This window comes from Sphaeramia orbicularis, chromosome 6 (assembly GCF_902148855.1).
Source record: "Sphaeramia orbicularis chromosome 6, fSphaOr1.1, whole genome shotgun sequence".
In the NCBI taxonomy this organism is placed as follows: domain Eukaryota; kingdom Metazoa; phylum Chordata; class Actinopteri; order Kurtiformes; family Apogonidae; genus Sphaeramia; species Sphaeramia orbicularis.
This window is the reverse complement of record NC_043962.1, coordinates 12,315,983-12,421,005: the sequence shown is the minus strand read 5'-3', so window position 1 is coordinate 12,421,005 and position 105,023 is coordinate 12,315,983. Positions and strand designations below refer to the sequence as shown.

General features: G+C 36.2%; 3 protein-coding genes across 3 annotated transcripts; all 3 read right to left on the bottom strand.

The window, feature by feature from the left end:
- Window positions 1-1,891: 1,891 nt before the first annotated feature.
- Window positions 1,892-18,917, bottom strand: cetp (cholesteryl ester transfer protein, plasma). Its single transcript, XM_030136657.1, has 17 exons — window positions 18,776-18,917; window positions 16,357-16,471; window positions 16,149-16,280; window positions 15,958-16,028; window positions 14,867-14,954; window positions 14,681-14,750; window positions 12,656-12,716; window positions 11,385-11,476; window positions 11,175-11,274; window positions 9,167-9,246; window positions 9,034-9,084; window positions 8,739-8,891; window positions 8,045-8,112; window positions 7,400-7,448; window positions 6,114-6,192; window positions 2,256-2,341; window positions 1,892-2,127 (listed from the first exon to the last, which is right to left on the bottom strand). The coding sequence occupies exons 1-17, from the start codon at window positions 18,915-18,917 to the stop codon at window positions 2,050-2,052; spliced, it is 1,515 nt and encodes a 504-aa protein (XP_029992517.1). The 3' UTR covers window positions 1,892-2,049.
- A 5,476-nt stretch (window positions 18,918-24,393) lies between these two features.
- Window positions 24,394-37,957, bottom strand: herpud1 (homocysteine-inducible, endoplasmic reticulum stress-inducible, ubiquitin-like domain member 1). The gene is made up of 8 exons (XM_030137276.1): window positions 37,565-37,957; window positions 34,926-35,003; window positions 34,314-34,391; window positions 32,567-32,742; window positions 31,916-32,026; window positions 31,436-31,807; window positions 26,561-26,657; window positions 24,394-26,072 (listed from the first exon to the last, which is right to left on the bottom strand). The coding sequence occupies exons 1-8, from the start codon at window positions 37,715-37,717 to the stop codon at window positions 25,908-25,910; spliced, it is 1,230 nt and encodes a 409-aa protein (XP_029993136.1). The 5' UTR covers window positions 37,718-37,957; the 3' UTR covers window positions 24,394-25,907.
- A 1,716-nt stretch (window positions 37,958-39,673) lies between these two features.
- slc12a3 (solute carrier family 12 member 3) lies at window positions 39,674-71,866 on the bottom strand. Its single transcript, XM_030137262.1, has 26 exons — window positions 71,594-71,866; window positions 70,249-70,392; window positions 68,404-68,479; window positions 67,984-68,079; window positions 65,994-66,133; window positions 65,804-65,914; window positions 64,402-64,513; window positions 63,656-63,786; window positions 63,387-63,471; window positions 62,192-62,352; window positions 58,346-58,453; window positions 57,234-57,357; window positions 55,781-55,882; window positions 53,984-54,139; window positions 53,796-53,895; window positions 52,502-52,613; window positions 52,253-52,390; window positions 50,685-50,791; window positions 50,526-50,608; window positions 49,327-49,407; window positions 42,624-42,722; window positions 42,418-42,529; window positions 41,336-41,422; window positions 40,190-40,328; window positions 40,009-40,076; window positions 39,674-39,909 (listed from the first exon to the last, which is right to left on the bottom strand). The coding sequence occupies exons 1-26, from the start codon at window positions 71,864-71,866 to the stop codon at window positions 39,768-39,770; spliced, it is 3,087 nt and encodes a 1,028-aa protein (XP_029993122.1). The 3' UTR covers window positions 39,674-39,767.
- Window positions 71,867-105,023: the final 33,157 nt, after the last annotated feature.

Sequence of the window (105,023 nt, the reverse complement as noted above, 5' to 3'; positions counted from 1 at the left end):
TTCAAAAATGGAGATAACCAGTAAAATTTATAAGGAAAAAAATAGAACAGCTTGATTTCACTCTAATACTTACAATCATTAGACCACCCTTGTTTTCTTCAATTTCTTGTTCATTTTAATGCCTGGTGCAACTAGATCCAGTGGAGGTAGTGGGGGACAGAAGAATGACAACAAAGCTGTCATCAATCAGGAACAATGTCTCCCACCCCCTACATGAGACTGTAAGAGCCCTGGAAAGCTCCATCAGTGACCGGCTTCTTCACCCACGCTGTACGAAGGAGAGATACCGCAGGTCCTTCCTTCCCTCTGCTGTCAGACTGCACAACCAGTCCTGCTCCCAGTAGAGTAGATCACCACATATGTCATGTAGTAACAACCCTCCCTCCATTCCATATAATGTTGTGTGTGTATGTATGTATGTATGTATATATATATATATATATATATATATATATATATATATATATTCAGATCCATATTTATATATATATTTTTTCTATATGTATAACCATTGCACTACATACCAAAGCATATTTGCACTCTCTTTTTTAAACACTTTTTTCTTTTAGTCAAAGTTATATGACTGTTTTACGTGAATGTGTATGTTTCTATGCTGCTGTTAACACTGTGAATTTCCCCATTGTGGGATCAATAAAGGAATATCTTATCTTATCTTATCTTATCTTATCTTATCTTATCTTATCTTATCTTATCTTATCTTATCTTATCTTATCTTATCTTAACTAAAGGTACATTTGTTTGGACAAATATAATGATAACAACAAAAATAGCTCATCAGAGTTTAATTTCAGAGCTGATATCTATCCATTTTCCATGTTTTCTTGATAATAATCAAAATCACTTCAGTTCTTACATCAATATCTATGGCATTGTACTGACAAAAACAGTGCTTTTAGGCATTCCATGTTTTCTTTTCTGTCTGTTTTAGTCACATGATACACACAGGAGTTAGTACTTGATTGCATAACCACTGTTTTTGATGACTTTTGATGGTCTAATAATTTTTTTCTGCAATTGTATATATTGTCGCAGCCTCATCCAAAAACATCACTATCATAGTCACTGTGTCTGCCTCTTTTTCTCACCCTCATGTGTCCATCACTCCTGAACAGGGTCAACAAATGAGAAGCTACTCAGCAAAAAAAAGCATTGTATTGGTTGCACGTTTCATAATATATATGTTTATTCATATGTGACATCATGTATTCAACAGTTATCTTCAGATTTGTGTTTCATCTTATAAAACAGCCACTGAACAAACAGCATCAAAACAAAAACATCAGCACTGTCAAAATCAAATTACAATCCTACAATGTATACTCCAGTGTTTTTCAACCTTGGGCTCGGGACCCCACGTGGGGTTGCCTGGAATTCAAATGGGGTCGCCTGCAATTTCTAGTCGTTGATTAGAAAAAAAAAAAAAAAAAATTATACATAAAAAATATATGGTGAGTTGAGAGAGACAATCCCAATCTATAAAAGACATGACAAACTGTGAAGCTGAAACTGAAGCACTGTGGTTCTGTTTATCTGTCAAATGTTCATTGTGGTCAGTTTCAGATGCTGCAGCTCTTTCATAATTCATAGTTTGAGTTCTTGTTTGTTCAGTATTAATTGTCAGCCTTGTAAATCCAAGCTGGACTGACTGTACATATTCTGACCAAGGAAAATAAAATGCTCACTTTGTGCAGTAATCTACACCTGGCTTTTCTGCCTCCATCCATAATAATATACATTATATAGACTAAATGTCATCTAAAATAATTTTTTATTAGCAGCATAGTATAGCAAACTATTAAATGATCAAAAACAAAAATAATTTTAGCAAAAAAATGTCTCTGTTTTAAATGTCTGGGGTCGCCAAAAATTTTTGATGTTAAAATGGGGTCACGAGCCAAAAAAGGTTGGAAACCACTGGTATACTCTATTTATGATAACACTCACTGTGGAGTTTTCTATAAAAGTAATGCATGAAATCAGACAAGTCACAACAATAATTCAGTCCCAAGATACTCCAGTGTTTCTCAGCTACTGCAGAGTCCTCTGGAGGAACTCAACCAGGAGATGATGTGGAAAACCAAAGTCCATCTGAATCACCACATAACCCTGCAGCATGGAGTGAGGGAATCAGACAACACACACAAAATACACATGAGGAACACAAACAGTGAAAAAAAACCCCAATACAAATAGGGTCATGTGAAAAAAAAGACAAGGATTAATGGGAAACTCACATCTTGAGGAAGCACCTCTGGGTTGTAGATGTCAAACAGGTATGTTCCCTGGTTGTCCAACAACCTGGTTACTTCATTCGCAAGAACTGGATCAAAACCACAGCATTATTTCAGAATTAACATATGAAGTACTCAAAGTCAGTGCCAGTAAATCAGATGTTATCAGAATAATCTCCCCCCACTCGTCACAATGTGTAAACCCACAGTGACTTCCAGTTCATGGGTCGATACAGTAGATGGCAGCAGTGCATTTCACTCTGGAGGATTCAGACGCTTTAATTTTCGCTTCAGTGGTGCTTTAAAAAAAAATCATATCCTGTTGGAATCTCATGGGAAAAACAACAGCAATACCAAATAGATTTACTAGATTTTCATTTCTAAATATTGCACCATGGTAGCTGGGTTAGAATGCAACAACCCCAGTTCCAGGAAAGTTGAGACGATGTGTAAAATGTAAAAAAAAACAAAACAAAAACACAATGCAATGATTTGTAAATTTAGCAAATTTTATGATATTTTAGTGACATCTTTAATCCAGAGAGACTTTGCCTTTCTACGAAGCTGTTTTTACATAAAATCAGTTGCTAATTCACTTCATTAGTTACAAAATGTTCCTCTAGCTCTTTATATTTAGCACCACTTATTCTTTTTCAGCCTTTTTGTTATGTGCATGGATTTTTTTTAAATACTTTTTTTTTTTTTTTTTATCAAAGGTTTAATATCTATAATTTGCTTGTGTACCGGTGCTTATATGAGGTTTGTGTTTAAGTCTTTTTTTTGTGGTTTCCTACATTCATGGGAACAGTCTATAAACTAATTCTGGTAGTTTAGTTGCTCTGAGGCCTTTACTACGGTGGCCCAGAGGTGCAACAGGCCAAAAAATTATCCACTAGACGAAAAAAATTATCTACTACAAGAAAAACAAAAAGAGAACAGCCTAAAAAAATTATCCACTAGATGAAAAAAATTATCTACTACAAAAAAAAAAGAGAACAGCCCAAAAAAATTATCCAGTATAAGAAAAAAAAGAGAACAGCCTAAAAAAATTATCCACTAGATGAAAAAAATTATCTACTACAAGAAAAAAAAGAGAACAGCCCAAAAAAATTATCCACTATAAGAAAAAAAAGAGAACAGCCTAAAAAAATTATCCACTAGATGAAAAAAATTATCTACTTCAAGAAAAAAAAGAGAACAGCCTAAAAAAATTATCTACTATAAGAAAAAAAAGAGAACAGCCTAAAAAAAAACTATCCACTAGATGAAAAAAATTATCTACTACAAGAAAAAAAAAGAGAACAGCCTAAAAAAATTATCCACTAGATGAAAAAAATTATCTACTACAAGAAAAAAAAGAGAACAGCCCAAAAAACATTATCCACTGTAAGAAAAAAAAGAGAACAGCCTAAAATAAATTATCCACTAGATGAAAAAAAAAATCCCCTATAAGAAAAAAAAGAGACCAGCAAAAAAAATTATCCGCTAAAAGAAAAAAAAAGAGAACAGGCAAAAAAAATTATCTACTAGCCCAAAAAATTATTCACTATAAGAAAAAAAAAGAACAGGTGAAAAAATTTATCTACTATGAGAAAAAAAAGAGAGCAGCCCAAAAAAATATCCACTATAAGAAAAAAAAAAAACATCATCCACCTTTTCAATTACGGGGGCGCTGTTTACCCGAAAGGTGCCTTGCTTTAAAATTAAGACCACCACAAAAAATAAAAGGATAGGCTGAAAAATTTTAAGGCTTTCGGCTAATGTGGCTAATGCTAAGGAAGTACCCCACCGGAAGTGGAGGTCGTGCGCTAAAAAATAAAGTTATTTTAAAATATAGATATTTCCATTAATATAGTTTGCAAAGCAGTTAAATGATTAAATACGGTTCCAGTGTCTGCTCAAGGTTAGGCATGGGCGTTAAATGGTTAAGGTTAGGGTTAGGGTATGGTTGGGGTTAGTTTTCAGTGGTAAATGGCCCTTGTGTGCACTGTGTGAAGGTTCGTTGCTAAGCTAATGCTAACGCGAAAAGTTGACGGCAACTTTGTGTTATTTTATTTTGAGAGGAGAAGAGGAGCTTCCTGTGGAGCTCCACTATCATGGCATTGCCCATTTGTTTGCAGGTAGACCTCTCCTCCTCAACTCAAACGGAGTGTCTTCACTAACACTAGATCAAGAAGGACATTTTGTGGAGATAAAGATGTGTGCCGTGGTACCGCAGTGCCTCGGCACCTGGCAACGAGCTGAGCTGTGGTACCGAGCCATGGTACGCGGTGCCGTGCTGGGGTACCTGGCACCGAGCCGTGGTACTGCGGTACGTCACGGCACCAGCCGAGGTGCCACGGCACCTTGCGGCATCAACCGTGGTGCCGCACCAGCCGAGGTGCCACGGTACCTCGCGGCACCAGCCGAGGTGCCACGGCACCAGGTGTCGGTGCCGCAATATGCACTTGCTGTCTCTCAACAAAATGGCGATGCCATGATAGTGGAGCTCCACAGGAAGCTCCTCTTCTCCTCCTCTCAAAATAAAATTATTTTAGAACTTCTTGTAGCGAATATTCATCAAAAATGATATTGAATGTCAGGCAGTTGAACAATTCAACACCGTAATCACACAATTGTTTACTCGCACTGGTAGTTCACAAAGTTGCCGTCAACTTTTCGCGTTAGCATTAGCTTAGCAACGAACCTTCACACAGTGCACACAAGGGCCATTTACCACTGAAAACTAACCCCAACCATACCCTAACCCTAACCTTAACCATTTAACGCCCATGCCTAACCTTGAGCAGACACTGGAACCGTATTTAATCATTTAACTGCTTTGCAAACTATATTAATGGAAATATCTATATTTTAAAATAACTTTATTTTTTAGCGCACGACCTCCACTTCCGGTGGGGTACTTCCTTAGCATTAGCCACATTAGCCAAAAGCCTTAAAATTTTTCAGCCTATCCTTTTATTTTTTGTGGTGGCCTTAATTTTAAAGCAAGGCACCTTTCGGGTAAACAGCGCCCCCGTAATTGAAAAGGTGGATGATGTTTTTTTTTTCTTATAGTGGATATTTTTTTGGGCTGCTCTCTTTTTTTTCTCATAGTAGATAATTTTTTTCACCTGTTCTTTTTTTTTTTCTTATAGTGAATAATTTTTTTGGCTAGTAGATAATTTTTTTTTTGCCTGTTCTCTTTTTTTTTTCTTTTAGTGGATAATTTTTTTTGGCTGGTCTCTTTTCTTTCTTATAGGGGATTTTTTTTTTCATCTAGTGGATAATTTTTTTTGGGCTGTTCTCTTTTTTTTTCTTATAGTGGATAATTTTTTTAGGCTGTTCTCTTTTTTTCTTGCAGTAGATAATTTTTTTGTCTAGTGGATAATTTTTTTAGGCTGTTCTCTCTTTTTTTTCTTCCTTATAGTGGATAATTTTTTTGGGCTGTTTTTCTCTTTTTTTTTTTCTTGTAGTAGATAATTTTTTTCATCTCGTGGATAATTTTTTTAGGCTGTTCTCTTTTTTTTTCTTGTAGTAGATAATTTTTTTCATCTAGTGGATAATTTTTTTAGGCTGTTCTCTTTTTTTTCTTGTAGTAGATAATTTTTTTCATCTAGTGGATAATTTTTTGGCCTGTTGCACCTCTGGGCCACCGTACTTTACTGCTTCTCTTCTGCTTCTCTTTTTTGTTAGCTTTAAAATGCAGTCAGATAATGTCAACAAACGACTGACTCACAACTCAGCTGTACACTTATAACTAGAAGGAGCAAGAGACTTTAGCTCAACTTCACTTTTAACATTAGTTTTGCACTGTTTGTTACCTTGTTAAGTACTGTTATGCTTTATTTTCCATGTATTGATTGTTTTTTTTTTTTTTACCTGATAGGACCTTGGGAATGCCTATCCTCTCCACAGCTTCTGTAATAAACGCCACTACTGCACCATGTTCTGGGGAAAGCTGCAAACAGATACATTTACATCAATGTTGGCACAATGCAATATTAGACTAATCTCAGTAACAATGTTGTATATTCGAGGCCTGGGTCATGGATGGGTCATGGTGATATCTCCTGGAAGATTAACACAGAGCATCTCTCCCTCTCTGGTTTATTGGCAACTTTCCTCATCTGAGACACCAACACTGCAAAAATCTAAATCTTATCAAGTGTATTTTTCTAATTTCTAGTCAAAATATCTCATCACTCTTAAAATAAGACCTAATCACCTAAAGAGTAAGTTGTAAGTGAGATATAAGAGCTTATTTTTAGACAATAGATCTTGAAAATCTTATTTCAAGAAATCTTACCAAGATAATTTTCACTTGATCCGTTGGGAGATTTTTTTGCTCAACTCAAGATTTTTATGCTTAATTCAAGCAAAAAAAAAAAAAAAAAAAAAAAAATCTGCCAATGGAACAGGTGAAAATTATCTTAGTAAGATTTCTTGAAATAAGATTTTCAAGATTTATTGTCTAAAAATAAGTTCTTATATCTCACTTACAAGTAACTCTTTGGGTGACTATGTCTTATTTTAAGTGTGATGAGATATTTTGACTAGAAAAGAGAAAAATACACTTGGTCAGATTTAGATTTTTGCAGTGAATGCTGCCTGATTGTCCTTCAGGATATCAATGGTGTTCTTCATCATTTTTCACACATACATGTGTAAAATATTTTCCTTAGTCCTTAGTCATGTTGTACCTGAACTCAAACTACATTTAAACCTTACATTTGGTCTGGTTAATTTGTTTGAAAACTTATAATAGAGGAGTTCTGTAACTGGAAAGACAAATTCTGTGACTGATCTTTTATCAATATGCACATTTATGTACACAAACTGACAAAACCACTTCATTTCAATAATAACCAGTGTCCTACATTACATATGCAGTTTGAAAGGGAAACTCCAACAAATATAAATGGAAAAAGGTTTGGAATGATGTATTAGTAAATGTAGTCCATACTGTAATGTGAAATGCTACAGGAGTGTCACATTTATGACTGCAAAATGCAAGATGAACCACTATAATAATAATAATAATAATAATAATAATAATAATAATAATAATAATAATAATAATAATAATAATAATAATGGATTGGATTTATATAGCGCTTTTCTAGACACCCAAAGCGCACAGCGGTTTATAATTAATAATATCTTACCGGTTCATATTGTTGTAGTGCTTCACCTCCTGTAATAACTGCAAATATCCTAGAGAACAACAACACCAATCACAGACCAAGTACAGGATATAGATAACAGACTGAATAAGAATAATGATATGAAAGAATGGAAGAGAACATGTAAAATGTACTGTGGATTGAACTGTAGATATCAATTATCATTGGTGTATTAGTTCCCAAATTGGTAGTGAGTGCATAATTGTGTCAAAAAACACAAAATGTAAATGTATGACGAATAAAAGAATCAGGCGCTCATCAAGAACAAGGGTTGAATGTATGAAAAACCAAAAGGCAAAAAGGGCCAGTTGCAAAAAAAAAAAAAAAAAAAAAAAAATCAGCAATCAATGAAGAAAAAAGGAAGTACTGAAAAAACAGCATGAAGCACTATCTCATGTCCTGATGATGACTGTGTAGTTACAATACATTGGAGATGGTATCAAGGGTTTTATTTTGAACAATAATAATAACGAAATTTTATAGTAAATTTATTTATGTGGCACTTTCCATCAAATAGACCTTCGGTTTTTCAATACCATATTCATTTTGTAAACCACTGCACATTAGGAAATGGTAAAACACATAGGAGTTTGTACTCGAATACATTGAACCTCACCCTCTACTTACTCTGTTGCTTTACTGTGCAGCATGACTTTCTTATGTGCATAGGAGGCTGTAACTGCTGTGGCGATGTCCTATAGATGCATAACAAAGAAACATGTCAGAGTTAGGGTTAGGGCTAACCCTAACCAACAACATCTGATCATATACTTGCTGTTAAATTGCTTTTTTCCTCTATTAGATTTAAATACATAACATAACATAAAATACAATAACATAGCATAGCATAGCATAACATAACATCACATAGCGTAACATCACATAACATAGCATAGCATAATAGCATAGTATGGCATAGTATCACATAGCATAACATCACATAGCATAACATAGCATAGCATAGCATATTATAGTATGGCATAACATAGCATAGCATAGCATAGCATGACATAACATCACATAGCATAGCATAAGATAACATAACATCCCATAACATAGCATAGCATAGCATAGCATGGTATAACATAACATAACATAACATAACATAACACAGCATAGCATTGCATAGCATAGCATAGCATAACATAACATAGCATAGCATAGCATAGCATAGCATAGCATGGCATAACATCACATAGCATAGCATAACATAGCATAGCATAGCATAGCATAGCATAGCATAGCATGGTATAACATAACATAACATAACATAACATAACATAACATAACATAACATAACATAACATAACTACTGTCTGACCATTTGGAAGTAGAGTGTTGGTGTTTGCGAACTCCCACAGTGGAGATGCCCAGAGGCCTGTGCCCGTACAGTCGTACCCAGGCTGGAGGTGTTCAGGGAGGGGGTAGATGAACTCCACACTCTCAGCTCTGTAGAACCTGAATCCAACAGACACTGGACACAAATATGAAATTAAGGGGTCTGGTGGAATTTAAAACAGCACAAATATTATACCAAACAATAAATAAATGACATCCAAGTAATTGTTTAACCAAGTCTACTCTGTGTGTGTGAATGAGGAGGTCTGTGCTGTTACCTTTTGAAAAAACTCAGGGATGGTATTGGAGAAATTTGTCTTGAAGAGTTCCTGAAATCACATTAATAGTTTATTTCATGTTTCCTGTTGCTTTGCACAAAGTGAAGTCTCCAGTTAGTGGTGATGGTCTTACAGTGAGCTCTGTCCCAGAGATGTTGAGTTTGAAACGTCCATCTTGGTGGGCAGCGGTAACTATCGGATTAAACATCTCATCTGGGATTAAAAACAAACACAGGCTTTAGCTCTACTGAGGGTGATACAGCTTTAAAATGACAGAGAGAGAACAGTATAATGTGGATAAGTGGACAAGTCTGAGCCACTGCAGGAGTGTGAACTAAGTTAGTTTTTCTTATTAACCCATAAAGACCCAGTGTTACTTTTGTGGCAGTTCCCAAATGATTTTTTCCTCTATATTTAACATTTAATGGGTGATTTGTCCCCATTTATGATCAAATATTCCTCTGTATTTTGCATTTTTTCAGTGAAAATCAGGTATTTTCCAGTATTTAATGTACTGATCATATAGATGTTTATAAAAGCTCAGATTAAAGTTGAGGGCTATTATATCAAAAACAGAGAAAACTGAAGAAAACATGACTGTTTCAGTAAAATCTATCATTAATGGAACATAAACCAAGTGTCTCCATCCACTGTCATTGATCCAACTCCATGGGTTTTACTGGTGAATCAATGTTGTGGAAGATGACAGTGTTTCCATGGTAACTACAGAGCCTCTGAATGTCCAAATGGGTCATATCTGATGACCATGAAAAGATGACAAACTGCATTTTACAAAAATTATTTACATGCATTGATTGGATTAGTGGTTCAATATTTATCACACATTTTAGATCAGTAGATGGCTTTGGTTGCTAATGGATGTTTGGCTCTTTATGGGTTAAATCTACATATATTTTACATGTAAATCTGGACACAGTAGTTGAAATCACTGTTATTACCATATGATTAATCAAATCATCTTTACAAATCATAAATGTAAGGTACTGCATACTGAATTCTCTTGGTTATGAATCACATATAATAATTTTCCTCAAAATAGCCCACTTTAAGTCACTGTAGTAATACTTTCATATTTCCCACATTACACTGGATATGTCTTTTAATGCAGGGGTGTCAAACTCATTTTAGTTCAAGGGCCACGATCATCCCAATTTGATCTCAAGTGGCCCAGACCAGGAAAATGATAACATAATAACCTATAAATAATGACAGCTCCAACTTTTCTCTTGGGTTTAGGGCAAAAAAAGAAAATTACATTGTGAAAATCTGATTATGAAAACATAAATTACCTGCACAACCATTAACCCTTTCATACATAGTGGTCACTACAGTGGACAGTTATTCTACAGCTGTTCTTTTGTATGTTCATGGGTTTAGTTGTTTTAGTTCCATATCAACCAACACAGTGGACACTTATGCATCATCTCATAAACTGCAATTCATACCATTACTGTGACTTTGCTGTTCTTAATTGGTTCTTGAGTGGAAATCAATTGTTAATTGTTATTTTTTGCATATTATCTCCATGAAGTGAGTAATAACTAGTATTAGAATATGTTAAAATGTGAGAAAACATCAGATTAGCTGCATTAAACATGGTTTCATTTCACTGTTTTCATATCACTTTATGATATTTGCTTTTAAATTTATGTTTCTTTGTTTCAAGAACAAAATTCATGGTGTAGCTGAGGGGACATTTTTGTAAATCTATGAAAAAAACCTCAATCTCATTGTTTTTTTCATGCCTAAGGAGGAATAAAAACACTCCCAAAAAAAAAAACTCAACTAAGGTTCTCATAATTCATGCATGAAAGGGTTAACAAGGATAAGTGAAATTTGGCAGTGGAGCTACAAAGACACAAAACATTTAATAACAGGCATCTGGAAATTAAATATATATTACTTAACTATGTGGTCAGAACAATTTGTTAAGACTCAGTGACACCCTGGACTGTTAATGTCTTCTGTGTAATTTTTACACTTCATAAATTTTATGCTTCGTAAATTCATTCCATAGACCGGATTGGAACCATTTGTGCGCCATTTTTGGCCATATGTTTGACCCCCCTCCCCAACCTATTTTACTGGATGTTTTCATAAAGTCTATTTCCGAGGTTTACCTGATACCCAAAAGTAAAGCATTTTGTGTTCAGTCAACTGCTGAGGCTGGAAAACAGACTCAGTAATCACAGCAGTGGTGTTCTTGTAGTTGGTCAACCCCTGGAAGAAATATTTGTTGAAAAAAAAAAATCATTACATTTATCTCTATTTCTCAAGGTAAAAGAATCAGAAAACTTGCACTCATCATTTGTGGAAGATGTGTCATGTACCTTGTGATATGACTCGATGTAGTTGGCGGTGATGACAGGAGGAGCAGTTATACCGATATCCACACTGATGTCTCCATCAGCAAGGAAATGCTCTGGAAACACAGAGATATAGATTCATGAGACACAGTTATGCATTTTTATAACAACAAATTAGGCAGCATCTAAATAGTAACCTTCAAGGGAAGTTTGGAAACAATGTGACTTGAATAAGCTGAGAAAAAAATTTAGATGTGAGGATGCAACTAAAAAAAGAAGCTAGGACATTTCTAACCCTAACCCTAACCCTAACCCCTAACCCCTAACCCTAAACCCTAACCCTAACCCTAACCCTAACCCTAACCCTAACCCTAACCCTAAACCCTAACCCTAACCCTAACCCTAAACCCTGACCCTAACCCTAACCCTAAACCCTGACCCTAACCCCTAACCCTAACCCTAACCCTAACCCTAACCCTAACCCTAAACCCTAACCCTAACCCTAAACCCTGACCCTAACCCTAACCCTAAACCCTGACCCTAACCCTAAACCCTAACCCTAACCCTAACCCCTAACCCTAACCCTAACCCTAACCCTAACCCTAACCCTAACCCTAAACCCTAACCCTAACCCTAAACCCTGACCCTAACCCTAACCCTAAACCCTGACCCTAACCCTAAACCCTGACCCTAACCCTAATCCTAAACCCTGACCCTAACCCTAAACCTAAACCCTGACCCTAACCCTAAACCCTGACCCTAACCCTAATCCTAAACCCTGACCCTAAACCCTGACCCTAACCCTAAACCTTAACCCTAAACATAACCCTGACTGTAACCCTAAACTCTAAAGCCTAAACCCTAACCCACAACATAACCCTAAACCCTAACCCTAAACTCTAACCCAAACCTAACTCTAAAATATACAAAGATGTCTTTGACAATTGAATACATTTCTTGTGCATATATGTACTTTTTTTTCAGTTTGTTTACAGTGTAACTGAGACTAAGTATGTGGTCATTACACCTGGTCAAAGGTGATTACTAATGTGTATAAACAGGAATAAAAAGAGGAATGTGTCTGAAAATAAAATTATTCCAACATTATGGGTAACAGTGTATTAAAAATCAATCCCCTGACACCAAAGTCTTCCATGTTTTTCTTTCTTGAACACAATGGAATATCACACATATGTTAGTGAAGAGATAAACCAGTATGGATTAAACACATTGTACACATTTAGGTCTCAGGTCTAAACTCGTCCTTTTTTTTTCTCTTCTGCACTTCTACGTACCTGCTCTTTCTTGGATGAAGTCAGCCAGGATGTTTGCCACCTTGTTGATCTCCTTACAAATCTGCATTTGAGAACAGACTCATTGAGGAGGAGGGAAATGTGCACACTTTAACTCAAGTAGAAGTATAGAAATGTAAAAGAGTAGAAGTTTCAGGTTATTCATCTTCTTTACTGCACAAGTGAAAAAAATACAGACTCTGAGTAAAAGTTGGCCTTTCCAGTTTCTATATAATATATACAGTATAATGTGAAAACTACTGAATAATTTCTTACCTCACCTAAAATGAAAACAATGTACTTGAAATTATGTGACATTAACTTTTCTCCAATTTGCACATTACTTTTCTCTGAGTTCCATCTCTGTCATAAGTTCAAACCTCCATACCATTTTTGCCTTGTTGAATAAGAACTCAGATTTTATGCATTTTATCAGAATCCGAATCAGTTTATTTGCCATTTGCAGAAAAACTGCACTGGAAAATGAGTAGTAAGAGCTCAGCATAAAAACACATAAAAGATAGTACAATGTAAAACACAATGAAAAATTACACAAATAAGAGTAAGAAAAAGACAGGTGCCCCCGTAGATCAACCAACACTCACTTGGACTTGATGTATTTTGATTTAATGCTGCAAAAGCCAGCCAAAATGAACAAAATAAGCAGTAATAGTATTAACAAGAAAAGCACTCGGAGAGCGCAGACCTCTGCCAAGACAGATCTGCCCACCCCCCCAATCACCACCAAAATTTAATAATTTGTTCCTTGTGCCATTATCAACATTTCCTGAAAATTTCATGAAAATCCATCCATAACTTTTTGAGTTATCTTGCAAACAAACAAACAAACAAACAAACAAACATGCAAACACGCAAATGTGCAAACACACAAAGCAAAGGGATCACAATACCTCCTGCCAGAGGTGATTACAGGGTTCCCACGGGGTCTTAGAAAGTCATAAAAGTCTTGAATTTACAAATATGGAAACCCTGACCATATTTTAAGGGAAAATACACCTAAAAAGACATACCCAAAGTAAATGAAGAATTACTTCACAATAATAAGGTTCATATGGATGTTCTTGGTGTCTATGGACACTTAGAGACCTCACAGAATCTATTCCCATTGTCTAAAATATTGTATCTATTACTATGCCTGAGTAAACTGTAACAAACTAAAAGAGAAATTAGAATTTTTTATCCTCGCCTGTTTTTTTTCAGCTGGATTGACGATGATATGCATAAATTAATTGTTCGTGTCGGAGATTTTTAATAGCGTATATTTCACCCCTCAAAGATTAAAAATCATGTTTGAACATTAAAGTTTGCACTAAAATACACTTTTGATGTACTTTTATTAACATTAGGGTCTAAACTTTGAGCAAAAGTTGAAAAAAAAACATTCATTGTCCTGATTTATTATATTTTTTATAGTAGATGAATATTAATATAATTTTTTCGGCCCGTGGGCTGATAGGGCTAAAGGGGTTAAAAAAGTCTTTAAAAGGTATTAAATTTGATATGGTGGGTCTTATATTATGTTGTCATAAACTATAAACTATAAACAGTATGTACTGCCACAATCAAGTAGTTTTAATCAGCACATCTGTGTTTTCATTTTTTGATCTTACTTGATGTCATTTTCATTTTATTATAACTTTTACATCAGTTTTGTAATGTGTATATTTGTTACATGTGTCATACACCGACAGAGGCACCGGTGTAGTTTCACTTTGTTACCACCTCAGTCTGAACTCTATTAACTGCTGCAACGTGTTAATGGGCTCTATACACATCCCTTCAAGTGGCTCCTTTATTTCCTGTCTTTCATTACTGGACATACTGATTAATCCAGGTGTGCCTAATTAATGAGCAGCTGCAACAAGAAGTAGCAGACACACCTGGATTAATCAGTGTGTCCAATAATGAAAGACAAGAAATGAGAGCCACCTGAAGTTCAGGAAGTAGAGGAGCTGTGCGTAGAGCCCATTCTAAAAACCAGACCCTCTCAGAATGTGCAGACCTCACCTGTCCCTTTATGGCCAGTTTGACGGTGAAGGTGATGAAGTTAGTGAAGAGTTTCTTGAGCCAGTTTGGTCTAAAGAACAACACAAAAGTCAGTCACAGTCATAAAAGCTTCTTCTGTTTTTCACTTAATGGACAATTGAGACTCAGACATTGGGGGGGGGGGGGGGGGGGGGGGTTGTAACTTACTCTCTGTCTCCCTGCAGGAGTAGATGCAGTTTGTGGAAGTTCAGATAACAGTCTGATGTGTCTGCGGCCACTTTCCCACCACCACAGTCTAACAGAGGCACAGATAATGGGAACAGACAGCATGCAGAGTCAGATCAAACTATCCCTGATGATGTTATTAAGTGGTTAACCCTTTCATGCATGAATTATGAGAAGCTTAATTAAGATTTTTTTTCCTGAGTGTTTTTATTCCTCTTCAGGCATGAAAAAAAACAGTGCGATTGAATTTTTTTATGAATCTATTTTTCATGGAGTTACAAAAATGTCCACTTAGCTGGACGGCATGTGTTAAATTTTTGAAGCAAAGACACATATATTTAAAACCCATCATCATAAAGTGATATACTGTGTGAAAACTATGAAATAAAAACATTTTTAATGCAGCTAATCTGATGTTTTCTCACTTTTTGTCATATTCTAATACTAATTATGGAGATAATACGCAAAAAAAAAAAAAAACTTTTTGTTTGAGAAAATTAGCAGTTGATTTACATTAAAAAATGTTAGCGCATATCAGGTTTATCAAGAACAGCAAAGTTACATTAATGGTCTGACTGTCAGTGTAGATGATGCAAGAGCGTCCACTGTGTTGGTTGATATCCTCTTGAGATCCAGTAAAGTGAAAATCTTTAGCTTTTTTTTACATTAAACAGTCATCTTAATTGGAAACTGCATAATGCAACAGTTTTTTCAGATACATTTTAAAAAATATATTCATTTATTTTTTAATGGAATGTCCTTTGCAATGAGCATCATTTTTTAAAAATTATTATTAAAACTGTCAAACTTTAGTCCCCTACAGGGGACAAAAATGCATTGCTGGGTCTCAGGAGGACATGGAATTAAAACAACTAAACCCATGAATGTACAAGAGAACAGCTGGAGAATATCTGTCCACTATAGTGACCACTATGCATGAAAGGGTTAAAGTGAAGCACCTACATGACATATAATTCTTTTCTGACGTGTTGGTGATAGATCAAGGATGTCAAACTCATTTTAGATCAGGGGACAAAAAAAAAAAAAAACTGTAATGAAAATAAAATACTTACAAAGTTTTGGGTTGATTCCTAGATCAATCTGAGACTCGATTTCAAAGTCAATTGAGTGTCCAAAGTTGACACTACAGTAAACAGAAAAAACATACAAATCAATTCTGCATCAAAAGTGTTTTCCATCACAGGTACAACACAAACCCCTTCTATGTCCGTGAACATCCAGAGCACACTGTGTTCAGACTCACAGCCAGCTGCCGTATCCATACTGGATAGTCCCTCTGAACACCGCAGACACGTTGCTGATCTCCATGGCGATGCCTTCACTTGGGAGCAGCTCGAAAGCGCTTCGACCAATGGACAGGTTGTAGATTTCCAAACTGAGCGAGGAAACACAGGAGCATTATGCAATTTGATGACACTTTGTACATACGTGCTGTGTGTACGTTTACTCACTTGTCCAGTCCATATATGAGTTTGCTTCCAAAGCCCAGAGACTTCTCTCCCTTCAGACTTGGGTATCTGGCGTGTTGGAACGCTGCTTCAATCACTTTAGTGGTTTTTTCATTCACTGACAACAACACACACAACTTTAAGTTAATGTTAAATGACTTTTCATTTTGTGCCACTCGACAACACTTATGAAGTTAACCCTTTATCGGGCAAGTAACTATTTTTGGTAATTTCCACAAACATTAAATATGGGTCCTATCCTGTGCCCAAGTTAACCCTGTAAAGCCTGAACCATTAAATCACTGGCAGAAAATTCCACTTCTTTGAAACTGGAGCCTTTATTGGTCCTTCTGAACAACCCAAACAATTTTTTTTGGTTGCAAATATCAAGTTCCATGTATGAGTTTCAATTTTGTATCAAATTTGATACATCAGGTCTCAATGTTCAAATATTATTATGTTTGAACAAAGAAAAACATAATATAACACAAACATATCTAACAAATTGGTAATTATTTTTAAAATTGACAAAGTTCTTCCTCCTTCCTCATTATTTTAATCTTGTAGTGTCACTGGAAAGGCCTCTGGTGAATGAATTCCTCCCCTGGTGGATTATCTGTGTATTGCGTGTATCTAATTGTATACATCAGGTTTTTCAAGAAAAAAAATCACACTGATCATGTAGAGGGCTTCAAAACTCATGTATCAAATATGATAGCTTGGCGTTATAGGGTTAAAAAACTCCAATGAGCAATGCAGCACTGACTAAAATGCAGTAGAATTACAAGTAAAATCAATTTTATGTTTATGGTTCAAATGGAGCAAATTTAAAATGGCTTTGGATAATATGCAATTTTTGATAAAGAATGATTTTGTAAATCATAGTTTAGGTCATGTATTTATTCTATTAATTTCAGCTACTTATATACTCCTAAAACTAACAAATTCTAACCCATAAAGACCCACATGTCCACAGTGGACCAAGAGTATCTGCTGATCTAAACTGTTGATCCACTAATCCTATCAATACATGTAAATAATTGGTGTAAAATACAGTTTGTCATCTTTTCATGGTCATCAGATATGACCCATTTGGACGTTCAGAGGCTCCGTAGTGAATGTGGAAACACCGTCATCTTCTACAACACTGATTCACCAGTAAAACCCATGGAGTTGGATCAATGACTGTGGATGGACACATTTGGTTTATGTTCAGTTAATGATATATTTAACTGAAAAAGTCATGTTTTCTTCAGTTTTCTCTGTTTTTGATGTAATAACCCTCAACTTTATTCTGAGCTTGTATGAACATCTATATAATCAGTACATTATTTGATCGTAAATGGTGATAAATCACTTATTTAATGTTAAATATACCCATGGACTTTGATCAAAGACTGTGAATGGACACACTGGGTTTATGTTCAGTTAATGATACGATTTACTGAAAAAGCCATCTTTTCAACATTTTATTCTGTTTCGATACAATAACCTTTGAATTTACTCTGAGCTTTTATGAACATCTACATCAGGGGTGTCAAACTCATTTCAGTTCAGGGGCCACATTCAGCCCAATATGATATAAAGTGGGCTGGGCCAGTAAAATAATATAAATAATAGGATAAGAACTTTTAAGTGTAAAAAGTAAATTCTGTAATGAAAATGTTTACATCCACAAATTGTACTTGAACATAACATGAACAAATATGAACAAGCTGAAAATTCATTAGTAAAATAAGTACAATGTTAAGAATATTACACCTTAGTTTATCATTTATACATGTGAATCACAACTTAGAGATCACAGTGGATTGACAAACACACTAAACATTAAATAACAGGGAGAATATTATTAAAATTCCACATACTTCTCTTAAGACATTTCAGATATTTAGATTTTTTGTAAAAGACTAGTCTGTAAACATAAACATTTTTGTGTATATGAACTTTTTTTACACTACAACAGAGAGAAAAATTTGTAGTTTTCATTATTTATAGGTTATTATGGTAGTATTTTACTGGTCTGATCCACTTCAGACTGAAATGACCTAAAATGATTTTAACATCCTTCATTATTAATATCTTCAGTAATTTTTGCATTTCACAAATTCATCCCATGGGCCGGACTGTACCCTATGGCGGGCCGGATTTGGCCCCCGGGCCGCATGTTTGACACCTGCAATCAACATTATCAGTGAATTAAAAATAGGAAAATAGATGATTTTTACTGAAAAAGATACTAAATTCAGAGGATAACACTATTATAAATGGTGATAAATCCCTTAGGAAAGTTTAAATAGAGAGAAAAAGTCATTTAGGAACTGCCACAAGGTCACATCGGGTCTTTATGGGTTAAAGAAAAACAAAAATCAACGACTAAAAATTACAAACAAATGAAAAAGTCAAAGCTGTAAGGACTCACACACGACTGCAGCAGGATAGGTGAGGCGGCACACGGCCCCGCTGAACCTGTAGGCTGAGGCCGGGTCCTGCAGGCAGCCGTGGGACCACCCCAACACCGGCAGGAGCAGAAGCAGCAGCCGAGGGAAAACACCCCCACACATGGTGTCCCTCTCTGGGTGGTGACTGGGGTCGGTAAACCTGCAGCTGTGGTGGTTCACTGTTCGGTTTCTACACAGTTCTGCTCTCACACATACATACGACCATCAGTTTCCAAATATCAGCCGGGCTTTTCACAGTCTTCCTTGGATGTAACTTTTCCGTTTACACTGAGAACACCAACACTTTGCCTTTTAGCCAATCAGTGACAGACACTTGATGAAAGGGCAAACACTGACTCAGATTTGTGTTCCACAGTGGGTGCTCTTATTGTAAACTGGACAAAGTACAGGGTCTGCTCATGCCAATAAAAACCCCCACCAGAATCACAGCCTGCACAGTGTTTACTACTCTTTACTATGTTTAAATAAAGGAAATGCAAACTAAGAGAAACCAGATATGATCACCAAAGAGATCCTGAGCATAGAAAATGTAGATCTACAGACTGTAAACGCAGCTGGATTTACTACGATTCTTCTCTAACTCTATCCAGCTTCTGTGCTACAAACAGGTACAGCTCCACCTGTCTCTGAACAAAGACCGTCTTTAATTTACTGACAGGGAAACAGGATCCAAGAGACGATTACAACCTGGACAGTCCACTCCACTGGGCCTCTGTCAGTCCACTGAATGTATCTGTTCTTCTTGGTCTGAATTTAAAGCAGTGGGGGGAGGAAAGACAAGAGTTAGGGACGAAGAGAGACTGAAAGAGGTTACTGACGGACACTAACAGGAGGTGGTCTTTGTGTACATACGTATGTGGGCACCCTGTAGTTGAAGGACTGGTGGAGGTAGGACCCTGTTTACAGTGTTATTAGAGGACATATAGGAGAACAGCGCTGACCCATGACTTCTACACATATACCATAAGTTCAAAAACAGTTCACTGTAGTTCATGGACACACAAACACAACGTCAGGCAGCCTGTGTAAAACACTACACCAAAATCTGTGTCAGTAACAAAACCAAACTGATCACAGGCTGCAGCATAGGCAGTCTCTTTTTTTTTTTAAATTATTATTTTATTATTATTATTTTTTAAATTATTTATTTATTTGCACATACAGTATAAAATAAGACAAATACATGTACATTTCTCTCTTGATAGAGGGTGAGGTCGGAAACCCTAAAGGCTTATAGAATGACCTCACTTTGACTTAGTTGTATTTTAAACAAAATAAAAGAATATAATTTGCATACCTTCCACGAAGTAGAGCGATAACTAAAAATGACATAAAAGTAAAAGAAATGATGGTTATATATTTATGTCTTTCAATAGGCAAGGCAAGGCAAGGCAGGTTTATTTATATAGCACATTTCATGTACATGACAATTCAAAGTGCTTTACATAAAATATTAAAAACATTACAGCAGAAGCAATAAAAAGTATAGGCATGAGAAAAACAAACAAACAAAAAACAAACAAACAAAAACAATAATCAGATAAATAGATAAAACAGACAAGCAGATAAAACAGATAAAAACTTTTATCTTAAAAGGAACAGTGCAGATCTGAACTGATGAATACAAACTATTCAAATGCAGCTGAGAACAGGTGGGTCTTTAACCTGGATTTAAATAAACTGAGGGTTTCAGCTGATCTGAGGTTTTCTGAAAGTTTGTTCCAGACATGTGGAGCATAGAAGCTGAACGCAGCTTCTCCGTGTCTGGTTCTGACTCTGGGAACTGACAAAAGACCGGATCCAGATGACCTGAGAGGTCTGGTGGGTTCATAGTGGGTCAGGAAGTCACTGATGTATTTTGGTCCTAAACCATTCAGAGCTTTATAGACCAGCAACAGAACTTTAAAGTCTATCCTCTGATGGACAGGCAGCCGGTGGAAGGACCTCAGAGTTGGACTAATGTGGTCCACTTTTCTGGTCTTAGTGAGGACTCTAGCAGCAGAGTTCTGAATGAGCTGCAGTTGTCTAATAGATTTTTTAGGTCGACCTGTAAAGACACTTACAATAATCAAGCCGACTGAAGATGAATGCATGGACTAGTTTTTCCAATAGCATAAACAGTGAAAAGAAATGAAAAATAATGATAAAGAAATGAATAATAATGGTGTCAGTCATACACTATCATACAAATCATACAAATGAGCAACAATAAACATTTATTTCATTTTTATTTCAGTTAACCTGCAGTCAAGACCACCTAAACAAAGACCATTATTTTGAATCATCTGTGTTTCAGTTAAATATTTGGAACTTGTTCCTACTGCCTCTGTCTCTACTGTTTGTCTCAGTCTATGAGCTGGCCTGTGACAATTGGGGGCTCGTCCGGGATTTAAAAAAAAGAAAAAAAAAAAACTTGAGTACCCTCTACACCCCAAGAACAAATAGCAATCTACACCGGAAACCATGCTCAACGTGTAAAACTTCCTGAGGGTTTTTTGATTGACTGATTGACTGATTAATTGATGTAATTATTTTGAATATGAATGTCAAAGCTGAAGAAAATAAATAAACCCGTCTGTGCCTTCATAAATTGCTATGACTATTCACCACAGTGTGTGTTTATTGTGTTTAGTAGATCACAGAATATGCACCACTGGTATTTAATATTATAATTGTTATTATCAGGTGTCTTTACAGGTAAATTTGACAATTCAGAAGATAACATGTCAGCTAGGATGTCCTGTACATACCATACAGTCACATGTTTAGCGTGTACAGTGAAATGTTTGTTTTTGCAGTGGGCCAGTGTACTCAAGGTCATAGTATCTATATTATAAAAGCCAAGTGGCCTCTGTGTGTGTGTGCATGTGTGTATGTGTGTCTGGGGATTCATGAAAAATCCAGAGAGAGCCTACTGCGGCTGTTTGTCACACTTAAGTGTTTTTGGTCAAGCAACAGACTAGCAAACATGAGCAAGTTGATAGGACCAGTATTTTGGGAGATATTATTAATTTTGGAATAGCCTTACAATTATGTTGCTATGGCCAGAACACTTTGGCGGTGACTGCTGGACAGCAGCATACACAAATACACAACAGCATAAAAACTACTTCTAGAACACGCTAGTTTTTCATAAAGTGAAGCTAATACGGAGCTGTTTTATAGTTGTAATACCACTCGTGGCCTCTAGGTGCTGCCTCCAAAAAGGTGGGCTCCCATAGACTGACAGTGGGTGAATTCTTTCTCAATATACCAAGTATATGACACACACACATACAGAGTGGGGAAGCAAAATTTACAATATTTTGAGGCAGGGATTGAAAGACAGTGTATGACCAATTAGTTTATTGAAAGTCATGAGAATTTATTTGCCACAAGAAAATGTACATAATAGAAAATGTTTTTTACCTCCGCCAAGGAGGTTATGTTTTTGCCAGGGTTTGTTTGTCTGTCTGTCTGTCTGTTTGTCTGTCTGTTAGTGTGCAACATAACTCAAAAAGTTATGGACAGATTTGGATGAAATTTTCAGGGTTTGTTGGAAATGGGATAAGGAAGAAATGATTAAATTTTGGTGGTGATCGGGGGTGGGGGGGCCCACGGGGGGGGCGCAGACCAGAAAATTTCATCAAAATCTGTCCATAACTTTTTGAGTTATGTTGCATACTAACGGACAGACAAACAGACAGACAGACAGACAAACAAACAAACAAACAAACCCTGGCAAAAACATAACCTCCTTGGCGTGGGGGGGGGGCATGGGGGGGGGCCACTGATCAGCCTTGGCGGAGGTCTGCGCTCTCCGAGTGCTTCTAGTATTCTATGTGTCCTCCTTCTTTCTCAATAACTGCCTTCACACACTTTCTGAAACTTGCGCAAGTGTTCCTCAAATATTCGGGTGACAACTTCTCCCATTCTTCTTTAATAGTATCTTCCAGACTTTCTCGTAACAGTTTTGCTCATAGTCATTCTCTGCTTTCCATTATAAACAGTCTTTATGGACACTCCAACTATTTTTGAAATCTCCTTTGGTGTGACGAGTGCATTCAGCAAATCACACACTCTTTGACGTTTGCTTTCCTGATTACTCATATGGGCAAAAGTTTCTGAAAAGGTATGGATAATAGTGTTAGGTATGATTATGACATCAGTATATGTTTGGTTTCAAAACAATTGACGTAGGACCTGCTGAGAAAAAACAACTAAATATTCATTGTAAATTTTGCTTCCCCACCCTGTATATTTATTTATTTATTTGGCCTAAGACTTATTTTGGTCTCATTTGCTCTATTTAGACAACAGGTGTCAAACATGCGGTCTGGGGGCCAAATCTGGCCCGCCAAAGGGTCCAATCTGGCCCACGGGATGAATTTGTGAAATGCAAAAATTACACTGAAGAAATTAACAATTAATGGTGTCAAAATCATTTTAATTCAGGTTCCATATACAGACCCATACAGACCAATTAGATTTCAAGTGGGTCAGACCAGTAAAATATTATCATAATAACCTATAAATTATGACAACCCCAAATTTTCTCAGTTTTCTTTTTTGGTGTAAAAAAGTACAATTACATGAAAATGTTTACATTACCAAACTATACTATTACAAAAAATGTGAATAACCTGAACAAATATGAACAAACGAGGCAGAATATTGTTAAAATTGCACTTGTTTTTCTTAAAACAATTCAAGTTGTTCATGTTATTCAGATTTTTAAGGAAACTTTGTTGATGTAGACCTGATTATAATAGAATTTTACTTCTTTCACTGGTATTATTTTACTGGTCCAGCCCCCTGGAGATCAAATTGGGCTGAATGTGGAACTGAACTAAAATGAGTTTGACACCCCTGATTTAGACCATTTAATAATTTCCTGAGTATCTGTTTTTTTGAGTAGAAGACATTTCCTCCTGACAGATAATGTGACTTAGTTGTGATTAATAGTTAATTCCAAAACTTTTTCAGCTCAAAACCCAAAAGATGAATGTTTATGATAAATGTGTCTCCTCTGGACTCAAATCTACAGAATTACAGATTTTAGATTTCTTTCTTTTATGCCTTTTTTTTTTGTCTTTTACACCATTTAGTGTTATGTTATTATTAAATGATTTTTCTCATTATGTGTCAGTTCTTCTATCTACATTTCACATGGCTTAGCTGAAAACATTTGCAAACTCTTCTACTCTATTAGGAAAATGCATTCACACATCATATCATTCTTATGTATTTTAATCTGCTCTTTATTTAAGAGCTCTGTGACTTAGTACTATCAAATTACTTCATTACTCAAATGTCTGAGTACATTTACCTTATCTGTAAGCTAGCACTTAGCTTTAGCTTTCCCATCAGTCTTTGTGCTCTACAGCTGTGCCTGTCCAAATATGATCATCTGTTTCAAAGAGCCAAAATGGTGATAGATGGAACATAAATTTCTTATTCAAATGAGGTCAAAATCCAGTGGGAGACATCATAGTGGATAAAGTCACTTCTTACAGTGTAATAGTCATTGGTTGTAACAATGTGTGATTATTCATTTCAACATGTATGAACACAATGAAAAAACTTGAAGAATATTATCAGATTAGAATATTTATTGCATCATTTATTGCAAGTTTCACTCAACAGACGCTTCATTCTACAGCAGCCATGAAAGAGCGACTCCAACAAAAAACAAACATAAATATTTTAACATTAAAACGCTGAATTATACAAAGTGACCGAGGTCATAAACTACCGTCTTTCCACACGGGAATCGAGAGTGCTAACTTTACAGCTGGGGTAATGCAGCCAGAAAATGACTATTCGCCTGTTTGTTTTACACTGTAACAAACACTTTATTCACTATTGAAGATAAATGAGGTGAGAAGCAACTGCATTTAAAATGTAATCGTCTTCTCTCATTAGATGCAGATGAGCCATTTTCCATCAACATGTCGTAAAACATCTCCAATGTTGGGTGGAAACTTGTATTATTTCTATGGATATTCTGAACTGTGACGGTATGTTTTTAGTACTCAAGCATGAACGGCGCCATAGTTGTCGAGCAAACCTGGCACCAATAAAAGATTTATATTAAACCAACCCCCTGTTAAAAGACAAAAAAAAAAATTAAAAATTAAAACGCCACTTGTATGTAAAGAAGCTTGCATAAGATACATATTGTAAAGTGCTTTGTGTACATACAATATATTTACAAAGTTATTTTACTATTTCAGCATCTCTATTTTACAGAAAATATAAGTACATATTTGGCAGAAAAACAGAATAATCTGTATTTGGTCACAAACACCACAATATTAAAATCTGTTGTTTTTTTTTTTGTTTTTTTTTTGACACCATGCATTGTGTCACCCACCTCAACTGCAATGTGATTTTTGACTGAAACTTTTAGAACTAAACAGTGAATTAGAATTTGGGGATTTTCCCTGAATCCCTGAACTTCAACTTTAGAATATCCTTAAAAACATAAAATCAAAAATAACTAAAGGTAATTTCATTATTGCGGATTGGTGCCAAAGTCAACCCATTTGGGCCTTTCTTTGCTTAAATGATGAAGAAAAACAAAAAAAAACAGAATCATATTGAGATTAGAAATGCAGTGTAGAGATAGTTTCTCTCTTTCACTGAAAACAACTTAAAAAAATTCCTAAATATGAAGCTATTCTTCATTTTGTTTAGTCCCAAGAAATCTAAAGGTTCAAGCGCGTCTTTACTGGAACAATTATTTCACAGCAACAGTCCAGTTTTAGTCTGTGTATATGTCTGTGGATTTTTTTTACCCTGTGCTGCCACCTACTGTTGAGTTGATGCCAGTTCATGTTTTGGCAAATCATCTGTCTGGCAGCTGTTTTATTTTGCTGGTGTTTGAACTGTTTTGTTTCTTTCTTACAGAAAAAGGAATAATAACAATGTCCAAAATGTGAAACAGTGCAACTGTGTTTTGCTACTGATATAAATAAAAGATCCTTGTTTTTATTTAAGAATCTGTCTTGAGGAAGTCTTTGTTTTCTTCTCCCCATGTTCTTGCACGTCTCCGTAGCTTATTGTTCCCACTGGATTAAAAGCAAAATGTCCCTATGATGTTGTACACGGTCAGTTGGCCATTCCCTGAGGAACTTCAGGTATGAGGGAGGAGAAGAACGTTTTGAAGAAAACCCAGGCTGTCCACATGACTGACACTCTGTGAGGAGGTACTAACACTGCCGCCATCGGTCCTGGTTGGTCAGATTCCTCCGGTGCAGCAGCAGGTCCATCAGCCTGAAGAGAAGACGCAAAGTTTCATCAGTACAAATATTTTAGTTAGTTACTGTAGTTTTATTTCAAGCACATAGACTCATCAGATAACAAAGAACCATACAACATGGTCAAACAAAATTTTTCAGCACTCGAAAAGAAGTGGGAAGAAGTATAATTTATAGACTCCCACCCCCTTTTTACAAACTAATCAAATAATAATATAACAAAAATAAATAAATTCCGCTTCCTTTGCTTTGTTTACACACTTTTTTTTTCCTATATATTTTTACAATAACACAAAACATCCATACAAACCATTGACATACATTTTTTAGTCACCTCACATACAATCAGATTTGCATAATCAACCGATTTTAATATAAACTATAATATTTATATGCACTTCAAATATTTACTACAAATACAATGAGTAATAAATCATTAGTGTTTTTACTTTGGCACTTAGGACTGTGGAAAAGGTTTGTGAAAAGGTGTGGTGGTTTTCTTACTGGATTTGGGTTTGGGTTCCTGTTCTCAGCCTCGGGGGGAGGGTTTGGTGGTTGGACCTGAACTCGCCTTCTGAAGGGAAACCAGCCAACGGTGTGTCTGTTGACGAGCAAAGGTGAAGATAAGATGTTACGCATGCAGAAACGTCTTCAAACCATGCATGCAACAAGAAGAAAACTCAGGAAATAGTATGTTTAGATGTGCAATAATATTCCACATTACAATGAATATTTTATTTATATTATATTATTGTTTATGTGGCAGGGACAGTACACCATACATATACTGTATGGGTGGGCGATACGGAATAAATATATCATGACTTTTAAAAATAAAATTACGTTCTCAATTTTATCACGATTCTTTACATTGATATTTGAGACTAATTTGCAACTTTCTAAACAGTGCAACCAACCAATTTCCTTATGTAAAACATAGCCCTAAAAGAAAAAAATAAAATGGACAATTTATCCCAAAGAACCTTGTGGAACATTTTCAATTTAAATAGTTTGTGCAATTTTGCCAACATGTGCCAAGAACATAAACATACAAAGAACATGTACATCCTGCCCCCTCAAATTAAAGTTTCCAAAGGTAGGGAAAAGGAAAGAGCTGCACAACAGAAGGAGACTTATGTTTTAAGTTTCACTTTCGCTTTCTACAGTCGTATTGTGTGCGCATATTCTTTGTGGGATACGTACGGCAGAGAACCCCCCCCCCCCCCCCCCCCCCCCCCCCCCCCCCCCCAATTCCACGATCTGTCTGCTTTGTCGGATCGTCGATACATTCTAATCCTTCATGATCTAATATCATCATATCGCACACTCATACATATACTATACCAAAAATAATCAAGAGCTAATATTCATCTGTGGTCCTAACAGGTGACGGGTGTCATGGAAACAGCACATTCCATTTGGATATTCTGAAGGAGTTAATCAAAGACATACAGGATATGCTGATATTAGTCCGGTTTTATGAGGATTCGTTGGACATGTTTACAGTGTGTTCAGAATATGTGTCTTGTTTGCAGGTCAGCTGGAGCCAAAGACAAACATCCTCTCTACTACAGATGCACGCTCCAAAGAAACGTCAACATTTCTGGGTAGAGGGAGAAAAACTACCTTTACTTCATATTATGAAAATGGATGTCAGCAGGTTTTTGGATATGAGCAAATATCCATAAGCAGAGGGAGGTTGAGTCCATGGGGGAAAACTTTTCAGGACATGTACAGCACGATGTCAACACAATATTAATGATTAAATTTCATTAACTTTCCTATGAGTTTTGTCTTTTCATAACAAGGGAAAAAAATAAAATACACGCAGTTGCTGGCAAAAGAGCACAGTGACATTAACTAACAGTATGGGTCGACCAATTCTATACCGGTTGAACCCTACGGTGATTACTGTGGTATTTTTGTGCTTCTGACAGAGGAACAAATGAAGTAGAAAAGACAGAGATAATTATGGAAAAGAGTAGCACAATTATACAGTCAAAGAGACAAGAGTCCAGTGTACTCTACCTCTAATGACTCTAAACATTAACCTTTAAACACATCTGGTGTGTAATCATCAGTCAAATGAACAGGAGCAGCCTGGACATAAACACACACTGTTAAAACTTGTGTATACTTCATAGGGCAGAATGGAATGTGTATGTCAGGAGTGTATGTTGGTGTGTGGGAGTGGGGGTGGGGGTAGGGATAGAGGGTTATATAACAGGAGAGTGTGAGACCAGAACATATGCAGAAAAGAACAACATGGTCTCAGCTGATGATAAGAGGAGTTTCAGACACAAAGTAGGACACAGTGATACTGATAGTGACTCCTAAACCACTTTTAATACCAGTTTTACTTCCTGTTTAAAGCCAAACTGATGGAGGATTTTCCAAATATACGCTCGAAAGTTATGTGGAATTAGATGAAACAGGTGTCTGCAGAGGAACACCCATGCATCAAAGTCCACCACATACTTAGGGAAAACGTACCCACTTTTTCATAAAAAAAAAAAAAAAAAAAAATACTGAATTACACATTACAGTATCTTTCTTTTTATTTTCTATCGTAACACACTGACGCTACATTTGGCCTGACTGTTTAGGTGGGCACTTGAAAATCCACTTCACGGCTGTAAATCCTCTACGGTTCAAACGCATGGTAGATTCTTTTGACAAGCGTCAACAGGCAGAGTGACTCAGACTGTTTGGATAAAAATGCTTCAGTTTAAGGCAGTAGTGGGAGTTTAAACAAGTTGTTGTAGTTCTACTTTAAAAACATTTTTCAGCTCAGAAGGTCTTCCGTTTGTGAGTTCAGTGAACACTTGTAAAATCCAAAGTTACTCCCCAGCGTCTCCTTAAAATTTATCGAGTTCTTGTCAGCTTCCTATAAAATACAACACAGCCACGTATAAAAACTCCCAGTGGGATATAATCCAGGATGTGTGGCAGTGACAAGCCTTGTAGTATTTTCTGTTTTGTGTGGGTGTGTTACATTAGCAGCTGTCACTCAGGACTGATTAAATAAAACTATCAGTATAAGCATTTCTGCCCTCACCGGTGGTTTGCTGATGGGTCTCATAAAAGATAGCTTGTTTTCTGCTTTTTTGCATTCTGAATATTTCCCTGGGTTCTTTATCAGTCGATTTCAATGAGATGTTTTTGAGGAAGCGGTAACCACATCCGGGTTCAGATGACAGATGGTTGACTCATGACGTAAATTCCAAACTGAAACTATGAAATTGCTTTGCATTTTTCTCTCCACGCACTAAAAAAATTGATCTTTATTTCACTAAATGATTTACTTAAGTTTTTCAGGTGTAATTAACTATTTCCTGTCATTTTTAGTTAAATTCTCAAAGATTCAAAGCTGTTTACACATAAGACTGATATAAAAAAAGGATCATTTATGTTTTTCATGCGACAATATTTTATTTGAGGAAATACTTTTACTTCTAACATCAGTGTCAGGAACTCTGTTCTTTACCCAGAAATACTTATGTTTTGGGTGTGTCTCTTATGTACCTTGTAACAAACCTAACTACAGTCTCTTGGAAGGTCAGGATGGTTAACTGCAGTCAAATAACACTAATCTCCCTTTGACTACATGCCTGTAAACACTCAGTTGGTGTGAGTACGTTGTGCACATTCAGAACTAATACTACAAGTCAAATAACTTTCAGTTCAGAAGGAATGAGATTTGCAGTGTGAAGTTCTTCCTTTAACTCTTTGGCAACATTTTTGAGAACAAATACTACTTTTCTCTGGCTGGCTGCAGAGTCTTGTATGGAACTATCGGAGCAGCATTTATGCCAATTTACAATTCTAATGAATATCTTCTAATCTTGTAACCCACGTCATTCACACAGTTGTCTGAAGTTAGGAGTGTTAACTGATTCTTACGTGGCAAAAAAAAAAAAAAGAACATGATAAGATAAGAATATGAATATATTTTTGAATGAGGCCCAGTGTGTCCGCTTTTTCCATCGAAATCAAACATCAAACCCTACCTGTCAGCTCTTAGTTGTTTGCTGTAATAAAAACCTCTGGTAAAACAGGTTTTAGAAAAAATATCCTGAAGGCTGGGCAGTACTTCAACACATCCACTTCTACACTGTTTATAAAAAGACTACAGTATGTACTCTACTGTGGGAACCTGTTTTTTTTAAATTGCTATTATGTCCCACAGTGACAAGCCTTTGTGCAAAAACAATGTGAACTTTCAGCAGCTTGAGACTTTTGGAATGATAAACACATTGCTTTACATTTGTGTTGGAGAGCTTCTGGACACCGACTCAAGCAGCTGATCTGACAAAGAAAGGGCTGAGAGCTCTACAGTGAAGTGCTCTTCATCACTCAACCACAACAGTGAAGTGAAACTGTGCAGTTCTCACCACCACATGGAGAAGCCGGTTTTCATCAGCTTACAGAGACTTTACAAGAAGTAACAGCTGACTACAAACTTTTCATTGGCCAGTAATCTGTTACTTACTACTAAATTGATTAGTTAGTTAATCAATAGCCACTTTTACACAGAGATCTCGGTAAAAAAGTGAGATGGTGATCCCACCTTTTTTCCACCATTCACTGATTTCCACAGCCAAGCCAAAGGAGTAACAGAGGTGAGACAGGCTGGACTTTACACAGCGGACCTGCGTTCCGGAATTAAATGGGCGGTGACGCAGTGCAGCGCATAGTGTGATGTATAACTTTGGTGTTGGAAATCCCCTGAGCATAGTGGTGTTGCTAACCTCTCCAGAGTCTTTCACCGTTCCACAGATGTTAGCATGGATAGAGTCCGGCACCCGAAGTGACAACAGCTTGTGGATCTCGGTGTCTCCCCAATTCAACATCTTTGTGGTCGTGTTGATATGTTTGCTTACTCTACAAGGCCTGCGCTCATTTTTAAATCCCCCCAGCGTGGGGGTCGCACCTGCAATATGTCATCAAAACGTCACACCTTAGTTGCGGAGCGAGAGGTGTTCCTCTTACATAGTGTTCCGGAATCCTGATTCAACCTTTATCAGGGCTCTGTTACTACCTCCAGAGGTGTTACAGAGCCATGACAGAGGTGGGACCAAATTATTCCACCATTTTGTTTACACAGACGTCGTTCTGGAATAAAGGCAAAATATTCCCGTAACAGAAGTGCTGTGTAAAAGGGACTTATAAATGTCAGAGAAGGGTGAAAAACATCTATCAGTGCTTCCCAAAGGCCAAGAGGACGTTCTCAAATGTCTTGTTTGTTCCACAACCCAAAGATATTCAGCTTACTGCCACAGAGGAGCAACAAGGTAAAAGTAGATAAAGTCAGAGAGTGAAAGTATTGTTTAGAAGCAGTTATCAGTGCTAATGTCAGTGGTGTTGGAGTGAACTTACAGATACATGAGGAGCAGGGCACTCATCACCAGCAGAAAGCGACTCAGGTTGGAGTTGAAATACACGATCATGAGCAGAACGCCGAATCGTGCGGCAGAGTAAAACCAGTCCAGCCAATCCCGCTCCATATCCTCCTCGTCTTCCATCACAGGCCCGCCCTGAGCATTCATTCGCATGTTCTGGTTGGCATCGCCGGCGTTAATGAAAGCGCCATCCTGCGCCGGGTTCTGGTTTGCTGGCAAGTTGTCGATGGGGTTCTGATTGGCCAACGGGGCTGGAACAGGTACTTGGTGGGCAGGAACTGGGGGGTACTGGCCGACGGTTGCAGTTGGTGCTGAGGGGACTGTGCCTGCTGCTGCTAAAGCTGCTTGGCTGTTTGTGGAAAAAGAGACAGGAAATATTAGAGACTGCGTGGCAAGGAGATGGATCACAGGAGGCACAGGAGGTGACAAAACAATTCATATATGGATGAATACTCACTATTGCATGTAATACTGTCGTGCATAGACGTGCTGCAGCCACAGTAGCTGCTGAGGACTGTACAGCGAGTAGGTAGGAAAGGCAGGCTGGGGCATCGGTTGAGCTCCGGGTCTGCACACGAACATGACAGAGAGAAAGGTTAGCATCTGTTCAACCAGTTTCCAGTAAAATCTAAAACTCAGCTGTTATCCTTGGCCCTGCACACTCACACATGAACCTCCAAATAAATACTGCATTTAGGAAATCTTGGTTTACAGCCACACTGACTGGTGCAGAACCAAGCTGATGACTGCTTTAGGATGCAAACAACTTAACTACAGTTTAATACATCTGACGGCTTGAGTTGATTGAAGAAAAGAAACCATCAATTATTTCTGTAGTCTTTAGGGAACCTGGGCTCATGGATATTCATACTGTTTTCAAAGCCTCATGGCCACAAACACTCAATGAAAAAAAAAAAAAAAAAAAACTAAAGCAGCACATACTCAACATAAGACTACTTTGACATTTACACAATAGCTTGGTAAATGGTTGCTGATCTGTCATAAACATCCTTAACCTTGAGTGACAGATGTAATATTTGCTTGTCCTCATAGCCCTGCTGACAAAACAGAGGTGGTCTGTGCAGCTTTGGATGCACATTTAGCTTACATTTCTGCAGCAGGCCATGCAGGAGTTCCAGGTGGAGGTACTGGGTTTTGTGTGTGACCTGTAGCAGAAGCCGGTCTTCTCTGCCTCAGCTCTGGTGTGATGGTGGAGGTGGTGGGTGAAACAGAGGCTGGCACCGGCCTGGAGGGTGAAGAATGTGTTTTTTGTTCCTCTTTTGTCTGAAAAAATAAAATAAAATAAATAAACACAATAACAGGGAAATATCTGTAATGATTTGGAAAAATGACACTATGACAGGCAGGCAAAGTGGGATACTTGGTTGAGTTTTTAAAGTGAAGTGAGCCAAGTGTAAGCATTTTTGATCTGTTCAATCTGTTGCTGAGTTGTGAAAGATGACAGCTGAGGTGAAACAGCTCCAGTCCACGGTTGGACGATAATGAGGGAGGATGTGAAGAAGTGCACCTGTCAGTCTGCAGCCCAAACTAACTGCTACAGGGCTCAACAAATCAGAGAGCTTCTGCAGAGCTCGTGTTTAAAAACTAAGCTTTTTCTTTCTTCTACTTGTTTCTTAAAAGGTTTCAGTGTGTGAGATACATGTGAGGTGTGTGCTTACATAGAGTTTGTACTGGAGTCAGTTTTGTGCCTAGAGCTGGTTATTTGTTGACGTCAGTTATCTTCATTTCAAAGCTCACAGGTTGTACATTAACATTTACATTTCTGACTATTTTAATTGATCAACCTGTTATTTCAGTTCTAAAATGTCAGACAATAGAGAAAAAATAATTAGTATCTGAGTAAAGAAACCCAAAATTATTAAAATTCAGGAGACTGGAATCTACTCAAATAAATTATACACTTATTTATTTGAATTATGTTTTTTTGGTGTATAAATAAACTTCATACTAAGACACTGGAGAGATGGACTTTTCTGTATATCTAGTATTTCAAAAAAACTGAGACATGAACTGAAACCTGCTGCTGCTTTGCTTATGTTATTTGCAATTTCAAAAATAAAACCAGCCAGAGTTTCACTGATGGCTCTGGTTTCACTTCTACAACTGAACCACTGTCACTTAAATATGATTCAAATTGTAATATGGCCAAATGAAATACCCAAATTGTAGGAGTTGGAATTTTTGGATGCAGGTAAAATGTGTCAAAACATCCTACTATAAATGAAGTGGTGGTGTGCAGAGAAAATAACTCTTATCGAAAGGCTGTTTCTTTTTTTGCCCCATAACTTCTAATGAGGACTATAAGAGGAAAGGTCAAATCTGTTCACTGAATTTATGGGGAAACATTAAAAGAAGAACTGTCCAGTTTCTACAGGGAAGTTGAATCTGATGATGTTTAAAAATCTGGGTTTACCATAGGTTTCTGTGCGGCTTAGTGCTGTGTTAATAACCCCCCCCCCAAAAAAACCCAAAACAAAACACATTTTTAGATGACTTCAAACATTAAAAAAAAAATTTAAATCATTATAATATATAATATCTTTATTTTTAATTTTGAAAAAGTCCCCGCTGATTAGAGGTGAAAACTATAATGAATAATAATATGAATAGATGGAAATATGGTTTCTAGAGTTTTAATGGTAAAGTTTACAACAGCAAATCACTGAATAATATCTATCTAGAAACAAATCTAAAAAAATATTCCTATTGTGACTACGACTGACAGAAAATTGTGATAAAAAAAAACCCTAAAAACTCTCAGTACAGCTCTCTCAGATTCATGTTCAGTTAAGGTGCTGCACATAAGTCATATAATTATCAGTTAAATTTCTCACCTTGGGTCGAGCCCCCATTGTTTCATGCAGTGGATTCCTCCCAGCCAACACCAGGTGCAGTGTGGGTATGGAATCTGTCTGCAAAAGCACAGATAAGAAATGTCAGATTAGAAAATGACAAAGTTAAACACACACTCATTTCAGACTAAGCAGTACAGATCAAACCTAAATAAATGAAATAAATCTAACAGTTTCTTTCTACTGAACCTGAACTTTAATAAACTGTTTCTCTTCTGAATAGACAACATGGAGTTAGACAGATCTCTTTCAAGTCTCTAAATGGATGATTTTCAGTGTTGGAGTTGTGTTACACCTTATTCTATTTCATCTCTAGCAATATGAGACTCAGTGGGGATTAACACACAAAAACCATGAACAAATACATGAAATAACACACTGTACTCGTTTTTATACAGGAAAGGAACACTTGGGCTGTCATGGAAAGCCTTTTGTCAGGCAAATGTTAGTGACAGATAAATTGGCCGCATCCAAACTTTTCTAGTCAGACTGACGCCGGTTTAATGGCGGCTACAAGAAGAAATCTATGTGTATAAATATGATGATCATACCATGATACTCTTTGAAGGCACAAACTGACAAATATATATTTACCTGTCTGAAGATATCTCTAATATGCAGATGGTCAGGGAGCAATTTACCACCATAGATCAGTCTCTGGTCAGTCACAGCCTGAGAGAAAAAAACAAAAGAAACAAACTGGTTTAATTAAAGAAAACATACAATTTAATAAAACTTTTTCACAATAAACTAAATATTGGCGCAGCTGTTTGGTAGTAAAGAGGTACATTTATTATCAGAAGCTGTACAGTGACAGTGTCAAATAGTTTTTTTTAAATATAAGAATTAATGGATATTGTCAATTGTGCTGCAATTTAAATCCTTTTTTAATCATTTGAAATAGTATGGCTGTTTTTTTTTAATCATTGTTATTAAATTGTCAATGCCTTACTCTGTATAGCCCCATGTGATGTCCTGTTTTTCAGAGTGGCATCTCTGGATGGGAGGCAATGTTTGTATTTCTTCTTTGGACTAAAAACTTGTCCATTCTTCAATTACAGAACATTGGTTTTCAAGTACTATGAAGAAAGCCTTAATTTAGTTGAAAACTGTCATTTTTATTTTCATTTTAAATATTCTTTAGCATATTAAATATTCTTTAGCCTTTTTTTTTTTTGCCTTAATAGACTCATAGCATGAACCTGTCACAACAACACAGTGTTCTGTAAGTATGGTCATGATCGGCAGCTGTGTATCATGTCTGTTTTTAATTACACAACTTTGACTTCGTTGGATCACATTTATTATTTTATGTTTAAATTACATGCAATGCTGTAATTTCCGTACAAGTGTCGACTCAGGTTTGTTTCAGCAAAAAGCACATGGTGACAAAGCACATGAATCATTAACTTTACTCAGAAGCCTGCATGTTACAGCTCGTCTACCGTCCTGCTCCACCTACACCTTCATGTGCATCCCTCTCATTACACCTCTCTCATCTGTCCTCTGTGATCTGCGCTGTAGTCTGGATGGATGCTTTGCCCTTCAAGGATGCAGTCTTTCAAAGAGGAGAGAATCTTGGCAGCTGTGTACATTTAAGGCTAGTCTATACGTGCTTGGCAGACTCTCTTGATTGAATGACTGCAGCTCACGATAAGGTTAGATCATAATCAACTGGATGCTGCATGTTTTCATGGGATTTCATCTTCTTCATGGATTGTTTTAAGTATATTTTACAATAAATCAGGGAGAATGTTTCCAAACCAGTGTCAGTTACGGTGACAAGATCCCAACCATCAAAGCCTGAGGAAAAAATTAGAATAATGGAAAAAGTGTCTACTTGACACTAGCACTACCACTGGCATTTTCTCCTCTTACTGCTGAAAATTAAGTAATAAAGTAATTAACTCAGATAAGAACTCAAATTGCACTCATTTTCTTAATTTTAACTTAATATTAGACCAAAATAAGCACTAGAGAAAATGAGCTAAAATGAGCAAAATAAACTAAATAAAATAACTAAGTACATTCCCCCCCGAGTAAATTTAGTTCATCTGTATCTATATAGATATTACATCAACAATAGTTTTTAGAGGTAGCTGATATATCTGGCCAATATATTGATTTTTATCAATATCAGCCTTAATTTTTTTTGAAAGCCAACACTTGATCAGTAGTAAAAATGTTATAAGATATTTGATCAGGTACCTGTGTGGGCAGCACTTGAAGTTCAATAAATGATATAAAAGTGCTCTGTGGACGTGTATTTCATTTGTATTGCTGCATAAAAATCTTAATTGTCTGAGTGTGTCAATTGCATTTCATGGTCAATGTGCTTTAAAAAAAAATAAATAAAAATTGGCCTTCAATATTGTCCTAAAAAATCGGCTGTACATATCGGTTGACCTCTGATAGTTTCCTTCCAAAAACAGAAAAGGCTGTTAAAATTACTGTCAGCTTTGGTTTAAATTAATGGTTTTATGACTTTTCAATTTTTCTGCAAAATTTAAAACATTTGCTGAAAGAGTAATAAAAAAATTAGTGTAATGAAGTAATTAGAATACTTATTTTAACTATTACTTTTAAATTTAGGTTTTTAGGAGAATAACTACTAGTCTGTAACCTGTTACATGTTAAAAAGGTAACCTCCACAACACTGTTAATATACAGGTACAGATTAAATTAAATTTCCCCAGGGGGAAATTCACTATTTTAATCAGCTTGATAAGAATAAAAAGAAAATAACTAACTATTAGACTGACGTGTTAAATATGGTAATGGATTTCTCAAGTAAATTTTCTGAAAAAATTAGCCACAATTCTTGATAAATTTGGGAAGAAACCTGACTATAATCTGCTGAAACTTGTGGGTAACCTTCTAAATCTCAACGTAGGAAACTGTCTTCATTATGGATTAAAAAAAAAAAAAAAAAATACAGGGCATCATAAAGCAGTACCTGGTCATATAACTGTCATCCTGTGTGATAAATTGAAAGGGCTTGTTCAGTGATTTCTTATCGGACACGGATGTATGCATTCAATAAGGACGTGTTGCTAGAGGACTAATTACTTAACTGTTAGTAGATTTTGTTTCATTTCACACAAGCGACACAATAACCAGGAAATGGTTGACAGCTGGCTCTTGTCGGGACATTCCTCAGCAAAACCCCTAGCTGTCTGTTACGGTAGCTACCGAAGCTAACCTTAGCCAACTTTTTCCGTCTCATAACTCACCGGTTTGGTGGGGTAGACTGTCGACAGGTGTGTTTTTAGATCCTTCACGGTCCAGGTCACATAGATGCCATCGACGGTTTGGTCCTCTTGGGCTTGGTTTGGCGTTTTGACGAGGATACTAATCACCTTTTGTTGAGAATCTCCCACATCCATTTTCTCTACTGTGTGTTGTACCCGTTTTAGCCTCGCGCTTCGTTTGACCCTACCTCCAACGCGACACAATAATGAAAACAGTTCGACAAAACAAAGAGACAGTTCAGAATACCTAAAATTGGTCCGATATGAGAGAAACTTTAGCGACTTTTGCGTTGGTTTCGCAGATCCTCCTCTGTCTCAGGGACTTAAGCGAAGGAGGAATGTTGTTTCCAAACACTGTGGCCGCTCCTGATTGGCCACCGGTGGCTCGTGCCTCGACGTGGAGCCTCTCGGAATCTTTGTTATCTGAGCATGCGCCAAGACTGGTTACACTACGAAGATCGTCTATTGAAAAGACGCGATACACATATTTGTGGTATTTACCATCCTTTCCCTTTCACAACCTCCACCAAACAAAGACAGAGTGAGACCTCATCTTTTAGTTACTTTCCCGTAAACTTTGCTTATGCTTTGGAGTTGCATCAGTCACGTTGCATAAGTTATAGAACATGAGAAGTGTTTACAAAGGGCATTGTACCCACAGTAATATGATTGCAGGCACATTTTTAGATTAGAAAGAAAAAGGAAAATTGTTTATTAAAACCAGTTGTAGGAAGGGAAAGGCATAAGCATTAGCCTCAACAGACAGTAATAATAACCATTTCTTTCATATTCAATAAGAAATAATTGAATATTTAACTAATAAATTAATAAATACAATAAATACAATAATGGACTCTATACAAAATTAAAATATATTATGGTAAGGCAAATTAGATGATGTAGGCTTCAGTATATCAATAAAGTATCTATCTATCTATCTATCTATCTATCTATCTGTCTGTCTGTCTGTCTGTCTGTCTGTCTGTCTGTCTGTCTGTCTATCTATCTATCTATCTATCTATCTCATGAGATGATTTCAAGTGCAAAAAATAAAAAACTCTGAACTTCTTTACTGTGGCAAAAGGAAAAAAGTATAGGCTCTAAAATCTACATTAAATCGGTAAAAATGTATCCTTTAAAAGTACTAAGATAACTGAACCACATGTAATGTTAATATGATAACAACAAGAATTTATGATAAATGTTAGATTGTGGACATTGTTTTTGTCTTATGTAATTTTCATCCTCTTGCATATTTTTTGTTTTGTGGGCCCTATTGTGTGACATCTTTTCCCTCTTTACATCTTGTTACAACTTTTAAATAATTTTCATCTTAATGTTGTTTTCATCTTATGTACATTATGCCTGTTTCACCTTGTAGTATTTTTTTTTTACTTTGTTTTCATCTTGTTACATTTGTCATGTGTGATATACACTGTTGTACTCAGTGAGATATTATCTTCTCTATGTTTTAGTGTGTCATCTATTTAGGTTAAAATTGGTTTTGACATTGAGTATGCGCAATGATGAAAAATTTAAATAGTAAATCTCTCAAATGTATTAAAACTAAGCCAATGAGCCTGTTTTGTTGAATGTTTGGATGCTATTTCAGTTCGGTAACAAAGCATTTGTACCGTTTTTCTTCCACCTTCTGTTAAAATGAGTGGAAGTTTTCCTTGCAGAGATGTCAAAGGTCAAGGAAAACACCTGTGCTGCAGATAAGATGTCCCAGAGATGTAATGCACCCAAAGACATGGAAAAAACACAGAGGAAACAGAATTACCTGTACATTTATTTTTGATTTCTTTTAAAACATATATTCTCTCTCCTAATTTTAATATATAAAAAGAGTTTACAAACTGACAGTGTTAACTATGAAGCACAGGTCAGAATCAGCACAAAGATTAATAATTATTATTACAGGTAAAGCTGAGATGTGAAGATGGAAAAATGAGCATCTAAAATCAATGAAATAAATTCAAGTCTGAATCCTAATTATTATTCACATGTGCTTCCATCATATGGAAATCATGTACATGTATAAGAAAGAACACATAAGATTTGTGTGTAAATTAAAATAATCTTTCATTAGTTACAGGATCAGATCATAATAAGTCACAAATATATATATTCTAATTATAGTGGGGTACATTTGCTGTAGCTACTATAAGGTCAAGGTGATATTTCATTGGCAGTAGAAAGTGAGGACATTTTCCTGATTTCCTCTGACCAATAAGACGGGAGGTCTCAGGTCACGTGACAGAAAGTCCAACCAGGCCAGGTAGAGAGTACTGGGGCACACTCCCCTCCTTCCCACGGGCATGGTGCTACAACAAGATATACCACATGAGATTTGATAAGGTGACTGATTTGTTCTCAGCCATGCACAAGTATTTCCACAGTGTTTCATAAAGTACTTTTCTCACATAAGAATGAGTGCAGCCTCTCTGGAATGGTCCTGCAGAACCTCATTGATGCGGATCTGACGAAGAGACTGAATCACACAGAGGATGAAAAGCCAGTTTAGGTACATTTGAGGATAGCAAAAAAATAAAAAATAAAAGAACTGTGAATTGGCTATGATTCATGTGTGTTTGTTTGTATAACCTTGGCTCTGTTCCTCTCTAAATCCTGGTCCGTGATCACCCAAGGCCCCTCCTGTACTCGCATCGGACCAGAATCTGATTCCTGCTTGGGGTTCATGTCCAGTCTGTAGCGAGCCACCACATTCTCAAACTGATGAACACTGCAGCACACGGAGTCACACAGAGATAATTACATTTTCATCAGGGTTTGTCTGTTTGTTTGTCTGTCCGTTAGAAAGATAACTCAAAAATTTATGGATGGATTCAGATGAAATGTGCAGGAAATGTTGATACTGGCACAAGGAACAAATAACATTTGGTGGTGATGGGGGGAGGGGGGGGCTGATCTGCCTTGATCTGCGCAGTCTGAGTGCTTTTCTAGTTTGTTTGTCTGTTTGTCTGTTAGCAAGATAACTCAAAAAGTTATGGATGGATTTTGATGAAATTTTTAGGAAATGTTGATACTGGCACAAGAAACAAATGACTGAAGTTTGGTGGTGATTGGGGAGAAGGGGGGGGGCTGCGGGGGAGTGCTTTTCTAATTATTATTATCATCATCATCATCATCATTGTTATTATTATTATTATTATTATTATTATTATTATTAGACCACAATATTATATAAAATTGAACTGATTTGCTGTTTTCATACAATACCAGTTGTTCTTCTAGTTTTGTCAGTCAAAAATTATTATTACCATAGACTTCTATTGTTCACCTCATGGCCACTGATAAAGCTGATGACTTGAAAAGTTATATTTTGCTCTTATACCAGGTACTACACAGCGCTGACATTGCATTTTTTTCTGAACCCTAAATGCAGCAATGATTATAGAAGGCCTGTCTTTGAAACTTTGAACATTTGTAACCAATACATTTACTAAGTAACCCTGAATACACACTTTCTACTTTTCTGTACGTTCAGAAACACTGTAGTAATATAATTGATCTTTCCTTTGATGTTATGATCTTTCCTTGAGTGGTTCCAAAGTAAGCCAATCACCATCTTTGCTCACATTAAAATTGTTCAAATTATAGAAATAACCAGTAATGTGACACATTGCAGACGCAGACAGGGCTAATTTGACAGAACACTACACAGGTCATTTTGTTTGCTGTCAGTCTGCACTTTGCCTTGTTTCCCTGCACAGATATTGGCTGCATTACTTCACAGATTGGGGATTCTGGTAGATGTCGGGGAGCACTTCCACATCCTGGAAACCCAGACGAAACTTCTTGATCAGTGCCAATACCCTGAAAAAAAGAGGAAGAGAGCTCATAAAATTCAGATGTTTGCGTACTCACACAAGAACACCCACCTCCAAACTAAAACAAGGTTATTCTAGTTTTTTTTAAGAATTGTATTAGTTTTTTTGAAGAATTAATTAAATTCATAAAATTTGTAGTGCTAGTTTGAGATTTTTGATGTATTATAAGGAATGTCTTGATTTATAGATGTTGAAAAATAACTGCATGACATCAAAAATGATTGATGAATGGCCCGGATGCATGCAGCCAGTCAAAAAAAAACCTTAGTATGTGGGAAGCTGTTTATATTATGGTTGAAGAATGAGTGTAACATAATTGTCTATGACTATCCTGATCACCTATCTGTTTATATCTGTAAATTCTATTCTCTTTCATCTATATACATGCATTTTTTTATATTAGTGGTTTTCGTATTTTGAGATCCAGGTTGGGTTGGTATGGGGGTCGCCATTGGTTTGGAGGGGGGGGGTGTTTATACTTTGTGTGTCGCAAAATCTTATATCATAAAATGTGAATTTCTTTCTTTTTTTTGTATTATACTTTTGGAGATGCACAATGAAAACAAATAAAAAATTGATAAAAAAAAATTATTGATGAATGACTAAACTTTTTTATTCTTATATACTTTTATTCTTTAATTCATCCTATCTTTAACAGTATTTGGCCTCTTTCTCCTCAAGGTTTCTCTTTCCCCACTGGGTTTTTGGAGTTTTTCCTTACTGAGAAGGAGGGTCTAAGGATGGGGGGATGCCCAGGACATTAATCCATTCCCTTCTTCTACTGTTTTTGTAGCTGTTGCTTGTTTTCATACCCAACTATAAATTTTTATTATAATTATTTTTTTGTTATGTTTTTATGTTATATACCTATAGTGAAGCACATTGAGTCTGCCTTGTGCATGAAATGTGCTCTATAAATAAAGTTGAATTGAAAAATCGAACTGAATTAATCTGAGCAGCAGGTGAGTGATGGATTCTTACTCCTCCCTCTGCTCCTCCTTCTTGTTTGTTTCTCCACCCACGAACACTCGGACCTTACAGCTGCTCCAGCGCTTCCTGCGGGTCAACAGGTAGGCCAGCAGCAGGATCAGACCTGGTGGAAGCAAACACACAAACACAATGAGGAGTAAAAACCTGGGGTCTTATTCTTCTGAGACAAAAAAAGAGAAGCTGAAAGATTACCCAACCTCCATCATCAGAGAGCCAGTACACGTCCATAGTCTTCTTTCCTTGTTTTTTCTGGAACACTGTGGTGTGCTGAGGGTCTGCTGCAGGTGGGACAGCAGCTAAAAATAAAAGTATTTTTCCCCTTAGTTCCAATTTGTAACTTATATCAGAGAACTAACCCATAAAGACCCAGTGCTACCTTTGTGTCAGTTCCCAAATAAAATTTTCTTTATATCTAACCTTTCTTAAGTGATTTATCACCATTTATTGTAATATTATCCTCTATTTTTTGCATTTTATCAATATAAATCTGATATTTTCCTATATTTAGTTTACTGATCATGAAGATGTTCATAAAAACTCACAGTAAATTCAGAGATTATTATATCAAAACAGAGAAAACTGAAGAAAAAGTGACTTTTCGGAAAAATATATCAATAACTGAACATAAACCAAGTGTGTCCATCCACTGTCATTGATCCAACTTCATGGATTTTACTGGTGAATCAATGTTGTTGAAAATGTTTCCATGGTAACGACGGAGCCTCTGAACGTCCAAATGGGTCATATCTGATGACCATGAAAAGATGACAAACTATACAGGGTGGGGAAGCAAAATTTACAGTGAACATTTAGTTGTTTTTTCTCAGCAGGCACTACGTCAATTGTTTTGAACCCAAACATTTATTGATGTCATAATCATACCTAACACTATTATCCATACCTTTTCAGAAACTTTTGCCCATATGAGTAATCAGGAAAGCAAATGTCAAAGAGTGTGTGATTTGCTGAATGCACTCGTCACACCAAAGGAGATTTCAAAAATAGTTGGAGTGTCCATAAAGACTGTTTATAATGGAAAGAAGAGAATGACTATGAGCAAAACTATTACCAGAAAGTCTGGAAGATACTATTAAAGAAGAATGGGAGAAGTTGTCACCCGAATATTTGAGGAACACTTGCGCAAGTTTCAGGAAGCGTGTGAAGGCAGTTATTGAGAAAGAAGGAGGACACATAGAATAAAACATTTTCTATTATGTCAGTTTTCTTGTGGCAAATAAATTCTCATGACTTTCAATAAACTAATTGGTCATACACTGTCTTTCAATCCCTGCCTCAAAATATTGTAAATTTTGCTTCCCCACCCTGTATATCAGAGAGTTAACCCATAAAGACCCAGTCCTGCCAGTATCCCTTACATAAGTCCAAGGTGCTGATGAAACTTGCACTGCCGAGTCTTTCCACCAGGTCATCCACTCTGGGCATGGGATACAAGTCGAACCTGCTCACCCCGTTGACCTTCCTAAAGTCCAGACAGAACCTCAGCGTACCATCCTTTTTGGGGACGAGGATGATTGGACTGCTCCACTCACTGGCGGAGGGCTCGATGACACCCATTTCTCTCATCATGTCCAACTCTTTCTTTAGTACTGGAAGCAGACGTTCAGGGACCCTGTAAACAGGCTGTCGCAGTGGGGTGGGATCCTTTAAAGAGATGTGATGATGTACCACATCTGTCCTTCCCGGCGTCTGCAGAAAGAGATCAAGGGGCAAAATCTGCAGAAGCTCCCTCCTCCTTTCATCCTCCAGGTGAGTTAAATCCAGTTGAGGTCCCTCCCCTTCCACAGGAAGAAACTGTTCCACTGCCTCCTCCTCTTCTTTTACTGCACGAACAAAGAGGGAATGATGCGCTGGCAATTCTGGAACTGAACGGGGGTGCCATTTCTTTAACATATTGATGTGGAAGGTCTGGAGTGGTTGTTTACGCTCTGGCATGAGAATCTCATAAGTCACCTCCCCCACCTTCCTCTTCACCAGGTATGGTCCCTGCCACTTTGCCAACAGTTTGTTTTCAGCTGTCGGCAGCAGTAACAGGACTTGTTCACCAGGCTCCAAGCTTCGCTTTCTAGCTGAACGATCATACCAGTCTTTTTGCTTGGCCTGGGACTTCAGGAGGTTGTCACGGGCCATGGCTGTGGTCTTCATCAGCTGATCTCGCATCTTCATCACAAACGAGATGATGTTCATATTTTGAGGTGAGTCAGCCTCCTCCCACATCTCCCGCAGCACATCCAGAGGGCCTCTGACTTGATGACCATACATCAGCTCAAATGGTGAAAACCCTGTAGAGCTCTGGGGAACCTCCCGGTAGGCGAAGAGCAGGAACGGCAGCCACTTGTCCCAGTCTTTTCCTGTTTCTGAAACAAATTTCTTCAACATGTGGATCAGGGTTTTGTTGAAACGCTCTACCAAGCCGTCAGTCTGAGGGTGGTAAGGGGTGGTTCTTACTCTCTTAATTCCTAAGAGTTGGTAGACTTGTGTGAGTGTACGGCTCATAAAGTTGGGTCCCTGATCAGTTAACACCTCTTTAGGAATACCCACCTGACTGAAAAACTTAAGCATTGCTGTAGCTATTTGTTTAGAAGTGACCTCTCTCAAGGGGTAGGCCTCTGGATACCTTGTTGCATAATCACAAATCACTAAAATGAACCTATTACCTGAACAACTTCTCTCAAGTGGACCAACTATGTCAACACCAATACGCTCAAATGGAGCAGAAATCACAGGGAGTGGAACAAGAGGAACAGGTGCTATATGCTTACCTGCAGTAAGCTGGCACTCAGAACAACTTTTACAGTAATCTTTGACTTGTGTGTACATTCCTGGCCAATAAAACCTCTTGCTTATTCTTAGAAAGGTCTTCATGAATGCTAAGTGACCTGCCCAAGGTATGGTATGCCCAACCTTCATCACCTCGGCCCTTGACTCTTTAGGGAGAACCAACTGTTTTCCCTCCTCTGACTGTCTGTATAAGAGACCATTTTCCAACACAAAATGCTCAGAGAGTAAGCCAGAATTAGCCCCTACTTTCCTGAAACATTCAGCTAGAGTAGGATCATTTTTCTGCTGGAGTGACAAGTTACAAGAAAAAGAAAATTCTTTATCAGACAGCTCTAGAGCCTCAACTTCCTCCACTGACTGCTCTGGTGACTGAAGTAGCAACTCCCCAACCTGACTTCTGCGCTTTTCTAATCTTTCCTCCGTGTCCATCCCTGACACATTATCTACCTTCTCATTGCAGAATGGCATCAACTGTAGTGTGTCATTGGTGTTAGCATCCGGAACACTGGATTCTATTATCACCTGAGCTGGCAATGCAGGATCAGCAACAGCAGACTGTGAAACTACAGGATCTGATGACCTAAACTGTAGCCCTTTGCCTCCTATCGGTGCCACAGACTGCCTCGCTCTAGCTCTGGTGACGACCCCACAGAACTTACTTTTGCTCTCAAAGATCAGATCTAACAAGACAGGAAAATCTGTCCCCAATAACACAGGAAAAGGTAACTCAGGAGCTACACCTACTTTCATGAGATATGACTGGTTATTCACCTCTATGTAGACCTCAGCAGTTGGTACCTCAGAGCCATGCCCATGTACACACACCACTGGTACTGTGTTTTCTAAATCCCACAACTCCCTTGAAATGTATTTAGCCTGTACCAGAGACTGGGTGCAACCTGTATCTAGTAACGTAGAGAGCGATGTGCCATTTATCAGTACATTAGTTACCAGTGACAAAGATGAAGCATCTTCAGACAGACTCAGTTCAGGTCTCGGAACATAACACAAATTGGTACTTCTAGGTTTTTTAACGGGGCATAAAGGACGAGTATGGCCTGTCTCCCCACAGGTATAACACACAACATCACCTTTATTGCCAGATTGAGGTTTACGGTTGGGTGAGTCTAACACTAAGGCTTTCCTGAAACTAGCCTGACCTAAGGGATAATTTGCTGAACCACCACCTTTCCCAATCCCCTCAGACTTACCCCCCAGAGGTCTGAGCTGGCCAGCGTAGCGGTAGCCTCCTGATCCCTTATGAGCAGTCACATAGGCATCAACCAGGTCAGCAGCCTCCCCCGCCGTCTCTGGATTATGTTCTTTGACCCAGGCCTTCACGTCTGGGAACAACAACTTCAGGTATTGTTCGAGGACCATCTTCTCCATCATCTCCTCCTTGGTACATGTGTCATACTGAACCCATTTGTAAAATAAGTCTTTAAGGCGTGTATATAGTTCTTTAGGGGATTCATCAGCAGGTGTGTCATAGGAGCGAAACCTCTGGCGGTAAGTGTCTCTGTTAATCTCATACTTCTTCAGCACAGCAGTCTTTAACAAGTCATAGTTTTTTGTATCTGCAGGGTTCATTGCTACAAAAGCACCTCTGGCCTTCCCAGTCAAAAGAGGAATCAGTCGAATAGCCCACTGTTGTCGTGACCAGCCATAAACTTCTGCCAGTCTTTCAAAGGTGGTGAGATAGTGTTCAATATCATCAGAATCTTCCAACCTTTGTAACTTGGGTTCTGCCGCAGGTACTCCCCGAGACTGTGCCAACAGCTCACCTGCTCTGGTGGCTTCCAGGTCCGACTGGAGTTTTGTGATCTGGTGAGACAGGGCGCTGAACTTCTGCTCCTGCACTGCAGCCTCCTTCTCCTGCCTTCTGTCTCTTTCCATCTGAACTTGCATGAAGCCCTCAAACATTTTAGCCAGTGTGATAAAACTTGATTCAGCCGATGTAGAAGAGCTGACTCCTGGTGGGGGGTCACCCTCAGCAGCATCTCCAGTGGCAACTTCCTCCACAGAGTCCTCTCTCTGTTGCTGCTGCTTCCTGGGAGGCATCCTTGGCTTTACTTCTGACACCACGTGTGATGGTTGACCATGTGGAGGAGGAAACACACCAGGAGGCTGGAATAATCTTCACCGCAGTATGATTTATTTACAGTGTTTGCCCAGGTGACATCGCCGATTGAGCTATGTTAGTGAAAAAAAAACAAAAAAAAACTAAAAACAGAAAAAAACTCAACTAATTGATGAAAAACAGCGTAACAAAACATAAGGAAAATCAGTCTTAAACCACAGAAAATAAAGCTCAGCCCATGGCTAAGGGCAGCCAGCTTCCGTGACCTGCTTCACTCAAGCAGAGTCACACTTCTCCTCGAGGAGCTTCTACTCCAGGCTTTTTATACCCGTTGCCCCTCCCACATGAACAAACCAATCCCCAATGTTCAGTTTACCTTTCAATTAACATTTACCAGAATATTACTGATATCTTGACCTATACCTCATTTCACTACTTATATTTAATACTTCCCCAAAAAGTCTCTAACAGTTTAAACCTGGTTTAGAGCATTTTTAAGCTTAACTACTGGCCAACTCACAAAACTCCCCTCTGATGGCTGCCACCCTTGGTAAGTTCCTGATGCCCTCTACTATAAAAGGTTTGGGAACCTCCCTCTTCCTGTTTGTCTGTCAGGCCTGGGATCTGGTGATGGGATGGAGAGAGCATGGAGTGAGCATCAAACAGTTAGGTAACAAAAGGAACAAAAGAACCAGACTTAAGCTATGCAAAATGTGTTTTGATCTGTGGGCCCATTATGTAGCTATTTCTAAGGATGCAAAAATAATAAATATGAAATGAAAATATGATTAATAGAAACAAACAAAACTAGACCAGCTAAGCTAGCAGGCCCAAACCCATGCTCCCCCTGTCACTCCAACCCAGAACCAGGCCCAGAGCCTGAGAACAAAGGACACAGGTTCAACCCACTCACAGGGCATGGGCTGCCACCATGACAGCTACCTTTGTGTCAGTTCCTAAATGAAATTTTTTCTATATCTAACCTTTCTTAAGTAATTTATCACCATTTATTGTATTTGTATTTTATATTGTATATATGTATATTGTATATGTATTATCCTGTTTTTTTGCTTTTTATCAATATAAATCAGGTATTTTCCTATATTTGATGTACTAATTGTGAAAATGTTCATAAAAACTCAGATTAAAGTTGAGGGTTATTGTGTCAAAAACAGAGAAAACTAAAAGTATAACAAGATAAATTTATGGAAACGTGGTTAAAATAGACAGTATATTTCAAGCCATTAAAGGAAGATTTAACTTAACTGGAAAGGACAAGTTATAATTGACCTGGCTGACTGTACTTGAGCTGAAACTTGTGTGGATTTTAGAATAAGAACAGTGAAAATAAGGGGAAAATGTGACATCTTTTTGTTCTAAAGTATGTTTAACAAAATTTGACAAAAAAAGGGAAGACTTACTTTAAGAACAGTCATCTTTGATTTTTTTTTTTTTTTCTAAACAGAGAACTTGTATGGAATGTGTGTATGTTAAATTTCATGCTTTACCATTGTTGATTTTTCAGACATGGTACACAAATGTGCTTAGTTGTCTGTTGTAAAGTATCTTTCCAAATGAAAAAAATAAATTATAAAAAAAACCAAACAAAAACAAACAGAGAAAACTGAAGAAAAAGTGACTTTTTCAAGTAAATATATAATTAATTGAACATAAACCAAGAATTTCCATCCACTGTCATTGATCCAACTTCATGGGTTTTATTTGTGAATGAATGTTGTAGAACATGATGGTGTTTCCATGTTTACTATGGAGCCTCTGAATGTCCAAATGGGTCATATCTGATGACTATGAAAAGATGACAAATTACATTTTACACCAATTATTTACATGTATTGATAGAATTAGTGGATCAATGGGTATTAAACAGTTTAGATCAGTAGATGGTTTTGGTTCAGTGATGGATGTTTGGGTCTTTATGGGTTAAAGAGAAGTTCATGTAAAGTATTCTTAAGTAGCTGATTCAAATAAGTGAAGTCTCATGTGACGGTGCATTTACACACATGTAGTGATGGTTTGAAGACGGGTGGGAGCAGAATTGTTCCTTTCTGTACTTTCTGGTCCTCCGTCAAATCCATGATTGACTAAAAAACAAAACAGGGAATGTGCTTTATGTATATATATGTATACAGTACTATGCAAAAGCACCAGGCCAACATTAGGCTTGTTGGTTATAAGTTACAATGACCACACATATGTATTTTTCAGTCTCTGTATTAAAATCTGATCTGATATATGTGAAGGATGTACAGCAGTATGAACTGAAGTTTCAGGGAAAGAAAAGCTTCTATAAACCAAAATGGTCGTATTTAGTGTGACCTCCCTTTGCACTTAACATGTTTTTACCCCTTTTGTTCAGACAAAATGAGATTTATGGCATTCATTTTCCCATTTCTTTCAACACGTTAGATGTTTTTAATTGTGCTGCTTCTTGTAATGGGGTCAGGGGTCTCACTTAATAGTGACTTTAACCTTTACAACACATTTACTTCAATTTTTTGTGCATGTTTTGAGGGTGCACAGATTTTTCCTGTCATTTCTTGTATCTGGAACAGTGTATTGGGCTACAGTAGGCTAAAAATCTAAATAGTGGGGCATAAATGAGAAAAAATGGGTGTACTATATGGGATTAAATGAGAAATGTGAGAAAAATTACATAATTTTCTTGATTTTATTGCTTAGTTTTTTTATGCTATAATCTCCATGTTTTGAGAAAACTTGAAATGCTTTTTTTTTTTTTTTTAAATAAATGTTAATTTTTGACTTTGCAGTAGAAATCTTCTTTTTCTATAATAGTCTTTCTATTGTTCAGCGAAAATGGCACTATCATACAGATGTATATTTGCTCATATTCAATACAAATGGAAAATGAAAATTAAGTAAGAATAACTTAAATACATAATAATAAGTAAAATATGTCTATTTAAAAGCATGTTTTATATTTAAATTTAACCTTTTCCATTGAAATTTAGTATTTTTTTTTAATCTATAGTAAATTTTGTATATACAGTGTCCATTCTATTCTATTCTATTCTATTCTATTCTATTCTATTCTATTCTATTCTATTCTACTGTTAGAATGAGTCCAAACAACTTAATTTTATCACATCAATAAACTGTGCATCATGCTCTAACTCCAGGCATCATGGGAAATGTAGTCCACATTCATTCTTCATCATCATCATCATCATCATCATCTCACCATGCGATTGAGACACATGAGAGACGTCCAGTCCCTCCTTCATTCTCAGCACACACACACCGTACTGCAGGTCAAATGCATCCCTGAAACACACACACACACATATGCGTCAATACAGAGAAACGTACACACATGTACATTAGCTCCCGTTATACTCACTGCAGTATTCCTATGTAATTGTGTGCAGACTGAGGTGAGTCACTGCGCCAGTCCTTCTTGAAACCCATCAACAGGACGTTAGGCCTGATCCGACCCAAACCTGCCCCCTGGTGGGAGAAGCATGGACAGTTCGGATAGACTTCAGCTGACAGAGGCAGCCAAGCGTTCAGCAGTGAAATGTGATTCAAGTTGTCATTTGTTATATATATCATTTGGTGCAAGTCTACATGGTGTGAATGGGTGTTGGTGTTGTTTTGATTCATGTTCTTTATGTATCTTATTATTTACTTTGTTTACCTTTCACTTTAAAACTTAATACCAATAAAAATATTGTGGAAAAAAAAGTTGTCACTTGTACTTTACTTGATTATGCCCATTTTATTCAGCATCACATGTCTAGTCTACTATATCTCAGAAACAAATATTACACTACACTTGACAGCTTTAGTTATTTTTCAGATTACAGTTTTTCTCTGCTTCTTGCCCATTGTCTAGTCTATTTCACCCATAAAATAAAAGAAGGAAACAATAAAGAAAATATGCTTTTACATGTCAGCAAAAATGTCCACATTATGAATGAAAAGAAGCAGAAAAAGAACAACTGAGCCACTGAAAACATGTTGCTGTTATTCTCCTTTTTAAAACTCCAACAATAGCGGCAAAATGTATCATACACATTACTAGAGCAGTACATATGAAACTAAAAACATCATATGTATGAAATAAGACACTGCCTGGGACCATTTTACAGCACAATGACCACTTGAACTTTTGAAATTTTGAGTACATTTAGCTGATAATAATTAATATGGAACAATATTAATATGGTTCATTTGATTTTTACCTTTGGCAGCACATATCACAGCGATAAAACTTGATGATATACTACTTTAATTGTCATGAATACATTTGAACACATAGCTAATTAATGAAAAACCATTAAATACTTAGTAAGGTTTAAAATGTAGAACGTGTAGTGTATTTTTAACCCCTTTAGCCCTATCAGCCTGCCCACGGGCCGAAAAAATTATAGTAATATTCATCTACTATAAAAATATAATAAATCAGGACAATGAATGTTTTTTTCAACTTTTGCTCAAAGTTTAGACCCTAATGTTAATAAAAGTACATCAAAAGTGTATTTTAGTGCAAACTTTAATGTGCAAACATGATTTTTAATCTTTGTGGGGTGAAATATACGCTATTAAAAATCTCCGACTCGAACAATTAATTTATGCATATCATCGTCAATCCAGCTGAAAAAAAACAGGCGAGGATAAAAAATTCCAATTTCTCTTTTAGTTTGTTACAGTTTACTAAGGCATAGTAATAGATACAATATTTTAGAGAATGGGAATAGATTCTGTGAGGTCTCTAAATGTCCATAGACAAGAACATCCATATGAACCTTATTATTGTGAAGTAATCCTTCATTTACTTTGGGTATGTCTTTATAGGCGTTTTTCCCCTGAAAATATGGTCAGGGTTTAACAGGTTAATGTGTAGTGTCAGCATTTTTACTTGAGTAAAAGATCTGAATACTTCTCCGTCCTCTGTGTAAATCTGACCTGCAGCATCATGTTAACCCCTGATCTCAGATCCGATGCCACCACAGCTCTGTAGAACGACTTCACCTTTCTTCGGTTTAACCATTTCACATGACTGTCGCTGCTCGCCTTCTCCATTACTGACGGAGAGGGTCCAGCCTGAAACAAAAAGGTGCAAAAGGTAAATGATTTCAGGCCCAGAAGCTGAATATTCACCTGAAAGTACAGTATTGTGTCATGTTTGGTGTGTACATGCTGAGTTGTACTCACAGTGATGACATTGCCACACATCATGAGGCTGAGACTCTTTGTGAAACAGCCGACCAGATCCACCAGAGCTGGACGGCTGCTGGGAGGACCTGTTAGTACCAAACACTGAGGTCTGGAAGGACAGAAAGGACACATACACTGATACTTAAAGGGTTCATCAAGAGCTCCTGCTCCTTTTGGGAGAGACTCTTAAAGTCTGCACATACTAATGCTTCAATGGATTTTATCTGTTGTGAGAGAAATCAGACCATAGAGAACAGATACCACATTTACAGGCTTAATCAAGGATGTAATTACCTTAATTCAGCATAAAGACCAGGGGAAAATAGTTATCTCTGATCAGTACACAAAGCAAAAGGTTATGACCTGTGTTAAAACCCATATTGTAGTCTATTCTTATCAATGAGGACATGCATATTGTAATTATTATTATTTTTATTTTTTAATATACTTAGTTTAGTTATGAAATATATACATAATCGTTTATATAATACTGGGACAGATCACACCTATAGCTTGTCCAATTTCTCATTCCTAATGATTTAAAGTATTTTAATGATTAAAATGTGCCTGCCTATTGTCATCGGTTATTACTGAGATATACATCGAATCAGTATTTGTTTTTAGTTTAAAGGCTGATCTCTCTTTCAGAATGTGAACTAAAAAAAACAACCACATGCTTACTTATTTAAAATATGTCATAAATCTATCAGGACAATATTTAATATGATAAATGATCAAAAACCTCAAAACTAAAACGAAAAAAGGTAAAATAAAGTAAAAACAAACTCTAAAACTCTGCAGAAACATGTAGAAAAAAAAAAAGTAAAAGATCATTAGCAAAGTCTGCAAAGAAAAAAATTATGTCATTTTCAAAACTTTAGGCCACAACTGTGTATTTACATAGTTTATGTACTGATATTGTGTGACATAATACGTGTTTAGTTAATTTTCATCAATCATCAATCAATGATAAAATCCTTGAATCCTTCAATTAATACTGAACAAATAACTCCAACTATGAATTAGGAAAGAGCAGCAGCATCTGAAACCGACCACAATGAACATTTGAAAGATAAACAGAACCACAGTGCTTCAGTTTCAGCTTCACAATTTGTCATGTCTTTTATGTTTTGGGATTGTCCCTCTCAACTCACCTTCTATTTTTTTTATTAGTGAGTTTTGTATTTATTTATTTTTTTAATCAATTACTAGAAATTTCAGGCGACCCCATTTGAATTCAGGGGGCCCCATGTGGGGTCCCGACCCCAAGGTTGAAAAACATTGCACTAACCTGTAGTTTTTGATGTGGTCCTCCACATGGTTGAGGCTCACACACTGGTTCAGAGCGATGTTGTAAGAACTGGCCTGTACTGAAGAGCCCCAGTTCACCTCTAACCACACAGGAAAACAGGACAGGTTTGGAGAGGGTCCATGAACAGCAGACCCCACTTCAGACCGTTTGTATGTGTGACACTTTACCAGGTTTCTTGTAAAGTGTGTATCCCAGAAGAAAGATGACAACTCCAAAGGCAATAAGAGCCGCCCACCATGTCAGCAGGAACATGATAACCACACAGCACACAGCTCCGAGCAGCGACAGCCATTTATTGTAGAACCTGAAGGATGGACGCCAACCTAGAGACACACACTTTATTCTTCTGGTCATGTTAACATTTGTGTCCATTCATTAACCCATCAAGACCCAGTATACTTTTATGGCAGTTCCCAAATGAATTTTTTTTCTCTATTTAACACTTCTTAAGTCATATATCACCAATATTATTATACTATCCTCTGTATTTTGCATGTTTCACTGTAAATCATGTATTTTCCTATATTTAATTTCCTATATTTAACCCATAAAAACCCACAGCGACTTTTCTTGCAGTTCCCAAATGATTTTTTCTCTATATTTAACCTTTGTTAAATGATTTATCACCATTTATTATAATATCATCCTCTATATTTTGCATTTTTTCAGTGCAAATCAGGTAATTTCCTACATTTAATTTACTGATCATGTAGATGTTCATAAAAGCTCAGATTAAAGTTAAGGGTTGTTATGTCAAAAATAGAGAAAACTGAAGAAAGTGACTTTTTCAGCAAAATCTCTTATTAACTGAACATAAACCCAGTGTCTCCATCCACTCTTATTGATCCAACTCCATGGGTTTTACTGGTGAATCAGTGTTGTAGAAGATGTGTTTCCACAGTAACTACGGAGCCTCTGAACATCCAAATGGGTCCTATCTGATGACCAGGAAAGATGCCAAACTGTATTTTTTTGTTCACCAGCGGATATTTGGGTCTTTATGGGTTAAACAAATGATTAGAAGCACTCATACATTTTAAAGCATGGGTGTCAAACTCATTTTCAGACTCATATTCAACCAAATTTGGCCTCAAATGGGCTGGACCAGTAAAATAATAGCATAATAGCCAATGAATAATGACAAGTCCAAATTGTTTTATTGCAAAAAATAACATTAAATTATGAAAATGTACTATCCAAACAAAAAGATGTGAATAACCTGAAATACCTGAAATTTGTTAAGAAAAATAAGAAAAATAATTAAGAAAAATAATATTTTCTCAATGTTATGCCTCGACAGGTAGAATATTGTCAAAATTGCACTTAATTTTCTTTTCGATATTTCAGGTTGTTCATATTTGTTCAGGTTATTGATCTTTTAGTCTTTAAAGATAGTTTGTTAATGTAAATATTGTCACAATTGAATGTTTTTGCTTTAAATCAAAGAGAAAATTTAGATGTTATTTTTTACTGGCATAATGTCATATTATTTTTTCACATTAAATCAAGCTGAAAAATTGGAGTCATTATTTATAGGTTATTATGCTATTATTTATGAGTTTGATGCCCTTTCCTGTTAACGTCTTCAGTGTAATTTTTGCACGGATTGGGCCGGATTGGAACTTTTGATGCGCTGGTTTTCGCCCTCGGGCAGCATGTTTGGCACCTGTGCTTTAAAAGTTTAAACTAATTTAATGTTTGTGTCATAAAAATAAATATATAGGACACAGTTAGCTTTGCATAAAGTCTGGCTCTTTCCATTCTCCCTGCAACACCTCAATGAAACACATCATGGCTCATTTTTATAGGAATGAAAAACCTGAAACTATTCACTCTTTTAGGGAAGTTGTGAACCAGACTACAGAATGTCTTCTTTGAGGTGCCCCTACATAAAATTAAGCTACAAGTTGTATTTAACAGATATTTGCTAGAGTGGTCTTGTTTTTTTTCGTCTAATGTTTTACCTGGTGAGTTGGTGATTGAGGCGTGGAAGCAGCTGAAGTTGATGAGCGCGTACGAACACAGGAAGAAATTGGAGATGATTGGAGCGATAGTGTTCAACTCAGCTGTGACAAAGAAGAAAGCCAAAATGTATTTACAATTGTATATAAAAAAAATCATTTATTTGTGCTGTTGCTGTCAAGTAGATGGTAAATTAAGCAGAGGTTATTAATTTTAATATAACACATAGAATGGCTATGATGCAAATTAGTGACATTAGGCATAAGTGGCATAATAGTAGTTACATCTTAAAAGGCTCAGGTGTGTAGATTATTTATTGATGCTGCTATTGATCACTTATTCCAATCAAAAATCCAAATGAAACAAATATTATCCAAAAATCCGTAGAATGTCATGAAATGGACAAAACTGTAACTGAACCAGAGTGTTAAAATTGATCCATGAACATCAGTAATCTTAGATAACAAGGCAACATATGTATATCAGAGATTGTGTTGAGTAGTACCTCATTGCAAAAACCTTACAAAAGCAACAAGAGTCTACAAGAGGTACATGGTGTCATGTGATCTTTTATTAGTGCAGTATTTCTCAATGGGGGTGAAAGCTGACAGGGGGGCAGTGAGGCACAAATGGGGGGTGAGTCAGTGTAATGCCTCACAATGCCAAGGCAAGGCAGGTTTATTTACATAGTACATTTCATATACAACACAATTCAAAGTCTCTCCAGGTGTTTTACTGATACTTAAAGGTTAACTGTGTATACTGTGTATGTGAACTAATGCTGTGTGATGTGTGGGTGGAGCTGTAATTTTTAAAATGCTTCTAACTTGATGAATGCTGGTATTTTACATCTTACCCAGGGACAAGAGCTGAAAAATGGCTTTTTTGCCAATACTGGCACATTTACAGAAATGTTCATTAATGTGTACTGTCCCTGCTAAATAAATGAACAAATAAATAAATAAAGTGCTGTACATAAAACATTAAAAGCATGACAGCAGGGAAGCAATAAAAAGTATAGGCATGAAAAAAAACAACAAAAAAAAAACAACAGATAAATAAATAAAACAGATAAAACAGAAAAAAACTTCAAGCTTAAAAGAAGATGCCACTTTTCTACAACCAGTATGATATCCCAGTTGTGAATGTACACCTCCTGCACCCCCACCCCGGTCCTCCGCATTGAGGTCTGTAGTGTTATTTACTGCACTGAACCCCCCCCCCCCACACACACACACACACAAAATTATTTCAGTATTATCATTGTATTAGTGGATTAGTTCATTTCTACAAATGTCCACTTAAGAAGGGCTTTTTGTTGCTCAGTGTTTCCAACAGTTTGTGCCCACTATGTTAAAAGGCATATATCTGTTTTGTATTGTCTCAACTCAACATATTACAGTTACTACAGATCATAGACAGTAGGCAGCAGTAGTAAAGGGCAAAGGTTCTCACCAATGAGGATGAAACAGACAGCGATGATATATGCCAACAGGTAACCTCTGAGCGGTTCATCATTGTTGCCGTATCCTTTACCAAAAATGCCAATGAAAGGGTAGAGTTTGTCCTTACATAGACACTAGCAGAAGAAGAAGAAACAGAAAAAGAGTAGTCTAAATATACAGTCACAGTGAAATCTGAAAAGACAATGTACAGGATGTTCAAAATATGTCCTGAACTTTTGTAACAGTAGAATGTCCCGTAGACTGTGTACAGTAGACACACTGCCTGGCCCCAAAAATGTTGCACATGCAATGTGTGACTGCACCACCTTTGGTTTGGATTACAGAAGACATTCACTGTGACATCTTTTTTTTTGCCACATAATGCTTCTATAGTGTCACAATAAGGTTTATGATATTTTTTCCATCCATAGTTGCATTCATTTTTTATTATTGATGGTGGAGAATGGGACCAATGCATCGTCTTCATCACATGTGGTGAATAAGGAGCTGAGCCGAAAGGCGAAGCTATTGATTTACTGGTCAATCTATGTTCCTACTCTCACCTATGGTCATGAGCTTTGGGCCATGACCGAAAGGACAAGATCTTGGATACGAGTGGTCAAAATGAGTTTCCTCTGTTGGGTGACTGGGCACACCCTTAGAGACAGGGTGAGGAGCTCAGTCACCAGGGAGGAGCTTGGAATAAAACCGCTGCTCCTCCACATCCAGAGGGGCCAGTTGAAGTGGCTTGGGTATCTGTTTCGGATGCCTCCTGGACGCCTCCCTGGAAAGGTGTTCCAGGCATGTTCCGCCGGGAGGAGACCTCGGGGAAGACTTAGGACATGCTGGAGAGACTATGTCTCTTGGCTGGCCTGGGAATGCCTCGGGGTCCCCCCAGAAGAGCTAGAGGAGGTGTCTGGGGAGAGGGGAGTCTGGGTATCCCTGCCTAGACTGTTGCCTCCATGACCCAGCCCCAAATAAGTGGTAGAAAATGGATGGATGGCTGTATGGATGGTGGTACAGTGAAATATCACTTCTATTACTACTATTTCTTTGGCCAAGCAGTGTATATTTGTGTGTGTGTGTGTGTGTGTGTGTAGGTGTGTGTGTGTGTGTGTTTACCTGGAAGACTTTAGGGGCTGACACGAGGCAGGCCAAAGCAGAGGACAGGGTTGCTCCAAAGATACCAGCAGTGATGAGGGGGGCAAAGGCTGACACCATGCTCATTGACTGGAGACACATACAGGCAACGAAAAGACTCAGTATGAGAACGACTGTGCATGTTTATTTCCATCAGTCAACTCCACTCCAAGTCTGAGCTAACGACTGCCTCATGAACAGTTAATACACCAATTTCTACATAAGGTGAGATGGTGATCCCAACTTTTTGCCACCATTTGCCGTTTTCCAATGCCAAGCCAAGGGAGTAACAGAGGTGAGACAGGCTGGACTTATACACAGCGGACCTGCATTCCAGAATCAAAGGGGCAGTGACACAGCGTAGCCTATTGTGTGACGTATAACTTGCACATCAGAAATACCCCAAGCATAGCGGTGTTGGCTCTCGAAACAACAATGGATGAACAGAGCGCAGTGATGTTTATTTTAGTGACAACAGCTTGTGGATCTCGATGTCTCCCCACTTCGACATCTCTCTGGTTGCATTGATAAGTTTGTTTACTGTACACGGCCCACTCTCACTGTTCAATCCCCCAGGGTGGGGGTCGCACATGCAACATGTCATCTAAACATCACACCTTGGTTGCGGAACGAGAGGTGTTCCTTTTACATAGTGTTCTGGAATCATGATTCCACATTTATCAGGGCTCTGTTACAACCTCCAGAGGCTTTACTACAGTAGCCGACAAGGGCCAAACATATTGCAATGGCCCAAAATGTCAAACTCAAACACAAGCCTAAATGAGGTACAAAAAGAGGAACGTGGTGCAAATGAAAAAATGCGCTGCAAGAAACAAAAACAAATGCATAATCATTAAATGCTCTGCAAATAAAGAAACAATGCAAACCAAGGAAACATCCGCAAATGAAAAATGCTGCAAAATCAGTCATTAAAATGGAAGTGCTCCAAACCTGTAGGGGGCAGCATTTATAGACAACAGACTAGTGTCAAATAGACTCAAATAAAAGTCACATTACCATGCTACGCTGTAACTTCCATTTGTTCCACTGTAGTTTGAAACACTGTCAGTCAGCTGTTCTCCGTCTCTCTCTCCATCCTGTATGTCTCTGCATTGAGATGTTTTACTGACAGCGCCCCCTACAGGTTTGGAGCACTTCTGTTGTAGTGACTGGTCAGCCAGCGTTTTTCGTTGGCAGATGTTTTCTTGCTTTGAATCGTTTTGTGCTTTGCATTGTTTCTTTATTTGCGGAGCATTTAATGATTATGCATGTGTTTTTGTGTCTTGCAGTGCATTTTTTCATTTGCACCACGTTCCTCTTTTTGTACCTCATGTAGACGTGATGGAGTTTGTGAATTTGCATTGTTTCTGTACTTGCAGTTGTTTTCTCTAATTGAGACACATTGGGCCGTTGCAATATGTTTGGCCCTTGTATGTTACAGAGCCGTGACAGAAGTGGGTCCAAATGATCCCACCATTTCATTTACACAGACGTCGTTCCGGAATAATGGTGAAATATTCCCATGACAGAAGTGCCTTGTAAAAGGGGCTATAGTGAGCTTGGATGACGTTTCTACAAAAACTCTCACACTCATTCCCAAGTTCACCAGGTTCTTCCATCAAAGTTCTACTTATTTTGAAGCAAACTTTTGACTTTGAAAAATCAAAAAAGGAAATGCAAACTATGTGTGCTTCCACAAATGAGTTTTTGGTCAAGTAAACTAGCATACCCCTCTGCATAAGAATAATGCAATAAGCAGAGTATTAGAAGTAGAGCATTCTGTTTTATGTCTTAAATAACTCATATTTTTTTCACAGATGAGACAGAAATAGTTTGGTTTTCTAATCAATCCACTGCCTGTTGATAGTGCTAGCCGTGTTTTTACATTTTAATGGAATATGTGACAAGACACTAGGAATTTGTCATCAGTCAAATTAATTTATGGAAATGCCAGTGCAGTGTCTCATCTGCTCCAGTGTAATGGTAGTGAGCACCACTTTGTAAGATTAGCTTTGAAACAGAAGTCAACAAAACAACAAAGACTCCAGCACAATCTGCATATGAGTTCATGGGCTCTGTAAACTAATCCCATATTCAATATTAAACAAATCAATGCAAATGAAAAGAATGAATTTGTTATTTGCAATTAACATTCTGGACTCGGGTTCACTTCCGTCACTACATTCTGGCTTATTTGGAGTTTTGGATGCAGTGACACACAGCCTCTCTCATGTGTTGTAGATTTTACCATGCTTGGGCACGGTTGGTGTTCATACCAGATGTGTACCATGTCCAAGTCCAGCTGAACCGGGCCTGAGCCAACTCCTTCAAGTGAGCCAGAGCTAACACATCTGAAGTTTTCTCATTCTGAGTCATGCTTTTCAGCACATTTTGGTTGTTCGGGCCATTTGTGCTTATCCACACGGAACTGTGAAGACTGTTTCTTAATGGATCTGGCCATGATGAATCAGGACAATAATTAGACACATCTACTTTGTGCTTGTAGAGTATCCTGAACAAATAAAGACCCAATGCTACTTTTGTGGCAGCTCCCAAATAATGTATATACATGAAACAAAATGAGTACTTTTTCTTTTTTTTCCTTCTGGTGCCATCACGAGTGGCAGCCCTTCCAGTAGCTCCGTGTGTGTCATGTGTTTTTTTAGTGTTTTTTAGTGTTTTTAGTGCTAATTTTAATTTGTGTTAATTGTGAATTACTGTTCACACTGTGCACATTGCACTTTATCCTTTGCGCAGATTCATTCATTGCACTGACCCTAAGCACAACAGTCTCCTTTGCACTGACTCCTTGTGGAAGGTTAAAGTGTTTTTTACGATTGTGTTTTTACTATTGTTTGGTTTTTTTTTTACGTTTGTGGATACTGCTGGAACCTGTAAATTTCCCAATGGGATGAATAAAGTATCTATCTATCTATCTATCTATCTATCTATCTATCTATCTATCTATCTATCTATCTATCTATCTATCTATCTATCTATCTATCTATCTATCTATCTATCTATCTATCTATCTATCTATCTATCTATCTATCTATCTATCTATCTATCTATCTTCCTTCTCAGGACCAGCAATGTACATCATAAAAATTCCTATAAAAATTAATCCTATATTAAAATAATAACAACAGTAACACCTGATAATAACAGTAAAATCTAATAAAAAATATTGCATAAATAATGGAGTACCTAATCCAGTAACCTTTTATTTAAGTGATTTATCACCATTTATTATAATATTATCCCATATATTTTTCACTTTTCATAGTAAATCTTATATTTAATTTCCTATATTTAATTTAGATGCTCATGAAAACTCAGAGTAAATTCATAGGTTATCAGATCGAAACAGAGAAAAATGAAGAAAAAGACACTTTTTCAGCAAAATCTATCATTAACTGAACATAAACCCAGTGTTTTCATCCCCTGTCTTTTATCAAACTCCATGGGTTTCACTGGTCAATCAATGTTGTAGAAGATGATGGTGTTTCCATGGTAACTACGGAGCCTCTGAATGTTCAAATGGGTCATATCTGATGACCATGAAAAGATGACAAGCTGTATTTTGCACCAGTTATTTACATATATTGATAGGATTAGTGGATCAACAGGTATTGAACATTTTAGATCAGTAGATGAATCTGGTCATCAGTGGATGTTCGGGTCTTTATGAGTTAAATTAATTTTAGGGTGTTGAATCAGAAAATCAGCTGCAAACCAAAGCTGCAAAATGTACAAACAGGGGTGTCCTCATACTTTTTGTCATGCAGTGTGTGTGTGTGTGTGTGTGTGTGAGTGTGTGCTCACGACCTGATAGTAGTTGCTGATGCCGAAGGTGCATGTGTTGTTGTTGATGCACTCGGTAAAGTCCCATCCGTACTGACATGCCAGACCGACACAGTCCTCCATGGATGAGGATGAAGACAAGGTGTCATTTAATATGCCTGATGCATCACGCACCACACAGGACCCTGAAAGAAAACAGACATCAAATAGAATGCATGGTCAAATATGGAAACATAAGCTTATACTGAAGTATTTTATCATCTACAAAACTGGGAGTTGAATGGCACTGCAGCAAATCAGTTACTGTAATGCAATACATATTCGTTATTTGTATGTTTTACCATACATTCTTTTCAGCTTTTGTATTGTTTCTATTCATTTGACACTGATTAGGTCATGTTATTTGCCTTTATCTACCTTTGCACTTGACATTTTTTAACATAATATGAACCCTACCTTATTACCCCGATCAAATACAGCATCATGTAATTATATGTGTACCTATTCAGCCCTTGTTGAAATAGTATGGTCTAATTAGATTAACAGAAAAAAATCCAAATTCAGACCTAAATATAGGGTTAGGTCATAAAATTACAAGAAAATTTTCACAAATTTATAACAAAAACTTACATATTCCCTAAAGACCATATAGTTTTTCTAAAGTGACACTAATTCATTGTCAAAATTTACTTTCAAGAACCTTAATATAATGTCATGTAATCCTATGTATGTGTATGTGAGGGCGAATGAATAATGGATCAATAATGTAAAAGCGCTTTGGGTGCCTTGAAAAGTGCTATAGACATCTAATCCATTATTATTATCATTATTATTATTATTATTATTATTATTGTTATTATTATTATTATTATTACTGCTAAATACTCTGTTGTCCATAAAGTTGGAATAAATGAAATGATTGTGACGATATATTCTTGATTGATAAAGTAACCAGGACTATTACACTGGGTCAGAGGGGATTACTGATGTGTATAAATAGGAATAAAAGGAGGAATGTGTCTGAAAACAAAACTAGTACAGTTTTTATGGGCAACAGTGTACAACAGTGTCAAATAATAAATACATTAATGACACCCCACCTGTATAAAACACAGCATAACATGGAAGAGTAAACAAAAAAACCCAAAAAACTGGTCATTAGTGCAAACGGATTCATAGATCAACCATTTAAATACATGTTTAGTAGAGTAATGGGTACCAATGGTAGCAGTGATGATGAGGTAGGATATGGTGGTCCAGAATATGGCCATCAGCGTTCCTCTGGGGATGGCCACTGTTGGATTCTGGGAAAACAAGAAAGATGATATCAGACATTGCAGAACGGTCACTGAGGAGGAAAGTAAAAGGTCTAATTTCCTCTTCAGGTTTTTGGCTGGATATCAAACAGGGAAAAGGATGAAGAAGGCAGGAAAAGCAAAGGAGAAAAAAAAAAAAATCAAAGGTAAATGAGTGCATAAACTGACGTACCTTGAGATCTCCAGAGATGTTAGCACCGGACAAGATGCCAGTAGCCGAGGGGAAGAAAATGGAGAACATGCCAAAGAAACTGCCCTCTTTTCCACGCCAGTTGGGCACAAAATTGGCAGTGAAGATGTCCGCTGTTAAAGTCGAAACAGGCAGATTACTGGATGACTGAAAGTTTGAGGGTCAGTTATTCAGAGCTAAAAAGAGATTATCTGGTCTTAGCATGTAAAATAGTTTATTTCTGGACTTACCAGACCATAAATATAATATAATATAATATAATATAATATAATATAATATAATATATAATGATAATAAAAATGCAGATTGAAGTGGATGCAGATAGAGAACAGAACCATGTAAATAAAATAAAATAAAATAAAATAAATAAAATAGAATAAAATAAAATGAAATGAAATAAAATAAAAAATAGAATAAAATAAAATAAAATGAAATAAAATTAAATTAATTAAATAACAGAATAAAATTAAATAAATAAAATAGAATTAAATTTAATTAAATTTAAAAAATGAAATAAAATAAATAAAATAGAATAAAATAAAATAAAATGAAATGAAATGAAATGAAATAAAATAAAAAAAAATAACTTGACTTGCTTTGTATCCAGTCTGAATTGAGGGATGAGCTGCAGATTTTTTTCACTTTGTCATCATTTATTTTTTCTCGGTCACTAAAGTAATATCCTTGACATAATTCTGTGAGCATGGGGTGAGTGAGAAGCTTTTCACCTTTGTAGCTGAAGAAACCCTTGGCTTGTTTCTGTGCTGAAGCAGGGATTATTGTTCCAACAATGTAACTGGCAAAGGACACCATGATGACCACGAAGAACAGAATCTGGGCCTGGATGGAGACACGACATATATGTAAACGTCGTAAACACTGAGTGTATGAATGTGTTAATGTGTTTATTTTACATTAAGGTGCCTTTGGATCTTTGGAAAGACACATTACTCTGAAGCACTGTTTTCATGTTACCTGGCAGTAGTTTTTTTCTTTCTTTTTTTGATACATGAATTACATACCAAATTTTTTATTTTTCTCTTTATATTTTCATTTTTTCACTTGTGTGTTTTTCTGCCTGTCTTTTTCTTTGCACTTGCTTGTATTTTTGCTGCTGACTGTGAAATTTCCCTTATCTTATCTTATCTTATCTTATCTTATCTTATCTTATCTTATCTTATCTTAGACATTTAGTCAGGACAGTAAGTTTGTATTATTACAACCTCTCCTTAATTTGTGTATCCAATTGGCTGTTTTTAAAGGAACACATTAAATGCTGTAATAATAAAATGATGTTAGAGCCAATCGGTGTATAACTCAGGTGGCTTTATGTTGTCCTTAAATCATATTTGACACTATGGCCCTTGTGGTTTTATTTTTGGATTTTATCATGGTTGTGTTGTTGATTCAAGACATACTACTCTTTAATGTTACAGTATATTGTTCTGGGACTTTAGATTTACAGTGTACTTGATGCAAAAATTCCACAAAAAATAAAGAGAAAACTCAAAAATGTTTGAAATTACATTGATTTGTCAAAAATAATGGCAGTATAAGATGAATCTTTTAAGCACTACTTCTATTTGCATTTATGCATCCAGGAAATTACAGTAATCTCAATCAATCAATCAATCAATCAATCAATCAATCAATCAATCAACTTTAACACAACAACTCTCAATCAGCCCTGAGCATTGTAAAGAGGAGTTGATAACATTATTCATTTTGTTGTTGTTGTTGTTTTTTGTTTTTTGTTTTTTTTTCCCTCTTTTTTTGTGTTTAATAGGTCTGTAGGTTTGTTGTATAATTTGTTTTTTTGTATTGTGTCTGTGTGGTCCCTTATGTCTAAGTACATGTTTATGTAAATGTATAATAAATGTAAATGTATAATTAAAAAAAAACAAAAACAACACAATTGAAGTCCAAGCATCTTCAGACAGACATAGCAATGCAATACAAGAGCAAAGTTAAAATGCAACCCCATAGAGCAAAAAAACAAACAAAAAAACTAACATTAAACATGGGACTATGGTGCTAGTTTTTTTGTTTTTTTCACTATGGAGTTATACTTCAATTTTGCTTTTGTCTTACATTGCTCATAATCTCATACCTGTGTATGCATAAACTAACCTTTGACTCCCATGCCATACCCGCCATTGAAATACCAAGAAGACATGTGACGGTGATGACGCCAATAATTCGGATGTCATTGGTTCGGTCCACCATAGAAGCTCCGTGCTCCTACAGGAAGAAAAAACATCAGATGCATTCAACAGGACAATATATTATTACAGCTGGTCAGCGTGCACATGATACTCACACGCATGAGGTCTGTGACAGTCTCAGCAAAGCCCACAGTGTGCATGGCCACAGCTACGGCGTTAGCAAACGCAAAGATGAGCCCGATGGACCCCCCGAGCTCTGGGCCGAGACTACGACTGATCAGGAAGTAGGTCCCACCTGAGAGGGGGCAGTGGGAGATGAGATGGGTTACAGGTCAGAGAGCATCTTTACATTCATACATTTGTGTACATATGTACAGGGTGTATCAAAAAAACTATGCATTTTGAAAAATTACCCCCAGTTCCACATTTGATAATTTTTGCAATTTTCTTTTGTGGATGTTGGTAGGTAGGGGATTGGTGGATATTAGTCCAAATTTACAGACCCAGGTTTTCATGCATGTGTGAGCAGGGGCAAATTGCACAAACTTGTTTAGGCCTGAAAATGTCATTCAGGACAGGCCAAGTTAAGGTTAGGGTTAGGGTTAACGGCAACACGAGGGTGGCGTTGTGAGACTTTTTTGCTCATGGACCTGTTCTCCAAAAATACCGTTTCAGGGCCACCGACAACGCCAGTGTCATGTGAACCAAAAGCTGAAATGATAGGAAACTTTTGTGGATTAACATAATTTCATTGTCATGTGTACGGGGTGTATACATCATATATCACCACAAAACAGTGGTAACAAGAGGCTAATGAGTTCATGGAACAGTATCCATGATTGGCTCTGTGGCAACAAAATGTTGTTACTGCTTATTGTCACATTTGATTGTTTCTGTGGCAATAGACAAACCAATATTTTGTGCCAAATTACTGTGGCAGTAGCCATTGCTTAAAAATTACCACTGATACCACTCGTACTGGGAATCAATCCATGCCCCCCCCCCCCCCCCCCCCACACACACACACACACACACACACACACACACACACACACACATACACACCAAAGTCCAACAAGTTAACCACAGAGGTATCCAGCTGTTTACTCACAACTCAATACTTATGGACCTGTTTGCTGATTCCATTTCTGAGGAAGGTCTTGATTCTTTTCAGAATGTGAAATTTACCCCCATGGGCGGTGCTTGGGCGCAATTTTTTGCACCCCCAGGCTCTCCTATCTCTTGTATTGGAGGAGTGATCCACATTTATAACAAGAGTCTTTTGACCTTTTTCACACTTGCTGGAAATATGTAATCATTGCCAAAAAAGCCTTCCTGCCAAGCATCAACACAGTGAGACAAAATGGATAAGAGAATGTACACAACCTGCATGACCGATGTGCCAAATATTACATTTGCCGATGTTGCAAGGCTCACTGACTTTTACTGAACTGCTGGCTAGAATGACAAGTCATTAACATGGTTACTTAACATAATTTGACATAATTTAAATATAATGTACAGTCAACCTTACTAAAGCGTCCTAGTCTGCTTTGAGTGAAGCATTATGACATCAATTTGTTCTGATAAGGGTTGTCCAAGTGGACGTCTTCTATGTAGCGACAGTAATGTTAGCCAAATGCTATCATCACTTAACCTTTTTTTTCGGGTAAAGTTTGGGTTTATGTATGGCTAACCTCACTGTCCACAGGAAAAGAATGAAAAGACAGACAGCTGTTTTTGGGCATTACAAGAGCAACCTGGAATGCTACAAAAAAACTCTTGCTGTTTGCTTATGCCACAGTTGCTCTGATAGGCGAGGAAGTAGAATTCAATTGTGTATTTCCACGCAAAAATATGGAAGTTGTGAAAAAGGTCTATGGAGTTCTCAGGGGGTGGGGGTGGGGGGCAAACAGGACTTGGCTACTCATTAAACAACCAAAAACATTTTTAAGATGATGCAGATTATACACATTACTCATGGAATGTACCATATATAGCTCATTTATTTAAATATTAATGTTTTTATAAAATTATTGTCTGGTAATTCCCATCATCTTCTTCTTCATGTGAAACTGGTGGGGTGGCTCCGTTGCGCCCTCTATTGACGAGCCGCCACTGATACATAGAACTAAATGAACTGACCTCCTTTGACCTTTCCATTTGTAGCAATGGCTGAAGTAGAGAGGCCTGTGATTCCAGTTATGCAGGAGGACAGCAGAATAATCACCCACGCCAAACCTGGCAAACAGACACCAGTCAGTCAGATACACATGCACATGTACGACAGTTTTTCCCATAAGCCTCTGTTTTAAATCAGGGGCTTATGTGAAATTACTGAAGGCTGTTTTGAACATGATTGGATTATAATTGCCACCTATTTTAATGCAAGTAAATACAGCTAATTCATATCCTCAGTATGTGCATGTATTAGATACCCAAGATACATCACAGTCTTTCCATCAGCAGTTACAGAATCAGCTACAAAGTACAAATGACTGACCTTATTGAGATTTATTGTCACAAGTATTAATGAAAGTGAATAATTTTGCTTGTTGGACGTACCTATACCAGCCTGAGCTGTGATCCACGGCAGCCTGAGGTACAAGATCACCCCCCAAATATTCAGCATGCAACGGATCTACAATCACACACATAGAAAGACTGGCTGAATTATATATAAAGGTAAGATGAAAAAAAAAATGGAAAGTAAACTAATAAAGAAGTCAAATTAAAACAAGCAATCCAGCTAAATCAAAGAGAATAAATTATCCAGTGTAATTTGACATCAAAAGTTCATACTGGGAAAATACTGTATGTTTTATGGCTTTAAAACACCAACCTCCTGCTATAAAAGCCAAAGGATGCTTTCATAATGCACCCACATGTTTTCAGTAGCTGTAACGCTTTGGAAATTTTCACCATAATCAGCCCATATTTTAACTTTAAATGGCCTGAGCTAAGCGGTTTGTGTTGTGTTTGTGGGCCATTTTATATGATGAAATTAAACGTTGGAAATGTCACTATGAATTAAAATGCTCAAACTAATTTGTAACTAAAGACAGAAGATGTAAAAATTTAAAATAACACTGTAAAAAATGCCCTGCTAGAAATAAACCTAATATTCCTAATTCTGGTCAAATTGGGTTATATTGAGAAAAAGAATTTGCCAATGGGGTAAGAAAAAAACTTCTTGGCAAGAATTCTTAAAACAACCAATAAAAAAATAGTCTGTCAGCTAAAAAAACCCCCAAAATGTGCCTTAAAACTAGACAAAAATGCTAGAATTAGCTTAGCATTAATTAGCTTAGTACAAGAATTAAAAATGGATGGATGAAAAAAAGAATATTTTCTTATGTAAAAATTTCTTGGCAAGCTTTTTCCCTATTTAAATGAAAAATAAGACAAATATTCAAAAAAAAAAAAAAAAAAAAAAAAAAAAGGCTTTTTTCACTGTCTTGGAAATTTTTTTTTTTTTTGCAGTGCGGTATGTCTTTGTCATTCAATTGTTCATTTACATATCAATGTGCTTTTTTGTGACATTTTGAAGTTAACTGAACCACCTGAATGTTTTATTAGACTGATTCAACCAGTAAGTTCTATAGTGTCAGGAGTGTCAATCATGTGGCCCATGGGCCAAAACTGGCCCGCCAAAGATTCCACTCCTGCCTATGGAATGAATTTGCAAGTGCAAAACTTACACTGAAAACATCAACAGTCAATGGTGTCAAAATCATTTTAGCCCAATTTAATTACAAGTGGGTCATACTAGTAAAATAATAACAGAATAACCTATAAACAATAACAACTCTGATCTCCAGACTACAAAAATTTAAACAATTTTCTTCCTGTTACTAAAAGTTTTCTGCTTTTTTTTTTTTTTATTTTTTTTTATTATTACTTTTATTTATTGGCTGTTCTTTGTATTTATTTTGGAAGCACCTGGAAGAGGGAGAGGGGTGGGATTGGGGGATAACAACCTGTGTAATTAATGCATTTTGGTTCATTGTAAAATATGCTTATAAATTGATAAATGAAGTTGAAAAAAAAATGTTTTCTGCCTTTATTGATCCACTGTCATCTGTAATGCACATGTACAAATGATAATTTGAGAGATAATGTTGTTAAAATTGCGCTTGTTTTTCTTAAGAAAGTTCAGGTTGTTCATGTTATTATTTATTTTTTGCAAAAAGAATGCTTGTAAATGTAGACATTTTAACATTTTCATTATTTAATTTTACTTTTTAGCACTAAAATAGAGAGAAAAATTTGGAATTGTCAGTATTTATAGGCTATTCTTCTACTATTATACTTGCTCACTGGCCCCCTAGAGGTCATACTGGGCTGAATGTGGCCCCTGAACTCAAATGAGTGTGACACCCCTGCTTTAATGGGTTCACCTCTACATACCATGACTCCCTGGATCCAACCGAAGCGAGTCGGTTCAGACGGAGGATCCTTGTGCTCTTCTTCATCTTCCTCTGAGGTGTCTCCTCCTCCTCGGTCCATCGATCCTCCTGTTGTCTCCTCATATAAAGGAGGTCTAGAATCATCCTGAAAGAAAGAAAGTAGAATTTGTAAGGGTGTTTGTTTTTGCTGTTTGTTTTTCTTGTAGTCCTGGTAATGTGTGCTGTTTGGGGCCATCAAAAACATAGTTTTTTCATTACTTAGTTTCGCTTCTTGAACCACATATCCTGAACCAGACATATAATAACAGAGGCATCGGCGTATGCACTAATATTTTGATGGTCAGTGAATACAGTGGTTCCAGTTACAACATTTTTCATTTCAACTTGTTGCCCATGGGCCAAAACCGGCCCGCCAAAGGGTCCAATCCAGCCCCTGGGATTAATTTGTGAAATGCAAAAATTCCAGTGAAGGTGAAAAATCATTTTCGTTCAGGTTCTACATTCAGCCCAATTCAATCTCAAATGGGTCAGACCAGTAAAATACTATCATAATAACCTATATATACATTTTTAATACATTTTTCTCTTTGTTTAATGTAAAAAAAAGTAAAATTAAATGAAAACGTTTACATTTCCAGACTCCTTTCACAAAAAATGTGAATAAGTGCAATTTTACCAATATTCTGCCTGCTCCAAAATGTTTTGTATATTTTTAGATCCACTGTGATCCGTAAGTTGTAATGCACATGAGTAAATGAGAAGCTGAGGCATAAGAATTGCCCTTATTTTTCTTAATAAATTTCAGTTTGATAGTAGTTCCTGTTCACATTTTTTAAAGGCCAATTTGTAGATGTTAACGTTTTCATACTATAATTTTTCCTTGTTCACTCTAAAATATCTAGAAAAGTTTGGAGTTGACATTATTTATATATTCTGTTATTATTTTACTGGTCTGGCCCATTTCATATCATGTTGAGCTGTACGTGGCCCCTGAACTGAAATGGGTTTGACACCCCTGAATTAAGGACAAGATTCAAGATCAAGATTCAAATTTATTTTGTCATTTCAGCATATAAAATACATAGAAACAAAACATTGTACTCAAGATTGTCAGCAGCATTTAGTAAATAATATATAAAATAATAAAATACTGATAAAAAACAATAACCCCCCCAAAAGTTTCCTATAAAAAACAAAAAAATATTATTTCTAAAGTGTTCAACAGTAAAGTGTAAGGAATTACAGAAAAGAAACGCCTGATTTTGAACATTTTGAAGAAGTAATTGTATTATATTCCTTTCGCTGTTTCTTTAGTTGTATATTTGAGATAATCTGGGATGCCTCACCTGTGGGTTGGCGTACAGTTGGTACAGAGACGGTCTGAAGCGCCTCCGTCTGCCCCAAACCTCAGTGTTGGCATAAAAGTCATAGTGCGGCGGTGCGTCCAGCGTCTCGTAGCCGGTTAGAGCTTCAGAGGAAACACTGCTCCCATCTCCATAGCCCTGATAGTAACCAGACGGACTAAACTCTGGAGAAGTTGACTTCCTGTTGGCCACTGACACAGGGACTGGGGGACTGTATGTGGCCTGGTGGACACCGTCACTGACCACTAACTCCATTTACATTTGAGTTTGGGTTTGCTGAGATAGCCAGCTGTTTGAAGATGCTGTTGTTCAGATGCTGATGTTTACCTGCATAAGACAGTCAACGTGAAGCCTCCATCCCATTGTGAGGTTTAGGATGACTGAAGGGAACTGTGTTTGAGGGGCTCATTTTATATTTGACCTTAAACAAGCAGGAAGAGCCTTGGGCCATGTAACAAAGCTGCTTCAGTGAACAGTTAAACAAGACCGTTACAGGAACCGTTGAGCCTGACACGGACAATTTCACACTGTAGGTCAATGCGAAACTCACATGTGTGGACATTATCAGAGAATGTAATATGATTAAGAATCATTCATTAAATGTTCTTCGGGCCCCAGTTAATCAGAAGTAATCTGATTGATCTAATCTTGAAAATGGGTTTGTTCAGAAACTTTTAAAATCAGATCACATCACTGTTGTGACCTTTTAATATCCACCCTGATGTTAGAAGCAAATTTAGGGTTAGAGCTTTTGGCTGAAGAAGTGTAAAGCCAAAATGCATATATTATATATAAGTATATGTGTATGTTTATGCATGTGTATATGCACTGTGTATGTGTATGCCAATGTGTATGTGTGTGTATGTGTGTGTGTGTGTGTGTGTGTGCGTGTGTGTATATATGGATGTGCATGTATGTGTGTAAGTATATATATATATATATATATATATATATATATATATATATATATATATATATATATATATATATATATATGCGTGTATATGTATTTATGTGTATGTATATGTGTAAGTGTATGTATATGTATATATATGGATGTGTATGTATGTGTGTAAGTATATGTATATGTGTATATGTGTGTATATGTATATATGTGTGTCTGTGTTTGTGTATGTATATGAGTGTGTGTGTGCATATATATGTGTGTATGTGTATGCATATGTGTGTATGTGTGTGTGCATATATATGTATATATATATATATGTGTGTATATATGTATGTATGTATGTATGTATGTATGTGTGTGTGTGTGTGTGTGTGTGTGTGTGTGTGTGTGTGTGTGTATATGAGTGTATGTGTGTGTATGCTTGTATATATGTATGTGTATGTATATGTGTATGCACATGTATATGGCTTTAGTTTTTGTATCTAAAACATCATGTAAAACACATAAGTTCATACATGACTCAACTACTCCACTGGTAAAAACCAAACCAAAGAAAACAATAAAACAGATACAGTAGATATTAAGCTACTGATCAGTGCCGCCAAGTTATAAAAAAAGAAAGAAACTCTTTAGGTCTGTAATGGAAATATTACTTATATCCATATATATTCATATATATTTCATATATCATATAGGCTTCTAACTCTATTTCAAATATATTCATGTCACTGTGTATTATAGAGCAGTTTGGACCTCTTTTGTGTTGTGTCCACAGTAGAAGGCCAAACCCACATTTCTCACAGGGGTCTTATCTTTAAGTTCCTGACACTAACCAAAACACTTTCCACACATCATAATTTTCTCATGGGAGACAGAAGACTACAGGGTGATTTGTATTTTTGGGTTCAGACCGTCTCAGTCTTCGTCTGAGGGGTATCTCTTTCTATGGAGCTCCAAATAAAGGGATTTCTTTGACACTGAACGTTTGATCTTATCCTTCATTATTATAGACGAATTAGTAGAGTAATATTTTTTCCGTAACAGGTCTCCAGAAAATAATTTTTGGAACATATTGAACAAAAACAACATGTTTAATTTGAACTGTTATATACTTTCACTGTGTGTTTAAATGACATAATCATTAGATCAGATTTGTATTTTGTACCATTCATGTCTAGTAGGAACAACCTTATCCTCATGTTCCCTGGTTTGTACAGAAAACACACTATGTCAAATATCTAAAATATGCTTTTTGTAGTCCATCCTCAGAACATTTCACCAATACACACCTAACATCCATCTGACTTTCTCAGCACTGAGGTCCTCATGAATTCTATTTCACATCTTTCCTTGACCTCATCTATATTTTCTGTTGAAGTCAAACAAAAGAATTTAGGAGAAGGAAAAAGGAGTTAATTTTTTTGGACAAATCTCCCACAAATTTATTTGGTCTTCACAAATTTTGACCAAACCACCCACATACTTACACACCGCTCTGTACTGCAATAAAAAAAAAAACGCATTGAGACTGAAAAAGTGAAGGTCGATATGGTTGAAATACTTGTTTGATTTTGAGAAACTGTTCAATGATTAAACTACCTCTGCAGCCCTTGAACTCAAGACTGAGCATAAGTTTGGGAAACTTGTTGTAATGATAAGAAATATAACACAGACCCCAGATCATTGAATCATTGTGTAACAGCCCCTTATGTCTCATTTATGAATCACAGACACTTGTTATTACTGTACGTTTTATGCAAAGTCATCTCTAGCCACCGATGCTGCATTTTTCATGTTAAACCAAAACATAATAATGACTCAAACATACTTTGCTTGAAGCAATACAAGCTGTTTAATTGCCTGAGACTTGAGTTTACATAGTCATTTACAACAATGTTTAACTAACACAGGATGTTAACAAGGGCATAACAGAGTCCACATGGAGAATCCAAGGTCACCATTCAACTTGTAATAAAGAATAATGTGAACAAAGCAGTGCTTCCTGCAACCGATAAAGAAACAGCGCTACTTTTGGGTCAGTTCCCAAATGAAACTTTCTCTATATCTAACCATTCTTAAGAGATTTAGCACCATTTATTTTAATATTATCCTCTATATTTTGCATTTTATCAGTATAAATCAGAATTTTTTTTTTTTTTTTTTTTTTTTACAGATTTTTTTTTACTTAACTGAAGTTTTTTTTTTTTTTGGCTTAATTCAAGATTTGTTTTTACTTAATTGAAGATTTTTTTTGGCTTAATTCAAGATTTTTTGCTAAAGTTGAGATTTATTTTTGGCTAAATTCAAGATTTTTTTTACTTAATTGAAGATGTTTTTTGGCTTAATTGAAGATTTTTTTTTACTTAATTGAAGATTTTTTTTTTTTTTTTTTGCTTAATTCAAGATTTTTTCCTTAATTCAAGCTATTTTTTTTTTTTTTTTGCTTAATTCAATTCAAGACTGTGGAATTTTTGCACTTGGCAAAAACATCCCAGGGGCTGAACTGGACCCTTTAGCGGGCCACATTTGGCCCCCGGGCCACATGTTTGACACCCCTGGTTTAGATCATTAGATGGTTTTGGTCGGTGATTTTATGGGTTAAATATATGTGCAGAAACAGAAAGAAACAAACACATGGTCACACTTAAATAATACAAGGGCAAATAAAGAGCACAAATTATGCAAGCAGTAAATAAATAATCCAGGTTGTGTTGTTTGATATCTACATGCGGCGTCAGGGCTTCATCACTTATTTATTGAAGGTTTTTTTCTACAGTCTTTGGTGTTTTCATGTCCATCCTTTTACACATGATGACAGAAAATCTACATTTTTATCTGTCATCAATCTTTTTTCACATGTATTTAGAATGAAAAATATGAGCAGCAACTATATTTAGTTAGAATTAAAGTTAATCAGAATTCTTAAAATGATGACGTTATTCAGTCTTTGTTTCTATTTCTCACACACATTTCGGTTCTATAATGTAAATACTGTCGAATGACTTTAATCTAATTTAGTATAGGCCTATTTTGTTCATTGTTCTGGCTTGAAGTCTAAGGACAGAAGTGAGTATTTAAAATGTTATTTTGTTAAGTTATTTGATGATGAGAATGGGGGTGGGATTAAATAAGTTTTTCTTCTTCCCACTCCTTTTCGATTGCAAATGAATGATTTTGGAATTTTTGAATTTGCATGTATTCTGTAAATTTCATTTCATTTTATTTCATTTCTTTTATTTCGTTCACGGTTGAGCATTTCATCATTAGACATTCAATCATCAAGTGAACAAACATATACACACCCATGCTTGAAAAGGAGCAGGATGAAGAAAATCTTATATTTCCTGCCCCCGTCTAAATAATAATAGCCTTAATGGTTAGCTATACACAACTAGCTATAAAGTCATACTGTATAAAGTCAGACAAACCAAACAAAATACATCCAAAGAGAATACAAAATGAATACAAAACCAAGTGCAAAACCATATGTCCAGAAAGTACAAAACATAGGTAGATATATACCTGACAAAATGATGCAAAACCATTATGATACCAGACCAAAGTAAGTGAATAAATATGTAACAAGATGCAAAAACAAACACGAAGCAAAATGTAAAAACTTATAACTGTTCATATAATCTCATTGTTCTTTCTTTATACCCTTTTTTGGTTGGAATATGTGTGTAAATGCTCGAAATAAACAAATAAAATGAAATGAAATCTAAAATGTCCTAAAACAACATGCTAAATGTATCTGCACCATAGTAGGTTGTACATTTATTATTTGAGTCACATAGTTTTTCCATCTTGTTTCACTGATTTTCACTCTAACCTGATGCTGTGGAAAATAAAAGGTCAAGGAAAAAAAGGCTTTTCACCCTTTTCCAAGACAAAACATCATGCTCTTTGTGTGTTTCCAACTACCTACAGGCGTACATCTCAAGTGTTTCTATATTCTATACATAGTGACTCCAGGGTTCAATCCATTTAAGTAGCAGTATTGTGTGAAAGTAGCATTTATTTACATTTGCAGTACCTACAGTCGCAGAAAAAATTATTAGACCATCAAAAGTCATTAAAAACAATGGTTATGCAATCAAGTACTAACTCCTGTGTGTATCATGTGACTAAAACAGGCAGAAAAGAAAACATGGAATGCCTAAAAGCACTGTTTTTGTCAGTACAATGCCGTAGATATTGATTCTAAACCTTAAATGATTTTGGTTATTATCAAGAAAACCATGGAAAATGGATAGATATCAGCTCTGAAATTAAACTAATATGAGCTATTTTTGTTGTTATCATTATATTTGTCCAAACAAATGTACCTTTAGTTGTACCAGGCATTAAAATGAACAAGAAATTGAAGAAAACAAGGGTGGTCTAATAATTTTTTCCACGACTATATATTAATGGAAGATAAGGATATAATCCAGTGTTTTTGAATATATAATAGTGACGTTTCGATACCATGGATTTCCTTTTCCGATCTGATACTGAGTAAAATTGTGGCTGGTATTAGTGATACCAATCTGATACCAATACTTAGTACAAATGCACTTAATATCTGGAAAATCCCCCTAAAAATAGTGCATTTGAAATCATAACTTCCTAAAGAATACAAGACATGAGAGTAATTATTGTTTAATTAATAAGAACTATTATAAAAATGAAGGCTTGCATATTAATTCGTATTACATGAATGTGTTAATAGTTTAGCTGTTTTCCACTGTGTTCCTGATGTACATTACCTCAAATAACCAAAGTATCAAAAGTATCGATATTTTGATTTTGAACTTAAGTAATTTTGCTTATTATCAAGAAAACCATGGAAAATGGATAGATATCAGTTCTGAAATTAAACTACTATGAGCTATTTTTGTTTTCAATATAATTGTCCAAACAAATGTACTTTTAGTTGTACCAGGCATTAAAATGAACACAAAATTGAAGAAAACAGGGGTGGTCTAATCATTTTCTCCGTGACTGTATATTAATTAAAGGTAAGGATATAAATCAGTGTTTTTGAATATATAATAGTGATGTTCGATATTACGGATTTCCTTTCTGATCCGATACTGAGTAAAATTCTGACTGGTATTGGCGATCTGACCGATCCGATGCCGGTACTTAGTACAAATACACTTAATGTCTGGAAAATCCCCCCAAAAACAGTGCATTTGAAATCATAGCTTCCTAAAGAATAAAAGCCGTAAGAGTAATTATTGTTTAGTTATTAAGAACTATTATGAAAATGAAGGCTTGCATATTAATTCACATTACATGTATTAATAGTTTAGCTACTTTCCACTGTGTTCCTGATATACATTACATCAAATAACCGAAGTATCAAAAGTATCAGTATATTGATTTTGAACTTGAGTGATTTTGGTTATTATCAAGAAAACTATAGAAAATGGCAAGATATCAGGTCTGAAATTAAACTCTTATGAGCTATTTTTGTTGTTATCATTATATTTGTCCAAACAAATGTACCTTTAGTTGTACCAGGCATTAAAATGAACAAGAAATTATTGAAAATGAAAGCTTGTATATTAATTCATGTTACATGAACATGTTATTAGTTTAGCTACTTTCCACTGTGTTCCTGATATACATTACCACAAATGACCAAAGTATCAAAAGTATGGATATTTTGATTTATGAATTGATTCTAGAGTGTAAAGATCTGGTATCAGAGATATCGATATTTCAGTATCGCTCCGCACCAAGGTTACGATAATTTTGGATTTTTCATTATAGTCTAGTTTTATTTAGTTTTAGGCTTTTTTTTTTCGCTAATTCAGGTAGTTTTAATTAGTTTTTAGAGCAGGTTTGCTAGTTTTTATTAGTTTTTGTTTTTTTCTAAATACTTAGTTCTAATTCAGTTTAGTGCAGTTTTAGTTTTTTCATATTTTTTATCTTCCTTGCTGTCGTATTCACATACAGGACTCTACTGCTTTCTCCCAACTTTAGTTTCCATGTTTCCAGGTAGAGAGGGGACGAAAAGCCGAGTCTTCACGACAAGTGACGAGAAGTGACCGACCGTGAAGTATTGTATGGTGCCGCTAGCCAAAATTGCCAGAGCGAAATTAAATGGATTTTTATATCAATCTGACATTGACAAAGATGAAAACAAAGGGAATTTTATCCATAATTTTTTTTCCCGTTTTAGTTAGTTTTGTAAGCACACAATACAGTTAGTTAGCATTATTTTCTTTTAATTATAGTTTTTATTTATTTCAGTTAACGAAAATGTTTTTTCAATTCTAGTTTTCGTCATTTCGTTAGTTTTCGTTAACGATAAGAACCTTGCTCTGCACATCACAAATATGTAACCCAATATGTGACAAGTTATATATGCATGTACCATAGAAAGTCAGCTGTTAATGAATACAGTTTAAAATTCAATTCAATTACAGCAACCAAAGCAGCTTCTTCAGTGCAGAAGAACTCAGTGGCTGAATCCCCCAATGAGCCGTTTTAGAGACTGAATGAAAAGATCTGCCGACTTCCTCTGCAGAGACACACAATCAGATACCAGCCTGCAGCAGATGTTTTGAAACCTATGATGTTATAAATTAAATCAAATGTGTTTGGAGCAATTTCGGTCTTTCCACATCATCATGAACCATAGGTTTGGCAGCTGGTGAAAGGGAGTTCCAGAGCAGATGGACAGCGTGCCAGCTTATGCCTGAGAGATATCGATCTGTTCTCTCCATGTAGCATTTCAATAAGGACAGATCATTTATGTAGAAAAATGGATACTGGGTCAACAGCTGAGAAGGCTTTGGTGATTAGACTTTGGCAATGTGCAGCATCTTCATAAAGTATGGGCTCAGAAGATAGGATGAATGTCCCTGGTGACATGGAATTTAGAATGAGGATGACAGTGTGGGACAGGGAAGTGACGGAGATGTTGAAATAATGATATCTACAAATGCATGAAAGCAGAATGAGAAGGACCAGATGTTTATTTTACTTTTTCAAGACTTCATTTGCATCCTGACAGAAGTATGCATTCATAATGTGTGTTACAGGATATTTATATGTACTGTTTCCTATATGAACCTCCCTTTGTGTAAAGTATTTCCCTTTGAAACTGACTGAAGGTTGCAAGAGAGACTAGTTCTGATGCAGAGCTGATGGGATTGGAAAAAATATTCCTGCTTAGGATCAAATCAGAGCTGATAATAGTGTCAAGAAACACCTTTATAAGCCATCTTACGTGTCTTGCAATATTTATCTGAATTACTGGCTTAACCCATAAAGACCCAGTGCTACTTTTATCAGTTCCCAAATTAAATTTTCTCTATATCTAACCTTTCTTAAGCGATTTATCACCATTTATTATATTATCTTCTTATTTCCAATATACAACAAGACAAAGTAATCTTACTTAGTCCTTAGAAATAAAACAGGGAGTAAGAAGTCATGGAAAAAAACCCAAAAAAATGTATACATATACATGACTACATCTGCACATTCGAAAAGGAGTAGGAGGAAGTATAACTTATTTAATCCTACTCCTTCTCCACACAACAGTCTATCCTTTTTAGCTTCCTATTAGCATAATATATGAAAAGTCAAGTTCCTTGGATCTCTTATGAGTAATTAGCCTCACTTATCATCACATACACACCCATACTGACATACCAGGAAAATAAATAAACGAATAATTACTGCATTTTATCAGTATAATTAAGGCATTTTCTTGTATTTAATTTACTGATCATGTAGATGTTCATAAAAACGAAGGTTAAAGTTGAGGGTTATTATATCCTAAACAGAGAAAACTGCAGAAAAGGTGACTTTTTCAATAAAATCTATCATTAACTGAACATAAACCCAGTGTCTCCATCCACTGTTAATGACCCAACTCCATGGGTTTTACTGGTGAATCAATGTTGCAGATGGTGTTACCACATTGACTACGGAGCCTCTGAACGTCCAAATGGGTCATATCTGATGACAATGAAAAGACGACAAACTGTATGATATAATATACTAATATTCACCTCTGTATTTTGCCTTTTTTTTGTGAAAATCAAGTGTTTTCCTATGTTTAATTCACTGATCATGTAGATGTTCCTAAAAGTTCAGATTAAAGTTGAGGATTATTATATCAAAAACAGAAAACTAAAGAAAAAGTTACTTTTTCAGTAAAATCTATCATTAATTGAACATAACACAAGTGTCTCCATCCACTGTCATTGATCCTGAAATGAGACTGCCAATTCATGAAAAACCCACATCTGTATCAGAAAAACCCCTTGGATCATCAGATTTAACAGTGTCTTTATTTATAGCGGTATATAACTCCATTTACAGCCATGTTTTCCAGATCGAATGCACTGACACCTAGATAGTTTTTCATGTCCCAGTGTTGGTCCTATTTTTGCCCCCAATATTTTTAATAAAAATGTATTAATTTTGGGATGGCTCAGAGCAAGTGTATGACTTTTTTACATTTATCTGAGGTCATCATTAGGTACATCCTGGGGGGAGATATGTCTAAATTTCTCTTTTATTATTGGGTCTAAAAAAGCTGGCAAAGTGCCAGATACCAAAATGAACCCAGTTTCATTGAAGCACCCATATGACAAACAGAGAAAACTGAAGAAAAAGTGGCTTTGCGGTGAAATTATCGATAATTAACTGCAAAAACAAGCATCTGCAAATACTGTCATTGATCCAACTCTATGGGTTTTACTAGTGAATCAATGTTGTAGAAGATGACGGTGTTTCCACATTCCCTACAGAGCCTCTGAACATCCAAATGGGTCATATCTGATGACCATGAAAAGATGAACTATATTTTACACCAGTTATTTACATGTATTGATAGGATTAATGGATCAGCAGGTATTAAACAGTAGATGTTTTTGATTGATGATGGATGAGTGTTTTCAGGTTTATATACTAAAAAATAATAATCAAGCATGGACATAGCTTCAGTTTGCTGAAATGTTGGGGTGGGGGGGGGGGTCCTTTGTGTGGTCATAACATCTATGTAGTCATGCACAAATGTAATTTCAGTTGGAAAATAACTGGTTTTACAGACCGCACATTTATTCAAATTTCATTAGAAGTATATTACCTTAGTTACACAAGAGGGAGTGTTATGTTTACCCATTAAATAAGCACATTGGTGTGTGTTAATTTAATGGAAACTCCGCTACCTCATAGCTGTATTGTGTAACTTTTGGCATCACCATCTGAGCAGGTGCGCATTAATACCTCAAAGTGATCGACTCAAACATCTATTACATGAAAAACCAAATAAAAACAGTTTGCTCACTTTATGTATTGACACTGTCAAAATGTACGGAATGGCATTGATCCAACAGGGATGTTTTTCAATCCCTTTAAGCGATTGCCTCCGAGAATAGCTCCCATATCAGGATCACTTTGATCAGAGATTCATTTGAACATGTACCCTCACTCTTCATAGGTTTTACCGTACATCGTAAAACCCCAGAGGTAAGTTTTGACAGACGTGACAGTTTGAGATTACCTCACTGCAGATCAGACATTCATTTTTAACCAAAAAAAATTGTAGAACATTCTGATGGCATTTGTGAGATCTAGTGTTTCGGGGTTGTATAGACAAGAATCAAAGCACGACTGATATTTAAAGATGCTTTAATGGAAACAAAGACGCTCAAGATAGTCTTCACATGCCATTTTAGATCTGACTGCAGAGCCTGTAAGACAAAGACAAGTTTCAAATTAGAGGATTAAAGCAAAATGAAGCAATGAACTATTGTACAATTAAATCTGAACTGTAAAATAACCTGTCATGCAACTTCCTGGAGCTGTGCATGAAGACGTTAGATCTCTCAAAGCAGACTGAAAACACATCAGGAACTTGGTCAATACCCACAACAACCAGTCTGGGTCAGGGATGACTGGGATCCTTTTGACTTCCTGAAGGATGATTTCGTTGAGGTACGTTCTTTAATCATTCACTGGCTCAAGAACTTGGACTAAAACAGTTGAAGGTGCATGGAGGTATCCTGTTGATATTTTTAGTGCCCTGACCGGTTGTAGTACGTTGGGGGAACATACCATCTGTGACTGTGATCATCAGGGTTGGACTCTAATGTCTGTGGTCCGTAGTGTACAATAGGTTTTTTGTGTAAAGGATATTTAATGCGTCCCGGCCCAACTCCAAAAATTGAAGGTCTAATGCTTTGGTAAGGGGTATACTCAAGTGGTTTCAAATATTTAGTGGTTATCTGTTTAAATCCATACCCAGTGGGTTGATGTTGGTGGTGAAGCCATGATGTTGGTGCCAAATGGGTATTTAAACCTGGAAAAGGCAGCGAGTCACGATTACCAGTATAAGTTCTATCTACGCTATGCCCAGGATAGGATCCAATAGGATAACCATGGTGTGTTCCTTGAGGGAAAACATACTTGTTGAATCCATCATCTTTGTGATAATGGCTTTGGGGATTTGGACGATGTCGATAATGACGGGCTGCTCCATGTCCATCGGTCTCTGTGTGAGGATGATCCCAAAAGGAGTTGTCACTTGAGCCTGACGGTACATCACTGCTTCTCCCATCATAAAAAGCAGGATTGCGGCCACCAGATGTTAGAAGCTCGTAGAGAGATCGCGTGGAGCTAGAACTGTGATGCGATTCAGAACTAGGACGCATACCCTCTGGATTCCGGCCATGACTAGATGGTGAATGAAGGTGGGGCCAGTGATACCTTTCAGATGAAATGGCAGGTCGAGAGCCACCTGGTCGGTCCGTTTCAAAACTACCGTAGTAGCTAGTACTGGGTTTGAGTGGGTCATGATGATGAAACACACTCGCAGGTGGAGAATGCGCATGGTCAAAAGCATCTGTGGAACCACCTGAATGCAGAGGCCAAGTTTGAATATTTACATGGTGATTTGTTGGGTTTGGTTGGCCAGTGTTGGATCCACTTACTGACTGTAGACCGGAGAAAGATGAGACTGGATGGTATGAAGGTTTTGGTACAACTGGCTTCAAAACATCCTGCACTGTGGAGACCGTACCATGGCCAGTTGGGTCTACAGGAACTTTGTCAGTATGGTCATGGAAATGATCCTGCCAGTGGATGTGGGTGGGTTTGGTGTGATGTCCAGGTGATATGGAACCTTGTTGAATTGGTTTAATGCCCAGGAATCCAGTACTTTTTGTTGGTTCAACTTTTCCAGTATCGCTTTTGGTGGGTTTTGGAAAATGGCCAATTGAAGGGATTGGAGGAAAGGGTAGTGAGAAGCTCAAGTTGAAGCTTGGCTTAGGAACATTATGGGGATCCTTTTTTCCATGTGGACCTTTGTTTGGAAAATCACCTGTGTTTGAAGGGCTATGGAAACTGCTCTGGATCGCCACACCGCTTGGCTTGTACAGGTGAGAATGGCCGCCAGCACCACCGGAAACTTTTGTTGGTTCTTTTTTTGGGCCAAAGTTCAGAAATGGAATATTTATGCTGAACTCAAAATTTCTGGGTTTTGGTGGCGGGTGGTTTGTGTGAAAATGGGACCTGGCATTATGTGGCGTCAAGGTTTGGTATGGACCGTGCTTCTTTTGGATCTGGAGACCATGGTTACCGAATCCCCAAGGATTTCCCTGGGGCTTTTGCCAGTTTGGATCCTGAGACTGATCGTGGGCTTTGGGCTGCATGTCCTCATGGTGGTGCCACAAAGCTCTGCTGTAGGGACGACGGCGACGAATTAAGCTGTGGTTCTCATGTGGCTGCTCTGAATCTGAGGGTCCAAAACTTCTGACTATAAGACATGACAGACATTTCAGATGCACAAATTTTCAATAAAATTATCAGAGACAAAGTAAGTCTAAAAATTGTAAGATCTCAAGTCAAAAGAGCAGGATATTATATTTTAAGACAATACATAGTAGTATGTGACCCCAGTACTGATTTTTCTTTTGTTTATGTGTTGTTTTTCCTGTCCACTATGTCTTGTTAACTGTATCACTAATAAAAAAAAATAAAAAAAATTAGAAAGTAGTATGTAACCCACCAAAGAGGGAAAAAGAATTTCATCCAATTTGCATCCCAAGAGAAAGTACTGTCAAGCCTGAAAACGCTGACTTCCTGTGTTGACCAGTGACAGATACGCCAAATTAAAGACATTATGCACTTTCAGTTAAAAATCAGATATTTCTGCATCACTAGAAATAACCAGTAAATCAAATTATTAAGCATCTGAAGACTATGGTAGGATATAAATGACATTTTACAAAACATTGCAAACAGTCCATGATGATTAAGAGCTTTTATAACAACTCAGGCACATGTTTAGTACTTCTAGGGAAAAAAAAAATAGTAATTCGAAATAAAAATCTTAATTTGTAAAGATTGAATATTAATCTGCTGTTTAACATTTAACTTCAGTATGAATCAGGTTTTGTTCTTTCAAACCTGTCTGACATATTTATGGACTTTAACACTTCTTTGTAAGTCATAAGATACAGTTGATCCAATCTGTGTATTAAATACTGATGTTTAGTGTTGTGAATGAATCGTCTTCTCTGAGTTGTCTTTTTCTGAATGAAAGGTGTGGTCTACAGGTGTCAAACATACAGCCCATGGGCCAAAACTGGCCCACCAAAGGGTCCAACCCAGCCCCTGGGATTAATATGTGAAATGCAAAAATTACACTGAAGATGAACAGTCATTTTAGTTCAGGTTCTACACTCAGCCCAATCCTATCTCAAGTGGGTCAGACCAGTCAAATACTATCATAATAACCCATAGATAATTTTAAAATAATTTTTTCCCTCTTCATTTAATGTAAAAAAAGAAAAAAAAGGAACATTATATGAAAATGTTTACATTTACAGACTCTTTTCACAAAAAAATTAATAATAATAATAATAATAATAATAATAAATTAGATTTCTATAATGCTTTTCAAGGCACCCAAAGTGCTTTACGCCATTTAATTAAAATCAAATGAAAAATGTAAATAACCTGAACAATGGGTAATGCAATTTTTACCAATATTCTGCCCGTTTCAAAATGTTGTGCATTTGTAGATCCACTGCGATCTGTAAGTTGTAATGCACATGAGTAAATGAGAAGCTAAAGGCACAAAAAAAAAGTTAGTATTGGACTTATTCTTAATGAATTTCAGTTTGATAATAGTTTATGTTAATATTTTTAGAGGATAATTTGTAGATGTAAACATTCTCATAATATAATTTTACTTTTTTCACTCTAAAAACATGGAGAAATGTTTGGAGTTGACATTATTTATAGATTCTGTTATTATTTTACTGGTCTGACCCACTTCATATCATGTTTGGCTGTATGTGAAAGGACTCTTAATTCATGAAAAAATGTAAGGCTGTATATCATTTGATTTGTATTTGATGATTTGTAATTTGACTGTTTTTACTTCAGATTATTATTCCAGTTATATCACATTTTTAGTTATCCCCCCCCCCCCCCCCCCCCTCTCTTTTTTTTTTCCTTGTGTATTGTTTATTTCTGGGGAGGTATTCACATAAGCCTTTTTTGGCTTCTATCCTCTCCTGCACAATGATGTTAATTGTTTGAATGATGTTGGTTTTTTTAAGTTTTCTCTTGCCGTTTTATGATGTGCAAATTAAAAAAAAAAAAAAAAAAAAAAATCACTGTTACATTTTACAGGTTAATAGATACAGATTGTTTGCTATAGTCTGACAACACCTTTAAGCCTTCTGTGTGCAAAGGAAAGTCCCACGTACCTCTTGGAAAAGCGACAGAGAAGCACACCTCACTCAACAAGCAGCTCAGTAATAACCTATGAAGCAAATACTGCATTTAATAGGAAATATTACAGTCATGAAAGATATAAAACAAAAGGAGATGTTGCTCCTCATACATGGATATTGTTGCAAATGTGTGGTGAATCAGTTTTAATTTTCTGTCCATTACCTTGTAATTTGGAGCCCAACAGCCATGACTGGAGCAGCGGCCTTCACAGGGTTTCCAAACAAAAACACATCCAGCAACGGAGCATACAACTGGGGGGTTGAACTCTCAGAGGCAGATGCTTTCTAAACTCCACAAGTAAACATCAGGTACGTTTACTGCTCTGACGTGATCTGAGGGAGACAGAGAATCAAGTGTGGTGGTATTCTGCTTCACACTTCCTTTTAATCTACAAGTTTGTCCTCAGTTTGCGTTTGCCACACATGGATAGGCCTCAGGTGTTTTCAATCTAGCATTTTCAGTGGGTTGAACTGGGAAGCTCAAGGACACGCACAGGCTGCAGCACACAGGTGAGACCACTAGATGTGATTGGCTCAGCAGAGAGGCAAGGCAAGGCAAGGCAGATTTATTTGTATAGCACAATTCATGCACAGGGCAATTCACAGTGCTTTACAAAAATGGAAGAGACAGATTAAAAACACACAATTATAATTAAAACATAATCAATAAAACATAAATAATAATCAATTAAAACAAAGTAAAAGAGACGAGTGCAGATAGAACCCTTTCAGTTATTATATGCACAATTGAACAGAGCCGTTTTCAGCCTGGACTTAAACATTGTCAGAGTAGAGGCTTGTCTCACATCACTGAGAGCACTGATCTGTCTCCAGAAGGTGAAAACACTGGGTTACAAAAAAAAAGGTTTTTTGCAAGTTGTCTAGGTTTTTTCAACTGAATTAGGACCATTTTGCACCGCTAAATCCAAAAATGACATCTGTTTTTCTCAATCAGGTCAGGTTTTTTTGCTTCAGAGAACTCTTCTTGCCTTTGGTCCACTGACGCAGATACTCGGTGCATGACTTGCATACCATGTGTGGCGCCCAAACTTTATCTTGGTCACCAAGTTTAATACCAAAATAAGATTGGTAAGCACACTTTATGAAACTTGTGACTTAATTCCTGTTAGGTACAATGGTGTATTCACCGCAGATGTAACAGAATACGTCAGGCTTATTTTTGCAAGATCTTCTAGTCAAAGCCATTTCATTCACCTGTAATATTAAAAAAACCATTAATCATAAGTTGGCAAAAGTAAAATCTTCAGAACTCGTTTATTGCAAGAAATATAAAAGAATTTTGTATCATACAATGTGAAAATGCCCATAAATGTAAGCAAAAATGTTAAAAAGCCAATATGTAGCATAGTTGAGAAAGTTGACCTGATTGAGCAAAATTAATGTGATTTTTGGATTCAGCACACCAAAATTATCCTAAATCAGCTCAAAAAACTGAAACAATAAATTTGTTGTTGACCAGTGTAATCAGTCTGAATGCATGGGATCAGAGCTGTAAGAGCTGATCATTCAGGTACAGAAAAAAATTATTAGAACATCAAAAGTCATCAAAAAATCTGAGGATAAGTCAGGGGTTCCCAACCTTTTTTGGCTCGTGATCCCATTTTAACATCACAAATTTCTAGTGACCCCAGACATTCAAAATGGAGACTTTTTTTTTTTTTCGCTAAAATTAATTTGTTTTTGATCTTGTAATACTTTGCTATATTATGTTGCAAATAAATGCTAATTTTAGATGACATTTAGTCTATATAATGTATATTATTATGGATGGAAGCAGAAAATCCAGGTGTAGATTACTGCACAAAGTGAGAATTTTATTTTCCTTGGTCAGGATATGTACAGTCAGTCCAGCTTGGATTTACAAGGCTGACAATTAATACTGAACAAACAAGAACTCAAACTATGAATTATGAAAGAGCTGCAGCATCTGAAACCGACCACGATGAACATTTGAAAGATAAACAGAACCACAGTGCTTCAGTTTCAGCTTCACAGTTGATCATGTCTTTTATGGATTGGGATTGTCTCTGTCAACTCACCATATATTTTTTATTAGTAATTTTTGTTTTTATCAGTTACTATAAATTTCAGGTGACCCCATTTGAATTCCAGGCAACCCCACGTGGGGTCCCAACCCCAAGGTTGAAAAACACTGGGATAAGTGTTGAATACATGATGTCACATTTGTATAAAAATGTATATTATGAAATGTGCAACCAATACAATCCTTTTTTTGCTGAGTACCTCCTCATTTGTTGACCCTGTTCAGGAGTGATGGACACATGAGGGTGAGAAAAAGAGGCAGACACAATGACTATGATAGTGATGTTTTAGGATGAGGCTGTGACAGTATATACAGTCATGGAAAAAATTATTAGACTATCAAAAGTCATCACAAACAATGGTTATTGGCTAAAATTTGCTTAGAGGTCTTATTCATGTCTTTGTGCATAAGAAATCAATATAAGTGAATCCCCAAAGGAACTTTGTAAATGCAAGTTATGCAAATGTACAGGATTTCAGTTCTGTTGCAACATGTTGATGGTCATATGAACTATGTTTTCAGGTCAAAAATGTCCAATTTCGTCACAATTAATGCTATATTTTCATGTCACAAATGGCCAAGTTATATTTGAACTGAATTTACCTGAAAAACAAATGTTCTGTTCTTTTAGATTCCCCAGTTTTTCTTACAAGATTCTATCCTACATATCACATGCTTTATTTTTACAGGTTGTAGTATGGAGTATGGTGCTGATCCGTCCTGCTTATGTTACTCCAATACATACATTAAGAATGTCACACGTCACTTTTTAAATCAACAGTTTTCTAATAATCAGCATTTTTATGAAGAAATAACAATTCTATATTGTTATTTCCTCTTTAGTATGATGATAAACTATACAATAAATAATTCTGATCCTAGTTTTTGCACAGGGATCATTTGTGGAAACGGTGACATGGCTGCCGAGCATCAGTATGATGGGATCTGTAACAACCATGTCACATCCGTCCACTGCCACATTTTGTGTTTTTGTGTCAGCTGTTATTGTTTTAGATCCACAATACTAACATTTATGAATAAGAGGAGAATTAGCAATAGTAAGTATAGAAGTTTATTACTAATAAAGTACTGGTACTGACCAGATCATCATGGGTAATGTCACGTCCGTCCACCAGCAAAAGTTTTCACATACACGTGCTATTCAAAATCCAATATTTCTGAAAATAGAGCTTCCACTGTCAAATAATATCAGTAGTCTGTGCACAAATGTGTTAGCATGATTTCAACACAGTTCTATGCATTTCTGACAACTTTTTTTTTTTTTTTTTTTTTGAGAAAAATGGCCACTCATTTGACCCCCTAAGTAAATTTTAGCCTTTTTGTAATTAAGTACTAACTCCTGTGTGTATCATGTGACTAAAACAGATAGAAAAGAAAACATGGAATGACTAAAAGCACTGTTTTTGGCAGTACAGAAGATGTAAGAACTGAAGTGATTTTGGTTATTATCAAGAAAACCATGGAAAATGGATAGATATCAGCTCTGAAATTAAACTCTTATGAGCTATTTTTGTCGTTATTATTATATTTGTCCAAACAAATGTACCTTTAGTTGTACCAGGCATTAAAATGAACAAGAAATTGAAGAAAATAAGGGTGGTCTAATCATTTTTTCCACGACCGTAAGTATTAGAGTGAAATCAAGCTGTTCTATTTTTTTCCCCAATATATTTTACTGGTTATCTCCATTTTTGAAAACAACAAACAGATAGAATATTTGGGCTCATAGACAAACATTTGTAGGTGGAAGTCTCAGAGATAACAAAACTAACATGACATGAGTAAATATCCATAAGGCAGGTTTCTAACATGTCAACAAACCTTCTTATAAAAACAGCACCTTATCCAAAACAAGTATGGCATTAAAAGGTCAATTTTTATGAAACACAATGCTTCTATTATGTAAAATATGGTAAAAAAAAACAAACAAACAAACAAGCAAACAAACAATGGATAGATATCAGCTCTGAAATTAAACTCTGCTAAATGTATCTGCACCATGGTAGGTTGTACATTTATTATTTGAGTCACAGTTTTTCTTTTGTTTTCACTGATTTTCACTCTAACCTGATGCTGTGGAAAATAAAAGGTCAAGGAAAAAAAGGCTTTTCATCCTTTTCCCAGACAAAACATCATGCTCTTTGTGTGTTTCCAACTACTTACAGTGTACATCTCAAGTGTTTCTATATTCTGTACATAGTGACATCAGGGTTCAGTCCACTTAAGTAGCAGTATTGTGTGAAAGTAGCATTTATTTATATTTGCAGAACCTACGGTTGAGGAAAAAATTCTTAGACCATCAAAAGTCATCAAAAAAAAAAAGGTTATGCAATCAAGTACTAACTCCTGTGTGTATCATGTGACTAAAACAGAAAAGAAAACATGGAATGCCTAAAAGCACTGTTTTTGTCAGAGATAGATATTGGAAGAACTGAAGTGATTTTGGTTATTATCAAGAAAACATGAAAAATGGGTAGATATCAGCTCTAAAATTAAACTCTTATGAGCTATTTTTTGTTGTTATCATTATATTTGTCCACACAAATGTACCTTTAGTTGAACCAGGCATTAAAATGAACAAGAAATTGAAGAAAACAAGGGTGGTCTAATAATTTTTTCCACGACTATATATTAATGGAAGATAAGGATATAATCCAGTGTTTTTGAATATATAATAGTGACGTTTCGATACCATGGATTTCCTTTTCCGATCTGATACTGAGTAAAATTGTGGCTGGTATTAGTGATACCAATCTGATACCAATACTTAGTACAAATGCACTTAATATCTGGAAAATCCCCCTAAAAATAATGCATTTGAAATCATAACTTCCTAAAGAATACAAGACATGAGAGTAATTATTGTTTAATTATTAAGAACTATTATAAAAATGAAGGCTTGCATATTAATTCGCATTACATGAATGTGTTAATAGTTTAGCTGTTTTCCACTGTGTTCCTGATGTACATTACCTCAAATAACTGAAGTATCAAAAGTATCGATATTTTGATTTTGAACTTAAGTAATTTTGCTTATTATCAAGAAAACCATGGAAAATGGATAGATATCAGCTCTGAAATTAAACTACTATGAGCTATTTTTGTTGTTATCGTTATATTTGTCCAAACAAATGTACTTTTAGTTGTACCAGGCATTAAAATGAACAAGAAATTAAAGAAAACAAGGGTGGTCTAATAATTTTTTCCACGACTGTAAGTAAAATACTGCATTTCGTCAGCATAGTTTTTTTCCTCATAATTAGATCTTCTTTCTTTATCTGTGCTGTTAATCTGTGAAATGATGGTTTTAGTGAGACGATATTCACAGAGGTCTTCATTATGGATTCTTCCTGTCTTCTGCAACATTTATGTCCCAGTTTCTGTAGAACGTTATCCTTAAATACTCCTACTGACAATTTTTCAGTTGTTTTTGATGGAAGAGAAAGATTATTCAAATGCAAAAAAACCCAAAAAACCCTACGGCAAATCCACATTAAGATCCTCTTCACATAATCTTCTAAATACTGCACCACGAAATATTATATACAGTATTGGAAGATATGCTTTTACAATGTATTTCATGACGGATTACTGAATACATGACCTTTAATGTAATTTACAATATATTAATTAGATTTTCAGTGAGAGTATTTAAGATAATTTGAATTATTTGAGCATTGTCTTACATTTCATTGGATGAAACAGTGTGATTGAACGCTCCATGCTTATATAACGACTGCCTAAAGTAAACTGAACCAGGAGTCACTTGCTGAATAATGAACACTTGCTATCTATGCACACGAAAACACAAAAGAAGTGTGATTTTTTTTATTCTCCAAGTGAGGGTGAAAACCAAAGAGGTGTAATGTACAGTGCTGCAGTAGAGCATTTATTTTCTCTGTTTCTGAAATCCTCTCATTTCACAGGAAAAACATTACATACACATAACAATAAAATACATATACTGTTCAGTTGAACATGTAACTTTATTGCCCACTTTAACTCCATCCATGTGTCATGTATAAACTGCACATTGTGTATTGAATCCACATTTTTAACCCTTTCATGCATAACATCCACATTTATGGACACATAGTTTCAGCTCACTTTCCAAAGGGTTCTAAAGGCAATATTCTCCAAACCACAGGTGGGCAGTCTCTATAGACCCTAAGCAATACGATGAATAAAAGTATCGCCTTAGTTTTAGAATTTGGACTGCTCTGTGATCTCATAAAGTTAATCTCCTAAGACTCAGCTATGGGTTTTCTGTCCATGTTTATGGACAAGAGTTTCACAGCTTTATATGAGAAAAAAAAAAAAAAATCTGTCCACTGCAAAGGACATTCCATAAAGATTTTTAAAAAAATGCATCTGAAACAACTGTTGCATCATGATGTTTCCATTATAGGCAAGTATTTACTTAAAAAAAGCCAAAACTTGTATTTTACTGGGTCTCCGGAGGTTAAATATCTTCTTGATAAAACCAAATTAAAAAAAAAAACAACTCAAAATGCAAAAATGATTGTAGCTTAAACACAAGCTACCATTAAAACTAAAGTTGTCCTCCAAAGAGGGGTGGTGATAGTGGGTTAATAAATAAATAAATAAATAAATTAAAAAAAAAAAAAAAAATAATAATCATAATAATAAATAAAATAAAAATTAAACAAGAAAAAAAAAAAAATATATATACAATTTATATATATGTACACAATTATAATACATTTGAACTTTAGTCTAATTTTGAGTAATAAAATCAATCTTTTTTTCATAATTCATGCATGAAAGGGTTAAACTGTACTTTCAAGTATAAGCAGCATTCCACTACTCCACACTGTTAATGCAAAATATTATAATTATTGTGGAATATGGAAGCATTCTTTGGGCTGCCAGTCTGTCACGCAATAAGTTTGGAACTGCTCAGTTGGTTGATTTGAAACTCTGACCATCTCAGTCTGACCACGGCCTAAAGGAAACTTGCATTATATGAGTTAGAAAACAGCCCTGGAACATAACCAACCTTAACACTCTAATGTTGTAATGAGACTCCTAAGTTCAAGCAGCCATGTGGTTTGTGAGGTCACAACAGCCTCAGCCTTTTATCACCCAAATCTAGTCCGTTCATCCTTCGGTTGAAGTGAATGTTTGTGCCAAATTAGGAAAAAATCCCTCAAGATCTTTGTGAGCTGTCACATCCATCTCAGGCATCGGGACTCAGCTTTGACCTTTGACCTATGGGCATCAATTATATTGTCAGTCCGCATGAATTTTTGTACCAAACAGTTTTTTCTTTGAAGAATGAAAAGACATGAGGCTAAAACTGGCTTGACCTTTGTCTACATTTTCTTCTGGAGAGGTGTCATGGATGCATCCAAAAAAGGGAATTACCATCTTGTTGTTTTTGGACAAATTAAGTGTCAGTTTCCATTCATGTCTGTCCAGACTTATCTTCTATATATAGTGAAGACTTGAGTTAATTGTGTATTTCCTGGTGAAATCCCTCTTATTTCCTTCTTAACTAACATGTGATTTCACTGAATCATCCAATGAGAACTAAATTGTCTGCACTTACAATCTAGTTGTTTTTTTTTACAGAATTTTTACAGAATAATCACCAAAAGTGGTTTTACAGAACACTGTGACTTTTGATTGTTTGGATATAAAATGTCATGATTTGATTATTTTATCTTATGACACATTTGTGTGACTTTTGTACCATCCCTGAGTGCAACATAATATCTGTTCCAAATAAGAATAAATTCCATCTGACTGTTCCTAAGATTCACACACACATTCATTAGAACTGAGCAGACATACAGCTGAACAGACAAATAGGAAGACAGCCTGAGAACATAATGCCTCTGGCCACAGATTTCACCAGCTTGGAGGCATAACTAGACCACATTAGCATCAGTAGTTCAACTTCCAGTTTGGCTGCATCGCTCATGGCACACTTTTCTCCCAGAACACATATTTCTGCTTTACTCTAACTTTAGGGAAAATCGTTTTTGTTGGTTTATATATGGATACTAGTTTTTGGCAAGATAGTAGCTTTGCATCATCTCCTGTTATTTTTAGGTTTTAAACCACCATAGGCACTGCAGTTTCCAGTCGACTCAAAAAACACTTCAGTTTGAAGCCAAGTGACAACATCCACCCTGAGTGTGAACTATATCATTTCAGTTCTGCATCACAAAGTCACATAACCCATAAAGACCCAGTGTAACTTTTGTGTCTGTTCACAAATGAATATTTCTCTGTATTTAACTTTTCTTAAGTGATTTATCATAATTTTTGTAAATATTATCCTCTGTATTTTGCATTTTTCAGTGTAAATCACGTATTTTCCTATATTTAATTCACTGATCACGTAGATGCTCATTAAAGCTCAGAGTAAATTCAAAGGTTATTGTATCAGAAACAGAGAAGACCGAAGAAAAAGTGACTTTTTCAGCAAAGATATTATTCTGTTGCACTCAGGGATGGTGCAAAAGTCACACAAATATGTCATAATCCCAGTGTCTCCATCCACTGTAATTTATCAAACTCCATGGGTTTTACTGGTGAATCAGGCCCAGTTTACACAACAATGCTCTTGGGTGATAGCGACATGAAATATTTTATCAGATGTGTCTTTTTTTTTCGACAGTAACAGCATTTTTGGGTGTTGAAAACACAAAAAAGTGAAACCACCTTCCAGAGTAGAAATCTTAAAAACGCTCCGTGGCCAACCCTGGTCCTGGAGAGCCACAATCCTGCATATTTTAGAAGTATCCCTCTCCCAACACACCTGATTCAAATGAAAAGTCTATCATCCAGCTCTGCAGAAGCCTGATAACGACCGTCAGGTGTGCTGGAAGAGGGAAACATCTAAAACATGCAGGATAGTGGCTCTCCAGCACCAGGGTTGGCCACCCCTGGTCTAAAGGGTTGAAAACGGAAAACTGTGTTTTTCTGTCGTGTTGAGTTTACATCACAGGCACGCGCCAGTACAGGAAAACAACAACATGTTGGATTATTTCACTGTGACAGACCTTCAAGTGGTGTTAAGCAGTAACTCCACCTCCTCATCTGTCCAAAATTGTCAGTTTTTGTGCGTTGCTTCGTCATGTTCTCTTTCCTGTTTTGTGATTACATTTTGTGCTTGGAGAGAAAGTTGAAAGGTTCTACACAGGTGCTTGGTCTTGGTGGTGGTGATGCCACCTGACGTGCATACTACATTGATAATAGAAAATTTCACACACTTTTGCGTGTCTGTCTGCATTCAGATTTTTCCTGCAAAACGCATGCCTAAGCATGGAATTAAATGTGAGAACGCAATGCCACTTTCACGTTTTCGGTTTAGATCATTACCTTCTAAACCAGTGTTTTACAACCTTGGGGTCGTGACCATCGTGGGGTCGCCTAGAATTCAAATGGGGTCACCTGAAATTTCTAGTAATTGAAAAAAAATTTTATTTATTTTTTTTTAAATTGCTAATAAAAAAATTGTTTTTAATGATTCAATATATATTTCGTTGTAATAAAAACACCACACACTTTTACTAATAAAAATTCAGTTCAAATAAAATGCAGGATCTAATATCTGAGAGGGCATATCTTGATTGACCTGATCATGTGACCGTATGTATTTCTACACTTCAACCTGCCTGGACACAGGCAGAAAACCGAACCAAACAGAGAATGGAAAGATTTCTTCACCCTCTTGGCCCTGCTAAGACATCTCCAAGAGAAACTGAGAAGCAGACACCAAAAAGGTGCATTCTATACAATATATAGCCTAAATATCATCCAAAATGAACATTTATTTGCAAAATAATATAGCAAACTATTACATGATCATAAACATATTATTTTTAGCAAAAAAAAAAAAGTCTCTGTTTTGAATGTCTGGGTTTGCCAGATATTTGTGCTGTTAAAATGGGGTCAAAAAGGTTGGGAACCACTGGTCTAAACGTAGCCTCAATGTTGTAGAAGATGACAGTGTTTCCATGGTAACTACAGAGCCTCTGAACGTCCAAATGGGTCATATCTGATGACCATGAAAAGATGACAAACTGCATTTTACACCAATTATTTACCTGTATTGTGGTTCACAGTTTAGATCAGTGGATGCTTTTGGTGGCTCATGGTGCCTCCTACTATTTTAGAACAAAATTGTGTTGTAGCATTTAGGAGACGTGCAGCCTGTGGTCAAGCCTGCAAATGTCAAAAACCACATTTGCATGCACGCTAAGCCAGCAGGCTGTGTTTGGTACACAGCTCCAAACAATACAAGTCAGTGAAGCATTACAGATTGAACCCCAGACTCAGTCATGCTTTTTACCACAACAAACTGAGCACCCGCCGTTCTGACTTAATGATGATGGATCTCCTCAAGGTGTTTACTTGTTTATTTTTTGCTTCTTTATTTGTTTGTCCTTTTATTTGCCCCTGAGAGTGTGCAGCAGTGGAAGGGGGGGGTGAAGACTTCTTGCTTAACGAGATTGATTTTAACAAGCGCAGCATCTTCTGCACAGCGGCAGGTGAAGCTGAAAGTAGAGTCCCTACGGCATAGTAAAGATGACAAATAGTGTAGTTTGATAGACTTTACTACTCCCCTACCATTACCCACTTCTCTCAATTATTTCAACATGTCATCTATCATAACAGTAAACAGTAAAAGTAACCAAATATGGGAGCTGAAAGGCAAGCAGAGATAATAAAATGCGATGGCTGACAAACAATTAAAATACAGTTGCAAGGTGAAAAATATGAGGCAAGAAATTAAATATTATGAGCCTCATTGTCAAAATTAAGAGGAGTTAGGGGGTGATTCACTTAAACATTACTGTAATATTGAAGAATCATTGAGTGTATGACCTCATTTAAGGGAAGCAGGGACTCTAACTTATAAATAAGTACACATAAAGATGATTAATGAGGAAACAAATAACAACAGGACAGTTAAAAATGAGAGGAGTAATTGAATTTGTGGCACAGTTTTAAATTGGTCCATAGGGGCAGTTGTTTTAATGTGTGCTTTAAATGTTCCAATTGTGTGCAGCACAAAAACTAAAAGTCAGATAATGACTATGGGACCATTTTAATATGGAGGTGATGTATGATTCATGTCGCCATTAAGGGCTTTAATGCTACGTAGAAACCTATGCTGGTCACGTTGTACTCTTAAAGGTGCCCATCCAAGCTTTTCATGCAAGAGGCAATGATGCATTAGATTGTTACCAGCAATGAATCCTAGGACAGAGTGATAAAATGAATCTATTCACAAAGTGCTTTAAGGTGTGTTTATAAGTAGCATCATCATAACTTTAGACAAAAGAGAAGATGGTCATTGTCAATAATGATGATAAAATGATAAATGATAGGTAAAAAATGATAAATATGCTGTAATTATTGAAGAAAATTGTTGAATTGTTGAGTATGTTTGTATGATCGTACTGCCTTGATCATATTGTTGTGTATAATTCAATTACTGCATTATGTATTTGTTGTGGTTCAGTGTTAAAATTAGGAAAAATGTATTGTTTGATTGTTGTATTAAGTTAGCGATAAAGGTGTAAAAGCACTTGAGGGGTAGGATTAAATAAGTTTACACTTTTTCCTACTCCTTTTTGACCATGCAAAATTCAGACTTACTTGAAGATAGATTCCATTCATTTAAATGTTATTTTGTTTTTGTCTTAATTTGCTTCGTTTTGTTTCACTTTGTTTCTTTGCATGTTTGAAATAAATAAATAAATAAATAAATAAATAAATAAATAAATAAATAAATAAATAAATAAATAATTGTAATTTCTTTTTAACAATGACAACATAACTTTGACATCTATGGTCTTAAAGATCTGCTTAAAGGGTCAGTGTGTAACATTTAGTCCCATCTAATGGTGATGTTACAGATTACAACCAAATGACCCCCCCCCCCCCCCCCCCATACCTCCCTTTAAGAGGTCCTCATCAGAATCAGGGTTTTGTTTGTTGTTAGTTAAGAATATATTAATTTTTGTCAGTTTCTGGACTTTATTGCAATTCTGAAATGACTAGAGTGTGAAAATACTGACTTTCTAAATGGGACAGATAATGCATCATTTACAGTCATAAAGTCGTTATCTTCTTTTGTTTAATGGCAGGTGCCCTTGTGGTGCATTACAGTCGCCTACTATGATGGAGTGAAGCCAGCAGTCCTCTGTTTACCCTGGAAATACAGAAAAAAGATGTAGTCTCTGATGTAGACAACCAACTATAAGTAAGTAGATTTGCACTGGTACTAATTACAGTGATATACACTGCCCTTATCTTATCTTATCTTATCTTATCTTATCTTATCTTATCTTATCTTATCTTATCTTATCTTATCTTATCTTATCTTATCTTTATCTTTATCTTTATCTTATCTTATCTTATCTCACCTCACCTCATCTTTATCTTATCTTCTCTCATCTTATCCTATCTTAATTTATCTTATCTCACCTCACCTTTAACTTATCTCACCTCACCTTTATCTTATCTTATCTTATCTTATTTTATCTTATCTTATCTTATCTTATCTTATCGTATCGTATCGTATCGTATCGTATCGTATCGTATCTTATCTTATCTTATCTTATCTTATCTTATCTTATCTTATCTTATCTTATCTTATCTTATCTTATCTTATCGTATCTTATCTTATCTTATCTTATCTTATCTTATCTTATCTTATCTTATCTTATCTTATCTTATCTTATCTTATCTTATTTCGCCTCGCCTCGCCTAATTTCATCTCATCTCACCTCATCTGTATCTTGTCTTATCTCATCTCATCTCACCTCACCTCACCTCACCTCACCTCACCTCACCTCACCTCACCTTACCTTACCTTACCTTACCCTACCTTACCTTACTTGGGTAGTATTTTTTCCAGCACACAAAACTAACACGTTGCTTTTTGTAACTGAAATGAGACAATAACCTGCAAACACAAGGTAACACCAGCTCCAACTCTTATGAACAACATAACAACAACACGACATGAGTATTTGTTTCCATGGCGATAGGTCTGGTGGTGACCATGAGTCTAGAACACTTATAGTTGCGGAAAAAAGTATTAACCCACCCTTGTTTTCTTCAATTTGTTGTTCATTTTAATGCCTGGCACAACCAAAGGTACATTTGTTGGACAAATATAAAGATAACAACAAAAACAGCTCATAATAATATAATTTTAGAGCTGATATCTGTCATTTTACATGGTTTTCTTGATAATAACCAAAATCATTTCAGTTCTTACGTCAATATCTATGGCATTGTACTGACAAAAACAGTGCTTTTAGTCATTCCATGTTTTCTTTTCTGTCTGTTTTAGTCACATGATACACAATGGAGTTAGTACTTGAATGCATAACCATTGTTTTTGATGACTTTTGATGGTCTAATAATTTTTCCCATGACTGTATATAGCAGTGGTTCCCAACCTTTTTTGGTTCTTGACACCATTTTAACATTACAAATTTCTGGTGACCCCAGATATTCAAAATGGAGAATTTTTTTTTTTGCTAAAATTAATTTGTTTTTGATCATGTAACAGTTTGCTATACTATGTTGCAAATAAACGTTAATTTGGAATGACATTTAGTCTATATAATGTATATTATTATGGACGGAGGCAGAAAAGCCAGGTGTAGATTACTGCACAAAGTGAGGATTTTATTTTCCTTGGTCAGGATATGTACAGTCAGTCCAGCTTGGATTTACAAGGCTGACAATTAATACTGAACAAACAAGAACTCAAACTATGAATTATGAAAGAGCTGCAGCATCTGAAACCGACCACAATGAATATTTGACAGATAAACAGAACCACAGTGCTTCAGTTTCAGCTTCACAGTTTGTCATGTCTTTTATGGATTGGGATTGTCTCTGTCAACTCACCATATATTTTTTATTTGTATGTTTTTATTTTTTATCAATTACTAGAAATTTCAGGCAACCCCATTTGAATTCCAGGTGACCCTACATGGGGTCCCGACCCTAAGGTTGAAAAACACTGGTATATAGGGAGTAGTATATAGTGTACAGTGTACTTCCTAAGTATTGGCTTGTAATTAAATCGACATTTTAAGTAATATGCAAAAACATGTTGAAGTGAGTCAGAAACAAGGTTATAATAGTTTTGGATTTTTCATTATAGTTTAGGTTTAGTTAGTTTTGACTTTTTTTTCTCTAATTCAGTTAGTTTTAATTTGTTTTTAGAGCAGGTTTGCTAGCTTTTATTAGTTTTTGTTTTTTTGTAAATGCTCAGTTTTAGTTTAGTTCTAGTATTAGTTTTAGTTTCTTCATATCTTTTATCTTCTTCGCCGTCATATTCAAATAAATTCTATGCAGGACTCTGCTGCTTTCTCCCTACTTTAGTCTCCATGTTTCCAGGTAGAGTGGGAACGAGAAGACGAAAACCACAAGTGACGAGAAGTGACGGACCATGTATGGTGACACTAGCTAAAATTGCTCGAGCAAAATAAATCGATTTTGTATCAATCCGACACTGACAAAGACGAAAACGAAGGGAATTTTATCCATAATTTTTATCTGTTTTAGTTCGTTTTATAAGCACACAACATAGTTTCAGTTAGTTATAATTTTTTTCTTTTAATTCTAGTTTTTATTTATTTCAGTTAACGAAAATGTTTTTTCAATTCTAGTTTTCGTCATTTCGTTAGTTTTCGTTAAAGACCACAACCTTGGTCAGAAATCATTAAAAACTACAGTGACAGAGAGAACGACGGACGCCTTCAGTAGGTAAAGCATCGTGTGAGACGACGAGGCAGCGTAACTGAGTCTGAGGCTCTTTTTTTTTGTCGTTGTTTGTTTTGTCTTGCCATCAGCACCGATGCTCAACAGTCATTTGTTTGGCCTTTGCTTTCCCTTTACGAACTCCCGTCTGCTTCTCCTCCTGATTGATTCCCCTCTGCTCTGTGTCATCCTGCTGTGGATGAATGATGTTGTTTTCCTCTCTGACAGCCGGTCAATACCTCATTTTGTTTCATTTTCAGATACTTCATGCTGTGTGTGTGTGTGAGAGAGAGAACTTTAACTCCTTTGTGTTTTTGCTGTTTGTAATTATTTGCATATTTTGGACGAACCACTCTTGCTAATTGCACAACTGATTAGGACCACATCCTCTGACTCGATTGTGTTGATTTATACAGTCCTGCTGGTGTGTACGCTTGTGAGACAGCAAACGCTTGTATCTTTATGTATGTGCAGAGTTGTCATGATCAGCAGCAGCATAGTGAGTGGGACTGAGTGGGTGTTACGCTGGAATAATGATGACAAAGAGCCACCTGTCAGAGCTTGGGCGCTTTCAGAATGTCATTTCACACTGAATGGGTAATCAGGTCAGCGGTGTGCGCATTGGAAGACTGCAGAATTAAGGGCTTCTCAAACTTTTTAATGTCAAGTATCCTCTTGTAGACGCAGGGAAACTTGCATGGGGGAAAATAATATGGTATAGCAGACCTGTCTGAGAGAGAGATGCTTGAATTATTAGATTTAGTGCTGCACAAAGGAGTGTGCATGATAGAATAATGAGATGGAAACAACAGGTAGACCACATTTTCCGTGCTCTATTCTCTGCTGACAAATTACATGGGTGCTACCTACCGACTGATGAGGTACTCCATTTAAAGTGAATTGTGTCTAATTAACCCTTTCATGCACAAATTATGAGAACCTTAATCAAAATTTTTTCCTGAGTGTTTTTATTTCTCTTTAGGCATGAAAAAAACAACGCGATTGAAAAATTTCTTCTGAAAAATAAATAATAAAAAAATAATAAATAAAAATAATTTTTAAAAATGTAAAATATGCATGAAAAAATAATGGGAAAAAAAAAAAAAATCTTATGAACCTATCTTTCATGAAGCTGCAAAAATGTCCACTCAGCTGAACACCACACGTTTAATTTTTGACGCACAGAAACATGTATTTACTGATAAATTGTGTGAAAACTATGGGGAGGGCTTGTGATTCTGGGGTTTTATGCGCAGGAGAGATCTACATAATGTTACCAATTCATGTCAGAAAAGATATGTAGTGTCTTAAAACTTTAATAAAGATATGTGTAAAAAAACAAAAAAAACCCCGAAAAGAACAACAAAATCCATGAATATACAAGAGAACAGCTGTAGAATAACTGTCCACTGTAGTGACCACTATGCATGAAGGGGTTAAATATGAAATAATAACTTTTCTATTGTTGACTCACTGTTTTCCTCCACAAAACGAAGCATCTTTCTACAGACAACCAACAAATATCCCGAAGAATAAAACTTCAGAAGATTAGACAATTAAAAGATCAGCGTATGCGCAGTGAGAAAATATCGATAGTGAACATAATGTTTTTGTAGTCAGTGTTGAAAGTGGTACAAAATAATGTGTAACTGACAGCAGCTACTAATTACTTTGAATAACCCTTCTGTGTGGACATGTATGTTAACCCTGTAAAGCCTGAACCATTAAATCATTGACAGAAAATTCCAGTTCTTTGAAACCAGAGCCTTTATTGGTTCTTCTGAGCAACCAAAAAAAAGTGTTTTTTAAATATAAAGTTCCATGTATGAGTTTCAATTTTGTATCATATTTCATACATCAGGTCTCAATGGTCAAATATTATTATTTTAGAACAAACAAAAACATAATACAACACAAACATGTCTAACAAATTGGTAATTCCTTTTCAAAATTGTCAAAGTTCTTCCTCCTTCCTCATTAATGACAGTCTTGTAGTGTCACTGGAAAGGCCTCTAGAGAATGAATGCCTCTCCCCCGGTGGATTATCTGTATATTACATGTATCTAATTGTATACATCAGGTTTTTCAAGAAAAAAAATATCATACTGATCATGTAGAGGGCTTCAGAACTCATGTGTCGAATTTGATACATTCTGCATTATACAGGGTGAGTCAGAAAAAACGCTCTTTTCATTTAAAGAAATTGTACCACTGAAATGGAAATGCTTATTTTTCTTTTGATTATACAGTCATATTGATGTGGTTATTGAGCATGTCTGGCGATTGAATCATTGATTTATGGCATAGCATAACAGAGGGAATGTCCATTGTTTATTGTGCACCGAAATATCTGCCAACACAGTTTATGCCACCGTGAATGAAATTGAAATTGTCAACCATTACAGCATGTTTACTCGCCATCAAAATGTTTTGTCTCAACGAAGTCGTCCGGCACGACCTTCAACCTGGCTACCATTCAGATTGATGCAAATCTGTGCTCGTTGTCGCATCTCTAACACAGCTCTTCTCGCCATTTGTGTTCGTCGTAGGGCTTGGATTTCAGCCGTGATGCGATTTCGGAGTTCCTGAAGAGTTTGTGGAACAGTCTGATACACACGGTTTTTAAGATACCCCCACAAGAAAAAATCAAGAGGGGTCAAGTCCGGGGATCTAGGTGGCCACTCTCTCTCCTGACCCAAACAGACAGCTCGATGAGGAAATAATACCTGCAATCGCTGTGGTCTTGCCATGATGAAAACTCCCTGGGCACTGTCATGTAGGCCTATGTCCTGAGTGTGAAAGCAAAGCCCCGACTCCTGTAATTGTTGTCAATTTCAAGTTTGTTCACTGTGGCATACATTGTGTTGGCAGGTATTTCAGTGCCCAATAAACAATGGACCTTCTCTCTCTTATGCAATGCAATAAATCTATGACTACATCACCAGACATGCTCAATAACCACATCAATATGACTGTATGGTCAAAAGAAAAATCAGTGTTTCCGTTTTAGCAGTACAATTTCTTTAAATGGAAAGAGCGTTTTTTCTGACTCACCCTGTAGGGTTATCAGGTCGCTGTTTTGCTTCCATGGGTGAATAGCTGTTTGTTTCTATATGTCAGCCCTGTGATAAACTAATGACCAGTTCAGGCTCTCTGGCCCCTTGTGACCTTACAGACAATTAAATGATAACAGAAAATGAATGAATAATAAGCTTGTTATCTGTCAGTTTTGTCTTAATGCATAAAGACCCAGTGGGAGTTTTGTGGCAGTTCCTAAATTATTTTTTCTCTCTATTTAACCATTCTTAACTGATTTATCATCATTTAAAAAAAAAAATAAAAAAATATCTTCTGTATTTAGCATTTTTTTTGTGTTAATGCTGTATTTTCCTATATTTAATTTCCTATATTTAAGTTAGATGTTCATAAAAACTTACAGTAAATTCAAAGATTATTATATCAAAATAGAGAAAACTGAAGAAAAAGTGATTTTTTTCTGCAGAATATATCAATAACTGAACATAATCTAAGTGTGTACATCCACTGTCATTGATCCAACTCCATGGGTTTTACTGTGTATCAATGTTGTAGAAGATGACAGTGTTTCCACGGTAACTATGGAGTCTTTGAACGTCCAAATGGGTCATATCTGATGACCATGAAAAGACGACAAACTATATAATATAATATATAATATAATATACTAAAATTATCCTCTGTATTTTGCCTTTTTTCAGTGAAAATCAAGTGTTTTCTTACATTTAATTCACTGATCATGTACATGTTCATAAAAGTTTAGATTAAAGTTAAGGGTTATTATATCAAAAACAGAGAACACTAAAGAAAAAATTACTTTTTCAGTAAAATCTATCATTAACTGAGCATAACACA

What these genes read in the sequence shown, in the direction of transcription:
- cetp (XM_030136657.1), bottom strand. Translation starts at nt 18,917, where the DNA reads ATGTGTGGGGGTGTTTTCCCTCGGCTGCTGCTTCTGCTCCTGCCGGTG. An exon ending in ACATCGAGTCATATCACAAG is followed by an intron (nt 11,275 to 11,384) that starts GTACATGACACA and finishes TATTTCTTCCAG; the next exon opens with GGGTTGACCAACTACAAGAA. An exon ending in CAACACTCTACTTCCAAATG is followed by an intron (nt 8,113 to 8,738) that starts GTCAGACAGTAG and finishes ATGCATCTATAG; the next exon opens with GACATCGCCACAGCAGTTAC.
- herpud1 (XM_030137276.1), bottom strand. Translation starts at nt 37,717, where the DNA reads ATGGATGTGGGAGATTCTCAACAAAAGGTGATTAGTATCCTCGTCAAA. An exon ending in CAATGGGGGCTCGACCCAAG is followed by an intron (nt 32,743 to 34,313) that starts GTGAGAAATTTA and finishes TTATTTTTTCAG; the next exon opens with ACAAAAGAGGAACAAAAAAC. An exon ending in GGAACCCAAACCCAAATCCA is followed by an intron (nt 26,073 to 26,560) that starts GTAAGAAAACCA and finishes TCTTCTCTTCAG; the next exon opens with GCTGATGGACCTGCTGCTGC.
- slc12a3 (XM_030137262.1), bottom strand. Translation starts at nt 71,866, where the DNA reads ATGGAGTTAGTGGTCAGTGACGGTGTCCACCAGGCCACATACAGTCCC. An exon ending in GTTGGATCCAGGGAGTCATG is followed by an intron (nt 68,480 to 70,248) that starts GTATGTAGAGGT and finishes GTGTGATTGTAG; the next exon opens with ATCCGTTGCATGCTGAATAT. An exon ending in AAATGGAAAGGTCAAAGGAG is followed by an intron (nt 66,134 to 67,983) that starts GTCAGTTCATTT and finishes GCCCCCTCTCAG; the next exon opens with GTGGGACCTACTTCCTGATC.